This window comes from Ricinus communis, chromosome 8, assembly GCF_019578655.1.
Source record: "Ricinus communis isolate WT05 ecotype wild-type chromosome 8, ASM1957865v1, whole genome shotgun sequence".
NCBI classification, from domain to species: Eukaryota; Viridiplantae; Streptophyta; class Magnoliopsida; order Malpighiales; family Euphorbiaceae; genus Ricinus; species Ricinus communis.
In genome coordinates this window covers 16,881,471-17,025,649 of record NC_063263.1, presented here as the reverse complement: position 1 = coordinate 17,025,649, position 144,179 = coordinate 16,881,471, and the positions used below count along the sequence as shown (strand labels likewise).

The 144,179-nt window shown below is 30.7% G+C and overlaps 13 protein-coding genes and 1 long non-coding RNA gene across 28 annotated transcripts; 8 read left to right on the top strand and 6 right to left on the bottom strand.

The window, feature by feature from the left end:
- The first annotated feature begins 13,784 nt into the window (after positions 1–13,784).
- LOC8261021 (L-ascorbate peroxidase, cytosolic) lies at positions 13,785–16,377 on the top strand. Its single transcript, XM_048378471.1, has 10 exons — positions 13,785–13,945; positions 14,078–14,210; positions 14,311–14,485; positions 14,587–14,652; positions 15,245–15,293; positions 15,385–15,467; positions 15,561–15,640; positions 15,753–15,855; positions 15,993–16,051; positions 16,157–16,377. The coding sequence occupies exons 2-10, from the start codon at positions 14,092–14,094 to the stop codon at positions 16,170–16,172; spliced, it is 750 nt and encodes a 249-aa protein (XP_048234428.1). The 5' UTR covers positions 13,785–13,945; positions 14,078–14,091; the 3' UTR covers positions 16,173–16,377.
- Positions 16,378–26,583: 10,206 nt separating this feature from the next.
- LOC8268217 (mitogen-activated protein kinase 3) lies at positions 26,584–30,275 on the top strand. The gene is made up of 6 exons (XM_002532220.4): positions 26,584–27,011; positions 27,121–27,250; positions 28,005–28,142; positions 28,243–28,575; positions 29,082–29,265; positions 29,676–30,275. Exons 1-6 carry the CDS (start codon positions 26,848–26,850, stop codon positions 29,843–29,845), a joined length of 1,119 nt encoding a protein of 372 aa, XP_002532266.3. The 5' UTR covers positions 26,584–26,847; the 3' UTR covers positions 29,846–30,275.
- Positions 30,276–41,459: 11,184 nt separating this feature from the next.
- LOC8268215 (protein NRT1/ PTR FAMILY 2.7) lies at positions 41,460–45,195 on the top strand. Of its 2 annotated transcripts, none has more exons than XM_015727264.2 (4): positions 41,460–41,785; positions 41,889–42,106; positions 42,557–43,095; positions 44,158–45,195. In XM_015727264.2, exons 1-4 carry the CDS (start codon positions 41,692–41,694, stop codon positions 45,008–45,010), a joined length of 1,704 nt encoding a protein of 567 aa, XP_015582750.2. In that variant the 5' UTR covers positions 41,460–41,691; the 3' UTR covers positions 45,011–45,195. The 2 variants fall into 2 exon arrangements, with proteins under 2 accessions (XP_015582750.2, XP_002532264.2); XM_002532218.3 differs by having other exon boundaries at positions 41,463–41,785; positions 44,161–45,195.
- A 9,660-nt stretch (positions 45,196–54,855) lies between these two features.
- LOC8289754 (protein NRT1/ PTR FAMILY 2.6) lies at positions 54,856–58,042 on the top strand. Its single transcript, XM_002532216.4, has 4 exons — positions 54,856–55,158; positions 55,264–55,481; positions 55,577–56,118; positions 57,056–58,042. Exons 1-4 carry the CDS (start codon positions 55,065–55,067, stop codon positions 57,885–57,887), a joined length of 1,686 nt encoding a protein of 561 aa, XP_002532262.2. The 5' UTR covers positions 54,856–55,064; the 3' UTR covers positions 57,888–58,042.
- A 991-nt stretch (positions 58,043–59,033) lies between these two features.
- Positions 59,034–62,223, top strand: LOC8289753 (protein NRT1/ PTR FAMILY 2.7). The gene is given in 8 exon segments (XM_015727266.3): positions 59,034–59,231; positions 59,233–59,260; positions 59,365–59,526; positions 59,529–59,560; positions 59,788–59,932; positions 59,935–60,319; positions 61,286–61,662; positions 61,665–62,223. Coding segments are annotated over 8 exon segments (1,641 nt in total). The 5' UTR covers positions 59,034–59,165; the 3' UTR covers positions 62,111–62,223.
- A 1,053-nt stretch (positions 62,224–63,276) lies between these two features.
- Positions 63,277–64,054, bottom strand: LOC8289751. Its single transcript, XM_002532213.3, has 2 exons — positions 63,576–64,054; positions 63,277–63,484 (listed from the first exon to the last, which is right to left on the bottom strand). The coding sequence occupies exons 1-2, from the start codon at positions 64,052–64,054 to the stop codon at positions 63,277–63,279; spliced, it is 687 nt and encodes a 228-aa protein (XP_002532259.3).
- A 1,268-nt stretch (positions 64,055–65,322) lies between these two features.
- LOC8289750 lies at positions 65,323–72,270 on the bottom strand. Its single transcript, XM_048378599.1, has 10 exons — positions 71,133–72,270; positions 70,818–71,015; positions 70,475–70,719; positions 70,258–70,343; positions 69,970–70,133; positions 69,670–69,800; positions 69,273–69,533; positions 66,363–68,486; positions 66,207–66,287; positions 65,323–65,884 (listed from the first exon to the last, which is right to left on the bottom strand). The coding sequence occupies exons 1-10, from the start codon at positions 71,302–71,304 to the stop codon at positions 65,798–65,800; spliced, it is 3,549 nt and encodes a 1,182-aa protein (XP_048234556.1). The 5' UTR covers positions 71,305–72,270; the 3' UTR covers positions 65,323–65,797.
- A 5,515-nt stretch (positions 72,271–77,785) lies between these two features.
- LOC8289749 (protein ALTERED SEED GERMINATION 2) lies at positions 77,786–81,487 on the bottom strand. 3 transcript variants are annotated; one of them, XM_048378601.1, is made up of 6 exons: positions 80,604–81,487; positions 80,194–80,445; positions 79,677–79,820; positions 78,901–79,590; positions 78,532–78,781; positions 77,786–78,002 (listed from the first exon to the last, which is right to left on the bottom strand). In XM_048378601.1, exons 1-5 carry the CDS (start codon positions 80,709–80,711, stop codon positions 78,536–78,538), a joined length of 1,440 nt encoding a protein of 479 aa, XP_048234558.1. In that variant the 5' UTR covers positions 80,712–81,487; the 3' UTR covers positions 77,786–78,002; positions 78,532–78,535. The 3 variants fall into 3 exon arrangements, with proteins under 3 accessions (XP_048234558.1, XP_002532257.2, XP_048234557.1); XM_002532211.4 differs by having other exon boundaries at positions 77,786–77,957; XM_048378600.1 differs by lacking the exon at positions 77,786–78,002 and having other exon boundaries at positions 78,383–78,781; positions 80,604–81,486.
- A 340-nt stretch (positions 81,488–81,827) lies between these two features.
- Positions 81,828–90,973, bottom strand: LOC8289748 (V-type proton ATPase subunit a1). 2 transcript variants are annotated; one of them, XR_007217134.1, is made up of 19 exons: positions 90,559–90,973; positions 90,327–90,371; positions 89,268–89,390; positions 88,968–89,075; positions 88,070–88,183; positions 87,803–87,976; positions 87,459–87,596; positions 87,213–87,320; positions 87,007–87,114; positions 86,716–86,864; positions 86,001–86,154; positions 85,402–85,562; positions 84,605–84,811; positions 84,335–84,518; positions 84,158–84,241; positions 83,521–83,714; positions 83,376–83,435; positions 82,335–82,640; positions 81,828–82,236 (listed from the first exon to the last, which is right to left on the bottom strand). XR_007217134.1 is itself a non-coding variant. In XM_002532210.4 (18 exons), the coding sequence occupies exons 1-18, from the start codon at positions 90,718–90,720 to the stop codon at positions 82,436–82,438; spliced, it is 2,478 nt and encodes an 825-aa protein (XP_002532256.3). In that variant the 5' UTR covers positions 90,721–90,973; the 3' UTR covers positions 81,828–82,435. The 2 variants fall into 2 exon arrangements, 1 of the variants encoding a protein (XP_002532256.3); XM_002532210.4 differs by having other exon boundaries at positions 81,828–82,640.
- A 4,125-nt stretch (positions 90,974–95,098) lies between these two features.
- LOC8289747 (NEDD8-specific protease 1) lies at positions 95,099–97,898 on the top strand. The gene is made up of 2 exons (XM_002532209.4): positions 95,099–95,960; positions 96,755–97,898. Exon 2 carries the CDS (start codon positions 96,775–96,777, stop codon positions 97,459–97,461), a length of 687 nt encoding a protein of 228 aa, XP_002532255.1. The 5' UTR covers positions 95,099–95,960; positions 96,755–96,774; the 3' UTR covers positions 97,462–97,898.
- Positions 97,899–98,315: 417 nt separating this feature from the next.
- Positions 98,316–102,902, bottom strand: LOC8289746 (arogenate dehydratase 2). Of its 3 annotated transcripts, none has more exons than XM_015727272.3 (12): positions 102,524–102,902; positions 102,359–102,426; positions 102,079–102,171; positions 100,748–100,948; positions 100,591–100,671; positions 100,152–100,247; positions 99,992–100,069; positions 99,794–99,883; positions 99,623–99,690; positions 99,349–99,430; positions 99,204–99,277; positions 98,316–98,732 (listed from the first exon to the last, which is right to left on the bottom strand). In XM_015727272.3, exons 1-11 carry the CDS (start codon positions 102,777–102,779, stop codon positions 99,218–99,220), a joined length of 1,173 nt encoding a protein of 390 aa, XP_015582758.2. In that variant the 5' UTR covers positions 102,780–102,902; the 3' UTR covers positions 98,316–98,732; positions 99,204–99,217. The 3 variants fall into 3 exon arrangements, with proteins under 3 accessions (XP_015582758.2, XP_015582759.2, XP_015582757.2); XM_015727273.3 differs by having other exon boundaries at positions 98,316–98,615; XM_015727271.3 differs by having other exon boundaries at positions 98,316–98,679; positions 102,524–102,901.
- Positions 102,903–117,486: 14,584 nt separating this feature from the next.
- LOC8289745 (dof zinc finger protein DOF2.1) lies at positions 117,487–120,036 on the top strand. The gene is made up of 2 exons (XM_002532206.4): positions 117,487–117,959; positions 118,860–120,036. Exons 1-2 carry the CDS (start codon positions 117,795–117,797, stop codon positions 119,739–119,741), a joined length of 1,047 nt encoding a protein of 348 aa, XP_002532252.3. The 5' UTR covers positions 117,487–117,794; the 3' UTR covers positions 119,742–120,036.
- Positions 120,037–124,011: 3,975 nt separating this feature from the next.
- Positions 124,012–124,605, top strand: LOC112536776. The gene is made up of 2 exons (XR_003080729.2): positions 124,012–124,227; positions 124,390–124,605. It is a non-coding gene; the product is annotated as an uncharacterized LOC112536776 (long non-coding RNA).
- A 149-nt stretch (positions 124,606–124,754) lies between these two features.
- Positions 124,755–130,900, bottom strand: LOC8268218 (interactor of constitutive active ROPs 3). 9 transcript variants are annotated; one of them, XM_048378130.1, is made up of 5 exons: positions 130,678–130,900; positions 129,545–129,977; positions 129,210–129,329; positions 127,532–127,703; positions 124,755–126,871 (listed from the first exon to the last, which is right to left on the bottom strand). In XM_048378130.1, exons 3-5 carry the CDS (start codon positions 129,227–129,229, stop codon positions 125,207–125,209), a joined length of 1,857 nt encoding a protein of 618 aa, XP_048234087.1. In that variant the 5' UTR covers positions 129,230–129,329; positions 129,545–129,977; positions 130,678–130,900; the 3' UTR covers positions 124,755–125,206. The 9 variants fall into 9 exon arrangements, with proteins under 9 accessions (XP_048234087.1, XP_048234088.1, XP_048234091.1 ...); XM_048378131.1 differs by having other exon boundaries at positions 129,717–129,977; XM_048378134.1 differs by having other exon boundaries at positions 127,532–127,700; positions 130,678–130,899.
- Between the last annotated feature and the right edge of the window lie 13,279 nt (positions 130,901–144,179).

Here is a 144,179-nt window from a genome sequence, read left to right as displayed (position 1 = left end):
ATTTATGTAACCAATTAAAATTTAATGTCATAATAAAATTTATAATATTAATAAATAGATCGTGTTGGTATTGACCTTAATCATGTCTTCTGAATAGATTCAGATGATATGACCCACCAACCTGTTTTGGCACCTCTATCTAGTACTATTAATTTGTAGCTTTTCCCCATAAGCTGTATATCAGCTAATTTGTAACTTTACTTTTCTTTTTTTTTTTTCTTACACCCAACTATATCAGGTTCTATGTTTTTACTCATGTCAATTTTTAATTTGAAAGGCTAAACACAACCAACTTTTACGGCCATGTCAATTTTTTGGGCATCATAGATCTTAACTAAGATAATTTTCTTAAGAATTTTGCTACCTTATACATTTAGTGATTATTAAAGAAGGGGCAAAGTGAAAAGATGAAATATAGAGCCACGATCAGAATTAAGTTTTCTTAATACTTAGAAGTTTTTTATACTTTTTATCTTTTTAGGAATATGAGATTTCTAATTTTTTTTTTTAGTATAATTAGAATTTGATTTTGATGCACTTAGTTGTCATTTGAAAGCACTTATAAATTGTTTATATTTTTTATTATTGAGGAATGTGAATCATTAACACTCAATATTTCTTATTCGCTACGAAAATGGAATATTTAATATTTTTCCTCAATTGCAATTTGACTTGGACAACTAAAATTTAATTTTAACACCCAATTAAAATTTGACTTGATGCGCCAAGTTGTCACTTAATAGCATCTGTAAGTTTTAATTCTTTAAGAATATTGGATTTATAATACTCTCCTCAAAGTGAAGTTGAGATTTAACTTCAATACATAGTTGAAATTTAATTTTAAAGTGACAATAGTACTTATAAGTGGTTTATATTTCTTATTTTTTAGAAATATTTCCTAGTATTTATGATTGTGGAACTCTAACACTTGATATTTTTTATTATTTAGGAACGTGGAATATCTAGCACTCGTAAATCTCACTTGATAGCACTAATAAGTTGTTTATATTTCTTATTTTTTAGGAATGCGGGATCTCTAATACTCCTCATTGTCCAACTATGATTTAACTTTAATGTCTAGCCGGAATTTAACTTTAACGCTCAACTGTCACTTGATAGCACTTATAAGTTGTTTATATTTGATGTGCCTAGTTGACACTCGAAAACACTTATAAATTATTTATATTTCTTATTGTCTATAAATGTGAGATAAAAAACACTTCCTCCATCGAGTTGGATTTGACTTTGACATCTAGTTAGGATTTGACTTTGACGCCCAATTTTCACTTGATAACACTTGTAGGTTCTCTATATTTCTTATTCCTAGAAAAAATTGCAATTTCTAACACTCACTCTCGAGTGTAACTGAGATTTGACTTTGAGAAACAATTAAGATTTGACTTTGACGGGCCCAGGAGTGCAACTAAAATTTAACGTTGATGCCTAATTAAAAGTTGACTTTGACGTGCTGCCCGGTTATTATTTGATAATATTTATAAATTATTTATATTTCTTATTCTTATTTGACTTTGATGCACCTAATTGCCATTTGATAACATCTATAAGTTGTTTATATTCTTATTCCTTAGAAAATATTTTTTTACACTTTGGAATGTAGAATTTCTAACACTCGAGACTTCTAATTTAATAGAAATATGGGATCTTTAACACTCATAGATGTCACTTAATAACATTCATAAGTTGTTAAAATTCTTATTCTTTAGTAATGTGGTATCTCCAAAACTCGAAATTTCTTATTTAATAAAAATATGTGATCTTTAACACTCCTAGTTGTCACTTAACACTTATAAATTGTTAAAGTTTAATTTTCATAGGAATGTGGCATCTCTAACACTCTACTCGAGTGTACAACTGAGATTTGACTTTGATACCCTATAATTAGGATTTGACTTTAACATGTTGAGTTGTGCAACTGGGATTTAACTTTCTCCTCAAACTTGAAAAAGATACCAAAGTGGAAAGATGAAAAATTAAAAGGCTATCAGACCTCAATTAATAAAAGTGGGAGTTAAGTGAATGGGTGAAGTGAATTTTCTCTAGACAAAAAAATGAGAAATAAAAAAAATTATGCCAAACCTACTATGATACCATATTAGCATATAATAAAAGGAGTCAAAAAAACCCACCAATAAAATTGCCATTTGATATAACCAATATAAAAAAATTAAGACATTTACATCCAAATGATTATTTTCTTGGCTCACTCTTCTTGAAATGGAATATTATATTTATTTATTTATTTATTTATTTACGTGCATTCATTTTATGTCACTTTTGAAAGCAAGGAGAATTCTTCATCCGATCAGCCTAGTAATCCTCTGCTGGAGAGTTAGGATAAACGCAAGAAATATGATGGATAGAAATATGCCAACTATTTATGGTGTATAGAGCAATGCATCTCGCTTTGGTTGTGATCGTCAAAGACCAAAACTATGGCCTCATTTAAGCCCTCTTACCAATACTACATATAATAAAAGAGAAAACACTATGAATAGTGTTTTCTCAATTGATTTGGACAAATTGATTTACCATTTTAACCTTTCCTTGCCACTTTGGACAAATTGATTTACCATTTTAACCTTTCATTGCCATATAGAAGCTCACGGAAACGACATTGGCCTGTCAAGTCACTTTCGCCAAAACAACATCTATTCCCTAGTATGTGTTCCAACTAAGCTGCAAATAAATTTACTTACCACTACTCTTTCACCTGTGCCCAAAAGCTGAAAACAGTGCACATAGAGGGTTGCAACTGTAATTGCTTGTTCAAAGCAACACTTTTTTCAAACTACGTGTGTCCCCTAAAAACACCGAACATTTACCCTCTGTATCCTTAAATTAAAATACAAGCAAAAGAAAATGAGAAATAGTACATGTACATGAATGATTTTTACACATAAAAAGAGAAATTACTTTTAGAAAAAAATACACTTCCCAACATCAAAACGATGATGCATTCTAAGGGTGTAGTGTTCAATATACATATAATAAAAGAGAAAGCACAATGTTTTCTCAATTGATTTGGACAAATTAATTTACCATTTTAACCTTTTCTTACCACACAAGAGCTCACGAAAATGATGTTGTCATGTCATGTCGCTTTCATCAATACAACATTTATTCTCCTGGCATCCATTTCCCACTAAGTTGCAAGCAAATTTACTTACCACCACCCTTTCACTTGTGCCCAAAAGCTGAAGACGGTGCATATAGAAGGTTGTAACTATAATTGCCTATTCAAAGTAACATTTTTTCAAACTACGTGGGTCCCCTCAATACACAGAACATTTATCCTCTATAATCTTAAATTAACGTATAAGTAAAAGAAAATGAGAAACGGTTTAGTTGCATGAATGAATTTTACATAATGCATGAACGACTATTACACATAAAAAGAGAAATTGCCTTAAAATAAAAACACATGTCCCAACATCTAAACGGCGACGCATTTTAAAGGTGTAGTGTTTATTACACAGTTTGGAAATGTATGAATTTTGAGAATACTATTGTGTTCATCAACTAGCTTTTTCTATTCTTTGATTTATTAATTATGTTTAAAATCTATAATAATAAAATTAAATTTGAATTTAGACCCACGGCATCGCGCGAGTGCTCCTACTAGTAGCACTATAAAAGGCAACGACATCGCATAGTTATCCCATTATTATACCACCAAATGCCAATGTACATAGATACACATTGCCTCTTATTATGCGGGTTTTCCTTCTAGTCGCTTACCTCTACTTCACAATCTTGCATACATATGAAGGAAGATCGTTGAGTCTAACTTACTCCGGGCGAGTCCATATAAATCTTAAATAGTTTCACTGCTTTAAAATCAAATACATGAATCTAACCACAAATTTAGTGTGATTCATAAATATATGAATAGTTTTTATTTCAATTCATTCTTTATTTTTTTAGAGCAAAAATCATTCATTTTCACTTACATGTAAAGTCATGTTTTTTACTAACGAGTCCTTATAAAGCTTTTTTTTAAATAATTAATGTATAGCTATAGACTAATGTTATTATTGGTAATTTATTAATTAAGATTACATAAGAAAAATATTTAAAATATAATATTTATATGCTATATTTTTATTATAATAAATTAACTTTAATAAAATTAGGATGGAAATTATTCAAAGATAGATTTATACTAAATCATAAAAATTTAAATAATTTAAATATATTAGTTTTTAGAATAAGGAGTACAAGTTGTCTAAAAACTAATTTTAATCATGATTAATTTAAGAGAATGAGGAAATGATTGAAAAATAAATAAATATTTTTACATTATCAAATACAATAGTAAAAGAAACTAAGTTTTTATGCTTTAATCTTTCTTACTAAAAATATTTTTTTGATAGGACAATCAATATAATTAATTTATTAATTAATAGGTTCATATTATGTATCTATATTTAAGGCATTTTAGTGATTTATTGGAATGTTTTACATACATAATATGTGAAAATATGTGTTTATTACCTCACTTTAGCTTTATTGTCTAATTTCATATGATAATAGCCCAAAATGGAGAATAAAAGCAAAATATATATAAATGGACTTAAATTGAACCACTGCTGCGAAGGCTCAGAATTATGACGCGTAAACTACTAATTTTGCAGACCTTATCGAAAAATACAAGGTTGATAAGGAAAATTAATTAGTTATTATATAATTAAAGATAATTAGTTTAAGTTGTTTATTTCATTTAGTATAATTAAGAAGATAACTATAGTAGTATTGTGATTAGAGAAAGACTCTGAAAAAATGAATCTCTACAAGTGGTGGAGACCAATTAAGTAAGAGGAGGGCTGCACTAGTCTATCATTCTTCTCTCTCCGAATTCTCTACAGTTCATTCTCTATTAAAAATTAGTTAGTTTTGCATTATTCTTTCAAAGATCAAAGAGCTTTTCAAGATATGGAGAGTAAGGATCAATCATCTTCATACATTTAAGAACTTTTGAATTTTTAGGGAGCTTTAATTTTTTATTTTTTTCTCTTATGTCTTTCAATTTAATTACAATGACCGTTGGATTAAATATGTCAGGATAATTTCTATTCATATTTAGTTTGGCTTTTTATTTATGTATGAACCTTATTTATTATGAGTTTAATGAATGATTTATTTACCTTCATAACTTTATTGTGTTCATTTATTATTGTTAGTTGATTATCATATCAATTTAATAATAATATTTGTTATGAAAATCTTTAGGTTAAAAGTATTAGAAACACCATCTTTACTTTAATCTATATTGGTAAAAAAACATAGGCTGCATCATTAGCTCGAGTGACATAGGGAAAAGACACATCACCATCTCATTAATTAGATTTGGACTTTTGGAAAAATAAGAAAATTACTAAGTATAAGCTAGACTAAATGTTATTTTATCATATAGTTTATACTAATCATTCCATTTGCATATATACTTTATAGTTTATTTAATTTCTTTTATAAACTTTAAACTATTCTCAAAATATTGGTTAAGAGTGTTTAGATTTAATTTTAATATTTTTTGTGTGATAGTTGATCTTTATAGCATATGCTCTACGGTTCCTTTTGAAATCGACCTCGTAGTGAACTTGCGAGTACTATCATTCAGTTCGTACACTTGCGAGTACTAAGTTTGAGACGTCATTAATCAAGACTATGTACATATACTATGACACTTTTTATATAATAAATAAGTCACTTGTGAAGCACATTGATAGAAAATTTTAATTTATATACAATCACTAATCAGAGTTGTTTATATATTTGATGATTCATTTAATTACGCCTAAATATTTTTCAAGCTTTGCTATATTTCTCTTTTAAGTTATGGTTATAATTTTACATAGTATTTGATTGAAATTTATAAAATTTATTTGTAAATCTAAAATTATATATTTTAAATGGAGTGATAGATAATTTAGTACTCTACATAATTAAATTTATATGGAATTGGTTATAACTAAACTAAATTCTAACAAAATAGATAGAATTTTTAAATGAATTTCATATTAGTAAGTCAATATATTTTATTACACCAAAATATCTTAAGAAATTTTCAGAGTTTAAAAAGAAATAAGAATAATTTTTAGAAATATTATTTTTTGAGGTCCGATAGTTTAATTTTTTTTTAATTTTTATCAAAGTTTAAAATAATTCAAATATAAGAATTTATGTAATTCTAAATTTTTAGTCATGCTTGGACAAAAATATAGACTTGTACGATAGAGTTAGATGAACTTAAACCTATACCCAAAAGTGAACAGATCTAATCAAACTCAATCCGCATTTAAACATGTCTAATTTCACTGAAATAGGTCAAAGATCTGATTTCCACATCAGTCTCCTTGAACATCTCAATGTGCCAAAAAGACAACTAATTGTTAAGTAGGAGGACTAAATAAATAAATCACATATATGAATTATATTAATTATTAAATAAACCACATAAATTTCCTTTTATCATAAAATATATTTTAAAGTTTGAGTTATCAATAGAAAAAGTTTTTTTTCCTGTTATTTAACATTTTTAACTATTTCAAAAAAAAAAAAACAAATAGCATACTAATAAATTAGTCAACAAATAAATTTATATTTTTTGTTAATGGACTATGCAAGTTAGAGTGGTCCAAAATGATATATAAGCACCTATTAATTTTATTATGTTTAGGCTCAAATGGTATTTGGGTTTCAACCAATGTATTTGGATTCTAAAAGTAAGCTTGGTCAAGTTGGTGCATAATATCTAATAACCTAATGGGTCACCTTCTCCATCTTCATTTTGGTCTTAACCCATTTATTGTCTCATCATGAACCCTACATAATATTACCCATTAAACAATGGCCTTATTGTTGTGTATAGAATCAATAAGGTCCTATAAGAGAAACATAAATCTTGCCTTATCTGCCTATAATGTTCATAGACTTCTTAAAAGAGAAAAAAAGAAAATTCTGTTTTTCCTTTATATTTTCTTTTCTCTCTAAAAATTTTGTTCATTCAATTATGCATGAGCTATTGAGTAAAATACAATCTTAACAAAAACTTATCAAATATATATAAAATAAACTTTACCAATATTAGTTTTTACTTTTAAACTTTAGTGTATTATATTTTTAAATATTTTTCTTAAGAATAATCACTTGAAATGTGCAAAAGAAGTGCATATTAGCTTATAAAATTAAAAGAACATTCAATTATAATGATGAATATCCTTCTTCAGGTAAAAAAATAGAATGAATGGATTGGAAAAGTACGTTTTATGTATTTGATTATTTCAAAATGATTAGAAAAATATAATTATGTTATACATTTAGTGAGGTTATTAGTTTAATAAATTGGCCCAAATTTGGAATTCAAATATTTTATTATTTAGTCGGGGTTATTAACTTATAAAACATGTTTACTGTATTTATAAAAGAAAAAAATTTGAATATCTTAATATACTTCTTCTCTTTCTCTTCTTCTATTATTAATTATTTCTCAACTATTTCAATCCTGCTCCGCATATGGTATCAGAACCTAGATATTAAACTCGTAATATTGTTTAAGGTAGCGTTAGTCAGTCTGGTTTTCCGTTGGTCAGCCCGTCTTTCCAATTATCAGTCAAGGCAGTCCCGGTAGGTGGTCCCACTATCCTAAATATTATTTACTTGTTTATTGTCTTTGGTAATGACATCATTGTTTCGCAGTTTTAGTAGTCTAGAAATAGTTTCTCCTTCTTCTTCTTCTACTGTTTCTGATTTAAATTCTGAAGAATTTACTGTTCAAGGGTCTAATATCTCAGAAATAGAAAATCAGTTACATAATTGGTCCATCCCTAAACAAAATGTTAATAGTATTTATCGAATTGGAACTTTTGATTTTGCACAAAATTATTCTATTAAACAAACTGAACAAACTATTGCTTTAAATAAATCTCATGAAAATTTACATTTACTTTCATCTTCTGCATTGCATGAACATATTAAAAAGAAATTTAAATTTTTGCATATAGGCATGGTTCAAATTGCTGTTAAACCTTTATTTAGAATTGGATTGGACATACCTATTTTCCTTTGTTGAAGAGATGCAAGACATTTGAATTTTTCAAATTCACTTTTGGCTATGGCTGAATCAAATTTAGCCAATGGTCCTATCTATTTTAATTGTTATCCAAATTTTTCAATTTCGTTATTTGATTCAAATATTTTAGAGACTTTGATTTTAACTGTTAAAACCAAAAATATGGATTTTGCTGAAAACTCTAGATTTATAGCTGTCATTTATAGGATTTGCTATAAAGTAATGACAACAACTATAGATCCTAGAGCAAGACATTCTTTAACAAGAAATGAAACGATTTTATTTGAAGCTAATCCTTTACATTCTAAAATACAAATCCCCAAAAGACCAAAATGGAATGAATTGTCACGAGCTGGAACTTGGGATTAACAATAAATTAATAAGCCTTAATCTATAGAAAATAATTCTGGAGTTTCACAAATTTTAGAGCAATCTAATGGTTCTGTTCAAATAAGTTTTTCACCTACTTTTTTACCTTTATCTAGATTGTTTACTTTTGAAAAATCTAGACCTTCCACACACACAGTACGTTTTCCAAATTCTAATACAAATTTACAAGGAGTTGATTTTAAAAATAGGATTCCTCAACCTTTTTACACTGATTCTGTTAATATAGAACAAGATAAAAATTCTAATGAACCTGTTTTGTCACCTTCTAGATCAACTATGGAAAATTTTTCAACTTTAAATATGATTTTTACACCTTTTAAAATAAATAAACCTTTTTTAAGATCCGATTATTACCATATAAGAAATCGTGAAAAAGTTTTATGGTTTCAAAATCATTTTTCAAAGGGAGAGAGAGAGACTATTCAAGAAAAATTTTATGAATATACTACATTTTAACAAAAACTTATCAAATATATATAAAATAAACTTTACCAATATTAGTTTTTACTTTTAAACTTTAGCGTATTATATTTTTAAATATTTTTCTTAAGAATAATCACTTGAAATGTGCAAAAGAAGTGCATATTAGCTTATAAAATGAAAAGAACATTCAATTATAATGATGAATATCCCTCTTCAAGTAAAAAAATAGAATGAATGGATTGGAAAAGTACGTTTTATGTATTTGATTATTTCAAAATGATTAGAAAAATATAATTATGTTATACATTTAGTGAGGTTATTAGTTTAATAAATTGGCCCAAATTTGGAATTCAAATATTTTATTATTTAGTCGAGGTTATTAACTTATAAAACATGTTTACTGTATTTATAAAAGAAAAAAATTTGAATATCTTAATATATTAAATACATAATCTTTAATTTACAATCTCATTTAATTAAAATAATATAAATTTATATTAATAAGGCTGTATTAAAACAACAAAACTGAAAAAACTAATAAAATATTAAAAAAAGTTGAATAATACAAATTAATAAATTCAATTATAATATCTCTCAAACTTAATAATTAGTTAATAAATTACATTTCTAATAGAACACTAATTCTAATTTTAAGAAATAACATATTAATAACAAATTAGTTTTCTGATTAGATAATGATTATCCTAAAAGGTAGTATATTAATTATATTTTTAAATATTATGTTCACTAATAAATTAATTTTTAATTATTATAATAATTTATAATTTAAAAAATAGTAATATCAATTTTAGTGATAGTATTAATTTATATAATATTAGAATTAATAAATATACATAACAAAAATTAGTATTTCAAAACTCACCACTATATGGCTTTGTATTTTTTAAACATTAAATATTAAAATAATATTTTTTTTCATATTCGTGTATAAATAAAGAGATTAAGAAAATGATTTTATATTTTTTAATTTAAATATTTATGTTAACTAAATATGTAATTTTTCTTTTCTATTTTCTTAAAAGAATTATCTAGAAGATATCTTTAGGTTCCTCCAACAAATTATGTCCCATTTTTTTCTAATGTAGGAAATGAATAGAGGAGAAAGTGACGAAAAAGCTAATCTCCAGTCATCTCATTTTGAAGAAAAAGCAAGGATAAAATTTATTTATTTTCTATTTTTTGCCCTTTTAAATAATATTATAAAAAGTTAAACTCTGATAAGCAAAACCATAAATTCAAATTTTAAAAGTTTACTATTCACCGTCTCAAATAAAAAATAAACTTTCTTCTCAATTTCTCTTTTTGGCCTTTTTCCTCTTCTCAAATCAAACAAAAACTTAATTATATATAGATGTATATTTAAATATTTAAATTTTAATAATTTAATAATTTAATATTTAAACACTTTTAATATGTAATTCTATTTAATATATTTACGTATAATATATATAGTTATTTTAATATTTTTATTTAATATTATTTACGTGTCTATTATATTAAATAAAAATTAAATTTTTTAAAAATAAAAAAATTTATTAAATTAAATTAAATTAAATACTAAAAAAACTAAATAATTAAAACTCAACTGTTCAAAAATCTGTTTTGCCTTATTTATCTCCCTTCACTTTCTCCCCCTGCTTACCTTTTTCCCCTAACAAAGGATTAGCCTCCAAGAAATCACAGTGTCTGGCCGTCACAGCAGCCACCACACACTTTTAGCCAGCACCGCATCGCAGGCGATTAAATTTTTCTAAAAAAGCCTCGAAAAAGGTTGGGATACCAATAAATGAGAGGATATTGCATAATTTAATAAAGTAAAGTTTATGGGACGATAATAATAATGTGAATGGACCCACTCTATTGGGTAGTGCCCAAAAAATGGCCATAACTTCCCGCCTCTTTTTTCTGAAGCATATTGTCTGAGACTCCCCACAAAAATATACAAATACAACATGCTTCATTCGTTATGGCTGTGCCAACATAATTCTAAATAAGTAATTAATTATATCTTACATATCCTTATAGATTATATATTATTGCTCTGTTTTATATTGGATAATAAAAATAATAACTTTTAAGTGGTTGTGGCAGACATGTCTTATTATTGTATAAAATCTATTTTAAGTGCTAGTTATATGTTAACCCTAAGACACTTTTTATTTAATAAATTATTTTTGTTAATATTTTAAAGATTATGTTCTAAATAGGCTAGCTACAATTTTCTTTTTATTTCTCAAGTTCAATAGTTGAATTATTTTTCAACAGTCTTCTTTTTAGATATAAATTCAACCTAAATTGTTTAAGACCACTGAAGTTTCCACTTTTTTTTATGTTTAAGTAATTTCCTAAACTGCATGGTCTAGAATAAAATTTCACTTTTTATTTTTAAATTACAACTAAACTATAAAATATTTTTATTTTATTTTTGTGATCAATTCAGCGTGTAAGTGGCACAAAAAGGCGTTAAGTGCGTCGCAAGCTGTGTCAACTTCCAAGTTTCACATTCCAAAGAAAGTCAGTCAGCGAGTCTGCAGTTCCATGTGGCATTATCTTATTGGCCCGTGGCCATGTCTTACAACCACTGACATGCAATGTTGGAATAAAAATATTTTAGAACGGGTACCGGGGTCGAGGAATGAGCGAATGCCAAAGTGCCTACGTGGACCAATGTATTAGACGGGTGACGGAAAACACTCTGGTTTGCAAGGTGATGTTATCCTTGCTTGGCATGGAATCTTCTGTTGCTAAACGCGTTCACACTTGGAAGGATGTGGATATTTTTCATGTTCAAAAAGTTACCAACAGCATCTTACGATGGATATGACGGAGTTAACCTTGGACGAGCTTCTATTAGGTACAACGCCCTTTTGTATTTCCTTAATCACCAGCACCTCTTATTCATAATTATTTAATAAAGTTTATTCTTTTTTATTTATGTAAATAAACTCACATAAAAGAATAATAAATAAAATGATAGTGATTTTCTTAGTCTAATTAAGATTTTAAAACTGTAGCACCGAGTTTTTTTAATTTTAAATTTATTATATGAACATGACTATATCTAATTAGAATCGGCAATTGGTAGGATATCCATTCATTTAAAAATATCTAAACTTGAATCCGATTAAAATAAATGTACCCGAACCCGTTTCAAACCCGAATAGAATACCCGTAATATATCTGAATCTGATTAAAATATGTTTAAATTCAATAATTATTAAACATATATATGGATATTTAAATGGATAGCGAGTACCCTACTCGTTTATATAAATATTTATATAATCAAATGGGTACCCGTTTACAATAATTAAATTATAAAATATTTATAAAATTAATCTAAATAAAAAATAAAAAATATAAACTAATCAAATTTAAATATTCAATATTAATATATTTCAAACATAAATTTAGTAAAATCTAAAATAATATTCTATATAACAAAAATATAATATAATTAATCGGATTCGGATAATGGATACATACGGGTTCAAATTCTACAAACGCATATTAAGATATCCACAATCTTCCAAATTTAAATTTATCAAAATATACTCAACATATCAAATCATAAAGTAATAATTATAAAAATACTTATATTTAAATTTTTATAAATTATAATTTGATGTATGAATCTAGTAAGTGTTTATAGTTAAGTATATATAACAAGTGTACACATGTTATTGGTTATTCACATCAATTTTTTTTTTAAGGATAATTAAAAAACATGGATTTGTTAAAATTTAATCATAAAAGTGATTTATCTTTTAAATGTTAAAATTTGTGTGTAAAATTAAAATTATTAATATTTGAGTGTGTAGAATCAATCATTATACAAAAAATATCCTTTATAAATAAAAAAATAAATTCTACTATATTTTCATAGGAAAAGATATCACCATTAGAAAGATACATCTTCAATTTAACAATAAAATTATAAATATAGCTAAAAATATATAAATAAATAATATACATGTCATAAATAGAAGTATTAGTAATTAATATTTTAGTCAATATTATTATTTTAATAATAGATCAATTTTGTTTTAAATTTTTTATGGTGATGGATTGAATCAAATAATGTTACCCAAAGTCGGATAGATACTTTTTATTTAAGAACTGATAAAAATACAATGACAATAATATAACAATAATGATAGTAATGGCAGCGTATTATACTATAAGAAGTCGATACCTTTTAAATATTTTCTCATCATTTTACGCTTTTTTGACAATGTATATTTTAAGGTTATGAGTCATTAATTGTTATTAACAATGTCATATATATTATATAAACATTTATTAAATTCACACATTAAATTTTAATTTTTAAATATTTAAAATATCTAATTGTCAAATTTTAATAATTTTACATATCAATTTTATAATTATTTAATTTTTTCAAATATAGATTCTTAGTTCTATATATTTAAATGTTAATAATTTTTTATTTCATACCCTAAAGTATAACTTTTAAAAATTTCAACACTTAATTATTAAATTTTAATAAATTTACATACCGATTTTATAATTATTATCATAAAATGTTATTATTTTAATCAAACCTAAATTCTAAACCCACAAAAGGACATTTTAGACAATACACCACAGCATTTTTCCTTTTATGTGGGACCCTCGACCTTTTTGGTAATATCAAATACCAATCCCTAATTTATTTTCTTTTTGTTTTAACCTTTTTTCCTCACTTTTCTTCTCTCTCCGCAAATTTCCTTTCCATATATTGTTGTCCCCACCCATCACCTACCCACACGCACCGGCCGTACATCTAATAATCCGAAGCCGAATCACAGCCATCGATTCTCAAAACAGTTCAGAACCAAACGATCAGTCAATATCTAACGGCTGGAAAGAGAACTGCTAGAACCTTCTCTCCTTCAAAAAGTCTAAAACCCCTCTCCTTATATCTCCCACTTTTCATTTCCTCATTTCAAAACAAGCTTGTGTTCACCTCGTGCCGCTCTCTCGCTCGCTTGGGTTTTTCGCTTTTTTCACTCTCTTTTGGTCCGTTTTCCACTCTCTTATTTTATAATTTTAGTTTTGTTTTGAGTACAACTGTTGCTTTCTAGATCTGTTCATGAAATGCGCAAATGGATTTGTATGCGTTCCTGTTTTGATGTATGATCTGATCTACAGAATCAAAGAACAAAATGACTAAGAACTATCCAAAAGTAAGCGAAGAGTACCAGAAGGCCGTTGATAAGGCGAAGAAGAAGCTCAGAGGTTTAATCGCTGAAAAGAACTGCGCTCCTATTATGCTTCGTCTCGCGTATGTTTCTTCTCTCTCTGTCTGTCTCTCTTTCTAATACATAAAAGTTGTATTTTGTATATTTTTGAATTGGCTGGTTGGGAAACGGCGTCGTCTGCAGTTGGCATTCAGCTGGAACCTACGATGTGAAGACTAAGACCGGTGGACCATTTGGAACCATGAGGTACCCAGCGGAGTTGGCTCATGGTGCTAATAATGGGCTTGATATTGCTCTTAGACTTATTGACCCCATTAAGGAGCAGTTCCCAATCCTCTCTCATGCTGATTTCTATCAGGTAATATAATATATAATTAATTTATCTGATACTTATGTTTGATCGATTTATATTCTTTTCGTAAATTTTGTTGACTTGATTAATTTTATTTTTGTATGTAGCTTGCTGGTGTTGTTGCCGTGGAGATCACTGGTGGACCTGAGATCCCATTCCACCCAGGAAGAGAGGTCAGTAGTTATTCCTTATTTTTTTTAGTAAAAAAAAAAAGAGAAATTAGTTTAAATGTAATGGAGTAACCAGTAGTCGAAATTTTGGTTACTTATGGATTTATTAGCACAATTTATTTATTCACAACTGTGGGCATAACTGTGCTGATATGCTTTATGGGGCGTATTTGGACACCCTTTAATTTAGCTACCAGCTTTTGGTTTGGCCGTCCATTTTGACTTGGTGGTATTAGAAAAAAGTGGGGCCCAAGTTGCGTCACATTTGTTTGGTGCTCTTCAGTATGGTAGTCAATAAATGATTGCTTTGCCAGGTAGTGGACTATATTTGTTTTTAACAACTTGCTACTTCATTTGTTACAACAATTTTTTTTAACAAAAAAACTGCCATATTGTTTTGCTTAATTAAGAATGATTAATTGCTTGATAAACATTGATGTTTGAATTCATCTAATGTGTTTACATTTATAATTTCTGGCTTAGCGAATGTCTTGTAAAAATGTTATGGATAACTCGAGTTGTCCGATGTCAATGTTTTTTGGTTGTGGATATTGTTTTTCAGCTGGTACTAATAATAACTATCTCATTATCTCAGGACAAGCCTGAGCCACCTCCAGAGGGTCGCCTTCCTGATGCTACCAAGGGTTAGTTTGCTATACCATTATGAATTGATTATCGATTAATTTTTTAGAAGCATATTTTGGGTTTCCTGAACACAGGAATTGTTCTTTGCAGGTTCTGGTCACTTGAGGGATGTTTTTGGCCACATGGGTCTCAGCGACCAGGATATTGTTGCTCTCTCTGGTGGCCACACCCTGGTTGGTGTCAAAATCTTGACTTTTACCTTGTTCTCTATGTGTGCTTATGTGTTTGTTTTACTGATTCCTACTCGTCTGTTGGGATGATTACAGGGTAGGTGCCACAAAGAGCGCTCTGGTTTTGAGGGTCCATGGACTTCTAACCCACTCATCTTTGATAACTCCTACTTCAAGTGAGTATCTGTCTACATTCAAGGCGTGGTTATTCTGTTCATAGTTCTTAGAAACATTTTTTATTATGGTTAAGATAACTTACTGACATTGTACATTCTTAAATTTTGTCAGGGAGCTCTTGAGTGGAGAGAAGGAGGGGCTTTTGAAATTGCCATCTGACTTGGCTCTTCTTTCTGACCCTGTGTTCCGCCCATTTGTTGAAAAATATGCAGCGGTATGACTTCTTTATTATTTTTTTTTTTTCTAATTTGTACAAGTAGAGACATTAGTTGTTTGAATGGTCACAAACGGTTTGAAGACTGCTCATTTCTGGATGCTGATATTTTATTTTTTTCTATTTCTGTATTGCAGGATGAAGATGCATTCTTTGCTGATTATGCTGAGGCCCATTTGAAGCTCTCTGAGCTTGGGTAAGTCCCACTTTTCATGTCTTGTTTGATTTACTTAACTGCACTGCATTGAATTGCATCTAGCTTCTGAAAATCAGCAGCTCTGATTGGGAATTTTTTTTGTAGATTTGCTGAGGCTTAAATCTTGAATATAGAGAGGATGGTGCCAGCTATATCTTTTGCTTACTTTGGGAAATTTGTTTTTAGGCGATGATTTGGCTGTTAATGGAGTCGGTGCTCTTTTGATTGTTCTTTTGTTGCATATGATGATGAAGTGGAAGTTGGATAGGATGTTTGGTACTTCTACTTTATGATGATTAAATAACACAAGTTTCATCAGACTTTAATTCTTTTGCCCATAATTTTTGCTGCCTCCCTCCGTATTCATGTCGCCAGTGTGTATCTCAGTTGGCGAACTTAGTTGAGTTCATACCTCAGGCTATGAACTGCTAAAATGAACCATGCAATTATAAAATTTAAGCTTTCTAAACTTGCATCATTTGGGCATGTTTCTTGAAAATGTGCTACTTGGTGCTTGGTTCTCTCAAGCTTTTGTTTCCGGCTGCCTGCACTTGTCGCATATAATTAAACGTATAAATCAATGGTATTTTCTTTTATTACAAATGATGAAGAGGAGGTGACAATATTTTTTAATGATAAAAGGAATCTTAAAATTTGAGAAATTCTATCGAAATTGTATTGGTTATGACATTCTTTATTTTGTTTTACTAATTATGTTATTTTATTAAATTTTGTTGTATATTTTTTTAATTTCTTACAAGTCAAATTATATATAAATTTTTTAATAATAAAAGTGTAGTTTTCAATTTAAATTATAGATAATAACTACTCTTGTGCAATTATTTCTTTCACTTTAATTACACATATTTTTAATTCATAAAAAATTTAAATTCGCTTTTGGTATTTAAAAAAAAATTATATACATAACATTTAGTTAATATTAATAATAATTGATATATTATATGCTAAAATTACAAACTATAATTAAAAAAGATTTGCTGACATATTTTATACTAGTTTTAGTATCATAATTATTATTTAATTGGAAAAGAATATATATAGAGAGAGAGGGAGGGAGACAGAGAGAGAGAGAGAGAGAGAGAGAGTCAGTAAAGACTACACCTCATATTTATCGCATTTGTCAACTTAAGTGCACGCAAGGCCGACGGGGTAACTTTAACATTGCAAATGGGTGAGCAAAAATCCAAGCCACTGTCCTATCTGGGCTTTAAATTAGGTAAAACCCATATTTTGGTCATTGTACTTTTTGTGTTTGTTTCATTTAATCCCCTATACATCAATTATGTCTTAAATGATTCCTTTACTTTAATTTTCGTACTCAGTTAGTCCCTACATTAACAGATGTGACTGCATATTGGCACGCTTGGTTATTTGTGTGTAGATGGTTTGTAATTTGCCACTACAAAGGCTAATAAGGATAAATAAAGGAGACTAAAGTGAAACAAGTTGATAAAGTAGAGTGACCAAAATATAAATTTTACTTTTAAAAGGATAAGAAAGAAAACTGATGTTCAAAAATGCATTAATATGTTCCGGATAAGTGTAACATTTAATTTCTATAAAAAATTTGCCTTCCTACATTAAGTCATTCTTTAGAAAAGAATAACGATGAATTTTACCATTTATTTTTTGTTTTAAATAATTTTAAGAATATTTTTATTGTGTTATATTTTAAAAAATATGTACTGCTATTTTTAAAAATATTGGTTCTTTCTCTTCTTCGTTGAATTTTTAGTCAAACAACAGCGTCAAATGCTACTGTGAGTCGAGAAACTTCAGAGGTGGGGCGGCGTCATATTTGACAAAGGAGGTGAACAAATGGTTGAACTAATAGTGGTAGAGAGAGAAGAATAAAGCTTAAATCTTTTCATAGACCATTCACTGGATCAATGTCGTTTCTGACGAAACAAAAGCAGAAGGGTGTTGGCAGCATCAGAAAGACCTTATGGCTGGAGTTTGGAAGGCTAGGGTGGCTGGAAGAGGAAGAAACAAAAGAGAGAAATAGCTACATGCGAGAGAGAACTAGAGAGAGAGAGAGAGAGAGAGAGAGAGTTGCATACAAGGATCAGAATTAATTTTCTACATAAAATGAAAATTAGTTTTAAATTACCGTTAATTGAGCTGTTTCTTAAACATTAAATAGTCTAAATGGAATCCTTTTAAATATTAGGTATTAGAGTGAAAGTAAGGGCCTATCAAGTTTGGATCAGCACTTCTGGATCCCAATTCAGGATTCTATATGAACTGGAGTACATAAATATATATGGGGAGAGTCTTGTAAAACACGCATTTTATTAAAGGCAAAAAAAATAAACGTTGGCCATTTGAAATAGAAAGCATGAAAGTGAGAATTCCACATTTCTAGCTAAGAAAATAACTATATCCCACGTGTCCAAGAAAATACTAGCCTCTTCATTTTTTTTTAAAATTGTACCATTTTTAATTTTTTAATTATAATAAAATAAATCTATAAAAGTAATATATTATTAAAAATTATATATTGATAATATTTTATATATTTATAAGAACTAGTCATTTATTTACATGCTATACGACTGTTATAATTATTTTACTATCACTATTTTAATTTTTTTTATTTTGATATGGGTATTTATTTTTAATACACGAAATTTTTATTTTATTAAATTATAATAAAATAAATCTAAAATTAATAAAATATTAAAAAAATATTTTGAATAATATCTTCTTATTTATTTATGAAAGCTTCTTGTTTTCCCGCATGTTTAACGACCGTCGTAATTATTTTGATTATAAATAATAATATAAATTAAATTATATATAAAATTATATATATTTTCTAATATTTATAATTAATTAAAATTTTATTAATTTTTTATATTTTAAGATTTTATCAATATAAAAATATAAAATTATAAATAAATTAATAAAAATACTAAAAAATTATAAATAAACTTAAATTTTACGTGTCAATTATAAGTACATGTGTCAAAAGTAAAAATCATGTGTTAGAATATAGTAACATTTTAAAAAGTTTTTATTAGACTAGATACATATTAATATTCTTTTTGTTCATTTACTTGTACTAAAATATTCATTTTCTATATGTATAAAATCTATTAGATGTAATATTCTATAATAATTAATTTTTTATATTTAAATATTCATTATCTATAAACTTAATATTCATTACGGTTAACGTTCATGTTCATTTTGTTTAATATATTATTCATCAGTGTTAATATCAATGTTCATTATCTAGTACTGAAACGTTTAATGTTTTTATATATAATATTCATTAATATTTTTAAATAAAAATATTTATTATTTATGAAAATCTTTATTATTTTTATGATGCATATTGAAATTTTTTTATGATTGATATAAATATTCATAATTTATTAAGCATAATATTTATTAGTTTGTCAATGAATATTCATCATTGATAAAAGTCATATCCACTAATTCATTCAGATGAATATATATAATATAGATATAACATAAATTGTCCTTACACAGTTGATAAATAATAAAAAATCAAGCTAAAGTTATAATACAAATATTTATATTGTGGTATACATATCTTTTCAACAAAATTAAGTTAACAAATAACAAATAATAAATATTTAACGTTTAAAAAATGGACATTTAATATAAAATTAACGAACATAAATTATTATTTTTAAAAAAATTGCTTCAGCGTCTGATGCGTGTCAGTATTTGACGCACGTGTAAAACTTAAAATACAAATTTTTGTACAAGTAAAACGATGTCGGATGGACACCTCGATCCATAAAGCTACATAGACAAGAATTCATCTTATAATTTGCGTACAATCCCAATTGTTATAACATGGATCCCGCTCCATGATTTTACATGGACTCGAGTCTATAATACATGTTCTAAAATGTGTGGTGCATTCTAATTCTAAAGTATATAACACCAGGACTTTTGTCCTCGCTTCTTCATTATTTTTAAATTTTTTTGAATTATAATGAAATAAATTTATAAAAATTAATATTATATTAAAAATTATACATAAACTTAAAATTTTATGTGTTAATAATAAATATACATGTCAAAATTAAAATCATATATGTTAAAATATAGTAACATATGTCAAAAAGTTTTTATTAGACCATATATATATTAATATTTTTTGTTTATTTACAAGTATTAAAATGTTCATTTTCTATATGTATAATGTACATTTGATGTAATGTTTTGTAATAATTAATTTATTTTATATTAAAATATACATTATCTGTTAACTTAATATTCATTATGTTTAGTGTTTATGTTCATTTTGTTTGATGTATTATTTATCACTGTTAATATCAATGTATATTATCAAGTACTGCAATGTTCATTGTCTGTATATATATAATGTTCATCAATATTTTCAAATAAAAAATTGATTATTTATGAAAGCTTTTATTAATTTTGTGTTGCACATTGAATTTTTTTTTTTTTATGACAGATATAAACATTCATCATTTATAGGCATAATATTTATTAGTTTGTCAAAATATATTCATCATTTATGAAAATCGCATCACTAATCCATTCAAACGCACATATATATAATATAGATATAACATAAATCATCCTTATATAGTTGATAAAAAAAAATATCAAGCAAAAGTTATACTACAAATATTTTATATTGTAGTACGCATATCTTTTCAATAAAATTAAGTTAACAAACAATAAAAAAATTACATTTAAACAATAAAATTTCAATATATGTTTAATGAACATAAGTTAATAAACATTTAATATAAAATCAATAAACATAAATTATTTTTAAAAAAAAATATGTCGACGTCTGATATGCGCTCGTAAATTTCTTTTTATAAATAAAACAGCATTGGATGAATTCCTAGGTACACAAAGCTATATGAACAAGAGTCCATCTTATAATTTGCGGCACTTCGAGTTCCTTCAACAACTAAATCAATAAGTTATACTAATTTTGTTTAAAAATATTATATATTAGGTTTTAGATTGATGGATTACTTATGGGTTAAAAATCTTTACAACTCACTCATTTTAGTTTTATTAATATATAATTTGTAAATCTTAATCATAATAATCTAATTAATATACATTAATTATTTTATCAGTATATTTTGTATTTTAATAAATTAATAGATTAATTAGAAAAATTAAAATAAAAAATTTATATTAAACTTTGGTAGGAAATAATATTTATTGGAATTAACATTTTCTGTTTTAGATATTAGAAAATATTTAAAATATATTATAAATTATTTTGTACTGTAGATATTTATCATATATTTTTACATATTATTTATATACAAACACTTGATGCATATTTTAAAAAAAGTCTAATTACTAATTGAATTTCGAATTTTATACTTTTTAATAATTTTATCCAATTTTTTCAAAATTTGAAAATAAATTATATAATTTCAATTTATTTTCAAAACACTTGTTAGTAATAACTTTTTTGAAATTTTACAGTGAAAAACTATCGTGGTAAGTCAATTATGTTTATTAGCATAAAAATTAGTGAGTTAATAAAATTTTTGAATCAATTCTGTTTGTTCATAATTATTATTGTTTTGGTAAGTACAATCACATTATTTTTTACTAAAACTTGAAAAATTGTTATAGAAAAACATTTTGAAAATAAAATAAAAGAATAGATATTATATACTACACTAAAATCAAGAGACAAAAAATATAAAACCATACCTAGTTAACAATTGTACCAGAAATTAAAATAAGTCTAGTTAGCGACTGTTTTTAGTATAAAATTATAAAATAGAAAAATAAAAAAAATATAATATTTAAAAATTAAAGAATAAGTAGTATAAGCGTAAAAATAATAATTTAGAATTTTCCAATTTATTACATTAATTTTTGTTAAACTACTTTTATCAAATTACCAGCTTCTCTCCACAAAAAGAAAAAGAAAATATTTAACCATTTTTGCTAAATACAATTTCACGGTTTTTTATTCATCCACGGCAACTTTCAGATTTGTTCCCTACGCCATACAACACTTTAAACACATTCAAATTGAATGGGCTTTAGTGTTTGGATATGAGTTTGGGTCAAAACTAAACACGACTTTGGTTTGCGGCATGCGTTTTAGTTGGTTTACAGACTGAAATTATTTTAGGTATAAACCAAAGCTATCAATCTACTCAAACAGCCAAACAAATGTGACCAAAAGTATTTAACTTAAATTCTTCAAACTCTTTTTAATTTATTAAGCAAAGCAATTCATTTGAATTGCAATAAAATAAATAACTAGTCAAATAATAACCAAGCATGTGAAACAATTTAAACAGCCAAACTCTCCCAACAAAATGAAGGACTACATATGTATGGCAGAAACTACAAAGAAGGTTCACTCCACTTCTGATTTGGGCATCACTTCTCCAAAAGTCATGACACTTACAGCTACACTATTCTATATTTATATAACAAGAAAGTACAATATTTGCCATATAATTTAATTTTTTGACACAATAGGTTTGTGATTTTTTGTGACATCCGTGGCTATTATTGATTTGTCTATAAATTCTTTAATGCTACTAACAGTTTTAACAATTTTGATTTTTTTCTCTAAACTTTATAAAAATTAACATAGCTAGTCTTTGGATAATTAGTCTTTGCATAAAAGCTAAATCGGAATGGTAGTGGAATTATAAACAATTGACACGAAATAAATGAACTAAATTAATTTAGATAAAAAAATATTAAAATATCATTAAATAAAATCACAAAATTCTTTTATGTAAAAACGTTGAATTACATAATCATATTGTATAATATATTGTACGAATGAAAGTGGTGGTAGGAAGGTAAGCCAGAAGTGGGGAATGTGATATGATTCTGCAGACCAATGAGGCACATAAAGTCTTTTAGAAGAAAAAGGTTCTTCCTACTAATTAATCTATTTTCCTCAGTTCCTCTATATTGACCTTTGTATTACTTGCTTAGCAGTCTTCTTTAAGGAAAATAATGCAATATTCAAAAAATATCCATATCTTACGCAATGGGTAACATTTGCATAATATTGACAACGTTTGAAGTCTACTTTAGGCTTTTGACTGTTTGGTCTCTACAGAAAGTCCATGGAACCACCCTTCATGAACTTTATTTTCACTTTCTTTTTTTAAATTTTTTAATTTTTTTTTTGTTTTCCATGCTGAAAGTTTATGGGATAATCATAAATACTTTTTATGACTTATTTTATTAGATATATTTTGTTGTTATATGTTTAAAATAATATCTTTTATTTTTCATCTAAATTTTATTGATATATTCGTTAATTAAAAATTTATATAAATATTCAGGTAATTAAAAAGATATTCATTTATGAATCTGTTTATAATAATAAATTTTAAAATGTATTAATAAAAATTTTATATTATTTTTAGAGGTGTATCAAACCATGAACTACATTAATATTTTCATGATTCATAGAGTCATTTTAATCTTCAACGAAATCATTTTTTACTTTTTTTTTTCAAAATTGAGAACATGTTCATTTTTTTTTGTGTCGCCATTATTTTCATCGTTTCATCTTTTTTCATTGTTTATCGCATCTAGATTGCCATGACTTCTATCATGTAATAAAATTTTTGATAAAATTTGGTAACAATCTGTATATTTTTTACGGCGATAACGCATTATCTTATAATAAAGTCCAAAAGCATTAAGAGTGTTTTGGTACTTTAATCTCTGCTGATCCGGATCAAACCGATTCCTTTAGCAGCACCCATATGCAGAAACGGACTAAAATCTTATAAAAAGAAAGCACTAGTGGCAGTTCGACGTCTATTCTGAAGCCTATTAAAGTATGTGAAATTGACCGACAGGTGGGAACGAAATTAAAGGAAAACTTTTACCTTCCAAGACGGATTCGATGGTTGACGTGGTTTGTTATCCACGTTGTCCTAAATTCCTTTTAAGGAAAACACACAAAATAGATTTTGTCATTAAAATAGTTCTTTTTCTTGGGTTAAATTGTGAATTTACCTTCTGAACTTAGAGTTAATGGATAATTATCTATATTAAAATCTCTTAACTAATTTATCAACTAACTTAATAAAAGTGATCAATTTATCGATTCAAAAATACAAAAAAATTTAATTTGATATTTAATCTCATACTAAATATTAAATTTTATAAAAATGAATAATTTTTATTGAGTTAGAATAAAATTACTTAATTGTAATATAATTTATTCTTATTATTTAATAAAATAATAAAATAATATTTTTAATTAAAAAATTAAATTAGATAATATTATCAAATTCCTATAAAATTATACTTTTATTTCATTTAATAATATCAAAACTTATCTGAAATATTTTTTTAATTTTATAAATTATTTTCTTATATTTTTTGTAAATATTTTAAATATCATAATTGATAGTTATTGATTAAAATTATTACCAAAAAATACAAAAAATAAAAATAAATTTATATATTACATAAGATTTATAATTTAAATAAAAAATATAAAATTATACTGCGATATATCTCAATTCTAACCATAATTTAATTAGATGCAACTACTAGTTGAAATAAATTTAAAACTTTCAATTAAAAGTATTATCTGATTATTTTTATTAAATAATATGAATAAATTATGTTAAAATTAAAAAATTTTATTTTAACTTTATAAAAAGCTTGACTTGGCTCAGCTAGATTGCACTTCTACCTTTAATTGAGTTGAATTCAACGTTTTTACCAAATTGTTAGATAAATTTATCAGAAAATTAAAATATAAACTAATTGTCCATTGGTTCTTAGTTTAAGGGACAAATTCGTATTTTAGCATATTTCCCTTAAGATATCTCACTTTTGGTAGGGCTATAAATTAAAAAAGTTGTTCTATAATAAATGAAAAATGAAAATCTATCTAACTTGAAAAATAAAAAAGTGAAACTTCTACTGATTATATTAATTTTTAAAATAAATAAAAATTAAATAGATAGACTGTAGTTTAATAATAAAAATTTCAACCATTACTAGAATAAGATAAGTGGTTGAACTTTATGACTTACATATCTATTGACAATATTTATATATTTATTAGGTGGAATCTATAATATCAGAAAAGATAGTAATTTCATTTATAAAAAGGAAATTTGCATTTGAATTTTTACGTTACTGACATTAGTATTAGTGGGAATTAGGAATCCATCGTCTCTACAGGAATAATAAAAACATAGCCACTTTATAAAGTGCAACCATATTTTCAATTAATTAAAAAAGAAAAAGAACTTACAAGTGGACGGCTAAAGTAGCTATCTATTAATTATTATTATGGAAAATCTTATTTGCATATTGTAACACCTAATACTTTTGACAAGCAAATCCAATTATTGGGTTTCTGTAATCAATTTCCTCATCTAAATTCACAAATGGACCAATCAATATATATATATATATAGTTTACTACTTTCATTTTATATGATTAAAAATGCCTTGTTACTCTTTAATACATTATTTCTTAGAGGGACCAAGTAGAAAAGAAGAATTTAAGTACAAAATGAGGACCTTTGGGACCATAACATTTTTTCTCAAATCCCTCTCTTAATATCTTTTTGATAAAATTTTAATCCATATTGAGGCAAAAATAAAATAAAAAGGATAATACTCCTAATGGGCCCTTCATGGGATTACCAACTATTGCAAGTAAGACATTATGCTAATTATATATTTATATATATAAGAAAAAAGAAATAAAAAATTAATTAACAAATACAAAAGATTATACACCTATTTCCTAGATAATTAAAGATGCACAAAGTATTTACCCCAAAAAAAAAAAAAAAAGAAGATACATAACGTTGAATTGATATTGCGATAGGTACATTTAGCATCTGATTCTACAATAACATTTTCAATGTATACGTATCTGTATTTTTCAATTAGATGACAATATTTAAATCCCTTTTTTTTTTTTCAAATATTCGAGTCAATTCTTATTTAATATTTGATATAAGTCTTAAATATATGATTTATATCCCAACTAGCTATGAATTGTTTATTGGTAGGTTGCATATATAAATGCAATATTTTTAAATATAAGTTATATGAATATAGTATGAAATAAAGTATGTGGTACATATATGTAAAGTTAATGATTTATCTTATCAGTAACTGATATTTAATATTTTAATAGTTAAATATTTTATATTTTAATATTCGTCCACTGACTAATTGGTTTTGATACCAAAACCAATAAAGATCTTGGACTGATTTTTTTATTTTTTAAAAATTTTTTAAGATAAGCTTTATTTATTAGATCTTGAATTGGACATATATGTTTGTTGCCAAAACATCACTCAAATTAAATATTATTATTATTTTTGGAAACGTAAACCATTAGAAAGAAAGAAAAAAATATTCAAGAAAAAGAGGATAAAATAAAGAAAGAGATGGCCATTAAAAAAATTGAATGAACAATAACCGTAGATCAAAGGCGGCTTAAATCTAGACCGTAGGATTGACAGGCAGAACGCGTACCGAGTCTTATTTCTGGCGCGTCTTCCCGTCTCCTCTTCTCCTTCCTCGCGTTTTCTAAGAACTCGATCAAAGTTAACACCACTCTCAAACTCGCACAGTGAAAGATTTTTAGAATATGAAAGTCAAAATCAAAGTCTCCTTCTTCACTTATATATAAAATCTCTTCCTCTTCCAAATCACACAGAAAATCCCCACCAGCAAACGGACTTATACTATACACACGCACACGGATTTTAATTTTTCTATATTTATTTATTTTAATCTAGTGAGAGGAAATGGCTGACGGTAACGGCGGCGGTCAGTACGGGGATTTTCCGGCTATTCCAGTTCACGGTGGACAATTTGTTCAGTACAATATATTTGGAAATATATTTCAAATTACATCGAAGTATCGGCCTTCGATCCTGCCGATTGGTCGCGGTGCTTATGGTATTGTCTGGTACGGATTTATTTTTTATTCTGTATTATTACTTATGAGCTATTAATTCGTCATTCATTTTGTTGCTGTGTCGAATGGATGATTTGATGGTTGTGTACGTGTTTTGAAGCTCGGTGTTGAACTCGGAGACGAATGAGATGGTAGCAATAAAGAAGATAGCGAATGCTTTTGATAATCATATGGATGCTAAACGCACTCTTCGTGAAATTAAGCTTCTTCGCCATTTGGATCATGAAAATGTTCGTATATATCTCTTCTTTTGCTCGTTTCATTTTAATATTATATATATGTAAAACTATTGTTGGTATAGTTGAGCATAGATTTTGATAATTTTTCTTTCCTAAATTTTAATTCTTATTTGGAATATGTGTGTGGATAAGAATTACCTGATTCATTTGTATAGCTCGGGGTATATACCCGACGATGAATAGTGAATGAAATATGAGTGTTTTGGGCGTTGTATTAAAATGAATTTTGCTTATCTTTTGACAATTACAATAACTGCAGATTGACAAAACGTTTGAGTATTTCATGGGTCGGTTAGTCTAGTCTGCCAGTCAATGGTCATTATACTTGCTTGCATTATTACTTGGTCTCACATATATTCAATGCATGTTTGTCAATGATTTCATAATAGCAGGTGCTTACTGATATGATTAAGGCTCTATACTAATGCCAAAATCAAAGAATTAAGGATATGATTAAGGCTCTATACTAATGCCAAAATCAAAGAATTAAGGATGTAAATCTTCTATGTGGTTTACAAGCTTAATTTTAAGTTACAAAATGTTTTAACATTATCTACTCAGTTGACAGCTTATATCACTTCAACAAAGTCCAAAGAATTTTATTTTTGTTTTCATTTTTGGTTCTTGTGACTTACAAGCTGTTCAATTTGCTTACTGCATTGAACTTGTACTAACTTTATAGCTCACTAAGATACTGGCCCAGGTTCTGTATTAAGAAATTAGAATTATGTTGCATGTAAAACAGGTTATAGCTATTAGAGATGTGATTCCTCCACCTATAAGAAGGGAATTTACTGATGTCTACATTGCCATGGAGCTCATGGACACTGATCTTCATCAGATTATACGCTCCAACCAAAGTCTATCAGAGGAGCATTGTCAGGTACCAATACCACTTCTAATGTGAATTCATTGAGTTTTTAGTAAATCATTAGCCTAACTTTTGATATTGACTTTTGGTTTTGCTCTTTTATGCTTCTCAGTACTTTCTGTATCAGATTCTTCGAGGACTGAAGTACATACACTCTGCTAATGTTATTCATAGAGATTTGAAACCCAGCAATTTGTTACTAAATGCAAATTGTGATTTAAAGATTTGCGACTTTGGGTTAGCTCGGCCAACGTCAGAGAATGAGTTTATGACAGAATATGTTGTCACCAGGTGGTATAGAGCACCCGAGCTTTTGCTCAACTCTTCAGAGTACACTGCTGCAATAGATGTGTGGTCTGTGGGTTGCATCTATATGGAGCTTATGAACAGAAAGCCTTTATTCCCGGGCAAAGATCATGTACACCAGATGCGCCTGTTGACGGAGGTGAGGTCAAATTGAAGCAAATATAAACTGCAATTTATCTTTTAGTAATTCAGCTTTGCATGTCGAATATCTCTTAAGTAGTTGATTATTCTGTTTAAACACCATAACCTTATAAAAGGAGGTTAAAATTAAAAACTGATTTTCTTAATTTGGTTTTAGTTCTGTTTTATTGACAAAACACTCAAAGCATAGCTAAAAATATGCAGAAAACTGGGTTGATGGTACCTGTCCTTTTATATAACTATCTTTATTGGGTATTCTACTGCAACCTTTTGGAATTGTAATAAGACAACAGGGAAAATAATGTTTCACTAGTTGGTTTTGGTTTTACCTTCAATAATCTAAGCTTATTTTATACAATTTAATTTTCCTTATTCCTATTCAACAACGTGCTAATAATTCCTTGATTTTGTTTAAGTGATTGGTGAAGTTCTTGTCTTTGTTGCTGGAGTAATGTTATTGGAAGAATGCTCATGCAGTTCTTTCTTTCTATTTGTTTTGTCTAGCTTTTAGGCACACCAACTGAATCAGATCTTGGGTTTATCAAGAATGAGGATGCCAAAAGATACATCCGGCAACTCACTCCATATCCTCGTCAGCCATTGGACAAAGTTTTCCCTCATGTTCATCCTTTGGCTATTGATCTTATTGATAGAATGTTGACATTTGATCCCACAAAAAGAATTACTGGTAAGTACTATATGTCCCTGTTCTAGATATAGTTTGACATAGTAATTCAGTTACATATTGATTATTTTCTGATTAATAGTAAAATTTACTGGTGAACCAAATATAGGCATTTATAACTGTTAAGTGTTTACTAGTATAACCTATTGACAAACTATTGTTGGCATTTTAACCATGTAACCTTCTATATCTATGCTCTGTGACATTTGAGGGTGAAGGATTCGTTTGCGTGTGATACTCACAAACAATTTCTTGGAAAAAATTCATGCTCTGCTGGACTGAGATACATGTAACATGTTGCTGTTATGACTCAAAAGTTCAAAATTTGAATGGCACAACTTTAACTAGAATGTCCATAGACACCATACCATATTTCTTCTTTCTTTCTAAATGTAAAGCATTTTTTGTTGCAGTCGAAGAAGCATTAGCCCATCCCTATGTTGCCAGGTTACATGACATAGCTGATGAACCAGTCTGCCCAGAGCCGTTCTCATTTGATTTTGAGCAACAACCCTTGGGAGAAGAACAGATGAAGGAAATGATTTACAGGGAGGCCATAGCACTCAATCCGGAGTATGCATAATATTTTATTCATTTGGTGTCCCACAAGTCTACCAGTTCAACTATTGTGTTGATGGAATATATTTCTTTTGAAGAAACGTGGCAATCAGAACATAAATATAATGCTGAAAAACAATGAAAATGGGATCACAGATCAAACAAGTTAAATCAAACTGTTTTCTTCGTCTTCTATATCTGCGACTATTTAGGTGGTTCTGCTAATTGTGCAACCATCACTGACAATCAGTTGCACGGTACTTTTAGTCTTGACAAGGTTAGTCATTTTGCTATCTCTGTAAAAGTTACAACCTTGTAACATTGTCTTTTTTCTTTTTTCCCCTTTAAAAGTTTCTCTTGTAAGATGTGTTGATTTGTGAGGTATCAAATTGGAATTTATTCTTAATGTAATGTAATTCAAACTTCTCATGTGCAATAGATTGAATTCAACATAACCAAGATCTTAAATTTAAAGCATTGAGATATTTTCTTGGTCTTCCAATTAAACCTTATGAATAATTCATTTTATGAGATCCTATTACCGCTGAAGATGGGTGTGACACATTTCACAAATGTGTAATGTAGCTTGAAGTAAGCCAACGTTAATTAAGGGAGACAAATTGATGTAGTTGCTGATGAATTGTTAAGCAATCTGTTATAACTGCTGCATTTAAAAGCTTCATGATATTATCTTTGCTTTTACTTTCTCATATGTCATTCTCTTCTTTCTTACAGTTCATGCTTACAACTTCACTATCTCATACATGAATAAGAATCTGTCTAACTGCCTATCAATTGTAAGCATATAAAGAAGAAAACCCGGATGAACAGTGCTATGTACATTACTTTAAAGTCAATTTGGAGGCCAAAATTGTCATTTCCGTCCAATTGGCTTTATTCAACTGCTCCCTTATCAAGATATTCTTGAACAAATTCGATTTGCTTTTCTGCTGCTAGAAATAATTAATCTATGTATCTTGATGGCATGACAACAAGCTTTAAGAAAAAGGTTAGATAGAAAGTTTTACTACTAAGCTGCAGATCAAAAATCAGCAACAACGGAAGCAGGAAATGGACCAACAACTAAGAAATTAACAAAACAATGAGATTTCAAAACTTGGTTATTGATCCTGAATGGCCGACAAACTTATGATTGAGGCAACTCTTCAGAAACCTGGCCACTTGCGGATTTGGAACTGGAACTGGACCGGCCAAACTTGAAATTGGTACCGGTCAAATTCGTAAGTGGAATTGAAACTGGAGGGGGCCGATTCAAGACCGGTTCTATATTTACTGGATCCGGTGGTTCCGATCCTAAACTGTCCATTTTCTCTAAAAAAATTTAATAACAAAAAAATACTTATCATAATATAATATAGTTTATTAACTTCTCTTAAATATTAATAATAATAATAATAATAATAATAATAATAATTATAATAATATTAAAGATATTTGATGAATAAAAAATAATAATAAATACAAAGTTAATAATAATAATAAATAAATAAATAAATAAGATTTGTTAGATCTCATAAGCGAAGGGATCTCAACTTTTAGCGTAAGAAATAATTAAAAAGTAATTTTTTAAAAATTAGGTAAGATACATGAGCTTTGATTTTTTTGAATCGTACGAAGTGCTTACTAAGCACTTAAATATAAAAATTAAGTTCAAGTATTTTTTCTTTTAATTTCTTTTAATTTTTTTTTAGTTGGTTTGATCCGATCGAAGCGAAATCGTAAACTGAAACCGACCGTTTTTTAACCGGCCCTTGAACTGCTAAGGGCGATTCCAATCCGGTTCTAGTTTCCATTGAACCTTGAATCGTGGCCGCCCCTAATTCTGCATGCAAGAAAGGCCAAGGATCTTGATTACTTGCTGGATGCTACTAGAGAGGATGGTGCTAGTAATTGCCTCCTAACCACTGAATCCTTAGTTTTCTCAGTAGTACACAATCTTCTTGAAAATAGAAATGAAGTATAACTAGTTCCTAGAAAGACATTTTCATCTCATCCATCAATCAATCAGTGTTATTCCATCCCATATAATTAACCTTTTGAACAGGTTATATGGATATGAAATTAATACTAGGTTATATTCCTTAATCCATTTTCCTGTGTACACTAATTCTGATTTCCATCCTTTTCTTCATGAACCAAAAATATCAACTATTAATCTTATACTTAGTTATTAGGATTATTCAAATATGATCTATCATATTAACAACCACATAAGAGTAATTCTAACTATCAATTTCGAGTAACAAATTAAACACGAAAAGCTATCGATGTATTTCAAAAGAAATAGTGAAAAGGGGAAGAAGACCACTGAACTTTCATTATTAGATAGGAAAATGATTGTACTTTCAGTGCTCAATCAGATGATAACTTGATTGATGGCATAGGCCTATGGTTTAAAGGCATTAACTAATTATCGTTGTCTAATATTTTTTTTGAGAGAAAAGCGACACTATAATTTTCATTTAGAGAAAAACAAATTAACCGAAAAGAGAGACACTTCCCAGTAAAGTGCATAAGTAGCTGCACAATTACTGTTTCTACTAATACTATGAAAAATGAAGCTATCGAAACTATCCTTAGCTAAAATAAGACAATATAAAACCAAAGTTCCCAGATGAGAGTGAGATGAAAGAGAGTCATTCAACAAAGAAACCATATTAGCACCAGTCTGAATCAATAGAGCAGCGATGAATTCTTAGGCGCTGGGCTATCGTGATTCCTTCCTCTACCGCCATAGCCTCTGCTTCTTCAACAGAATGAACAACTGAAATTGACAACCGCTCACATGAACAAACCTGTTGAGTAAGAAACAACACCCAGTTCTCCTTACTTTGTTGCTTGCTACAATAAATGATGCATCCACAAAAATTAAGCAATGTCCTGGCAACGAAATATCTAGCTCAGTTAGGCCTAGAACGTTCAGTCGTTGCCTTAGGGACAATATTCAAAGTTTGATAGGATTATAAGTAATCCTTGCACCATTGGCCGCCGGTCGAGCATTCCAATTTGCCCAAAGTAGCATTAGAAAAAGCTCCACATTACCTCTAGACGCGGTAGTTCGAATGCGTGTCATCAACTCCCAAAGAACTTCGAAAAGAAACATTTTTTCCCTTAATGGTGAATAAGGGTAAATTACCTTAAGGAAAGAACTTAATAGACTTAATTATTGGGAAAAAAAATAATTAAATAAAATTAAATTATCCTTTCATAGATATTGTCAAAATTTAGTGGACTTATTTCAATATAATGATAAAATAAGAAAAATAATTAATGCTATATTGAATATATAAAAAACGATAAATAATAATTATTTTTTTAATTTGAAAGAGTCAATTAGTATGACAAGAAGAAAATATATATATTATTTTTTTTTAAAAACATGGCTACGCGAAGCTTATAAGCGACTTGACGTAAACAAAAAAATAAAAGAGTAGCAAAATAGTAATTACAAAATTTGTTAGGATGGCTTATCACATATCAATAATTGATAATTCAAGACTAATATTAGAATGTGCTTACAGGTTTTCCTGATTGTTAATGTGTTTACAAGATAAGGTTACCCTGACTGTCCTCTTGACATGATGGAAGCTAGCTCTGTAGGTTGGCTATTTTCCATTGGAGGGAGACACATGCAAGCATATTGATATAAATAATTATATTTGATTTTACTTTAGTCATTAAATTTTAATTATTATTTACTCGTCTTATTAATTAAAGATTAATATATTATATATATTTTTTAATTATTTATTTTTATTAGCTATTTTTACAACGATTTATTCTATTGTTTGAGAATGTGTTAAACTGAATAACAATTAATTTTTTTCAAAAGTGACAACTAAAGTTAAATAACTAGAACAAAATAAATTAAAATCTTACAATCAAAATAAAACTAAATACATAATTTTAGCTACCATTATTCCGGCATAATTACAAATATGCACGAAAAGAAAAACACCCAGCAGAATAAAATCATCAGCATAGGCTTGAAACTTAAAAGGGTCCTTTGTTTTTCTTCAATTTTCAACTTCCATTTTCTCTTGATTCTCTTTCTCAAAATTAGACTGCTTTTAGCTTTTAAGCTAGATGGTTGCTGTCGGGCACACATCCGGCATTCGAGTACGCGTTTTGGCCTTTTTTTTTTTATTGCTAAAGATCATTGTACACAGAGAGTCCCCCCCCCCCCACTATTACCCCACTTGATCTCGTGGGAAAAATGTCAGCTTAGTCAAGACTCCACTCAAGAACAATGATTTTAGGTCTCAAAGAGAAGAAAATTAATTAAAATTTAGCCTAATTTCTGAACAGTGGAATAATGGCGGTCGCGCTCAAAGAGTTGGTTGGGATTTGGTCACTATAATTTCATCATATACATATCTGCCCATATCTTTATTTATGTGATTTTTAGCTCTAATTTTTGGCATGATTAACTATAAATGGCTACCCTGTACACCCTTTAATCCAACCTCCATTTCTTGATTAATCAATAATAAGAGTTGAGTGGTGACCAGATAGTGGGCAGAGGGAGATAGTGGTTGTTAAAAAAGATTGTGATGAGAATTGTTGAATTCAATTTCCGATTATTACTTGTGATATGCCTGGCATTACTTCTGAAATTGCCTTTTCAAATATAAAATAAATATTAATTGATTATGAAATAGCTGGATTAATAACACAAATCCAGGTGTTCTAAGAATGAATAATAAAAAGTTAATAAAATTTCTATTTAATATAACTGACTAATATTTATTAGATAATCAACCGTTTCAGCTGAATTATAAAAAGTTAAAAAGAATTCTAATAATAAAATAATTAAATTTTAAAAAAGTGAAAATAGAGAATTGAGGAACAAAGCAAAGATCACTATTTGTATTCATACATATTTCTTGACAAAATTCTCACGCTATCATTTGATTATCATATATATATAACTAAATTCTAACGAAAACTGAAGAGATAAGACCAGATGAATGCATTGTAGAACAATGGAGAATCTGCACAATGCAACTAAGTAAAAGACTTCAAGAAACTAATCAGAAAGGTTCATCCAGTATGGACATGCACTAACAGTAGTGCAAGCTAGAACCAATATCAGAATGTTGAAAATGAAATTACAGAGAGTTGTTATATCATTCTGATAAATGAACAAGTTGATGCTGCACCAATTTAATTGTACAACTGTAGTATATGTTGTAATGATTCATTAAACAATCATTTGCATAATTTTAATACTCAATGTATTAATCTGTAATCGTTTGATTCTATGATAACTTTTACAGAAAGGATCTGGGGTAGAATTAAAGTTTCTAACTTCCTGATAAATCTCAACTTAAATTATCTAAATTGAAGCATTAATTAATTTTCAAAGTGCTACTTCCTTGTAACTTAAGTCAACCAAAAACACAAGCAGGCAATAACACTAACAAGTGGATAATTATTTTATTCTATATTTCTTTTTCCTCCTTCCTTGTAATTCGGAAGCATGACTTACAAGAAAATGCTACTTCTTTTCTTTAAGAGTTTATGCTTCACGACTTCACTGTCTCGCATTTGCTAGCTCGACACCTGTGCATTACATTGCTGTCGAGATTCTTATTTTTGTATTTTCTTTTGGTTCTTAAACATAATTTGCTGTTGTTTGTCTGCTGGTAAACCTATGCACAAAACAAAACAATTATTAGTTATCGCTCTATAAATATTTTGCAGTAAAAAAGAATCTATATAGTCATGTTGGGTAGGAACTATTACTTTTCTTCATTTTAAATTGATAAAAACACTAAACATTCCACCTTAAGTCCCTGTTTGCCATGCCCTGTATTGAAAAAAAACAAAGTTAATTATGAATGAGGAGAGAATTCAAGATATAAAAAGGCCTAAGCATGTGAGTTACTTGCTGACAGAAGTAAACAGGCACCTGGATGACAGGGTGGTGATTAAAGACTGTACATTAAATGCTATCCAATTAAAAGTCATTTTCAATTAATATTGGATAAGAATATATCTTTTTTACAAACTTTTAATTAATTAATCACTCAGTCCGGTATGGTAAGGCATTTTAATAATGAGTATGAAGATTAAAATCTCACAGTAACTGCTGATTAAACAAGAAAAAAAGACCCAGTAAACCCAAACTTCTTATGGCTTAATTTAAAGGAGAGCTCTTGCAGTTCTTCAATATGGAAATTTCAATTTTATAATTCACGTGGTTTCTGTTAGACCCGTCATTGTTGAATGCTTGCTTCCTTGTTAGGCTAATCTAATTCTTTTGATGGCTAATACAGAATCTAAGTCAATAACTTTTGTTTAATCTTTCGTACCTTTTGTGCAAAGCTCACCGCTTGCCTGCTTTGTGATAATTTTTTATTTTTCTTTTACTTCTCACAATTTTATTATTATGTTTTAATATTCAAAATTAATGTAATTAATTTAAAATATAATTTTTGTGAATTGCGGAACATTATTTCGACAATTTGAACGCAGATAGATATTTAAAACTCAAATTCTATATGTTTGTTAAACTATATAAAAAAGGTCTTATTGTCCTAGGAATCCTTGTTTTCTTCTCTAAAATTATTAGCAAAAATGTCAGCAACCAGCCTGACTGATACAAATTATATCCATTCACATCACATGTATTAGTACAAGAAAGAAAAGAAGAATTTATTAATTAAAAAAACAACTAATAAAATAGATGATATCATTTGACAGTAATATGCATATATGAAGAAAATATGCTATCCCAATTGTCAATGGTGTCTGTGGATGAAGTGAAAAGAGAAAGAAAAAAAGAAAGGCGTTGCCCTATCTTTTTTCCTGTACTATTTATACTAAAAACCATACAGTATCCACTAAACTCGGAGTACAGTCGATTGAAATAAAACGTAGCGACAAGCTATAGAAACATCCATTATTAGACCAATAATGTGAAAATGTGATTCACAATCAATGTGCATGTGACATTGTTAATTTTGCAAGGCATTGACTACATCTAAAAATATATCTTCCTTTTGCCTTTCAAAATGAAAAGGGGTATAAAGGAATTTGTAGGAACTTAGAGAAGATTGTTCAACTGGGGCCTTAATCAATGTGCATGTGACATTGCTAATTACCAAGTCAATGATTGCATCTACTTTTATTCTTTTTACCATAAAAACGGTATAGAAAAGAGAATTCAGCTGCTGCTTTATAGTGATGGTTAAGTGAGAGAGGCTAGATCTCACTAAGGTTAAAGTGTTCATATGCTAAAAAAAAGAATTTGGAAAGAAATGTATAAAGTATGATACCATATGTTAAATACAGAATTGTTAGAATGTGTTATAATGAGGGATCATTCAGTTGATAATTGATAATGCAAGAACTACTATCCAAATATTTTATAGGTTTTTCTGATATGTTTATTATTAAATAATGTAATATTTTGTATATTGTAAGGGTAGTTTAATCTTTTCCATATTCTTATTGTAGGAGTATATATTGCTCTGTTTTGTATTAGGTTATAAGCTTTTCTTTTGATGTTCTTCTTTTCTTCTAATCAATGAAATATTAAATACATTCCTTCAATTCTAACATGGTATCAGAGCCATAAATTTCTGTTGCTGGGCATCAACGAAGAAAGGAGGTGAAGCAGCTGTTGTTTGTCCTCTGGAATTGTAGAGCTGCTGTAAAACGGTGTCGTTCAGACTGAAACTGGGATTTTTCGTTTCGTTTGCTTCCGTTCGACTTGTTTCTGTTTGTTAGTTTTCCGTTCGACTGTTGTTTCCGCTTGCAGTGTTCTCCGTTCGTCTGTTGTTTTTGCTTGTAGTGTTCTCGACTGTTTCGTTGGATTCTCGCTTGGCTAGCTGATGTTTTTGTCTTCGTCTAGGCAAACGGTCGTCTGTTCATTGATCGATTGCTGGCAAGGCTAGTGCCCCTGTGCTGGAAAATACGGTGTCATCTGGCAAGGCCGATTGCTGTCTTAGTCTATGCAAAACGGTGTGGGTATTTATTGATTTGTTGATTTCTGAAAAATACGGTGTCGTCTCTTCAGTTGGAAAATACGGTGTCGTCTCCTTCTGCTGGTTTTCTTGTAGTGCTTTGTTGATTGTCTGTAGCAAGTTGATTGTTAACTGTGGAAAGTATTCTTGCATTTCTCTATAATTCTATACTTTGGGTAATTGATCATTAATCTGTTGGCATGATGGCTGAAGTTAAAGGTCATTGGAAATCTCAGTGAGTTTTCAAATTTTCTAAAGCTCCTATAGAGACTAAAAATTACAAACGAGACACAGAGACATGATCAATGCGAGAATGCCACAAATAAAACACAGACAAGGACGGACTCAAACGAAAGGATGACAAATTCACACCAGGAGCAAGTGCTGCAGTATGAGGAGTTTTGAATTGATCTAATACATAAAGTCATCCTTCTTTATGGCCGATCCCAATCACCTCCTGAGAATGTGGATCTTGAACTGAACAAGTAGAGGAAGAAAAAGAGACTGAGTATCCAGTATCACAAATTTGACCAACAAAAGCAAGATTCAAAGCAAGACTAGGAATGTGATAAACATTAGATAAAGATAGAGAAGGCGTAATAACTGAACCAACACCTTGCAATGGCATAGGTGTATCACTAGCATTCATAATAGGAACTGAAACTTTAGGGGTTAGAGAAGTAAATAACGATAAATTAGGTAACATATCGTTTGAAGCACCAGAATCTAAAATCCAGGAAGAAGGGGATATATCTAAAGAACTAGATGACAAACCTATCTGAGAGGAAGCAGACATGGCATGAGGCTGAGAAGCAAGGAACTGCTGAAACTGCTCAATCAATGATGGATCCAAGGAGGAAGTTGATAGAGCATTGTGAGGACGAGGTAGAAGGGGAGGTCCAACGTGGAGAGACGGTGGTCGATAAGACCACTGATGAGACTGTTACTGTTGCTGCTGTTTTCCAACTAGCAAAGTTTACTGCATTGCCTTTTTCTAAAAGTACTACTATTTTTATTACTCCTTTTGACTTTATTCATTCTGATGTCTGGGGACCCTCCCTATCTCTACAAAAGGGGGTTCTCATTATTATGTATCTTTTATTGATGATTGCACTCGTTATTGTTGGGTTTATCTTATGAAACGTCGTTTAGACTTTTCTAGAATTTATAATGAATTTCGATCTCTTGTGAAAATCCAATATTCAACTGTCATTAAGTGCTTTAGATATGACTTGGGGGGAGAGTATACATCTCATACTTTTAAGGATCTACTTGCTTTAGATGGTACAATTTACTAGACTTCTTACACTGATACTCCTGAACAAAATGGAGTTGCTGAAAGAAAACATAGTCACATTCTTGAGACTGCTCGATCACTCTTATTGTCTGCTAACATTCCTAGTGAATGTTAGGGGGAGGGAATTCTTACTTATGTTCACTTAATTAACAGAATTCCTATTTCTCATAATTCCGGCTTGTCTCCCTATGAAGATTGTATGGTTGTCCTCCAGATTATTCTTCCCTTCGTGTCTTTGGTTCTACATGCTTCGTTCTTCTTCCTCATGTTGAACGTAGTAAGTTAACATCTCGCTCTACTATATGTGTTTTTCTTGGTTATGGTGCAAGTCAAAAAGGATATCGTTGTTTTGATCCAATCAGTCATGAGTTATATGTCTTTCATCATGTTGTTTTTCTTGAACATATTCCTTATTTTACCATTCCTGATCGTCCTCATAATATATCTATGTTTGATCTTGTCCACATTGATCCTTTTACTATTGATATTGATGAGCTACCCTCTGCTGGCATTCCTGACACTTCTACTGGCTCTTCCCCTATATTATCTCCTAAGACTGCGGATACTATCGAACTTTGCTATCCTGTACGAAATCATAAGTCCACTAAACAACCTGATTTTGATTATTCTTATTATTCGAGTTCATTTGCTTCTTTTCTAGCTTCTACTCATCCTCTTTCTGAGCCTTCATCTTTCAAAGAAGCCATTCTTGATCCACTCTGGCATCGTGTTATGGCTGAGGAGCTAACTGCTCTTCATCAAACCCATACTTGGGATTTAGTGTCCCTTCATGTGGGTAAACGTTCTATTGGCTCTCGCTGGATCTATACGATTAAAACTAAGACTGATGGGTCTATTGAAAGGTATAAAGCTCATCTAGTGGCTAAGGGTTATTCTCAGGAATACGGTCTGGATTATGAGGAGACTTTTGCTCCCGTTACTAAAATGACCACAATTCGAACTCTTATTACTGTTGTTTCTGTTCGTCATTGGGATATAACTCAAATGGATGTTAAAAATACCTTTTTGAATGGCGACCTTCACGAAGAAGTTTATATGGTTCCTCCTCCTGGTCTTGATCATCAGTCTGGTGAAGTTTGCAAACTTAGGAAGGCTCTCTATGGTCTCAAACAGGCTCCTCGTGCCTAGTTTGAGAAGTTTTCTATTGTGATTATTTCACTTGGTTTTCATCCTAGCAACCATGACTTTGCTCTATTTGTCAAATGTACTTTGGATGGTCGAATTTTTCTTTCTCTATATGTTGATGATATGATTATTACAGGTGATGATGTTGTCGGGATTAGTCTATTAAAGTCCGAACTGACTCGGTGTTTTGCTATGAAGGACTTGGGTTCTCTTCGTTACTTCTTGGGTATTGAAGTTGCTTCCTCTCCAAAAGGGTATCTTTTTTCTCAATCTAATTATATTTTGATATTTTTGAACGTGCTCGGCTTTCTGATAATAAGACTGTTGATACTCCGATTGAGCTCAACGCTCGTTACTCTGCTTCTGATGGTTCTCTATTGCCGGATCCGAGTCTGTATCAGACTGTTGTTGGAAGTCTAGTTTATCTCACTATCACTCGTCTTGATATCGCATATGCTGTTCATATAGTCAGTCAGTTTGTTACTTCTCCTACTACGTTCATTGGGCTGCTGTTCTTTGTATTTTGAGATACCTCCGCGGCACTCAGTTTCAGACTCTTCTACTTTCATCTACTTCATCCTTAGAGTTATGTGCTTACTTTGATGCTGATTGGGCCGGTGAGCCTACTGACCTCAAATCGACTATTGGATTTTGTATTTTTTTAGGTGATTCCCTTATTTCTTGGAAAAGTAAGAAGCAGGACGTCATTTCTCGATCCTCAACAGAGGCTGAATATCACGCTATGGCTTCCACTACTTGTGAAATAGTTTGGTTGCGATGGTTGCTTGCTGATATGGGTGTCTTTCTGCGACAACCAACTCCTTTACATTGTGATAATAAGAGTGCTATTCAGATTGCTCACAATTCGGTTTTTCACGAACGGACCAAACATATTTAAATCGACTGTCATATTACCCATCATCACCTTCAGAATGGCACCTTGACATTGCCTTTTATTTCTTCTTCCTTACAGCTTGCAGACTTGTTTACAAAATGTTTAACTATTTCACGGTTTCGTTTTCTGTCTGACAAATTCTCGATGCTTGTTGCTATCGCCTCGTGAGTTTGAGGAGGGATGTTAAATAATGTAATACTTTGTATATTGTAAGGGTAGTTTAGTCTTTTCCATATTCTTAATGTAGGAGTATATATTGCTCTCTTTTGTATTAGGGTCATAAGCTTTTCTTTTGATGTTCTTCTTTTCTTCTAATCAATGAAATACTAAATACCTTCCTTCAATTCTAACATTTACAACACCTATTTAATATTTACCCTGGCCTGTACCTATTGGTAGAAATGGAAGCTAGTCAAATGTAGTTGTTGGGCAACTGTAATCATTTAGAAGAGCACACACAGAGAGACCCATCAAGTTTGCATTATTTAAGACCTCCTTTTGCAACAACATTACGCATCCAGCAAGTAAGTTTTGCAATCATGGATGGATCACTCTCTGCTGACCCAGAAGTAAAAATGCCAAGCTCTAGTGCCAAAGAAAGAGGCAACTGGATCACCTTCCCTTTTATCATAGGTAAATAGCTTCAATATTTCTTAAAAATTTGGTCAGCTTTGGTGTAGATATGCTCCATTTTTTCGCACTAAAACATGTGTTCTATTTCTTTCTCTTTGTGCAGGGACTATGGCTGGTGTGACACTTGCTGGAGGAGGATATCTAGCCAACCTGATTGTTTATCTTATTGAAGAATTCAATTTCAAGAGCATTGATGCTGCTCAGGTTTTTAATGTGGTTAATGGTGCCAGTAATTTATTTCCTATCGCCGGAGCTATAGTTGCTGACTCTTTCTTGGGCAATTTCACCGTTGTCACTATCTCTTCTTGTGTCTCTTTTCTGGTAGTATTCTTCTCTTCCTAACTCCTATAGCTCTGCAAGTATGCAGTCATAGAAATAGAAGAACATGTTATTCTATTGTCTGTGGATGAGTAGTTCAGTGGTAGAATGGATGTCTTGTAGTAGGAGGTTAAACGTTTTAATCTCGCACTCTTATCCTCTCAAAAAATCTCCTACGCAAGGAAAAGAAAAGAAAAAAATCAAAATATAGACAAAAACTTTGATATGTTTATTATATTATGATCGAGTTAATAGTTCAGTGGTGGTCGAGTTTCTATCTGTCTCTGGATATAAGAGGTTAAGGACCCAATCGTGCATGATGATTGAGTTAATAGTTCAGTGGTCGAATGTATATGAGGTTAAGGATTCAACTCTGCATGCCTCGTTCTCTTTTACCTGAAAATTTCCCCATATATGAGAAAAAGAATCAACAATCAGTGTTTAAACATGCAGGGAGTGGTGCTTTTGGTCTTAACTTCACTACTTGACTTCTTGAAGCCGAAACCTTGTGAAATAGGATCAAGCTTATGCCAAACTCCATTAAAACCCCAATATGCAGTACTATATGGAGCCTTGGTTCTGACATCTATAGGCTTTGGAGGATCTCGGTATTCTTTAGCAACAATGGGAGCAAACCAATTCAATAAACCTGAAGATCAGAATACTTATTTCAACTGGTTTTTCTTTACCCTTTACTCTGCTTCTGTTATTAGTGTTACAGCCATAGTCTACGTAGAGGAAAATATTAGTTGGGCACTTGGATTTGGCCTGTGTCTTGCTGCTAATTTTATTGCTTTAGTCATTTTTCTGCTGGGAAAACGTTTTTACCGATGTGACAAACCAGAAGGAAGCCCATTTACAGCCTTAGCTCGCGTAGTTGTTGCTACTATAAAAAAGAGGAAGGTCCTGTTATCTTCCAGGAGTGAGGACTATTACTATGAGAATGACGCAAAGGCAAAGGAGGCAGCTGCTACAGTGACAAAGAGCTTCAGGTATGACTTTTAATTCATTTTCATGTTTCACATATTTATTTCCTGTTTGTTTGTCCTTCATGTTATAATTCATTTCTTGCCTGAGTTTGAAATACTAAATTTTAAACAAAACATTTCAAATTAATAACATACGTTTAGGTGTTATTTCAAATTTTTTTAATAGATATTTTTAAACCCACTAGGCATTTGTTTCAAATTCTCATTAATACGAATATGTTAAGATTAATCCATTAAATTAGTAATCTTGTGATATTGCTCGCCTTGTAACACAGAAGATCAGGCTTTTATACCCTCACAATTGACTATTCCCTAAATTTTTTAAAGAAAAAAGAAATCAGACTAATAGGTCGTAGCCTATAAAAAGACATTCGATGAAGTTCGTAGCATCAACTGTACTTTTAATTCTCATTGAAGAAATATACATTAATTAGATACCATTAAGTGATATCTTTTAGGTTTTAAAGATTCTGGACCTAGTTTAGGTATATGTTGCTATTTATAAATTTAAATTAATAGATAATTAATATATTTTTATTAATTATGTATTAATTATTAAACACTAAGTAAAACAATGCACATGGAGACTTGCCCCACTTGATCTTGTGCGGAAGATGTCAAGTCTTGAATGCATATACAAGCAACATGTGACACCCCATATACTTTATATTGCTAGCTTTTGTGGAGTTTTTAGTCAAGAATCTCCTCGAGAACATGACTTGAAGTTTGGCCAAATCCTGCTGGTGAGCCACTCAAGAAGTTATTGGAGTTGGTTTTCCGCCCATATCTTGGAGCTCAATCTTTTTGCCAGCATTAACTACAGATGGCTACCTTTTACACTCTTTTAATCCACCTTCATTTATTAATCAACGGGCAAATGTTTACACCAGCCGAGCTAACCCCAAATTCTGTGTCATCGATTATATATTAATTTTGCATGTCAAATTTCTAGCTATTTTCTCACTGCTGAATGTCATAATATGAACAAGCAATTTGAGATAAGTTTCTATGTTCAAACATAATATCATTTATTGACAATTATCATGTAATCAAACTCTAATAAAGCAGGTTCTTCAACCGAGCAGCAATGAAAACTGAAGGTGGCATCAAACCAGATGGATCCATTGCAAAACCATGGAGAATCTGCTCAGTACAGCAAGTAGAAGATTTCAAGACACTAATCGGAATTTTCCCAATATGGTCATCCAGTATATTCTTAGGCACTCCAATAGCAATCCAATCAAGCTTGACTGTACTCCAAGCTCTAGCCATGGACCGACGCCTCGGACAACATTTCAAAATCCCAGCAGGCTCTGTTATAGTCTTAATACTGATAACAACATCCATTTGTCTCACCTTCATCGATCGGGTTTTCTATCCCTTTTGGCGGATGCTAACACACAAACTTCCGACGCCATTCCAAAGAATAGGAGTAGGCCATGTATTTAATGTGCTAAGCATGGGTGTTTCAGCTTTGGTAGAGTCAAGAAGGCTAAGAATAGGTCATGCTCAACACCATCAAGATGATCAGGATAGTTCTACTGTGCCTATGCTGGCCCTGTGGCTATTTCCGCAACTAATTTTAGTTGGAATTGGAGAAGCATTTCACTTTCCAGGGCAAGTTGCTTTATATTACCAGGAATTTCCAATCTCAATGCGTAACACGGCAACTGCTATGATATCTTTGATTGTTGGGATATCTTTCTATTTAAGCACGGCTTTGATCGATCTGGTTAGAAGGGTTACAGATTGGTTGCCGGATAATATAGATGATGGGAGGATTGATAATGTGTATTGGCTGATGGTGGTGATAGGAGTAATCAACTTTGGTTATTTTCTAGTTTGTGCCAAGTTATATAAGTATCAGAATGTTGAAAAGGCAGACAAGGTTTCCGTTTCTGATATGACAAGTTCATAAGTTGATGGAGGACATATGACAAGTTCATAAATTGATAGAGGACATCATTGCCAGATAATGAATGTAGCCGCCACTTGTATTTTTTGTTTTAGCCACCACTTTCGTGTATCTTTGTTTTTCCGTTTCTGATGAATATATATATATATATTCTAATCACATTAAAAATTCAAATATCTTTCTCATTATGTAATTTTGGTCCATCCTTTAGATTTTTACGTAAATAATTTAATTTGACTAATTAATTACAATTATAGTCAATTAAAATTTCGATTTTACTCTAAATATTAATATCTTTTTACTTTACCAATATTGTTTACCTTTTAAAAAAGTACATAAAATTACGACAAAAGTGAAAAAAGAAATTACTTCGCTCTTTATTCTTCTTCTTATTTATGATTTTCATTTCTCATTCACTTGTCTATTCATCTATAATCTGACTTTGATAACTCGTGTGTAATGTGTAAATATATATGGTAATAATGTATAAATTATTAATAATGACACGTCATTCTATTTTGACCGAAATTTTAATTTGGCTATAATTGCATTCAATTAGCCAAATCAGATCATTTAAGTAAAAATTTAAAGGACGAACCAAATTCGTAATTAGATATAAAAATTTGAATTTTTTTATGTCATTAGACCTATATATATATAAAGAGTGGAAGCAATAAGAAGTGGAATACATTTAAGTTCCTTCCTTTTCTTTTTCTTCCCGTGCAATTAGGTAAGCATGACAATAAGGCAAATTCAATTGCTTGCTTTGAGTTTGAGATGATCTTTGCATTTAGCTTTTTAGATATAATTAGGGTTGTAAACTGAATGAGCGGAGCCAAATTTTGACGAGCTCGAGCTCGGTTCTGTTTAATCTAGCAAAAATTAGAGTCTGATTCGAATTCTAATACTCAAGCTCGAGCTCGTGCTCGACTCATTTCAAAATTATTAAAGTCGCGAGTAGTTCAAGCTCGGTCCATTAATGACTTGTTTATTATGCTAAACAAGTTAAGCTCGAGTTCGATTTGCTAAATAGTTATATAATAAAAAGAACTCGAGCTCGTTAAATATTTTTATTATTAATTATTATTAATATTATTAAATAATTAATTATAATAATAATAATAATATTATTATTATTATATAATTATATATATTATAAAGGTAATTTAAATAATATATATTTAAAAACTATGTATTTTATTATATTATATATATATACATATAAAACTTTAAATTTAAGAATAAAATTAATAGAAATGGAGCTCGAGTCATTATATGAGCATATAGACGAGTTCATAAACGAGCTTGCTTATGAGCCAGATTGCAAGTCTGTTGGAGAGCTTCCTAAATGAATCGAGCTCAAACTTGAACTCTTAAGTAGGCTCGCAGAGCTACTCGTGAGCCAATAAATGAGCAAACTCACTATTAATAGATCAAGCATTGTCAAGTTCGAGCCCGAAAATAAATTTAAATTCAGCTCGATTAATTTAACGAACAATTTTCAACGAGCTTCTCATCGAGCCGAGCTCCGAGTAACTCATGAGACATTTGGTGATTATAATCCTAAATATCGTTTCTTATTTCAGTTAGATGTATATAGTGTAGTAGATGAATAAGAGAATATATGGTTGATTCTTGCCCATATATTTTTTTTAATGAATTTTAGAGTGTCGTAATTTATTGATTTGTTTTTAATATTTTTATATGTTTATTTAATAAAAATTTATAAAATTTAGAGCAAATAAATTTAAGGGGTTCTTTTATTTGAGCAAGTTATAGAAGATTATATATCAAAGTTATTTTATATAAATTTGATTCAAATTTTATTAATTCTTATTAAATAAATATATAAAGACATTAAACTGCTATTTTATCTTTAATATAATGTGCTTTCCTTTTCTAGAGATAATTAAGTAAATTAACCTATGGTTTGTACCACAGATAGAAAATAGACTAGACCCATTAAAATCCTAAGTCCAACAAAAATCAAAGCCCACATGATTTAATTTCTTGAGCCCATGATTCATTTTCATCATTTGAATAAGTAATAAACCGGAAGTTTAAAAGCAGTACCAAGGCAAGAAAAGTGAAAGAAAAAAATGTGGAGAACCACCTGGGAGTTGTTCCAAGGCATTATTATCGCTATCTGAGGCTCTACAAATGAAACATAATGAGAAGTGAATAAGTGAAAAGTACAAAATTGAATCCCTATTTTAAAATTAATAAAAAAATATTATTTTTACTGTATAAATTTTTTATTTCAAAATACAATGTGATATTTTTTTATTGTTTTACTAAAACATAACTAAAAAATAAAAAAATTACATTTTTTCATATTTTCATACAATAAAAAAAATTTACACAGTATTTTTTATAAAAAATAAAAAAAATATTAATATTTTTTTATTATTTTTCTAATTGTTTTATCAACTAAAAACTTGTTTGTTTCAAATAAAAGTACAAGAGATCATTGGACAAAGCCAGCCCAGTTAAGAACCCAGGGCGAATGAAATCAAAGCCCAAGCAGAAAGAAAAAAGGAAAAACAGAGACACCGTCACCACCGTTGGGTAAAACAATCTGCTTTGCTTGTTGCAAATTGGACCGCATGAAGGATGAATATCCGGTCAACATGGCTGCTAACCCTATCTCCAAGGTAGGTACAGGTGGTGGTCTCTCATTGGGGCGGAGTACAGCACAGGGGTCCTGACTCTCTGTCTCTGCATCCTGACCGCTTCTTGCTATGGGAAGCGAATCAATCAGAATGGAATGGAGACAGGGAGGAAAGGCGAAAGAGAGATTTTCGAGCTTGCAAGCAGCAGTGCTGCTGCGATTCTCTTCCTGCTAAAGCTTTAGAAAGATAATGACTCCCAAATTCAAGGAAAAGGAGCTCCTGCTTCAAGAATTGGAATAAATACGAACAGGCCATTGAAGAATACGTTCTCCTCACCGATTCTTGGTTGCTTCAAGAATCGGAATCAACCAAACAAATTCATAAATTTAGTGGCCAATCCACATTCAAAAGAAATATTAGAAAATATTAATATTTATTTAAAATTTATTAAGAAATTTATTTCATTTAAAGAAAATATTAAAAAAAAAAAGATAAAATGAAAACGATAAAACTGAAGGAGGCATTTCGGTGTTATAGAATACTTTAACAAACTAACATAGAATTCATTTGCAAATTGTACCTATATTGGTAGAATTTAGTTTAATTATAACTAATTTTATACAAATTTAAATATGTAAAATTATAAATTAATTCTGATTTCATTTGAAGTATATAAATTTGAATTTACAAATGAAATCTATAAATTTTATGAATTTCAACCAAATATAATATAAAAATTTAATTAAATTTCAATTTAACCTCCTTAAATTGATAATTGATGTTTGTATACTTTCACTATAAAATTAAATAAAAATTAGCCTATAATACTAAAATTATTGGAAAGAATTTTTTATTTTAGGTTTAACTATTCTTTTTCTTCTAGGTTCAATTGAAAGAAATTTATATTTAAATTATGATTACATTTTCTTTGATAAAAAATATATGTACCGCAGAGTTATTATAAGCATATAACTAAGTTATTTAAGTTATATTTTCTGACTTCATCATTGCATAGATTCGTCTTTTAGAACAAAGCTCAGATTAACACCTAAAAAAACAACTTCATCATATGAGACCGTTGTATCTTTTTCGTCGTGATAGCCTAAAAATCATTTACAAAATTCGCTCTCAATCTGAGAACGCAAATTAATAACGAAATCAAAGAGAAAAACATTAAAAAGCAGTTAACAACATAAGTTCTTTTACAAAGATTTACATTTAATTATAAATTTTAATTTATTTAGTTTCAATAATTCTTATGTTAATTCCTGTAATCCATCAGCAATTCACACTATCACATTAATAAAAGGACCAACCGTTGACGGCAGCCGTAAGCTGAGGGAAAAAGGAGTTAGCCTGACTATTTAGTGATCGTTTATTCCAATGTTTGATGAAAGGCAGAATAAAATCCTTGGCAACTCCATTGCGCATATGAAAGTATATATTATCTTATTAATCTTTTTGTACAGTTCTCAAGAAAAGAGAACAAGCATTCCATTTCCTTTTTTCTTGGGGGCAATGCTTGGATTCAATTGAATGGATTAAAGTACACAGCCGCCACTCTAAATAAAAAGTATAACGACGCAAAGATAACGACACCAAGTAACAAACGTCGCTATACTTTTGGAAAAAGAACCGGCTTCGTTCGAGTAAGAGTCGAGAGCTTGAGAACGAAAAGAAAGACCGCCAAAGAAGCTGTCTGATTATTTATTTATTTATTTATTTTGTATCTGCGTCGTCTTGCTGCTCAAACTTGTATTAAAGTGATTCCCGTAACTTTCCAGAACTTCTTAATCTGGAAACTTTGTTCAGAAGACGACGTTGAAATTTTTGTCATCAGATTATAAAAGCTCAAAGTTTATGCCAACAGGAACAGGTATTTATCTGACTCCTATTTACTCTTATTATTTTTGCATCTCCACTCCACAATTTCTATATCTATCTTCTGTTTCATTGTTCATTTGCTTTACGGGCTTCTGCAACAGTTTTGTTTGATTAAACTGTTATGATTATTATTCTCTTAAATTAAAAAATAAATTCTAGCGACTATATATATCTTCTGCATAATGAGAAATCTTAGTTGCATTCATTGGATTATGGTATTCTTAGACTCTTTGAACAGAAGAGAAAGAAGTTTGATTAATACAAAATTATATTTGCGTTTGTCCAAGAAAATAATGTTTTATGTTTTTCGCGTTCTTTCCTTTTCCTTCTTTAGATCAAGAATGGTTTCTCATGCAAGATTACCAGTTGGCTTTTGATTAGCCTATCTTAACAAAGCTGACTGCGTTGGCAGAAATACCAGAGAAAAGGTAACAGTTACGATTATGTACGCAAATCCAATATTTTCCAATATATTCTCAATTAGACAGTCCATCCGTCATTAATCAATCTAAAAATGCTTAAATTGTGATATTGAGATATCCAATACTAAATAGTATCTCTAACAATCTTACCACGTGCTAGCCACATGCTCACTTTGAGCTTCATTTGAATTATTATTAGACTAAAGTTTATTATAATTTGAACCAACAATATTTAAGCTCTAACATTAAAATGACATCACCTTATTATTAGAAAAGTTTATTATATTAGATATTTGATATTTAAAACTATGAGTTCATATTAAAATTACTCAACCCTACTTTTATCCATATTTAATACATGACTCTTTTGGTTTAAAAATAAAAATGAGAATTGTTATTTTATTTATACATTGATTGATTCAGTATGTAATCATTATCAAAATGAGTATTTATATTTGCTGTTATTATATGTAATAAAAATAATATAAATAAAAATAAAAATTTATTATTTTATTTATTTAACTATTTATAATTAGTTTGATTGAAATGAAAAAGTTAGTCCCCTAAGGACGAGGAGGTATAAGTGATTTTTGTTGATAGAAAAATTCTATTTTGAATTTCTTTGAACACTTCAATTACGAAAATCGCTTTATTTTTACCTTATCTTTTCACAAATTACACCCACGAGTGGTGTTCAATAGAGAAAAGAATGACAAGCTAGGAAATAATGTATTACTTTAAGTAAGGAATGCACCTAAAGGAAACGATAAAATTTGATTTTATTCAATACAAATTATACTATTAAAAGGCATTGTGTTACGTTGTAATGAGAATTACCTAATCTTTCAATTGTGTTAATATAAAAGTAAATTTTTATTTGTCATTGTGAAAGTCAATATATACCACGAATACATATGTGTTTTCATGGCATTTCTTTTTTTTTTTTTCTAAACAATATAATTTATAGAGAATAATTACTTGTAACTGCTACTGCACAGTTACTTAATTTTTAGTTTTATTTTAGTTAATTTTTAAATTAAATTATTTCATACAATTAGGGTTGAGTACGGATTGATCAAATACTAAATCTCGGTTCTTTTAAAATTTATAATATCAGTATCATATCAAATATGAATGACACCATACTGAATTTAACTAATTTTTTCGGTTCAATACAATTCAATTTGATGCTATTTTAGTATCTAATATTTAGAAAAAATATGACTTTAAATTTTATTTTTAATCAAATACATCCAACGAAACTATAATGAGAATCAGAATTAGATAGAATTACAATCACATTCTTAAATAACTTGTTTTGTAATTTAGTCCACTTGTAAATATAACAATTTAATATTCAAATATATTTATTAAAATATATGATATTGCTAGCATAATAATATTTTGCAGATGGCTAGGATTAAAATAAATAAAAATTACAAACTTTATATAGTATTAAAATATATGTTTAATTTTAAGTATGAGAGATGTAGCTAGTTTAGAATATATGAATCAAAAGCTTAAGTGTAAGAGAATAAGCATGTGAATTAAGATTTGATACATGTAGGTGATTGCTGTAGTAATCAGTGAAAAAGAATTAGAATTTTAGTATATAATAAATCAGTAATATAGTATATATGCTATACAACAAATATTTTATATATATATATATATATATATATATATATATATATATATATCATATATTTTTTATAGAATATAAAATATATTGTAATATAGTTAATAATTTATAGAAATTATTCATATTATATATATATAATTATTGATAAATATATGTAAAAGAATTCAGTTTTATAATTTGGACTGGGTCAGTACAAAACGGTTCGGTTATTAAAGAGTCAATATCATACTGTAATAGTAAAATATTTTCGAATCAACTCAGTTTGATTATAATTTTTTTTTTGATTTTTTCGGTCACATGACACTTTTCGATACAATTATTCAATTCATGCGGGAATCACCAAGCCTACATGAATGCGATTTGAAATCTATGAATATGAATTATTTATTTTGCTAGCTTAATGCTATGATTTGATTTGGAGAGGAGTAACATGTTTAGCATATATTCCTACTTTATCCGCAAGTTTGATGTTATTCTTTATAAATTCTGCAGCTCTAACACCATTAATTGAAAATCATAGCTCCAGTGTTTATATGAGTATTTTCTTATTGCTAGAGTATTGACCTCTTATTCTTTTGCATTCAAATAAGTTTAAGGCATTATTAGGCCTATGCCATGTATTGTACTTGGATTCTTATTGATAGGTTAATGTATTAATACCACTCTTTTAACTTGACTGGGCATATGTACTGTAAGTCCAAATCCAAGGAAAGATAGTAGAATAAATTACCTTGCAAAAAGATCATAAATATTCTTGAATAATCCCAACCATTAGACAATCCACATAAAATAATTCTAACTTTTAGAACCATTAGAAAATAATATCTGTCCACTTTTGGGTGGTATTCATTCCAATCCTATTTTTTAAATTTAAAGATTTCGTTTTATGATTAAATATAAAGTCAGTAATTAAATAGAAACAAAATAAGTAGTTAAATGATTAAATAGAATAATTTAATTTTTACAAATGAAAGTAGGAGAATTCAAACTCCATTCTAATTCAAATTAAGATATGTATTTACTAGACTAAGCTTAATGGATGCAATTTGAATTGTTTAGTCTTTGATTTAAATACAATATAATTTTTAAATGAATTTAAATTATTATTAAATATGTGTATAAAATTTATAATTTATTTTATTTGGTTGAAAATCTATATAATTTATTTATAAATCTAAAATTTATATGTTTTGAATGAAATGAAAGACAATTTAAAATTATATATAATTAAATTTGTATGAAATTAGTTGTAAATAAATTAAATTCTAACAAAATAGATAAATTTTTTTAATAAATTCTACATTAGTACATCAAGATATTCTATTACATCAATATATTTATTTCAATTTTATTATTTTTTTAAATCAAATAAATATTTTGATTTCTCGTCTTTCAAGATTCTTAAATTTATTTTTCTAATTTAAAAATCTTCTTGCGCACACCCGAGAAAATCCCCCGGTATCCCGCTCTCCCTTTACCAGCATCGGTATTCAATGAAATTGGGTGCAGCAAATCTTGATTGCCTGCTGTCAGATACGATGACCGGTTGACGGCAGAAACAACTTTCCTTTGTTTCGTTTCTTTTATCAAGTGGCCTCCTTTTCTTACTCCTTTGTTTTTCCATTCACATGCGATGTGCGGAAGGACACTTTCCACGTGACTCAGACCCGCACCATCAACCAGTACGCGGCTAAGAAAGTGTTAGAATCTTAGGCTGAAACTTTTAGAAAATCTACTATCATTTTTATTTTATTTTTTTTTAAATTTAATAAATTTTAATCTCATATTTCCTATTAATAAAATATTTTGATATTATAATCATTTTATAAGTAGGACACCAAATTTGTACACACTGAAAATGAAGGCATAATAAAACCATTTTCAAGTAATAAAGTTATAGGGTAACGACAAAAAGCAATGATTGGTTAAATAAATTATTATGAAATGAATAGTTATTATAATATTATTTATATAATTAATTATCAGACTAATTATTTAATGAAGTTATTTATTATCCCATATTTAATGATGCGAGAATGAACATAGGCACCGTTGCCCTAGGTTAATCATAGTGGAAGTGTCCACATGATAGACCAGACATTGCTAAATACCAAGTGATTGACTAGATCTAGCTATTTCAGAATATATATATATATATATATATTTTTGAAACCAACGAATACTGCAATAATATTGCACTAAATTAAGTAATTGTACAAACAATCTTCTAATAACTAATATACTTAATAAAATAAATATATTAAACTTTTTAAGTTATAATAATAAAAAATTTAAACAGTTATTGTATAGATTAAATAGGTTTAAAAATTAACAAGTTATTATAAGCAAATGAATTAATATTCTAATTAACTGTTTAATTTCAATTCAAAAATAAGTATATATTTTGAAAGCATCATTAGTACCTTTTTACATCAATAATAATATAACTATCTTAACTTACTTATATTTCAGTTTCTTTTTGTAAGTATTTTTTCTAATTATAAAGAATTATAATCAAAATTTATTATTTACTGAATAATAAAAAAATATTAATTACCCAATATGAAATGGAACTGATTTCTTCGAAATTTAATAATTAATAAAAATATTATAAATATACTACATAGTATATAATATATTGTATATATTTGGGGGAAGAGGAATTTGTAGCTCTGTCATTGTTTCTGTCTTCCTGCTTCCTGCTTCCTGCTTCCCTATACACCTTCATGTCTCTCTAGTCTTTTCTCTTTCTAGACCCAATTAATTATGGGTCTCTCAGAAGATAAAACGACAGTTCAAGAAAGAAAATAGCAGAATATTACTGTGAAAATTCGGTTTTAGCTGGGGAAGTATATAAGGCCTAATGACAATTTAGTTGGCCACTTATTTAATTTTAAATGTTTAATTTGTTTACTGTTTGAACTGGCCCCAGGCCAACTGTTCAAGTTGAGAGTCAAGTTTGGTCCTATAAGAATTATTACCAGCTTTTACTTTTATGATTATGCGTCAGGTGATGAACTGAAACTATTTGATTATGACTCATTTTTTTTTAATTTTTTTTTAAAAAAATAATGATTTAACTTGGAACTTTAATTTAATTAGAAGAGAATAATTATAAAATATTTTATTTGTAACTTGGAATGGAAAACCAAATCTTCAGAATTCAATGGTATCTATCTATGCCAGACGGTCACTGTATGTAGACCTTCTTTTTTGACTTTCAAATAATGGTATAGAAAATTAAAGTGGCACTACTTGATGAATAAAGACAAAATGGATTGGGCTGAACTAGGCATCCTCCAAAACCCTGCAGCGAAAATGCTTTGCTACTAGTGCATAATCAATCTGCATTTGATACGTCTATTCCTTTTAAAAATGATGTAGCAAGTCCTTGTTGGCAACTAAGCTTTAGAAGAGCGTCCACACCATCAACTTTGCACTATATAAGACCTCCTTCCTCAAAAAAGATTGCCCAAGAGAAGCTAAGTTCTGCAATTATGGAGGGCTCTCTCTCTACTGACCCTGAAGTGCCAAACTCTGGTAGTGCTGCCAAACAACGAGGCAAATGGATCACCTTCCCTTTTGTCACTGGTATATATATATGTCTTCCCTCTTTTTTGACATTTGTTTTTTCCTTTGGTGTGTATATATTTTTTGCACTTAAACATATGGGTTCTTAACTTTCTCTTTGTGCAGGGACTATGGTTGGCTTGACACTTGCTGGAGTAGGATACCTATCCAACATTATTGTTTATCTTATTGAAGAATTTCACTTCGAGAGCATCAATGCTGCTCAGGTTTCAAATGTGGTTACTGGAGGCAACAATGTATTTCCTATTGTTGGAGCTATACTAGCTGATTCTTTCTTGGGAAACTTCTCCGTTGTCGCTATATCTTCTTGTGTCTCTTTTCTGGTATTAGTCTTACCGCTTCTTAATTATTTCTAATCTCTACAAAATAATGGATATGATTGACATAAACATATATTCATTCTTATTTAAACATGCAGGGACTGGTTCTTTTGGTCTTAACTGCACTACTTCACTCACTGAGGCCTGCACCTTGTGAGACAGGGTCAAGTTTATGCCAGGCCCCATCAGGCATCCAATATGCAGTACTATATGGATCCTTGCTTCTGACATCTGTCGGCTTTGGAGGATCTCGATATACTTTAGCAACAATGGGAGCAAACCAATTCAATAAACCTGAGCATCAGAATACTTTCTTCAACTGGTTTTTCTTCACTCTGTATTCTTCTTCTGTTATTGGTGCAACAGCTATCGTCATCATAGAGGAAGATGTTAGTTGGGCGCTAGGATTTGGCATATGTCTTGCTGCAAATTTCATCGGACTAGTCATTTTTCTGCTTGGAAATCCATATTATCGACATGATAAGCCGGAAGGAAGTCCATTTACAGGCTTAGCTCGTGTAGCGGTTGCTACTATTAAAAAGAGGAACGTCCTGTTATCATCCAGGAGCGAGGACTATTACCATGAGAAGGATGCAAAGGGAAAAGAGGCAGCTGCTTCAGTGCTGACAAAGAGCTTCAGGTTTGAACCTGGAATTCATTTTCATATTTCTTTTACTGGTTTTTTCTGTTACAATAATTACTTTACTTTACACACAATTTTCTTTCAACATCACATGTGATATCACCTTGTTATATTAATAGATGAACAAAAAAAGAAAAGAGAAGAATCAGGCTAGCTTAACATACAACTATTTGCACTGTACATAAATGGAAAAGGTATATAAAAATATTTATATGTTAAATTCAGATAAAAAATGCAATAAACATAAGATAAAAAAGGTTGATATCTGTTCCTTCTTTTTTCTTTTTTCTTTTTTACTGCCATGAAAGGAAATGGTAGACATTATGATTCACTAAATTAATAACAATACAATTAAATAATTAATCTTCTGTGGATCACATTATCGCTTTAATTATTTTTATGTGTTTTCTTATCATTAAAAGTAATGACTCGCACTGTTTTACCAAATATTTTTAGAAAAACAAATATAGCACTGTGTCCTTTCTTGTTTGGAAATATTGTGGGCCCAATGATGTTGATGAAAGAGCCAGTAACGAGATATCCCCAGTCCTGAATTGAAGTGGTAGCTCCACTTTATGCAACATGTTCATACTATTACTCCCCATAATTGATTCTGTAGGGAAAAACATCTATGGTGGAGATCAGTCAAGAGTCTCCACTCAAGAACATCAGTTTCAAGTTGTTATAAAAATTTATTAAGATTTGGTCAAATTCTGTACAACGGACTCTTGATGATAAACCCAGTCCCTGCGGACCAAGAGACATGAAAATGAGTCTCGTTTACATGTGTTTTGGTCATCGGGGTCGAACCAAGCTATATTTTTGGGCCTAAATACCGGTTCTGAAGACAAGTTTGTATTCAAACATACTTCTTGACAATATTCCCACAATAATTATCGTTTGATTATCATCTAATTAAATACTAATAAAGCAGGTTCTTCAACCGAGCAGCAATGAAAACTGAAGGTGACATCAAACCAGATGGATCCATTGCAAAACCATGGAGAATCTGCTCAGTACAGCAAGTAGAAGATTTCAAGTCACTAGTCAGAATTTTCCCAATATGGTCATCCAATATACTTGTAGCCATTCCAATAGCAGTCCAGGCAAGCTTGACTGTACTGCAGGCTCTAGCCATGGACCGTCACCTTGGAAAACATTTCAAAATCCCAGCTGGCTCTATTTCAGTCCTAGTACTGATCACTAATTCCATTTCTGTCCCCCTCATTGATCGGATTTTCTCTCCCTTCTGGCGGATGATAACTCGCAAATTTCCAACCCCATTCCAAATAGTAGGAGTAGGCCATGTGCTTAATGTGCTAAGCATGGTGGTTTCAGCTTTGGTAGAGTCAAGGAGGCTGTCTCTTGCTCATTACCACCAGGACAGCCAGATGCTGGTTTTGTGGCTATTTCCGCAACTAGTTTTGGTTGGAATTGGAGAAGCATTTCATTTTCCTGGGCAAGTTGCTTTATATTACAAAGAATTTCCAGTCTCACTGCGTAGCACGGGAACTGCTACAATTACTTTTATTGTTGGGATATCTTTCTATTTAAGCACAGCTTTGATTGCGCTGGTTCGAAGTGTTACAGATTGGTTACCGGATAATATAGACAATGGGAGGATTGATAATGTGTACTGGGTGATGGTAGGGTTAGGGATTCTCAACTTTGCATACTACATAGCTTGTGCCAAGTTGTATAACTATCAGAATGCTGAAAACGCTGCTAAGGAGAGTTCTTCAGTTTCTGATATGATAAGTGAATAAGACGATGGAGGAGAAAGCAAGAAAACGAATCTTGCTATATGTACAGACTTCTTTTTGCTTTTGCAATCTGGGCTAGAAACTTGTAATTTCTTGTAATCCTTAGTTTCATTTACACCGAAAGAAACAAGAAGCTGTTCAGAATTATTTGGCTATAATTTTTGCATCAATGTCGAAGTGCTTGTTACAATATAAAATTTTTTGGAGAGTAGAAAGGTTTCTGCGATAAATGGCTAAAATTTATCTTTTTATAGAAGTTTGAAAGTTGAGTTATAAAGGAGAGAAGAGATCTTAAATAACTGATTGGTAACATAAACTAGAATATTTACAACCAAAAACAGATGCTTTACAACTTTTCCTTGGAACACAGGATAACTTTAAAATTAGAGAATACATATATGCTTCATGGTTCATTATTTGGTGTAATATGACATTACACTAGTGTCATAAAAATTCCATCTTCTTTTTTTTTTCTTATGTACATATTTAAATTTAATTTAGAGCGTGTCGGACAAGATTTGTGTGGGTGGTAAAATATTTCTTTAAAAGTTTTAATATAATTACATAATAAAATTCGAAATTGAGACCATAATTAAGTTAAAAGATAATTTTTTTATCTCTAATAAAATATAGAATAATATTTTCTTAAAAATTTATACAATGGATGAAATAAAATACTAGTGTTATTGAAATTCTCACTTGTATTGTATGTAAATGTTGCGATTAAATTTAACAAATTTAATGACTTAGAATATTCATGACACTAGTGTCATGTGACACTTAATTAATTGTCATGCCCTATATGTATATATCATAGTGAATATGCATATATAACCTAAATATTTTGTACTTCAAATTAGATAATTCACATACTTTAATTATCTAATATTAATAACATATTAATTTGATTTATATAAATAGACATATATAGAATATGTAAATACTTTATATTAGCTCTAAACTTATAAAATGCTAATAGTTAAAAAAGCTTACTTGCTACAATTGGAGAAGTCTCGAGTTTCCGTATGAAATTTTTTCACTTTAAACACTAAGCCACATTATTCATTTATTGATAGTCTGATAATGCAAGACAAATATATAAATATTTTTTTTATGGATTTTCTTGATTTGTTTACGAGATGGCAGATAACCTTTACTGCTTGACTTGTCTTACTGAAGTAGATGGAAGCTAGTCCTTATTGGTAACTAAGCATTTGGACGAGCAAATGAACCATTAAGACCTCCTTCCTCGGAAACATTACACACCAAAGTTTTGAAATTATGGATGGATCATTCTCTACTGACCCAGAAGCAAATGTGTCAAGCTCTAGTGCCGAACAAAGAGGCAAACTGGATCACCTTCCCTTTTGTTACAGGTATATATCTCCACTGTTTCTTAATAATTTGTCTCTCTTGGGTAGTGATGCTCTATCTTCTGCACTAAAACACGGGGTTCTTTTCTTTCCCTTTATATATGCAGGGACCATGGTGGGCTTGACACTTCCTTTTGTAGGATATCTGTCCAACATTATTGTTTATCTTATTGAAGAATTCAATTTCGAGAGAATTAATGCTGCTCAGCTTTCCAATGTGGTCATCGGTGGCAACAATATATTTCCTCTTGTTGGAGCTATAGTTGCCGACTTGTCACTATATCTTCCTGTATCTCTTTTATGGTAATAAAGTTTTAACACTTCTTTTTATTAGTTCTAACCTCTACACAAGTATATACATAGTAACAGAGGAATATATGTTAGGTAAATGCCTATTCTTTATCTGTGAATTAGTAGTTCAGTGGTTCAGTGCATGCCTTTCTGCTAAGATAGGTAGTAAGGCCGGATTTCAATCTTGCAGGCCTAAATATTTTTCTAAGAGTCTAATTATCCTTAACTTGAACGTGCAGGGGCTGCTGCTTTTGGTCTTAACTGCACTATTTCACTCTTTGAGGCCTACACCTTGTGAAATAGGATCAACTCTATGCCAGACCCCGTCAAGATTCCAATATGCAGTACTATATTGATCCTTGCTTATGGCATCTGTCGGCTTTGGAGATCTCGATATACAACAATGGGAACAAACCAATTCAATAAACCTGAGCATCAGAATACTTTCTTCAACTGGTTTTTCTTCACTCTGTATTCTTCTTCTGTTATTGGTGCTACAGCCATCGTCTTCATAGAAGATGTTAGTTGGGCACTCGGATTTGGCCTATGCCTTGCTGCAAATTTCATTTGTCTAGTCATTTCTCTGCATGGGAATCGATTATATCGGCATGATAAGCCAGAAGGAAGCCCATTCACAGGCTTAGCTCGTGTAGTTGTTGCTACTATTAACAAGAGGAAGGTCCTATTATCAACTAGGAGGGAGGAATATTACTATGAGAAAGATGCAAAGGGAAAGGGGGTAGCTGCTTCAGTACTGACGAAGAGCTTCAAGTATGAACCTGGAATTCATTTTCAAGTTTTACAGTTCTTTTACGTTTTTTTTTTTTTTTTTTTGACAGATACAGTTCTTTTATGTCAAACACAACAGTGATATAAGAAGTTAAATCTGACATGTACCACTTCATTATAATATCAATAGATGGATAAACTAGTAAAGACTCTTTAGTCCTTCGGACTATTACACCCACTTGATTTTGTGGGGAAAAAACATTAGTCTTCAATGCCATCGGAAGCAACATTTGACACTGATAACCCAATAATAAAGGAGTACTTTAATCAAGACTCTCCAATCAAGAACAGGGTTCCAAGTTTTAAAGTTAATGTATTAGGATTTGGCCAAATCCTGTTAGGTGGAATGATATTCATGGTGGCACTTTTTGTTATTGCCTTATTGGAATTTGTCATCAGAGTTTCGTCATACATATTTGGCCATATCTGTATTACGTGACTTGGCTCAAATCTTTTTGCCATGATTAACTACAAATGCGTATACTGTACACTCTTTTTAATCCACCTTTCCTTATATTAAATAACAATTAATGTCCGAGGTCTTGTGCTGCGGTTGTCAAAACTGATGACCAAATACTGGCGCAAAATCTTGATGATAGTAGAAAAGATCTTGATGAGAATGGGTTGGTGTTTAGGTCATATTCTTATCCCAGTGAAACTGCTTTCTCGAAAGAGCACTTCTCTTACAGTGTATAGATTAGATAGGAAGAAAGTTTGGTATAGCTTATTCACAGCTGTACAAAAACAGTCGAAACAATGAAAAGCTAATTGAGAAAATTAAAAAGCAAGACTTTCTTAATAATTGTGTTTTGTATTCTTGGATTATGTCAATTATCAGCTCTACTAATGCAGATAACCGACTTAAAGACAAGTTGTACCCGGACATGATTCTTAACAGTAACTCACATTATCACTCGATTATCATCTAATACAATTCTAATAAAGCAGGTTCTTCAACCGAGCAGCAATGCAAACTGAAGGTGACATCAAGCCAGATGGGTCCATTGCAAAACCCTGGAGAATCTGCTCAGTACAGCAAGTAGAAGATTTCAAGACACTAATCAGAACTTTCCCAATATGGTCATCAAATATATTTGTTGCCACTCCAATAGCAGTCCAAGCAAGCTTGACTGTACTCCAAGCTCTAGCCATGGACCTTCACCTTGGACAACATTTCCAAATCCCAGCTGGCTCTATTTCAGTACTAGTACTAATCAATAATTCTATTAGCGTCCCTTTGACTGATCGGATTTTCTGTCCCTTCTGGCAGATGCTACGACAAAAATCTCCAACCCCATTTCAAATAATAGGAGTAGGCCATATGCTTATGTGCTAAGCATGGTTGTTTCAGCTGTGATAGAGTCGAGGAGGCTAAGAATAGCTCATGCTCATCAGCATCAGGATAACCGGGACGGTTCTACTAGGACTATGTTAGCGTTGTGGCTACTTCCGCAACTAGTTTTGGTTGGAATGGGAGAAGCATTTTATTACAAAGAATTTCCAGTCTCACTCCGTAGGACAAGAACTGCTATAATTGCTTTTATTGTTGGGGTATCTTTCTATTTAAGCACAGCTTTGATTCCTCTTGTTCGAAGTGTTACAGATTGGTTACCGGATAATATAGATGATGGAAGGATTGATAATGCGTATTGGGTGATGGTGGGGTTAGGGGTTCTCAACTTTATTTATTATCTGGTTTGTGCCAAGTTGTACCTTCATCAGAATGTTGAAAAGGCTGCTAAGGAAAGTTCATCAGTTTCTAATAGTGAATAAATTGATGCAGGAGAAATCAAGAAAATGGATGTAGTTATACCAGTGATATAAATATTATACTTTTCGTTTTTCTGCACTAATCAAATATGAATTTTCTGGTTAGTTTTTTATTACACAAATATAAAACACTCAAGGTACTTGTCAGTGTAATGAAATAGGAGTGGCGAAGACCTTTCTAAAGAATTAAATACTATAATCAGATGGATGCCCAAGAAATGTTACCATCACTAAACCATGAAAAGAAGCTTTAACCTCCTTATGTTGAGATGAGGCAAGATTATTTTCCAATAAGCAATCCAGAGATTAGCCTCACAAATTCCGAACAGAAAGCACTACAAACAGCATATGCATTCTTAACCTTAGTAATCCTGACACGTTGGAGACTGAAACCAAACATATTCTCTGGCTCTAAGGTTGTAGAAATCTCAAATTTTATCTTATACCATTTGGCTCTAAGATGAACATATTTCTTTTGAATGAGAATTTCACGTAATCAAGAGCATACGCTCATTGCAGCCACCATTGCTGACTCCTTTTTAAGCTGTTTTTCTGTTATCTCTTTACTTTAATGGTAACAGCCTTAATACTGCTGCAGGTGAAGCTGCAAGGAAGCCTTTTTACAAGCTTAGCTCGGATTATCAGTGCAGACATTCGGGAAAGGAAAATTTTTCTTCCATTGACAATGGAAGGTTAACACTATGCACTATAAATTCATTGTATCTGAACATACGGAACTTGGAATCAAGATTTGCTAGTGATTAATGAGACAGGGACTCTGGGGATCTCAAGAGATTTGCCATTATTCGTCTTCGACCAGAAGACTAATTTTTTTTTTCATCAATAGCTACTGTATATCACCTTTATAATAATACATTGAATCAATACAGAATATAACTTAGTTGTGGAGCTTTCACAAATTTACATTTTCATTCAACTTTTGTTATACTTGTGCATCTTTTTGTTTCACTTTTTTTCTTTTCTTTTCTCCTGTCAAATGTTTAGGAACAGTGAACATTCTGTTTATATCCACGTAAAAAATAGATTGTTCTCTAAGTCACTATTTCATCAATGAAGCAAAAACTAAATCTCGACTTTTCACTTTGTGATCTTTTCAAAACAAAAAGTATTCTGTGTAGAACCATATCCAACTCCAACTCCAACTCCAACTACATTAATGCATTGCTGCTACTAACCTGGTTTGTATTTGGGATAAAACGTCTAACCCTAACGTCTTTCCCATTAGTGCTGAGTTTCACTATGTCCTTGTCCCCTAGGATTTCTGCCATTACTGAGACAGAGTTAACAACAACACGAGCAAATAGGGGCTCTGGATCAACTCTCATATGGACAGCTTCTACACAAGTCCCAAATGTCCTGTATCAATAACAAAAATCAAACAGCAGGAGAGCAATTAAACATTCTTCCCACATGTTCAACAAAGAAAAGTCTCAGGATTGAGGTATACCTCTCTATTAGGTCTCTAAGTTCTTCTTTTGAGATAGGATGGCCCTTGGAGAAGGTAATAAACAAGGTTCTGTCAGTAATATTAGAAACATCAGATAAATCAAGAGTAGCATTATTTTCTTCTCCGGCAACCATCTTTGAATGGTACTCATTCTCATGATCCCTGTGGGGAAAGTAATCTACTTGAGCCTCTTTTGCATGCCACACTATAGGTTGAACTTGATCAACCCCATTAGCCTCCATAGATTGAACTTGAAAACCATTGGCCATTACAGGTTGAATTTGAAACCCAGGTGGAATTTGAAACCAATCAGCCAATGCAGGTGTAATATGAAAACCATTAACCAGATTTCTTGGTTCTATATCAAAAAATATTCTATCACAGACATCCTTCACGAATCTTTCCATTGTTATTATACCATTTGTTCTATCTGCGTACAGTTCTCCAAGAGAGAAATCTTGGGTAACAAGTATACACATCACTGGTAATGTAATATATGCGTCAATATGGAAAGAACTTGTAGTAATATAGCAACCTAGGTATAAACAATCTAAGCAAGTTACTGCCTCCATGGCTAAACAATTAAGCTCTGCTCTAGACAAAAGTAACACCTTGTTGATAAAGTCTTTATAACCTTTTTTTTCAAGCCAATACCAAAAGGCGACAATTTTCTTCGACAAGTTAGGATCCAACCCTAGATCAATCACCAATATAGCATAAACTTGACGATCAATATTGTGAAAAGAAGTAAGTAGCTCTAAGCTAACAGAAGAAACCATTGAAGAGTTTGAGGGTTTTAGAAGGGTTCAGGGTTTGAGAATTAGGTTTCTTGGAGATTAGGATACAAAATTGCATGCAAGATTTTTGTAGCTTTGATTGAAAAGGCGCGAAAGAGAACAAGATTTAAGAATGGAGATTGAAGAATGTGAAATTAAAGGGAATATATGTGAACCGAGTGATCCAAAGGGCTGACTAAATAATTGCAGTTTTCCCCCTTGTTTTGGAGAATTAATTAGGTTGAGTCTAACATATGTTACGGAATTCTTTTAAACCCTAATGAAACTAGATAGGGAAAATTATAGCATTCCAAATTAAATTAGACTCCAGAATCTCTTAAATTGTTTGAGTTTAGGTAGAATAGGAAAACTTTTGAAATCCCTAAATGATTAAAATATATATTACTTTCTGCATACAGTTCCCCAAAAGAGAATATCACTTAAATAATAATACATAACATTTATATTTTTCAATCGCCTTCCAATTGATTTGAGATTTACTCGCATCGTTTACATTTAAGTGTGTTCATAATTAACATTTCTAAATTTTAAGTTGTCTTCTGAAAATTTCATATATTTTAATTATGCTACTTAAAAGTCGCTAATGCCTAATTTGATTGGGTTTGGTGTACAGTAGGCATATTATTTCCCATTAAGAGTACTGCGCTAAAATAGCCAGAATAATTATAAGACGCCCTTTTTTTAAATCATTATGAGTGGTGGAAACAAACCCATGCAAATGATAATCCTAATGATCAACATCCAGTGGAATCTACAATTCTTACATCCACAAGCTTCTTCTAACCTGCAAGGTTCAGGAATCAGGACTTGGGCCATCCAGACTTTCTGAGATGAAGCCTGAAATTTGATTTTGCTGCAACAAGAATCCTAACATCAATATCGCTGGTCCAGCACCATCACTGTTTCACTTACTATACCACACACATATTTTCAGCAGTAGGCCAGTAGCATAGCGCACTATAACATTCATACCACCATCCAATATGTCCATGATAACCATTTGATACTGTTTGCATCAACTACATTTACAACTAGAGCCAAACTACAACTACTATTTGCAAAATGGTAATAGTTTCTCTAGAATCTCGACAAGCACTTCTCAAGTATACATCATCATCTGGAGGTCAAAAAAAAATTGCATCCGTTGTAGATGTACACTTAGTTTACCATACTGGATAACCGGAATAAGTAAGAAAGAACAGAAGAAATTTGGTGGTGTTTGTCTAAGATATAACAGTGACAAGAAAAGAGCATTTTGATTGAATCTTATTATCTGTCTGGTCAATGGGTCCGTAGCATTAGTAGTGAAAAGAATGATTAGCTGAAATATTTTCTCGATTGCGAGAGATCAGGGCTATTCGTGTCAGTATACATTGTACATTCCAATGGTAAGATCCCTTGACTGTTTGCTGAAAACCTGTCTCCTCAACTGGAAGTGGAAGATGGGTTGGTGGTGTTAGTAAATTTTGTGCAGTCATATGGTCCTATTCCCTGGTTGTTTTTCCGCCTTACCTGAAAACCACATAAATCTTGGTCAGGTGAAACATGGGCCAAGGAATCTGTCATTCTTCATAACATTTGTAGGGAAGAAGTTTTCCTTATTTGCTAAGCATAGGAAAGAACTGGTGGACAAGCCCTTTGCCATTCTATTCCTTACCAAAGATAACCCTATATTATGCTAAGTGCAGACTTACATGAGTAGGACAATCTACTTTCGAACTGAGAAACTGAGGAGTAAAAATGCATATACTTCTATATTGGAAACAAAACTGCATAAGCCAAAATAGCATGCACTAGCTTATAAAAAGTGACTGTCTCGGATATAGGACCTTACCGGGGACCAAGGACTAGGTTCAGGTAGAGACTTGTCTGGAGGTGAATTTTGTACAGCACCACCTTTTCTGGCTAAAATTTCCTGCAGAAAACTTTGCATTAGACCACTGTATCTTTTTCTTCTAAAATTAGTCTACTAGCATAAAAGTTGAAATACCTCTCCAGCAGCTTCAAAAGCAGCTAACCATTCATCTGAAAAAGGAACAGCATTTGATGGAGGCTTCATAGCAAGGGCATCTTGCTTCTTATCAGCCAATGAACTCTCATCTAAGGATTGCTCTAGTGCATCTTCCATAAGTGTTTCTTTTGAGTTAGCAAATCCAGCAAGTTCATTTTCCGTGCTTTCACACATCTCTGGACTCTGAGGAATTTCAGATCTACTTCCACCAATTGCACTGACATCTTGGAAGGATATGCTTTTGTCACTTACGAGGTCATCAAACACCTGATGCTGATTCACCTGTTCAGCTTCATGAGAACAAACATTTCTCAGCTTATCGTGCTCTGCAGTCTCTTCTTTCACATCATGTATGCCAGTGGAGCAATTACTATGCAGTATGTCAGTTCCCCTGTAACTATAACAAGCATCATTCTCTGGCTGTGAATCAGAGAAGGGAATTAAATTCTTCTCAAATTGTTTATCTATTGCACCTTCGCTCTCACTCTCATTGGCCATGGTAGAAGCAACCTTAACTTGCATGATGGGGCTAATTTGGTTCGTGAAATGGGGATTTTCAAGTTTGCTCCCACACAAATCTCCTCTGTTTGGATAAATATTATTCACCTCAACATTGTCAGTGATGGCCGCTCCAATCATATCACTTTTGTTCATCCTTTCCAATGCTAAAGTGTTAGCTTCACCACAGAGCTTAACATCATGGCTGAATTTCTCAGCCGCTTGCTCACGGTCTGCAAAAGCTACTAGAGCATTTTCCTCATGTAGGTACTCTACCTTTCCAGTTTCATCAAAACCACACTCTTGAGTAACAGCAGGAATAGAAGAAAGAACATCAGGGCTTCCTAATTCATCTCCACAATCATTGGTTCTTAATTCAACAGGCTTCAGATTCTGAAGGACATTTTGCTCCTGGGAATCTTCAGAACATTTTCCACGCACTAAACAGCCATTAGAAAGTGGTCCACGATTATCCTGAAAAACTTGTTCTGTTACAAAACAGGGATTTGGAAGTTCAGCTTGTTCTGCTGATTTTTCACTTGGATCGCCAATAAGCATCAGGTCTGAATTTTCCAATGTTGAAGTGTTCATTGCACTCTTGCCACTTCCAACCAACAGATTACCCTCTACAGACAACACTTGTGCATCTCCTGCATGTAATTCCTTATTCAAGTAATCAATTACAGTAGTGCCATCTTTTGTGGGCTCCACATTTGGACAGTGAGATGAGCAATAAGAAGTAGCTCCACCTTCTTTGACTTCCAGAAGAACATCTGCAGTGCTTGAACTACTGTATTTGTTAAGCTCTTCAGAGGGTCTGCTCTCCTCTAACAAAGTACCATTGAGCCTCTGGCTCTCCACAATAGAAATTGGATCAAATATACAGGTGTCAGGCTCCATCGGCTCAGCTTGTTGCACTTTCTGACTCTCGGGTTCATGCATACCACCTAAATGACCTGAATAGGCGTTGAGATTATTCATAGAGGGTTTGTATTGCCTGTCTTCAACATGTTGGTCGAAATCTATATTATTTATCTCAGACAGACCTTCAACTTCCACTGGGAGGTTAACAGGGGATGTAAAATGAGAAAGGTCTAAACCAGCACCAGTAAAGTTTCTACTTTTGGGGCAAACGTTAACAGCACTTCTGTCACCACCTGCTTCCAGTTGTTCAGATGGACCACTTCGTAAGGAAAACTTAATATCATAACTCTGCAGTCCTACTTTCTCAATGCATGACATCTCAATTTTACATGGTTCAGTGTGATCTACAGATTGTTGATGAACATCATCACAAATGTTGTGCAGCTGCTGCTTATGATTTACTGTATCATAACTTTTGGGGTTATATTGCAGCTGCAATGCCACCTTCTGCCTATTATTCAATCCCAAGTTGGATTTGATCTTTCCACTAGAGGCAGCAGCAGTAGATGCCACAGAGTGTACTGTACTCGAGTATACAGGTATATTCCCCGATGGTCGTGGGGGCCTTTGCTGAACAGGATTTAAGGCACCAGCTTTGCTAAAATTAGGAATATTAGAGTTGGCAAGATTGCAGGCTTGAGTGCTTCTCTCTAACAAGCTATGTGAATCAGAAAGTTTTGACTGCGCAGCAATTTCCACAAATGAGAAAGTAAGAGGTGAAAAAGGACATCTAATATAAAAGTAATGAAGCACCATAGTTGTTAAAGGCGAAAGGCGCACCAAGGCGATAAGGGCTTTTGGTGCCTGAGGCGCAAGGCACAAGGCGAGGCGCGCGCCTGACAGAAGTGATGTGCAAAAGATAAAATAAAATAAAACTAGGACTGATAACACAACCCATATATAAAATAAAAAACAGTTCAAGAGGCATTTAACAACTAACAAAAAGGCATGTTCAAAAGAGATGATAAAAGTAAAACATAGTCTTATAAATAACTAGAAGTCCTAGAACAGTAGAAATCCTAAAGCATCATCCATTACTAATTTATTATAAGTCTATAATTATGGTCTTGGTCCTACTCCTACACTTCTAGGCAATTCTTCTCTTCTTTTTCTTGATCAATGTCTTTTTGCCCTAATCTTCTTTCTTCCATGTTTTTAAAATTTTTTTGGAGACAATTAGGTGTGGGTAAGCGTACATATTCAATATTAGGTCTATGATAAAGGGCTGAGATCATTGTATGTCTTAAAAGAAAAAAAAAACAAATAAAAGTCAACATATTACAAAGGCGCACCTCACCTGTGCCTCAACTTAGGTCTGAGGCGCACAAAGGTGCGCGCCTTAGTGAAGTCGCCTGCCTTTCTTGGCTTGAGGCGCTAAGGCTTGCGCCTCTCACCTCAGGCGCGCCTTTGACAACTATATGAAGCACTAAGAGTATTTCTTTTGAATGCCTCATTCAGTTAGCATACCTGACCAAAGAATCTCAGTGACGGTGATGGCATTCGCAAGCCTGAAGGTTTTGCTGTTTGAGGTTGTGTAGGCTGCATATTTGCACCATTATAACAAGCATTTTGAGAGAAAGAAACTGCAATTTTTCTGGTGTTGCTATCAGGGCCATATGCTGGACGAGTCACTGGAACTACTGAATCTGGCACCGCTTCTAAGCTAACTTTTGTTTGGCTTTGTACATTGGAAGATGAATGTATTTCTGGAACTGAGCTGACCTTTGCCTATTAATGAAACACAATGCATTAGGTCATAAGTAGTTCAATTACTATAACATTTTATCAGCCTGGTAGAGTTCTTAAAATTTCTGATAGGTTAATAAACAGTGGCTGTAGAATTTCCCAGCAAAACTAGACTCACCACATTTCTTTTTGCTTGCAGAGTAGTGGATCTTGTAATCAATTTCCCAACAGAACTAGATTTTGCATCATTTCTGGTCGTTTTTGTATTGTTTGAATTTCCCTTTAATCCAACATTTCTCTGAGCATTACCTGTAACACATTTAATGTATGATCATCTCATGAAACAGCAAATACCTAATCTAGCATCATATGTTAGATAAGCTAAATCTATCTATGGTGCAAATGAAGAATTATATCCTGAAGTTATATTAAGAATATAAAACTCCAAATAATTTGCAATGAAATACGCAAAGGTCACCTGGCTGAGAAATAACATTGTGGTTTTGGCGGCCCCCACTGGTTATGGAACCTCGAGAAGATGTAGAAACAACTGGAGGATCAGACTTCGGAGCCGATAGTTTAGAAACTCTCGAGTCTTTGCTAACCACTTTTGTGGTGTTTATACTAGAAGGCCGTTTCAGAGTTCAAAGAAATTAAGGTCAACTTTTCCACTGAACATATATAATAAGAAACCTAAACTAGCCACAAGAAACTTATGATAAGCATCACACATCTACTTTACAATGAAAGGTATCTAAAAGGATATGACGACGGAGCAGGTGGAAGTGGACAGCCACTACGCTTAGAAGCACTTCTATTAATATCATGGGTTGCAAGAACCTTTCTCTTGGCCTGAAGAGCATATATTCAAAAACATCAACTTACATTCCATTCGCTTTAATTATTTTTTCTTGAAAGTGAAAAAGGAACATATAGCTAAAGCAATAAGTAAAGTGTGTACACAGTAATTGAGAAAGACTAACCACAGAAGCTGAGGCCATTTTATGTCTAGCTGGTGAAGCAAGCTTTGGCAACAAGGCGGCAACTTTTCTACCTTGATTTGGAGTTTTTGAGGGCGACTCCTTGAATAAATTATTGTTAGGTGTATGCATATTAGGTGAATCACCAGATAGTGACTCTCTGCCTTCATGTATAACTGACAACATCTCCCCACTAGATTTACCAAGATTCCCACTAAGCATTGATAATTCTAATGGATCCAAAACACCTGGCCAAAAAATTAAATAAAGATTTACTCTTCTCTTTACAATATCATAATAAAATCTCAAAAACTAATTGAATCGACAAAAAAAAAAGAGTAAAAACCTTCTTCAGTAAAGAAAGCTCTATCCCAAGCTAAGCTTTTACGGAGATTGTAACCTCCACCCTTTTTCTTTCTCTTCATTTGTTGTGGCTCAATGCTGAGTTTAGTGCCTTCTTCTTTGTTGAGATTAACATTCTCTTTATTCATATTACTATTGCTATCTTCACAATTTGAACAGCTGGGTTTGCTTGTATCCTCCTCTGCGAGATTAGCACCAATTACAAAACTGCCTATAATATTATTAACATTTATTTTTCATGAACAATTCTAAAAAAATCAAATGAGAAAAGAATTTAAATAAAAATGGAAGAGCTAACCAGCGATTGGAGAAGGAATTGAGGTAGTAGTAGATCTAGGGATTCGGAGAAGAGGAGAACAAGAGAAGTAAGAGTGGGGACTGTTGGAGATAGAAACGTTGGCGTTTGGGGATTGCTGGATAAGCGAATCGTCTTCGCCAGAGATCTCAATTAGCGACAGATCTGTCTCCATTTTCGTTTCTGTGTTTAATTTGTGATTTGTGGTAGTAATGAGAGTGAGCCAGAGGCGAGAGAGGTTTTTCTTTTTCTTTTTCTTTTTAAATTTGTATTCACAAGCGGGAAGTCTCTAACGTTCACGTGCGAATGGATTTCCTTTTATCTCTTTTTTTTCACGAATTAGAAAAATAAAAGCCCATTTCCTCCTTGTCGGGAAACGGCATTAAAGGCCCATAGTCCAACTCGACCCCAACTTCTTGTATTATTTGCCTCACTGGGAATTTCATTTTTATAATTCTTTTGTAAAAAAAGTCAGTAATATCTGTGTTTTTTTTGTTTTTTATTAAATTTTACAGTTTTTTTTTTGTTTTTTTACTGTTTTAAAATATAAAAAATTCTGCAAAAATATTAGTTTGAAATTTTTATAATAGTAATATTAAATTTTTAATTTACATAATTTAATTTTTTTTCTCGATTCGTTTAGCTTTAGAAAAAAGTTTATATTTGCTTTTAATGTTTGGGTCAAGGAGCTATGTCCCTTAAGGCCAAATAAATTGTAAATTAAGGTTTTAGTTAACTAAGATCATAAATGGTAAAAGTGTATGTTTATATGTGCTGAGGTGTCAATAAATTAGTCCCGCTCTTTCTTTTTGGCCATATAAAATGTAAATTAAGCTTTTAGTTAACTGATATCATAAACTGTAGAAATGTCTGTTTATATGTGCTGAGGTGTCAATAAATTAATCTCAATTTTTCTTTCTTTTTGTCTTTGTTATTTGGTTACTTTTATAGATGCCACTATTCTTTTCTGTGCTATTTTCTTCATTATAAAAAACTATATTATCATACCCAGTTTTTCATTAACAAATAACATTTTACCACCTAATTCACTAATGTGAGTGATAGGCCAATAAAATGACAATTTCATCTCTTAGATCAAATTAACTTGTAATGTGGCAAAATTATCACATGAAATGAAGATCTTTGTCAAAGATGTAATTCTTTATTTATTTCCTAAATTTTTCTTATATTTTTTTACTTAGTTTTTTTTTAATCATGTTTAGCGGCTAAGAAAAGTTGATGAAAGTGAAAATGATTAATGAATCAATCACTTTTGTGTTATAAAAGAAAATAGCTGCTAAAGTATTTGATGAAGGAAGAATGACCCTTCCCTTATTCATGTGTTGTATGAAAATATATATAGCCAGTTTACAAACAAAAATTAACGACTCAACCAAATAACTCTGCTGATTTCCAGCAACTACCCAACAAACACAAGAGAACAGAACTCCAGTAAAACTAGGAGACTTATTCAAAGCTAACAACTTCCAGTATTCTAGTAACAGCTGGAGACTTATTCAAACATATCTAATATTCCCACCCTTAAACTGAATCATCACACATATTCAGTTTACAATTGCGACAACTCCTAACTTCTTTCTCATTCGGACAAAGTCTTCCAGCTTGAGTGGCTTTGTCATGACATCAGCTACTTATTCTTGTGAACTACAATGTTGCAGCTCAACTGTTTCATTCTTTGTAAGTTCCCTTAGAAAATGAAAATGCACATCAATATGTTTACTCCTTCCATGCATTACTGGATTTTTTGACAACTTTATGGTAGAACTATTGTCACTGTAGATAACTGTGGGGCTCATTTGATTTCTTCCCACTGCCTCAAGTACTCTTCTAAGCCACACAGCTTGACAAGAACTTGCAGCTGATGCTATAAATTCTGCTTTCGTTGTTGATAGACTCACCACTGGTTGCTTCTTCGAACTCCATGAGACAGCAGCTTCACTCATCATGAAAACATAGCCTGATGTGCTTTTCCTGTCTTCAACGTCATTAGCATAGTCACAATCTGTATAACTAATCAGATCTTTAATTTCTCCATTCTTTGATAGAACAATCCAAATTCGTAAGTTCTTTTGAGATAGCATATGATTCGCTTTACTGCTTGAAAATGAAGCTCCTTTGGATTTTCCATAAACCGACTAACTTGACTCACACTATACACGATGTCTGGTCTTGTGGCAGTTGCATACATTAAACTGCCGACCATCTGCTTGTAGAGTGTTTTATCAACTCCTTTTCCATCTTCATCCTTGCCTAATTTACCTCCTGGAACTATCGGATTTTGAGCAGAATTTGAATTTCTAATTCCAAATCTCTCTAGAAGATCTATCACGTACTTCTTTTGACACACAAAAATACCATCAGCTTTCTGTGTTGCTTCAAGACCGAGAAAGAATTTCATTTTTCCCATGTCAGTCATAGCAAATTCCGACTGCATCGATTTCTTGAACTCCATCATCAACTCATCATTATTCCCTGTATAAATCAAATCATCCACATACAAACTTACCACCATAATATTGTTCTTCTCCACCTTAGTAAATAAAGTGGGTTCATACTCACATTTTGCAAATCCACGACTCAGAAAATAGCTTTCAATACGACTATACCAAGCCCGAGGGGCCTGTTTTAAACCATATAGAGCACGATTCAGCTTGTAGACTTCTCTTTCTTCCCCCTGTTTCTCGAATCATTGTGGTTGTTTAACAAAAACATCTTCAGTTAATTCCCCATGCAAAAAGGCAGATTTGACATCCAACTGGTAGATGGACCAACCATGATTAGCAGCTACAGCAATAACCAATCGGATAGTTTCCATGCGTGCTACAAGGGCGAACACTTCCTTGTAATCTACTCCATATTCTTGAGTATATCCTCGAACCACCAATCGTGCTTTATGCTTACTGACATCTCCTTTCTTATCACACTTAGTTTTGAAGATCCATTTAACCCCAATCTTCTTTGCACCTCTTGGAAGCTCAGTTAATACCACGTTCCATTTCTTTCTATAGCTTAAATTTCTTCTTTCATGGCTTTTCTCCAAATTGGATTCTTTTCTGCTTCTTCATAGTGGACAAGATCATTTCCACTACTGACAGTATGATGTGACTCAAAACCATCATCAGACAACCCTTCACCTGTTACATAATCTTGCATCCAAGAAGGTTGAGTGTGTTGCCTTCTTTGAAGTTGTTGTTGGGCCACTTCATCTTGTTGTGGAGATTCTACTTCATCGCCTTGTTCTTCTACTTCTTCCATCAGATCATTATCCATTTTAGCATTACTATCATTGTCATTCTAATCCAATGCGGATTGAATTGACCTTGTGAAATCTTCTCCCCAATTCCAGCATCCATCCTCTTCAAATACAACATCCCGACTAATAATTATCTTTTTATCAATGGGATTATAAAGTCGATACGCCTTTGATTCTTCACTAACTCCCAATAAGATGCATGTTACACTACGTTTATCCAATTTAGTTCGAGAATTATTTCCTACATGCACATGAGGCACACATCCAAAGACTTTAAAATACCCAACATAAGGTTTTTTCCCACTCCAAGCTTCCTCTGGTGTTTGGTTCTGCACTGCCAATGTCGGACTTCTATTGAGAACATGGACTGCCCAATTAATAGCTTCTGGCCAAAAACTCTTTGGGATACCTTTTGCGATCATCATGCTTTGAACTATATTCATAATGGTACGATTCTTTCGCTCAACGACGCCATTTTGCTGAGGCAAATACGGAGCAGTAAGCTGCCTTGTTATTCCATTTTCAGCACAAAAATTTGAGAATTCTGATGAAGTGAATTCGCCTCCACGATCTGTTCGAAGACCCTTAATTTGCAGACCCGCCTCACGTTCAGCCTTGGCTTTAAATTCTTTGAAGAACTTAAATGTTTCTGTTTTCTCATGTAGAAAATAAATCCATGTCTTTCGAGTACAATCATCAATGAAAGAAATGAAGTACCTCTTATTGCTGTTGGAAATTGGTTGAATAGGACCACATAAATCAGAATGAATCAATTGTAATGGCAACTCAGCTCTCCAAGCACTCTTCTTAGGGAATGGATCTCGTTGTTGCTTCACATTCAGACATTCCTTGCACACTCTTGATGGTTTTATCAGCTACGGCAGACCCACTACCATCTGTTTCTGCTGCAGGATGTTGAGTCCATTGAAACTCAAATGACCATAGCGGCAATGCCATAATTGACCAACATCTTCAGTTATTGTATTGAAGCAAGTGGTACTAGATGCTAGAGACTTTGCTACAATTTTGAACATGCGATTAGAGGACATTGCAGATTTCATGATAACACCCCTTTCAGGATGATAAACCTTGCAACTGTTATGTTGAATAAGCACAGCTAAGCCCTTCTCTTGGAGCTGCCCAACACTTAGCAAATTATTTTTCAAATCAGGCATATAAAAAACTTCAGTTATTACCTGTATTTGATTGTTAATTTGTAGTCGCACATTTCCTTTTCCCTTCACCACCAAGGTTGCGTTATTGCCTAGCTTCACATTGTCTGCAAATTGCTCATTGATGTCTGCAAAATATTCTTTCCTATTGCACATATGATTGCTGCAACCAGAGTCTAGAAACCAATCATCACTTTGGAGTTGTTCATCTCCAACTCGAGCCATGAGCAGCATTTCTTCAGAAATCTCTGTATGGTTGCTTTTTTTGCTTTGACATTCCCACTTGAAGTGCCCCAGTTTGTGGCAATTGAAGCACTCAATAGTGGATTTGTCGAAGTTTTCCCTTCCTCGTCCTCGACCTCGTCCCCGATAGCTGCTACGACCTCTTCCTCGATTAGAAGATGCTTCATAAGTCACCTTCAAAGCTTGTTCCTCTTCTGGGCTAATCATCCTTTGCTCATGCACTAGCAAACTGCTTTGCAGTTCATCTATAGACAAGTTGCTAGTATATTGTGCCTCCTCAATTGAACAAACCACGTAGTTGAATTTCAGAGTCATAGATCGCAATATCTTTTCCACTACTTCTGTATCACTTTTGTTTTCACCATTAGCCTTCATCTTGTTCACAATCGTAAGTGTATGTGCGAAATAGTCATTTACAGTCTCTCCAGTCTTCATATGGAGTGTCTCAAATTCCTTCCTCAATGCCTGCAATTGAGCTCGTTTAACCCGCATTGAGCCTTGGTACTTCCTTTTTACAGAGTCCCATATGTCATTGGCAGTGTCCTTCTTGAGAATCGTCTCAAGAATGGAACGATCCAAGGCTTGAAAAAGATAATTCTTCGCTTTCAAGTCCTTAAGCTTTTGTTCCTCAATTTGACGCTGCTGCGCCTCAGTTGGTGTTGTTCCAGCAGATGCAGCTGAAATTTCCAGTTTCCACCAAACCCCAATATTCTTTTGAACGTAGAAAATTCTCCATTAACATTGCCCAATGATCATAGTGACCATCGAACTTAGGAATTGAAGGCTACACAAAAGTATTTTCTGTTGCCATCACACTCTGTCTTTCTTATTGTTTAGCTAGCTGTAGCTATGCTTTATCAGGCCTGTGAGAGGCTCTGATACCAGAATGTTATAAAAGAAAATAGTTGCTAAAGTATTTGATGAAGGAAGAATGACCCTTCCCTTATCCATGTGCTGTATGAAAATATATATAGCCAGTTTACAAACAGAAAATTAACGACTCAACCAAATAACTTTGCTGACTTCCAGCAACTATCCAACAAACACAAGAGAACAGAACTCCAGTAAAACTAGGAGACTTATTCAAAGCTAACAACTTCCAGTATTCTAGTAACAGCTAGAGACTTATTCAAACACATCTAATATTTTGTTGCTCAGTTAACATGCTTGAGTAAGCTCAATTGCTCAGTTTATTCTAGGTATTTTGATTTCTAGGTATTTTGATTTCTGTTATAAAATTAAAGAATATAAAAATCAAGCTTTTTACTTTTCATGTAAGTAGACTTCCATTATAAAGTGACTTTCTTTCCAAAATTTTAGTCTGTAAACAGAAAAATGTGTTGAAGTCGAGCCAAGCAACAAAGACACTTATTGACACTTCATAATATATAAATAGACAATTTTAGCGTTTATGGTATCTGTTAAATGAGGGGCTCATATAACACTAAAAACTTAATTTACAGTTTATTTGGTCTAAAAATTAATTGAGAGGCATATATACTCCTCGACCCAAAGGTAAATATAAACCTTTTCCCTTTATGAATCCCATATATATCAAGATAACTTGAGGCGATTGGAAAAGAAAATAGGAGGTATTTTATTACTTATATAATTTTTTTTTTAATTTACGATTTTGATTAATTTTTAATTATTTTACTAAAAATAATTAAAAAATAACCACATCATAAATTTAAAAAATAATTTAAATAAAACCATATTTAAAAAAAAATCTTTATACAATAAAATTATTGATTTTAGTATATTTTTTTTTAGAGTTGCCATTCTTTTCTAACTAATGAAAACTATTATTGGAAAAAAATAATATTCTTTTTTTAGAAAAAAAATAAATACTTTCAAAATCACAGATATGTTTCTAAAAATGATTCATATTAACAACCCTAATGATTTTGAAATTATGTTTAGTTAAGTAGTATAATTTTCAAATTGCAGGTATCACATCATAATGATTACGATTTGCATTAGAATAAACCACATGATCAATGGTAAAAAGGATGCAATACACTCAAGTAGAAGACAAGAAACTCTTCAAGTGATTTTGACTATTACTTTCCATAATATGAATGTTTTCTTCGACTCCTCATACACAGTTGCTTCACCTTTTAAACCAGCCTAAGCCACCTGCACATGTATCTTCTTATTTATTTCCATGCTCATGCTCTACCACTAAAATAATAACAATAGAAAGAGTAAATGAACCCACTCTGGAACATGGAATAATAATAATAATCTCAAGCACCTTGAAAGTTGTAACCACCAATGTTGTGTGGACTAAGGATGCAGGTGAGGGTTCTAAAAACAGGTTTAAGATGGCAGTTTATAAGAAATTTTAATATATATTAAATAAAGAAATTTCAAAATTGTTTTTTCAATACCCAACAGCAATCCCAAACACACTCATAAACTTCAATGGCTAAATAGACAAATCTTGACTGCACCCTGCAGTTCAACAACTAGGCAATAGTTTGGCATCAAAACAATTACCCTATTGTCCAGATAAGGCAAGAGTAACAAGTTTCATTAGCATGCAAACACCACTATGGAAATAGTAGCAAGGCATCCAAGTGAGATATTATTATAGATATGACTGTACATTATTTTAGCGCATATGGGAAATGAGTAATATCCCAAAGATAAAGATGAACATATATATAATGGAAATTCTGAAACCAAAATTTGTATACATGAAACTTACAACTTTAGCTAATATTGCACTCCCTGGAATTTCCTTCTGAACCCTCTTCAGAAGAGGCATCACCGGCTGAAAATCCTAAGACATATGCATCCCCTTCATCTTCATCACTCTCAACATCGCCTCTACTGTATCTCCTTTCTATGTATGCCAATGTCTGTCGCCTTTGCAGGCGCAGAACATGCATGATGACATCTGGGGTTAGAGACACCTGTGAATGGTCCTCTCTGCCCTGCCTATTTGACTCCATAATCTGTTCATAACAAACAAATAAAAGGAAAGATAAAGATAATGAGATTCAAGGATAATCCCACTAAACAAAAGGTGACTAAATGAGATGCTTCTTTTCTTAAATGTGGTTGAAAATAGTACCTTTTCTACATTGTCAGGAATTGAAGAGTCCTCACTTGCCATGGGAATCCAAAGCTTCACACTCTTTTCTATTCCACATGTAGCAAACATAGGCATATGTGGATGGGGATCAAATTGATTTACTACTTGTCGATCACTAAACATTAGCCGCACAAGCTTACCACCTTGCTTCTTCCAAATAAACATATTGCCACAATCGGATCCACTCAATACATATTCATCATTAGGGCCAAAGAAACTCACTCCTTTAACTGTCTTTGAATTTCTGTGACCCAAGTAAACCTGTGGCTCCTCAAGCTTCTGCAGATCTTCAGATGATATGGACAATGGGTAAGGGCCCATTCCCATGCTCTTCTGAAATAGATAAATAAGTTCATCATTGTACGAGGCAAGCAATTCACTAGTGCTAGAGTAAGCCAATCCTGTGATATGCACATTTTTAGTCCCAATCAAGTGACGAGGGCAGAATGTGTTCACAGCTATATCCGAATTACTAGATGCATCCCATCTGCATTTTCTTATGTCATAGACACGTGCATATTCATCTGAACCTCCTACAGCAAAGTAATGTGGATTCCTTGGGTCAATTACAATAGCATTCAACCTTATCCAATTAGAAGGCCGTCTGCTATTTTCTGAGAACGAAGAGCAACAGAAAAGCTTTGTAGCAGACCAACTGCGCAGATCAAACTGCAAAGTAAAATGAACAATCAACTGCCAGACTAAACTACCAAAGAAAGAACTTCCAAGGAGCAGGATAGCACAAATTAACCAACATGTTGCACAAAGCCATCTTCACCACAGCTATAAAGTATGTGGGGACTTCCTGGCTCCACAGCAAGCTTGTATACACGCCCTTGGTGCTTCCCCAGTTTTTTGGTATCAACTTGGCCATTCTCCAAGACTTGGCCAACTCTCACCTGCAGGGATAAAAACAGATAAAATACACAAGCTCAATGCAGTTTTTGGATAAAATATGATGAGACAAAAGAAAATGACTGCAAATAGCTCAAAATTTATAGGATACACTGGATTGTGCAAAAATGCAAGGAGAAGTCTAAACATGATAAATGAATTAAGAAAGCCTCATGCACTGGTTCCCTTTTTAAACAACCTGAGATATCCTCTTAAAGAGCACACGAGTATTGTTTGGAAGAAATCATGTCTAAAGATTCTAGCAACTATGATCTTTAGAAACATGATAATTGACTAAATCGAATACTTGCAACTTTTAAACTTCCCAGACACTTAAGTAAAAAGAGGGATCAAGAAATTGATTATAAGGAAATTCACCTGACCGTCAGCAGAAGAAGTAACTATTTTACGATCATCAGTGAAAGGCATGATTTTGGTCTGAAATATGTTGCCAAAGTGACCAGAAGGATAGGAGATAGTTCTAGTTCCAGTTACCCAATCCCAAAACATAACCTGCTTATCATCAGAACCTGACACAAGAAGGTCTCCAGTATAGTTAAATTCTACTGAGTTTACACAACCCTCATGACCCAGTAGCTTCTTATAAAGACTTATCTGCTTCACAATTCCCTGCATCAGAATTAATTAAATGGGCATCATCAGAAAAAAAAAATTGATATCAATTGCATTAGAACTCAAAAACAGAGGCAATTGTGGAATTGTAATCATTTAAACAGTGAAGAAATGGGTAATCCAGCAAAGAGAAAACAGAAAGATTAGTAATTTGCCTCGGAAGCAGAGTATCTTTGAGAGAAGTTTCTGGGTTGAAACAATCCAAGTTCTCTCTTGTAAATTTGTGGAAGACCATCTTTAATTCCCCTATAATGAAGTTCCATTTAGCAAAAGATTTCAACTTTTTTGGTGTTCTCAGTTTCTGTGCGAACGTACAGAGAGATTATTTTCTTTTTCGTTTTACTTTTTCTCACTTCTCGAGAGATAGAGATAAAGATGTGGCCTTTTGGAAGAAAAGGAATAAGGGACTCCACTCCATACACTTGCAGGGTTACTTCTAGTGAACTTCCTGTTGACAATTGATTGCGACAATGACTAACTTGAATTACTTTTTAATCTGTCTAAAATCTAAATACATGAAATGTCATAAAAGAATTGACAAATACAAGGAAATTACATTTGAGACCGGATCAAGGTTACATTTGTTTCTCCGAGTAGTTTCTGTCCACTAGACTTGACCGCAAGCTCCAATACTAACTAACACGATCGGGTAAACCTTAATGAAGCTCGGCTGTGTTTGAAGAGCTTGAAAATGGCAATTTTTCAAATAAAATATATGTACTTGATTTAAGATTACATATCTATAAATATATATTTCTTAATTCTTGGACCGGATTTAGAAAAAAAATAAAAATAAATTCCAGGTTCCAACTTGGGCGGTCTCGGACTGGAGAGAGGACGTTGGTGGGAGCATCCGTAAACTAAAACCACAAGAGTTTCTTCACCAAAGTTAACGCAATTGGGTTCTATTGTGACTTGTGAGTAGAGACCCAAATAATTTGCCACCAGACCAGCCGACCATGTTCTACATGTGGACTGGGTCCTGGCTAGAGATGCATGTCAATTAGAAACTGAAAGTGGAAGATAGGAAAGAGATGAGAGGATCCATGTGTCCCCTCTCCCTTGAGATCTTTATTAAGCAAACTTGATGACTAATGTGGATTCCAGACTCTCCACTCAATACGCATTACACATGGAATTGATGGCATAAATGAATTGCCAGTATATATTGTGTTTGGACTGTGGAAGAAGTCGATCATACCTAACAGTATTGAAGATTCATACATTGATAGAAATTCTGTCTGGTTTCAATTCTCTATTATGTCTCTTTTCCCATTTGTTATCGCTTCAATATATTCTTTTTTTTGCTGATGTCATTTAAGTGATAATTAAGATATTTAAAACCACAATTGCGTCCATTAAACAGAAAACAGAGTAAATTGAAAGAGTGAAACCCATTCGTTATCTTTATAATTCTATAGAATGATGGTTTACAAAATCGGATTAAAAGAACTATGTGTGATTCCTCAGAACATCAAGGTACGAAGTTAAACAGAAGGCTCCAATCCCTGCAAAATCCACAACTTGTGCGTACAGTTTTATAATCTACCTCCCCATAATTCTATCCAGGAAAAAAGAAAAAAAAAGCTACAATGTGTATTTAGATTCTCCTCCCTCTTTACAATTGATTTCCACTACCTCTCCCGTATCCACCAACTCCTTCAAAGAGAAAAAGATGTAACAATTTAACCAAAAAAGAAAACAAGAAGAAGAAGAAGAAGGCCCTCTTTATCCCTTTCTCCAGGAAGAATACAACATCTATTGGCTTGCCATGGCTGTAAGCAAACCCTTATATATACCAGAGTACCCAAAGAATTATAAGTCAGTATGTCACATTTCAAAGTTAAACCCGGTGTAGCTTAATGTCAGAGCAAAAAGGCGCTAACCTCTGCCGGTCCAATCAGTCCCATTGTAAATGGTTTTCTACTGTTGAAAGAATCCCTGCCTCTTCATGCACAAACCAAAAACAAAAATATATGCAAGTCAACTAATCCTCATCGTCGGTTATCATGGAAAATGAGAAAGGCTTGAATTTGTAACCATCGCCATAGTAGAACTTATTTTGGAATTCTACCCAATGAAGACGCAAGGCATGTAGGAATGCACTGAGCGTCTCCATCATCAGTAGAATGAAGGCAGTGGCGAAAGCAAAGACTGCAAGCCCCACTAACCGGACAGCAAGAATGTCATACCTGAAATAGTAATAACATTTGGTATCATTACACCAGATTAGCATGCAAAACTAAGTGAATGTATTTTGGAGTTTTAAACATCAAGCCCATGAATAAATAACAGAATTCAGATAGAGAACGCCTTATAGATCACTGAATTTGCATTGAATAACAAGATAAATATTTCTCCCACTTAAATGACAGGTGACAATCTATCAATAGGATTTACTATATTGTTAAACCTGAAGTTGACCCACAGTCAGACTCTCTGGATATTGGCTAATATCCAAAGGTACATTATCAAAATCGCACTCCATTTTCTGGAGGAGTGCAACCACATTCAAGAGTAGCCTCTATAAAATATTTCAGAACATATTAAAATCAAAATAATAATATTATTAAAAATGGATAAATAAGCACATCCACCACAATAGAGTAGATGCTCCATGCCAAAATAGAAGCATTAAAATATTTTGTAGCTACTTTTTGCCTTCATTATATTATGGAAGATCTGCCTGAACTGATTCGACAAAGAGTAGCAGATAATCAATTACAAGATTAATATTCACCTCATGAAAAGGAATTCGGAGTACACCTTTCTAGTTTCAAATTCTTGTGTTTGATGAAGAACAAATAGAACAGTATATAAATACGTATTGCACTGACAGCTATAATGAGGGGAAGTAAAGTAAAAACAGAATAGCATGAAGGGGCAGAAATTAACATGCAATACCTACTGAAGATAAAGGTACTTACCCCCAAGCAAGGAGGAGGACTTTCTCATAGAAAACAGTTGACAACTCCGAATGAGCCAAGCTGTAATATGAGGATATGTTCACACTAAACAATAATGAAAGAAAGAAATTTAAACCAAAGAAGCAGAGAAAATTCATGGCTGCACCTCAAAGCCCAGAGCCGAAGGTAAGATGCTGTATTTGAGACTGCACCAAGCACAAATTCTATGGAGTGTATCATTTGGTGTACAAACACCTCACTGAAATTAAAATCATCATGATGTGATCGCGCAGAACCAGGCTCCATATCAAGATCAACCTCAGAGGTGCCAAGAAGCCCATAGGTGCGACCTTGAAATCTCTGTGTTGTATCACCAAGAAAATTTTTAAAAAACAAAGATTAAGAGTTTTAAAGTCTTCATGTGAACTTATTACTTTTATGGTGACAGAAACTATCATGATGAACAAGCGTATATTTGCAGTCCACCCAGTTGTCGGATTAAGAATGACAAATAACTGGACATTTCAATCAAAAGTAAGTTCCACGCATAAAGCAGAACAAGTTGTAACTCTTAAGGATTATTAAATGGCAATAGCTCATGGATCTCATTGGATATAGTAACTAACACCAGACATTATACATATATATACAGCACCAGCCTAAGTCACTAGACAACTCAATCACAAATGATGACAAGTTGAAGATGAATCACTTCATTAACTTTATTAAATCCATGTAAGATTCAAATATAACCAAAAGAATTAGAAGGAAAAGGCCAAAAAAAACCAACTGTGTCTGCATACCTCCGTATTAAGCTTCTTCAAAATAAATGGTTTAGGAAACAGCATCCATGGAACTGCAACTACAGCCAAAAGCAACAATATGATCTGCAAAATTCAAGAATCAGTTCACCATAATGAACATTAATAACAAGTACATTATGCACAAGGCATAAACAGACAGGATGGTCAATCTCATACCTGTAATGGTCTCTGGCCCCAAAACAACTGGTTCTCACCAAGGTCATCAGTAGGACTTAAAAACATGTAAATCATCACATGGTAAAGGTCCGCCTGTGAACCAGAGCACCATTTGATGATGATGAGGAGCGAAAGATACCCAAAAAGGCAGTTCAGGAAGATTATCTGTGGCACAAACTGATACCTAAAACCACATGCATGACAAGTTTCACTGTATATTTCCTCTTCAAATGTAACATAGCAATTGAAACAGGAACACAATAAACAAACCTTATATCTAGTGAGCTGCCAAAAAAGCGTGCATTGAAATAACTTAATAGGATTCCCACATTCATCTGCGCCACACCCAACAATATTGACATCTTCATTTTGAGAGAGTTTAAAAAGGGCAGTTCTGAACGACTTCCACGCCAACTGGGATCCACACCAAATGGGTATGGATCTTGGTATTTGATTAAACCAACCGTGTGTGCATCGCTGATCAAAAGATACAACACAAACATAACCGCATCTAAGTAACATATACCATAATCATCATATCCAGATGGCACAAAGAACTAAAGCCCATAAAATATGGAAGAATAGTAACAGATGGTAAAAATGTGGTTCCAATTCAGATCAACTGAATTGAGATCTAAAAGAAAAATCATATCAAATACAAAATAACATTGACAAAAGTTTCCATCCATAATAGTAGCTAAATAATTAGGCTTCTGACGGGCCAATTTGACTTTGAGAATAATACATTTGATTAATACACATTCATTTTGTTTTATTTTCCCCTTTTCTGGAATTAATGATTAGATGCGCAAAACTTCCACGATCTATTAATATTTGCTGGATAAATTACATGTCTATACTAATATGTTGGATAACCACAATTTTATTCCAGGAATAAAAATGTGACGCCTCTTAGTTCCAAGAATAAATATAAATTTACATCCAGATCTCAGTACCCATGAAGCCCTAGACAATAAATCAACAAATAAAGGATCATATATATGTTCTGGCGTTCAGTAATATTTCTAGCCAACACCACACGGACAGGTAAAAAGAAATACATGTACCTGCAAGTGGTGTCTCGGCATCTGTAAGCAGATCCCCCAAATATGTGAAAAGGAACAGAAAAGAACTCATTGTAAATCAGTCCACAGTAGATTGAAAAAAAAGCCATCAAAAGGAGTACATAGCGTCCACCAAAAAGCATCTCCATGAAGCTTCCAAGTTTCTGGAGGAATTGTGTAAGCAAGTTAATAAAAAAAAATGCCAATGTCCAAAGTAAAAATCCAAGAATTATATTATTAACACCTCGGAAAAATAACATCATCATAAAGTGATTGTTCTTGCACTGATGTTGTTATCCATCAAACTATACATTCTTCATTTTGCACCTGTTGTATTAGAAAATCTATTTCTTTCAACCATAATTTCATAAGCCTTTCTCAGTAAATAACCTTTGAACTCGTGAGAATTGTTATACCTTAAGAGCCAAATTTTAGAACAATATTTGGGTCAAATAATATTACACGACATATAACAAGAAAAGCATTTTAAAGAATTCTGAGGTCACTAGAGAAGTACATTAACTTATATCACTAGAATTTGTTTCCACAAAATGGACATTTCTTTTCAAACTGTTAATGCAAGAATTTGAAAGCAATCATACCTGAGAACCGAGCTTACTTTCCCGAGCTATAAGGACTAACGCACCAATCAGCAAGCATATTCCATGGCCCCAATCCCCAAACATTACCGCAAAAAGAAATGGAAAGGTAATAACTGTATAAACAGCAGGATTTGCTTCTTGATATCTAGCAACACTGCAAATTAATTGTTGCATTAGTTCCTTAAGCAGCTCAATGGACGATGGATATAAAATAAAATACAATCTCATCAGCTAAATAGCAGCTCCTGAAACTGGAAATGAATTTATTTAAAACCAACAATATGTGGCATCAACTAGAAGATAAAGAATGAAGTACACATTAGAAATACTGAAGTGATGCAGCCTTTCCAATTTATGACCATACAACTGTTCATTAAATTCACACTTGTGAGCAAGATGTATCATGTGCACAACTCCCACTTTTACTCCCATACTCTGAGCTGTTAATGTTACCCAGGAGGCCATGTAACAAAATAAGCAAGCAGAGATCTATATTTTTCATAGCTGAAACCCACATACTTACTAAATATTTCACTAGCGAATATATGCATCAGAATGAGATTTTCAACGTACTGCTTGAGATCTTTTACAGCCCAATTACCATGACTACTTATACAAAATGTATGGAGCTATAAGTAAAAAAAGAATCTCAAAAATAATTACAAGCAACAACATGTACCTAATGACAATTATAGCATGACATTAGAGAACTAACCCATATGCATCAACAATTTCCTGAAATGCATTTGTAAAACGATTTGTTCTGAAATATGTAGGAGGTGATTCCAGAGCTTCCGTCACATGAAAAATTATGCCCACTTGTGAATTGCTATCAAATGTCGCTCGTTGTAGCGCCTCCTGGATCTGTTCAATCATAGCACATGTCTTCCCTTAAGACAATCTAAACTTTCAAAAGTCTTAGCAAAAAAAAAATGAAATATTGAAAAAATAAACAAACATCATAACTCCACATATGACCAATATGATCATATAGCAAAAGAGGTACCTGAGCTTTCGCAAACATAGGGCACCAGCCCTCTCCAACAAGACATTTTTTGGTAACATCAAAATTAAGCATATTCAATGTATCATATACAGCTTTCTCCCTCCTAACCTGCAGAGTACAGTCCATGGCATATGTAATATTCAATCACAAAACACTCATCAAGTAAAGAAAGATAAAAAAGAAGTATTTAGTACAGAAAGTAGTACCACTTTCATCCATTTTGTTAGATGGAAACCAATGGAAGCAAGGGCTTTATTTCTGTGGCGATTTCCGGCATCCAAAGTGGCTTCCAATTCGGAAAGACGTGACAAAACCTAACATCAAGAACTGAAATATTTTAGCCAAAAATGTGTTCCAAATGATTCGAGAGCACATCAGTGGCAATGGTCTGACCAACAGAGAAAAGGTATCTTTCTCACACCCAAGCAATTCATCATCGAAGCGGCACTTACTTCTCTAGTTATTTGCCTCTGTTTCGTTATATCTTCAGTGACAGGATAGCAATTTGCCCCAAACGCTTCACAAATTTTTAGAATTTTTGTTCTTGCCTGCTCCCCCGAAAAGAAAACTACAAATACAGTCTTTTCAACCTGCAAAAATAAACTGCAAGAAATCAGAATGGTTCTGCATGATTCAATTACTTGTCCCTACAAGCAACAAAGCATGTGGACGAGAACATGGACAAGAGAGCACAATATGAAGAATCAAACGACATCAACAGCCCCCATAGGATAGAATCAATAAAGAATGAAAGATATAAGAGAATAGTTAATAATAATATGAAAAGAAAGAAAACCATTTCAGCTGACACAGGATCCATAATCTCTTCATCAGCTGGTGCCTGGTTGAAAAGCATATTGCCCCTTGTAGCGCGAAACAACATCCTCTCAAATCTCAGAACTTTGGATCTAGGTATAATGCCACTGATAAACCTCAAACCAGATTGATTTGATGGTGCAGACCTCAGTTCCTGTTTTGATGCATAACATATCATGAATGTAACAGTAATAGCCAGTAGGTGTTTCCCAAAAACTTAACAGGGTATAAGGCTGAATGGCAAAACCTGTTCAAGTAATGATGCTGTGTCACCATAATCATTGTTTGAATACACATTTTCGTTCAATTCTCTGTCCTCCGCAACTGCATGACTATTACTTGATACAAGAAAGGCAACTGCCTGGAATTGCACCAAAAAGAAAGATAAAAGATATTAGGAAACAATTGTGAATTACGAATTAATAGAAGTTACAGCTAAAAGTTTTCTCCAAAATAAAATAAAAAGAAACAGAATTGCCAATCATGAGAAGCTTGGTAAAATTCAATCTCTAAGCAGCGCCTACAATAAGGATTATATAGGCAACAAAAACATGAAGACATGTCCTGTCTGAATGAGACAAGATAGCCTAAAGACTGGCTCAGCCAACATTTTTGTTTTTTGCTGATGATAAGGTTAACCTACCTGATAATTGGCTTCACTAAAATAATCAACTGGTTCAAAAGTTAAATGCCTACCTCAAAAGGGAGAACTGAATTAAAAAGAAATCAAACTTTCTATGAATTAACTAATAAATTAAAATGTCAAGGAGAAAATGCAGGATCTATGAACAAAGGAAAACTAGTACACTTTTATAAGAAAACACAAATTACATTATCAATGCACTTTAATGGAATATAACAATAACCTGTTATTTGTTTCTTCTGCAGTTGACTTATTATTTAATAACATAGCCACAAGCCCCCTAGCCTAGTGGCATGTTTATTCATCACATAGAATATCAGCAATTATTACCAACGAAAAAACCAAGCTACTAGTAGTGTTAAAAAATACCCAATGAAAACACAGATATGAAAGAAAGGTGGAGAATATAACGAGAAAATCAATAAATAAAATAAACAATATGAGGTATCATATCCTGAGCCAGTACACTATCATAACCAAATGAGAAAGGCCAAGATGTTACCTTTTGCAACACCATTTTGAACTCTAAGAGCTCATTGTATGATCTTTGAAGTTTCTCACTGTTGGAGTTCATCTCCATTAGCTCGTGTTCATGTTCAGCAAGTTGTAACTGACATTGAGAGAAGTACAAAACATAATGAATGTAATTAGACCAAAGAAATGATAACCCTATATAAAGTAAATATTGGCAAGTGCCTCCATTAACTACTAGGAAACATTACTGCTCATAAAAATGGAAAGTTAAAAATACTGAAAAGCAAGACACTTGTCCTAGAACAAGAGTATAGAGATGTATATTTACCTCTAATTCCTCTAGCTCAACATCTGGTTCCACAACAGGAAGTGTAGAAGATAATAAACCAGCTTTATTGATTTGATCTTTGAAAAATCGTAGCTTTCTTGACATCTCTCCGCAGCGCTTTACCTATGAAAATCTCTCAAAACATTAAAACAGCTTAAGTGAATGATAATCACTGATCAGCACCTGCAATATTACTGTCAACAGTAGAAAAATACAACTCACGACCATTAGAAATGGCATTCAGTTATCGAAGTTAAATTCATGCAGTTGCACAAAAAAAAGTTGATAATTCATTAATTGTCGAAAGCAAGTGGGGAAACTTCTCTCTATCTCATCCTTCTGTACGTTGGCTTCCTGTACTAATATAATTGATTGAGATGGCCTGTCCCAATTGATGGAACTCAATTAGGTAGTTGGCGAGTACAAAAAGGATATTCTTGGACAAGCTGTTGTTAGGCTTCCGGTTTACTCACAGTTTCTCTCAGTACTCACATCTATGATTAATGCCTCCATCTTGGACCCACTTTGATCCATAACTTTAGTTCAAGCAATATTAGCATCAAGGGGAAAGGAAACGGTGAACGAGACAAAAGCCTTGTGAGTAAATAATTTGAATTCTTGGAAAATCATGTCACATTTTGGCATGATTACCTTTCTTTCAAAATGCATTTTTTTCTCAAAAAAGACAAATTAAGTTAAAAGAATTGAATTCTAGCAACAGGGATTTCGATCACATGAGATTTAACTAAACGGAATTCAGTTGAATAAAACACCACAAAAAGGTTTAATTGATTTTAGTTCTACAGTAAAACAAGACTGAAATAATCACACTTCAGTGTGAATTTAACTTAACAAACGAAGGGCACACCAGAAGAACACTTCATTCATTTTTCTTATTTTAGTATTATTTAGTAACAATAATGATTGCAGAATTGCATGTATTTTTTAAAAATGAAATAAATTAAAAAGTTAACATCTCTACAGAACTACAATTGCTCATATTTGACATAATAAATTCTAATTGCAGTATTGAGTTCTTGTAAGTGATAAAGAAATTACCTGATTAACAAATGTTCTCTGGAAAGGGCTTTTATCAGCATTTAACTGCCAAGGCCAAACACACATTAATCCATCTCATTAGTATTAGAAAACAAATAATCTCAATAAACAACCAAGAAATATTGAAACAAAAAAAAATCATAATTGAACTCTAATAAACTTGAAAGCGAGAGTGAGAGAGAATAGAATTCAAAATGAATAGAAAGCGAGTCGGATCTGAGTAGAGAGTTACATCGCGGAATTGGAGAAGGCCGAGTTCGCCGAGATAAGAGATGGCACGGTGAGCAGACTCAACAGGGATGATGAGTTGGACAAAAGTCATCTTCTCAGAACGCATCAGATCCATAGCGGGAATATTATCTAACCACCTTTCTATTTTCTCCATTACCACCATACGCTCAACTTTTATCAGTGCTGAAGAAGAGAAAACTGGTGCTATCTTTGCTGGATCTTAATTTATTAATTGACTTTTTATTCAATTTTATGACTCAGATCTCTATTGTTTTCTTTCTCTCTGTAAAGAAAGAATAGCAATACCATAATACGAGAGAAGAGAGTGCGTTTTAGTTTTTTTCTTTTTTCTTTTTTCAATCGCCGACTGCCATCTCAATCGGGAAATTCGCTCTTTCTTCTTTTATTAATTTTTATTTTATATCTTCAAATCAAATATACACATAAATAAATAATTTTAAGTTAATTACTATAAAATTTTCTAGATGAGGTAATTTATATATATATATATATATATATATATATATATATATATATATTAATTTTTAAAATTTAAATTTTTTATATGTATACTTAATTTTTAATATATAAAATTATTTTTTTGACATTTGTACTTACTTTTTACACATAAAATTTAATTTTTATATATAATTTTATAATATCTTTTATTAATTTTTAATTAATAAATTATATTTCTATTAAATACTTATTTTAATCTTAAAAAATATATTAATAATATGATTAATTTCTTAAATAATAATTAATTTCTAATTAGATAATAATTATTCTAAAAATAACATGTTAATTATATTTTAATATTATATTAACTATAAATTAATTTTCTAATTAAATAATGATTCTAATTATAAAAAATTAAATATTATATTTATTAATAAATTAATTTTTAATTATAATATTTTTTAATTTTAAAAATAGTAATATCAATTATATGATAGTATTAATTGATACAATATTAGATTTAATAAATAAATTTAGAAATAATTTTATATTATTGTGTTAATAAAATCTCAAGAAAAGATTAAAGACATTTAAAATTAATTAGTTTAATATTATTTTTTAAAATATTATAAATTTATATTAAATATTAAATTATATTTATAAATTTGATTTTATAATCGAAATAATAATAAAGATTGTACAATGCACGGATAATAACTAGTAACTAATAGTATTAATCCTCAATCCTCATTTTGTGTTTAACTTTTTAACACTGATAAAATTAATTTCATGTCAAATGGTTATATATTAAAATAATTTATATTTATAAATATTTATGATGGGTAAATAAAAATATTTAGAAAAAAGATATAGGTAAATAAAACATAAAAATCGAAAAAATATTTTGAAAAATTATACCAATAGTGTATGTATTTTCTAATTCTAGTCATTTTGGTGGTAGAACATTTTTTTGGTTCAAAACAGTTATTAGACTTTTAAAAAAATGTAAATCAGTTTTTATGGCTGATTTGCATTCACTGAACTGCTTAGTTGGCTTGAGCAGGCCCTACTTTCATCTACATGCTCGCGGACGTTAACTTCTATATGTGCTAATAAATGAGATCGATAAAATCACCCCTCGACTTTCTTACTTAACGTTTAGAAATTTAGAGATTTTTAAAGAAACAAGCAACCCAAGATAAAACAAAGAAAAAGGAGAAATTTGATATGGAGAATGGAGGCAAATCATGAGTGCCCTTGTGGACAACGACGCATGATGAGGACTTCTTGGACGAGCGTATTGCGAGAATAGTTTCTGCAACAAGCCATTTGAATGGGCTGAGCCTCCTTTAAGTGAAAGTGCTGGTAGAATAATTTCTAGGTTGTTGAAGACCAAATCAAGATTGGAAATGGAGATAAAGAGCAGCAAAGCAAGAGAGAAGAGATTGTAGACTATGGTGATTGTGCTAATTCTTGTACTAATCTTAAAATAGCTTAGTTATGATTATGTTTAACTTGGGTTTCTGGTGATTATTATAGATTGTAAGCTTAAGAATATTTCAATCAATGAAGTAATTTTATTTTAATTAATTTTGTCCGTTTGACTTTGTTAAACTCAGCTCGTGTTTGAGTATTTATTGCAAACCTCAACTGTACAATTAATTGCTCATGAATAGAGTATTTGCAGCAATATGTGATTATCTAATGTGAAATTAAAGAAATATAATGAGAAAAATGATAAATTTGAAACTAACAAAAAGATGCAAAAGAATTTAGTTAATTCTTTTGTTGCATGATTATAATACTCTTTGTTGCAAGACATATAATGCATTTTTGTGACAGATGTGTAATGCACTTGCAGCAGTAGGCTTAGCAAAAGCATATGATATGTGTATGTAGTAGTTATATATAGGTAAAATGAATGACATTAGTAATGTAAAAGTTAATTACATTGTGTAAATAGAACTGGAACTACTGTATTGCATTAAACCATAAAGTTCATGTCAAAATATGTTTAAGTATCACAAATTTCAAGCAAAAACAACCAATCTTACATGTCTTGGCTAAATGTAATTACAAAATACTAGGAATTGACTAAATTCCTCAACAAAATGACTGTTCAAACAAAAGATTTCTGAAAGTAACTAATACTCAAATTCTTTATCCATTTGTTGTTGACTTTTTGAGTTGGATTTTCTACTCTCACCGGTTTCTTCATTCTGTTCTCGTGGAAAGTATTTAACGGCATTGTTGTCTTCATCAATTGGCTGACTTTAACTTTTTTCATTTTTTTTTTCTTTCATTTTCTTTATCTCTTTTGGCCTACATAAATACATAAAATGTGATTACTAGTAAATTTGATGTTCAATTAAAGTGCTTTTAGAGGTTGATTGATAGTACATATATGAAGTCATTCTTTTTATCTTTTTTAAACCCTTATCTCTTTTTGTATCATGAAACTTGGTTCGACTTCATTTCTTATCCTAACTTTATAGTACTTGATATTATTGATATAGATCTTTGCCATTTAGTTTTTAACTATTAAAATAACACGAAAATGGAATTAATGTACCAAGTTCTTTACACAAATATGCTAAAACTTTTAAGAAATTAATTTCCATTTAGGATCATGTTGGATGTTATTTCATTTATCTATACACCATATCCACATTGAGGCTATTTGGAGAAGCCAAGTGGCTTCCAAGGCCTTTTAGAAGCATATGGCCTTATAGCTCGGTCATATGTTCGTTTCCTTTTTCTTTTGTAATAAATAGAGTGCAAATCTTCTCTTTCTTGATAACTTATGACCGGATTGCCCTTCTCCTTCCTCTTTTCTTCTGTTTTCAGCAGGCGTCCCTAGCATTCTTCTATCTGGTGGTGGTAGTGGTGGATCTACCTCTATTCTAGGCCAAAACCCTTTGTTGTTTAACCCTTCCATCATTTGTCCATTTGCTAGCTTGTAAGTATCTTTTCTATAACAACTATGTACATAATCTTCAGGGTTTTTTCTCAAAATCATGAATATATATACCTTTATAAAAACAACCTTAAGTAATCTATTTTTTTTAATATATATACATAATAAAAATTTTAAAGAACAATAATGGATTGCAGTGACAAATTGATCGGGTTTTTTTATGAAAAAAGAAAGAGAAATTGATCCAAAAAAATATGTTGTAGAAATATGAAGAAAAATAAAATTTAATGCTTTTCGTGTTATATAACAGTTACTTTGAATGATTTTGTTAATGTTTGGTTGATGTTTAGTTGATATTTGATTGATGCCTAGTTCATATTTGGTTGATTTTTAGATTTATGAATAATTGTTTTCAATTTTTTTTCTTGAACTGTTATTATTTTTCTTGTGATCTAAATCTCTTTTTTTTTTTTTTATCTCTCTCATTGCAGTTCTCTTTATTGCATAAAAAAAAAATATTATCATTTTAATTTTTTAAAAATCTGTTGGATTTTGTTTTTCGTAAAAAGTTCGACTCTTTAAAATGTTTTGTAAGAAATTATTTTGATATATATATATATGGATTTTTCTAATTTTTAGACTATATTTACAATTCCGTTATGAATTTTTATGCCAAATTTTACGCTTTTTTGTTTGTTTTAAGTCTTTATGTAATAAAATAATTTTGTTGATGTTTGGTTGATATTTGGCAGTTGTTTGGTTGAATTTTAGATATAAGAAGGAGTGTCTTTAATTTTTTTCTTAAACTATTATTTACCGGTTGAAAATAATCTAAAAGAAATTAGTTTCTTTTGTTGAGTTTATGTTCTTTGAATTGTTATTTATATGTTGAAGAAGATTCAAAATATTAAAAATTAGTTTTTTTTCTTGAAAATTATCTTTTAATATTTAGATTCATCTTGTTTTATGTTTGATTATGGTTGTTTTATATTTGTTTTGTTGATGCAAAAAATAATTAAAAATGAAAAAAATCAAAATCATGACTACAACTAAAAAATGATTTATATAGAGAAAAAAAGTAAAACACTGACGGTAGATAAATTATAAAATAATATAATTAATTCTATAGTTATTGAAAAAAGGTTGTTAAAAAGAAAAGTAATAAGAAATATACTGCTATATTAATTTTTTATTTTAAGATATTTATTACTTGAAAGTATTTTAGTTTACAAAAATATAAAAATCTCAAAATAATTTGTGATAGATGTAATTCTTATTTAATCTAAACTATGAAAGTGAGTGTAAAATAATTCATAAATTAAAATGTAATAAATAATAAAATTTATAAATAAAAAGAAAATGATTAGTTACTTCACACACTATCATATTTTTTGAAAGTCAAAAAATATATGTCACAATTGCTTCAAATATAATGTTTTAATTTGAAATGATATTTTTTAAAAATTCTGATTGAATAAATAAACTATAAAAAACACCCCAAGACAAATAGTGATTAAAAGATGTCACCATGACAATTTTAGAGTTTTAAGATATTAAGATATTTTTTAGTTAATTAAAAATTCAGCCAATTAAGAAAATATAATTATATTAATAATATAGATTTAGAAAAAAGTATGAAAAAAATGAGTAACTTTTAAAATTTAAAAATAAATAAATAAATAAAAAGTATGAAAAAAATGCTTTTGAAATGAAAATGTTAGTATTGAAAAAAAAATACATGAATTAAATTGGAGTTAGAAAACTAAGAGCATAATTTTGCAAAATAAAAAAATCAATTTAAAAGGGAGTTTTTATAAATATTTTATTTTCTGAGGTAAAAACATTATTGACTCGTTAAAACAGGAGATTTGTGTAAACAACCCTAAATTATATAGGGGTTTTGAAGGGCCCAAACAGAACTAGCCCATCCCTTTTATGTGTACCATCATCCCTCATTCCATCTCCATATTCATAACTACAAGCAGCTAAAGCATACAAGCAGGCAGCAGAACACAGAACAAAGCTCTGTAAGTGGCTTCAAATAGATGTCAATCTCTTCCTTTTACTTTATTCCTCTTTAAATTATAGCCTTAATAAGTTGGATATTGATGATTTGTTTTAGGAAATTCTAGTTTCATATTTTTAAATTTACTTTGGGATTAATAGGAGAAGTGGCAAATTGCAATAATATATTATTTGTTGAGCCTTCTGTAATATTCCTTGGTAACAAAATAGGGCTTTTGATCTGGGTTATCCTTAAAATTCTAATTGATGTTGATTCCAAAAGTTGGTAGTAACTCATGATCAGTGAATTGAAGCCTGCTTAACACTTGAAGGAAGTCATGGTTTGTCATGTCTTAAGGATGATCAGAAAACTTAGTTGTATGTGTTTGATAAACCACCTTAAAGCTAAACAACATTGTTCAATTGTTGTCAAACTTGTGTACATGTAAACATCGAATATAATAATGCAGTAAGAGTGTAAGGAAGTACTCTATACTTGCATTACAGATGTAGGAAGACTTGAACAACTGAGCAGTAGAGAACTCTGCTATGAGATCTCTAGTACTGTTAGAAAAGAAGAAACAAAGAGGGAAACTGATGATCGCTTGGGTTTCATAAACCAAAGGATGGACAATTGCTTAATCTTGATATTTTTCCTTCTAGAAATTGCTATTCCGAGGGCTAATTGTGTCCTGTAAGAAAAATGTAGGCACTATTTATCACTGGTAATCTGAAATGGGAAGTGATTATACTAGCCTAAGTTATTAATTGGTTTCATAATGACTGAATTTAACTTGGTTGAGGTGTGTTTGATCAGACAAAACATACATTCACAAGATGGGAAAATCTGGAGCTGATGAGAAGATTCTCAGCTACAATGATGTTGTTCTCAGGAGATCAGACTTGGACATCCTTAATGGCCCATATTTTCTTAATGATCGAATAATTGAATTCTACTTCAGTTATCTTTCTTCAAGCCATCCTTCAGAAGACATCATACTGCTTTCACCTTCAGTTGCTTTTTGGATATCAAACTGCCTAGATACTGAGAGTTTAAAGGATTTCCTTGAACCCCTTAAATTACCAGATAAGAAACTGGTGATGTTTCCTGTCAATAACAACGAGGATGTGAATCTTGCTGAGGGTGGATCACATTGGAGCTTACTTGTGTATGAGAGAAGTTGTAATGTCTTTGTTCATCATGATAGCTATTCAGGGACGAATAAAAGGCATGCTTTGCAACTTTATAAAGCTGTCGCGAGATATATAGGCACCTCTGATGCAACAGCTCATGCCAAGTACATGGACCTTAATGATTCACCTCAGCAAGTGAATGGTTATGATTGTGGCTTGTATGTAACTGCCATTGCGGGAGCGATATGCTACTGGAATGAAAGCTGCGACCGCAAAGAAAGAGATTGCCTGTGGTTTTCTGTTGTGAAGGAGCAGGTTACTCCAGCTGCTGTCGCTGCAATGCGAACTGAGATTCTATCTCTAATCAGAAGCCTTATGGTCAGCAAATGAGGCACGTCCATCAGGACCACTAACTGTGATGCACTCACAAAGAAGAAGCAATCGCCATGGAAGCTGTTGTAAACTCCAGTGGGAATGCAGGCGGTTCTATGCTTTAAAATTTAATTTGTGCCGTTTTGCTCAGCAGCCATGCCAGAACTCTTGGAAAAGTTCTGTGCTGACCATCCCATATCAGTGCTTCATATTTGTTTATCAGTTTATTACTTATGGATTGAAGCATAGCATTATGGATTACCAAGAATGCACATCCATATCTACATTTGCCATTCAACTTTCTTGTGAGGCTACGCGGTTTTCAATATCACTTGCTATTTCTCCCATAGATTAGGTAGTAGACTGCTTGCTTTTGAATTGTGATCTTATATTCTGTAACCTAAGTATTTGCATTAGGCCTAATTACCTATATAATATTCCAAGTTTTGCACTTATTGATCACTTTATCTAATTCTTTCAAATTTCCTGCAAAAATTCTCATACTTCGGATTGTATTTCAAAAATACAGTTCGGTTTGAAAACCATTGACATGGCAATCAGTAAAAGATTCAGCCATCAAAATCACATCAACAAAATTACCAGAAATGTTATCCTCTGAATGAAATTTCATTTTTCTATCATCGTCAATATCATCATTCTTCAAGATTTCATCCACATTAAAATCATCAGCATGAACATCAGCCTCTTATGATTTTCCTTTTTGGGCGTTTCTGTTCCTTGTTCAATAACAGTAAACTTAAAAGATATAACAATATTGTTAACAACTAATGCATGGAATTGGAGGATGGAATCCTATCCTAATATCAGATGATAAAATTATGTTGATTCTGCAATGCCAAGAGCGGCCCGGGAAAACAGAAAGGGACAAAATTTGAATTCTGAACCAGTTCAAGACAATTTTTGCACATCATGTTCAACATTGCGGTCAATTGAACCATAGAAAATTTTGCCCGAGTATGCAGGGCAACAAACTTCATAAAAAGCCTAAGGAGTTTTGTAATAATTACATGAGCTATATTGAGAAGATGTGACAAAATTGCAACTAAATGGGAATTTGATCAAGCCTCACTGCTCCATTCAAATAAAGTCCAAGAAGATGGGATATGATCGGTGCTTCCACTCATTTGACGGTAATGTTTTTGCTCAGAACCCTGCACCAGCCCTCCATCAAAATCAGAAGTCATAGAATTTGAAACAAAACCATCAGGAACAAATCTGCCATTGAAGTATTTCGAGAAATTCAGATGTCTTGAAAACACTGTCCAACACTGAAAAGACAAGAAAAACAATATACGCAAATTGCAGTGTACTTCATAAATATATGAAACTCGAGGCAATGCTTTTTACATATTAGCCTAGCAATTAGAGAAATGGAGAGAGAGAGAGAGGGAGAAGATTGGAGCAAACAAATTTGAAGGAACTGGTGTTACTATCAACTAATGTCGTGCAAATTGGACCAAAGAAAACTAAAGAGTGAGAATTGAACCCTTAACCATGGTCAAAACATAAGTCCAATTTAGTTCTTAAGATAGCACGGGAAGGATGCTTGCTGAATGGTTGTTTCAGGATTTGATTATTTAGGGCTGAACAAGAGTTCAGAGGATTAAATAACTCCACAATACAACATATAAGTGAGTTTTTCTTTCATCACTGGATCTCCTTGTAGAATTGAAACATGAGTTATATGACAATTATCTGCTAGTCAACAATGAACAATTGTTCAGATATCAGATAGTTACCATGTTGAGGTCATTCATATCATGCTAGTATCCACCGGATAACTCCCTAAAACTCGCAAAAAGGTAGCAAACTCCTGCCAAAGAAGGACCACTTCATGTCAATAATAATTTATTCCACTAAAATAGGGTCAAGAAGAACACACACCTTCAGGTGCTTGAGGGCATTCTGTGCTCTCTGTTCAGCCATCGATGCCTCAAAATCCACATAGAAAAGATAGTCAAAATATCTGTCACACAATGTACAAGTAAATCAGGCCAGGCACTTCCGTGCTGACTGGCAGAGACAAACAAATTAAAGTACAAGCAAAACTCTGATTTCTAAAGCTAGCATATGAAGGTTTTCTGTGAATTAATGAAACTCCAATTTCTAAAGCTATTACATGTAGTTTTCAGGGAACAAGGATATTCAGGAAAATTACTTTGGAAACCCATTGTTATTATCATCAGATGCTCTCAGTGGCTGCTTCCGCAATGGACGACTCTCAATCTGGTCAAAAGAATAAAGAATTAAAGTACAACCACAGGCTAAACAAGAAACTACAAGCATCTTTTTGAAGATCAAATATAACATGGAATAATTAAAACTGCACCTTTGTGAGGTTTATTTGCCGCAAAGCAAAAACAGCAAGTGCTTTGAAGAGTACTCCAGGGCCTTCCTCTAGGGAAAAAACAATACTTGTCTGAGATTACATGAACTCTGTTCGTTAGATATAATTTGCACTAGGGAAAAAAAATACTTTATAAAAACAGTCCAGCGAGTAATTTTTGAATTACAAAAAAAGGCAAACCTTGAATGGTCTGTCCGTGCCTGGAATTATGGGTTCCCTTGCCAGCATCAGAAAGCGAGTGACATTATCAGAGTCATCCTGTCAGAACAAGACCATGAGTGATGCAGCAGATATAACATCGAGCCAAGCATATTACCATACAAGACATTCATTTGCAAACCTGAATATCTTCGGCTAATATGTCCAAGCCATAGATCTTTGCAGCAGCAGAACTAGCAACAGCTCCTGTGTCTTTTAGTTTGTGAAGTGCAACATGCTACATGATTAGAGTAATTCAAGTCAAATTCAAAAAATCAAAAGGCCATGAACATTTGCAGTTATCTTATGTAATCATCAGAAAGAAGTTACATTTATCTATTTATACTAAGCAAGAGTTCCATGTATAATTATAACAATAGGGTTAGCACAAAAGACTTCCTTTAGTTTGCTTCAAAAAGTAATTCCCCAAAATTGTACAAGTACATAAGATACTTCTGAGATGCAAGAAGGAAGTATATTCCCATCATTTCAGACCAACTTCAGTATAAAATAAATAGAACTCACAAAAGGGAGAAGGAGAATATAAAAACAGCAATCCAACCACAAAATTATAGGCCTACCTTAGCTGCACCAGCAGTATCGTCCACGGCTTCTCTGACCAATCCCAAACTTGTTAATGTAAGCTCACATTGAGCGAGAGCCTAAAACATGACCCCATATCATATGAACACCATGAAATTATGCAAGATAGAACAAAGGAGGACCATTATAATATACCTGTGGATGACTTAGGACCCTTTTCAAGTCTTCAATTTTTACACTATTATTGGCTAGTAAGCAATGGCGAACAACATACTTCACTTCCCCTACTATATGCAAGGTGTGCCGGAGCAAAAGGTCATAGTTTCTGTGGATGCTCCCGCCTAAAGAATTCTCAATCGGAAGAACTGCTCTATCCACAAGCCACCGTTCAACAGCCTATAAAGGGAGTAAAGACAATATAAACAAACATTTAACAGCACATTGTGAAACACAGACTCCCTTTGACCTTTGAAGAACCATATCTTATACTACGATGCAGGTCATTTTCCCATGACACAAGAATGTTAGTGCAATATTAGTAAAATTAAGTGGCAAACTCAACTGTATAGTACAATAAATACCGAGAACCCGTACAACCATCTGCAAAGCACAAGGCAATTAGAAAAAAAGGAACATAATACTACTGGATGATCTAGCATTACTATTATCCGTTCACCTAATAAATTTATGCCATAAGGCACTGAAAGTGATACTCATAATTATTAAAGGTGCAAGAGGCATTAAGAAGCAAAGGGATCGTGGAGTCTAGGCACAAGGTGCATGTGCAAGCCTGATATGAAGCCCCAAAAGGAGAAGATTTGGCATGCGTAAAGTCACTTAAAATATTCAGATCAATGGTAAATTATAGATGAAGAAACAGTTAAAGAACAGAGGAAAAGGAACAGTTGTAAACTAAAATGTTACAGAGCCGCATGCCTCGTGTTGCTTAAGGTGCACACTTCATTAATCTGCCCACCATTTAGTGCCTGAGGCCCTAAGGCTTGCGCCTCAGGGCGTCTTTAACAACTATGGTTATACTTAACTCACAATAAGTCTAATCAGAATCCGAAAATATATCATTTAACTAAATCAAAATAATCAAACAAACTTCAGTAAACATGAATTTGGTTTTGTTTTGAAATTGCAACCATATTACACCGTTGCTAGTATAGTGGGAGTCTTAGGTACATATAACAACAAACCAGTGCTTTGCAATTATTGCTTTCTTCAATGAGAACCCAAGTTCCATGTATTTCATTGATTTGACATTTCATCTATAATATAGAATTTAAGTCCAATATAAATTCCTTTCCTATTGGTGCAATTATGACATTAGCTTTAATTGATATTGACTTGAGAGAAGTTAGCTGAAGAAAATCACAGGTAAGCTAACCCTCCACATTAAAAATGTCGTATCTACAAATTAAATTACATGGGTACAGTGTAACCAAAGAGAATCTAATGCTACTAAATATATAAAACAAACATCTAAGTTCTTAAAAAAGAAATGGGTTAAAAGAATTCACTTCAAAAGCAGTATCGAATTGCTCGCATGGCACGGCTTCACAGTTTGGGTACGCTTTTTCTGCTGCTGATTCACTGTACGCTCCACGAACTCCCTTTGCATAATAATATTCCAAACAAAAACAATCAATCAGTTATTGAATTTGAAAACTTTCAAAATCATAGTTTCATTTGCTTCAAAAGGTCTTCTTTTTTTCTTCTTACTGTTTTAAGACTTTCAAAAACACACTTGTGCATATACTGATATACAATTACAGATGAAGGAAAATAGTATGCAATTACCTGATAAGCAACGCGAAGACGAGAACCATCAGAAACTGAATTAGAGAAATGAGAAGACGATAAAGGCCCTAACAACGAAAAAACAAAAAAACAAACATCCAATTCAAACAAAATACCAAATTTTTTTAAAAAATAAAAATAAAAATAAATGCAAAGATTACGCACTAGGAAGCGCGTCTTTGGAAACGACGTCGTAAGGAGTATTATTAAGCAAAGGACTTTGCTGCTGCAGTTCAAGAATGTTCTTGTTGTTTTTCGCGTCGGTCTCGTTCTCTCCGTGACGTGAGGCTAGTACGATCTGTTTACGGCGTCGTTGCGGCAATTTGACATCTAGAACAGGAACTTGAATGGAAGAAGAAGAAGGTGGTTTCTTAACGGTGATTTGGCCAGGTAATCGAGGAACAGTTAAAGAAGTAGCCATTTTGATGGATTAGCTTTCTGTTAAGGTTAGAAGCATGAGCGAGAGAGATAGAGAGAAAGAGAGTCGACAAATCCCAGAAACCAAACAGAGTTTTTCCTTTTTTAAATGAATGCATATACAGGAGAAGTTAGCTTTTTGTAGACATTTATTACATTTGTTGCTTTCACATAATTTTGGGTTAAGTTATAAATTACAACCACATCCCTAATGTTTACTGCCAGAAACACTTTCATCCCTATATTTCGTAAATATATAAATTTAAAAATCTCTTTCTCGCAAGCTTGATGTCACGACTACCACATTATATAAATATGTATGTAAATTCATCTATACATATATATTTATATATTGGGACCATATATTTGTATATATCAAATTTTGAATTGTAAATTTTTTATATGTTTATATTTTCTTATTTTAATACATATATTCATTTTTATATATAAATTTAAATTTATATATAATTTTTATATTAATTTATCAATTAATAAATTATATTTATAATTAAAAATAATTTTAATCCTTAAAATAACATATTTATTATATTTTAATATTATATTAATTAATAAATTAATTTTTTAATTAGATAATAATTATAATTTTAAAAATTATATTTTTAATATCATATTCACTATAAGTTAATTCATGACTTGTATAATTTTTAATTTTAAAAATATTATATTTATAATATTAATTTATATAATATTAAAACTAATTTATATTATTGCATTAAGAAATTTAAAATATCAAAAATTAAAAATTATCTTAAAATATTTAGTATGTTGTTATTTTTTAAAATATTATAAATAACTACTAAAAATATTTTAAAATTTTATTAAATTTTATCTATAAATTTAATTTTATAATCAAAATAATAATATAATAATTATACAAAATACAAAATTCAATGAATTATCTCTAGATAAATGGATAGATTATACATATAAAAGCATTGATTATAGTATTGTTAAAAATTATAAGGGTGAAATAGTTCGGCAAGCTAAATTTAAGGGTTTGTCTATGATTTTTAATAAATTATAGTAGTAGGTGTGTGTTTTGTTGACCGGTCCTGCTCGGTGGTGCTGTAAATTTTTTTGCAAAATTGAAAAGGAAATTTCAAGAATTAATAATATGTGCAGTTTAATTACATATTTCAATACTCAATGTTATTAATATATACAATTACATAAAACCCTTTTTACGATTTCTTTTTAAAGAAATAAGGGGAAAATATGGAGTTAATAATTGATATATATATTTAAAATTATAATGATTCTTAGCAAAATTAAGAAATATTATATGTTTATTTTATTAGTAAATTTAAAAATTTTCTAAGGAATCACTCTACTTCATAATCAAATAATGCAATTCGATTCATTTTATATACTCTCATTTTCCAAAATATTATTATTTTATAAGTATGTTAAAATTATTTTTTGTCTAGACATTTTACTTTTATCTTTACATTTATTTTTTCGTGTTTATCTGACTGCTTTTTTTAGACTAGGATATTATAAGAATAATAATATTTATAATAAGTATACATTCACATTAAGCAGGGAAAAGGGGAGTTTCCTTAGCTCAATTGGTCACGGTCACTTTGAGAATATTTTCTCGCCGGTAAGAAAATGTTGTGTTCCTTTATCATATTTGTGATGTACTAGTTAGGTGATATTTTAATGTAGCCTCATTTCCTAGGCATAATTAATTATATATTTTCTTAAAATATGTTATTTGGCTAATCACTTTTTGTCATCCTTTCACTACCTCAATTGAATTTATAACACATATAGTATTGGAATACATAACAAAATTACTACTTAATGCTTTTTAATTAAAGGAAAAAATTTCTAATTATCAAATCTTATTAAAATTGTACATTGAACTCCGATAAATAAAAAACATTTGAGACCTAACTCAAGTAGCAAGAGCATTTGCTTTTGGGAGTTAGAAATCTCGAACTCAAATCATCTCTTATGCACTATGACTATCTCATATTATATAGTCCACAATCAGTTTATCCTTAGCTCTCTCATAAATAAAAGAAATCTCCTACAAATAAGACTCGATAACTATAAAAAGACATTAAAAACCTATTAGGAAATAATTTATATTTTTTGGATATATTTTATTTTACTGAAACTAAGTAGAATTGGGGCAATGTTTAGATGATAGATATCTTCTTAAGTTATTGTTATGTTTAGATTATTTTAATTATTAAATTTATAATCAACAGTTGAGTTATCTGAAAAATATTTATTTATTTTTAAAAATTTAAATTCAAATTTTTTAATAAATTCTCAACAATTAAACTTAAAATAAAACATAAAAATTACAAATATAAATCGTGTTTAAATTAAACATAAAAAAAATCTAAAAATCTACCAAAATAATCATCCAACACAAGTATTACAAAGAGTATATCTTCTTCCTCTCTTCTATCATCATTGTCTTTTGTTAAATTTAAACATAGATCAAGTTTGGTAGGCTAGATTACTAATTCAGTAAATAGAACAAGTTTGGGAGTTGAGCAATATACTTAATTAGTTATCCATTTTCAGATCACTTCAAAAATAAAAATAATCAGAAAAATGAAATTGGTTATTTGATTTTGTGTCATATAATTTTAATTAATGCATGGAATATTAGCGAGGTTCTCAAATTCAAAGCATCCCATATTCTATTACTAAATACTAATCATATATTATAGATTTTAAATAATTATTCTGTTATATCCTATTTTAAAATTGTATTTATATCTTATATCTTCAATGAGCTCAAAACAATTATTTATTTATTTATTTATTTATTATTATTTCACAGGAAGAAAAGGAAATAAATAATGGGCTTGGAGCTGGAAACCTGAAAAGGATTGGGCTAGTAAAGTACTTATAAGGATGCTGGGCTGGAGTTTCTCCCTGAAGAATTGATGTAGTGGGTCCATTGATGTTTCTAAATGGTAAACGATCATTATTAGCAAAATCATGAGATTCTGCATAATGACCCACTGCCATACGAAGCAAAGGCTTCCTTATCATGCTACTGGGCTATTGGCATAAGTTTATCACGAATGCTCATGCCATATATTTACTCAATTTTTGGCTAATAAGTTAGTCAGTTAGCTAGATTTTGGGTCGATGTCTTGAGTGATGCATTGAGTCACTCTATTGGTTAATTGTGGTATGGTTACGAGATGCCTAACTCAAATGGTTTCTCCCTTTGATTGTTATACTTTTTGAGTGGTTGATGGGGCTTCGTTTATGATAATTGAGCAAATATATACCAACTGATCAGAAACTTGGCATAGTTGGGTCGTATTAGGATTACATATTCTGTCAAGGAACAATACTACTTAATTGTCGCAAACATTCTAAAACATGATATATCACATAAAGGACAATCTAATTAAAATCAAAATTTGTTTAAAAAGTCAACATGATCTAAATAGGATAAAAATTACTAAAAAACTTATTTAAAAATACAAGCACAAGGCTCATTGATATATCACATTAGAGTGAGTAGTCGGATAATATTACCTAATATTCTATAAGAACTTTAAAGTTCAGATCAAGCAGGAGATCAATATTGATAGCTGAATATCCTTTTACCGGTTATTAATTTCCATATAAGTTCATAATCAAGAAAATAGAAACGCAAAATATATCGAATAGTCCTAGACCTAATTATAAAATATTAGTTCATTTGTTTTTCTAAATCGACAACCTAAAAGCATAGGGTAGAACTAGAAGACATTACAAGAGTAGCTTCAAACAGTCGCTTAACCAAGACGAGAAATGCTTAAGACAGAACACAAAAAGTAAATGGACTGGCTGACTGACCCAAAGCTAAAACTGCCTAATGCATGGACTAAGCAATTGATAATGGAGGGGGTACGTAGAGCCGTCCATTGGCTGAAAAAATACAAAGCATTCCTAGCTGATGAAGTAGCCGACCAAGCTTGACCCAAAAAGGTGGATAGTTGAAGTGGTCCAGCCCGCTCAAATTTAGACCAGCTGACTAGTACTACTAGGCACAATCTACCAACGTACACTAATAATGACACCAAATCATGAATTAATAATAGAAATCCTTTCAACATTTTGTTATAATTAGCTTAATTATACAACTCTAGTTAAACCATAAACAATACTTGAACTTGGACCATGACTAAATTTAAACTCAAGTGGAAATTGGTATATATTTGTAATTTAATTATATGTTACTCGACCTCTATTAGGCCCAACTCTATAATAAAATAAATTTTGCTATTGGATTATATTTTTATTATTTTTTATATTAATTAATTTATTTTCAATAGAATTATGAAAATAGATTTAGAGTGTTCAACCACTTATCTAGCGGTAAGTAATTTTAATTCTCAAAAGTTACTTGATAATAAAGATAATTGATAGTGATATATAATTCTTAGTCTAGAGTTCCATCTTCTTGGTCCCGTAAGGCAACCACAGATGACTGAAATGGCCGGCAAGGTGACCGGCAACCCGCCCTTCTATTCTAGGGTTACATAAAAAAGGAAAGTAGGAGGGAAGATGCTTCACTTTTCACGATCAGGCATAGAACCAACAGCTCTAGCAAAGGAATTAATGGGCTTGCTGCTCTAACTTAGTTGATGAGAAAGAATGTAAAAAGAGATTAGGGTTATGAGAATGGTTACTAAATGCTTTACCTCCAGGCTTCCTGTTGTTTATACTAGGATATCAGATTTACCATATTTGATTTACTCAAATTCACCAAAGTTATCTTCCTCGTTCAGACTTGAGTTTTCTTTTTTGATTTATTTTGCCTTCCATATATAACGTTTTAAAAAAAAAGAATTAAACTAGGGGATAGAGATATAATCAAGTTAAGCCAATTCGAAAGCTTTGATATTGATTTGATCTTAATTGAGTTGAGCTCGAGTTTTAGTTCGATTCCCTCAAGTAGCTTAATGAGTCGAACTAAAGCTTTATAAATACTCGACTTGACCGATTTCAGTATCCAATCAAAACTTTTAATATTTTTCTATTTTATCATTTTTATACTAATTGAATAGATTCAAATCTAGCATAAGAACTTAAAAAAATTGTTTGATTAATTTTATTCAAATTCTTATTATTTTACTTTTTCTTTAAATCCTTTTATGCATTAGTCAATCCATGCCACATCGAGCTTAAACATGTCGAATATATTATGAAATTTATCTCAAACATTAAAAAAGAAAAAAAAAAGATTTAATATGGTTTAAATTGAGTGTCAAGTTTGAATTATCATATCATAATGTTCTTAATTCGACTCGACTCAAAAATACCTCTACTAACTAGAGTTCAAAGCCCCCCAATTTTGCCCCGTCTCCCATTGTCCCAGCTGTCGTATACCCTTTATGTGGTATTGGCTTTAGTCCGTCCCGATTTGAACCAATAATCTCATAACAGTTTTGGTACCACATACTCTTTCTTCGACACAACTTTAGCTAAAGCTTGTTTGTAAAACTACCCGTAATTGAAATTTGTCATAATTGGTGTTTTCGTAGAATTAAGGTTTTTCTGTTTCTTTTTTCCCTTCAAGAATATTATAAATGCATGTAACCGATCACGTTTGGGCAACTCAGTCACATACGTTATCCAAGTTAAAAGAAATAATAATAATAATAATAATAATAACAAACAAGATTAAGGAATAGATGGTAACGGATGTTGTTGGAGATGGGCGCCATCCCTTGTCCTGCTCTCCGTAATCTAAAATCTGGGTCCTTATCCATGAAACGGACAAATCTAAATCCGTTACCAAAACCATGGTGACCAGGACACCTATGTCGTGTCATGTGCCTTGCGTGATCCCATCATTTCCCCTCCACGTGCCAAATAACAAACTCTTTTGATCTCCATCATACTTGACGTGTAATTGTTCAAGTGCCGTAAATGTTTGTTCTTTCACGACGAGTATAAGTCTCTTATATTATAGTATACAATACATTTAATTTATCATTTTGTAAGTCTTATTATATAGTCCATGACATTTACTCTCTTTTTTTCCTCTCATTATTAATGTGCTTATCTAGTTACCATTTTTACTCATCGAGAAATATTATAAGATTTCCAATATTATTTAACGAAACTGAACTGCTATATTAAATTATTCTTTTAATTATTTTATTTAATCTTTTCATTTAATAGTATCAAATTGAGTATAATTTATTAATTGTTCGACTTATTTTCAATTGATATCGTATCAGTTTCGCTGCATTTCATAGGAGATGATATTTATTTTAAATGACAATAAAAATTATTATAATTGAAAGTAAGTATTATCATATTGTTAAAGTGTGTTAACTACGGAGCTAAATGCTAAAATCCAACAATTCAAAATGGCTATTTTGATATTAATTGAGCTCATGCCCAATTTTTATTTACAAGCGCTCAATTTTAAGAATTTTTTAGATAAATTCAGTCTACTACGTCACTGGTAAATAAATAAAATTAACTATTAATATGTAATATAATTTATATTTATATTGATTGATTTATTTATTATTATTAACCACTCATAATTAAAAATCACCAAATATAAATGTAATAACTAATAGATAATACAATATATTACTATATAATTAATTTTATCTATGAATAACCTAAATTTTATCATCATTAATTTTTCACATTCACTGAATTTAATGCAATTAGAATAATATTTTCTCTAGATAAAATGAGAATATTCTTAATATGAGATAGACAAATTGATTTATGATCTATAAATTATATGAGATAGATGTTTATTATTATTATTATTTCTTTTTGCCCTTTTCTGGTAAAATAAAATTGAAGCCTAAGAGAGGATAGGTACCTCTTTTCATTTATCCACTAATATTAGAGAGCGTAAAAGGACCCATTAATTAAATTAATTAGCTAATCCAAATCCAAATTTCATCTATGGTATGGTAAATAAAGAAAAATGAAAGAACAGAAAAAAAATAAAAATGAGGATCATACTTTGCTTCACAAGGGAGGAGAAGTATAAACAGTGGGAGAAGGTGGGTGGGGACAAAATGGGGTCCATGCAAACACAAAACCCACTGAAGCAAGATATTGACAGTGAGGAGGAGGAGGAGGAGGAGGAGGAGGAGGAGAAGAAGAAGAAGGGTGGCATGGCAGGGGTAGCTGTCTATTCCCTGAAACAAGTAATATAAAATAAAATAAATAAAAAAAATCCATCATCATCATCATCATCATCATCGTCTGTTATATAAGTATCTGCTACTCTTACCTCGTAAACCCAAATATTCGTCTCGTAGCCGCATTTTCTATGCCACGTGTTCGGTCAGACATTTCAAGTGGGTCCTTCTTACCACCGACCATTCACTCACTCAAGCCCTGTCTGTCTGTCTGTCCATCTGTCCCCATCTTTGTTTCTGTTTGCGGTAGTGCTATCTGCTTAAGCTTCCCTTAGTTTCTTCCCCCTCGTCCCGCTTTCAGTGTTTCCAGAAATAAAATTGTTAGAAATATAAAATTAATTTTGAGGTCTTATTTAATAATTTTATATTTTTGTAGATAGAATAATTTTTTTTAATTTAGTATCAGAGTTTTTATAATAAAAAAATTTAGAATTCAATGCCTAAACATCTCCATTATTATTGATTAAATATTTAAGCATAAAGTAGAATAGATTTGTGCCTGTTCAGACTTCAAGCTCAATAGACACTTGCATTTGAATATGTCAGAAATATAAAACTACTTTTGAATCATAACCTCATAACTTAAACTTCTAAGTCCAAAGGTTTTTTCTACACAAATATATATATATATATATTAATAAGCTTAGCAATCCATATAATCACTTGATCATTGAACGAAAAGAAATTACTAAGTATTTAATTTTTTTATTATTCTTTATATATGCTTTGTGAAAGAACTATTATAGGGATTGGTAAAGCACTTGTTTGCTCATGACTTCAATTTATATAAGAAACACAATATATTGAATTAGCTTCAAACTTTTAGTGTTTATTGTGAAAATGCTTAACTGGAAAATAATTTTGCTACCTGTTTATTCAATATACAATGTTGTATAAAAGCTTTATAAGCACTTTAAATATTCTATTTTTGTCAAGAAAGTCCAATAATTTTTCACTTAATTGACAAGTACAATTCTAGGAACATCAGAATATCGAAGCCTAGATAAATATTAATATCTATATATAATGAGTGTTGAACCATGTACTTGAAATACCTAATAGTTTCTAATTCTTAGAATATACTATATGTAGATTGATTTTGGATAACAGATTAAATATTACTCCGAACTTGTAGCTTGAGATTAAATGAGTCTAATTCTAATTATTTTAATAAACATATTCGTAACTTTTATTTGAGGATCAAATAGATCTGTATTTTGACTAAAAGTAGTAAAGTTGACGGTAATAATGCTAATAGTGATTTGACGAAGTCACATCGGTAATAGAGTAAAAATATAAATTGTTCATTTTAATTTTTAAATAAAATAAAAGATATATTAAAAGATTTAATTATATAATAAAAATTAATATCATTTAAATTTTATTTCATTAATTAATTTAAATAAAGAGTGTGATAGATACACTCATAATTCTCTCAAAATTTAAATATATTTATAGATAATATTTATTGAATAATTGAAATTAGATTTATTTAGCTTTGAGGTCCAAGTTCCGAATATTTGATCTTTTGTCCAATTAATTTCTATTTAGAATATGGAGATGATATACCTGATTTTTCTTTTACCCTAATCAAACTCCGTCAACAGCATTTATGATCCATTACAGATTTGATCATTTCATGGTTCCATTAAGCAACACCATTGTGAGAGGTGCATAATTCTCGCCCATATATTTATAAAATTCTATGGGCAGAGAGATGTCATGTTCCTATAATAGCTAGAGGCCTGCCCTAGAAGCACTAAGAAGAAACTTATCAATGCACAATCCTGACCAAACTCAATAATGCTACCAGAAATATGACAATGGTACTACTACTTCTACTAGTAACACTTATGTGCCCTTTTCAGGGAAATGGAAAACTCATTGATAAAACCTACACAAAATGTAAATGTGTAACATGTATGTCCACCTCAATCCATGCAGATTCACTAGTGGGAACTGAAGATTCTTTTCTTAACAAAAGATGTTACCATATGGCCAGGCACAGTTTTCAAATCCTCACTTTTCCTTTTGTTTTTCTTGTTTTCTATTATCCATTGTCTTTTTTTTTTTTTTTGACTGTTTATCTTTTTTGACCAGTCAACTTACTTGACTGATCCTCATGAGTTATTATGATATGTTTTCCTACACATGGCCCCCACATTCACCCCCTGGTCCACCACAATGTTTTCAACAACAAACCTTTTTTTTTTTTAATTTTCTTAAATATTTCTTGATTGATTAGTTTATTGTGTATAAATAGGGCCAAAAACACCCTATAAGCTAATGGGCAAATTTCCATAGGATCCAAAGAATATCTAAACAAGAATGTGGAATTAATCATTGTTTGTTTATGATTTTCCACTTCAGACAGATATGATAGCTTAGAATTTTGGTTTGGTAACATGGGACATCTCGCCAGTCCAAGAATCTAGATCCATTTATGGAAATTGTTTACTTGAAAACCCAATTTATTTATTTATTTTCTTATATAAAAAGAAAAAACACAAAAGAATTAAGACAAGACAAATAGAAAAGCAAAGCTTCAGGCCGACAAGCCAACCAATTTTGTAATAAGATTTGTTTCATGTACAAGTGACCAGAATTCAAATCTTTCAACCAATCGTAGTTGGGCTAAATTGACAACTTTAAAGAGATTTAGAGTCATGAGATACAAATATTTTTCTTTTTGTATTGATTTTGTGGTTTTAGTACTAAGATGAATCATTTATAGAATTGAAGAAAGGAATTTGATAATGAAATTGTATATGACAAATTTGAAGAGCTCAATTAGTTAAATTTTTGATTATATCTTTGAAATTCTATAATGTTTTAAGGTCCTTAATTATATCCCTAAATTTCTAATCAAATTCCTCATTTTATATCCAATAAGGGAGTAATTAGGTTGATTTAATCACATATGACCATTTATTAATATTATTTAGTCTTTAATTATTACTTTTACAATAAATGTAAATAATAATTACTTTCTATTTTATAGCTTACAACGATCTAATTAATGCAAGAAAATCATTTATCTTATAACAAAAGTGAAGAAGGATTAAGGGTTAGAAAAACGGAAGGGAACAAAAAAGGATGATTGGTTAGTGTTAATTATGTGAATTTTATTTGATTGGGTGATGATCATTTATCATGTGAGTGGATTGCATGTGGATTGCAAGTTTCTTATTTTTCTTTTCTTTTAGGTGTATGGATAAACTAATATAAAGAATTGCTCCTAATGATGATTCATTTTGCTTTATATATTTATTTATTTAATATATATTAGTTTTTCTAGTCCTCCAATTTTCATTGATGAATGATCCTTGTTAGACTTTAAATGATTATACAAGAAAGTGCAACTAATACACCACTATTATTATGTGTCTAATTGATGAATTGGGACCTTAAACAAAGATGGAATCTTGAGGAAATTGCAATCACTTTGTTAGGTATTTCTTGGAACATTAAAAAACATTCTAAAGGGAACTCTTAACCTTTTACACTCCCTATTGCTAAATTTAAGCAATCCATTGTTACATTATTTTGTTTTACATGCTTTCTCTATAGATATTAACTATAATTTCCACATATAAAAATGATAAATTTCATTCTAATATTAATAAATAATGAACGTAAAAGTTAAAATCCGTTCAGAATTGAAAGTAATAATCAGAACATTCCTTACGTACTAACTAAGTGTTGCAAATGCCACACCAATGACTTGGAAGATGCATACAATCTTGTCCACAAGTTGTTTTTTCTACTACAAGTATAATGCTGACCAAGGATCTATTTATTATTACATACAAATATACCCATTAATCAAGTCAATTACAGAAATATTTGTCGATAATATCTCAATTAGGTTAATGGTTTAGCTAATATAACTAGAAAAGGTTAGGATTAATGATGAACCTTTTCTTTTGATTGGTGGTGATTAAGGACATATATATATATTATAGAATAATCCCTTAATCTTAGTTTTGTTGGTGAGTCATTGTCAATTGGATAAGTGCAGTGTAAATTTGGGTTCCAATGAGTATCGCATGGATCCAAACTTGTAAAACACTGAACAAAGCACAAAAACCTACAATGTTGGAAGACACAAATATGCACCACTAATTGACAACTTATATATATATATATATATATATATATATATATATATATATATATATATATATATATTATTGATGTGACCAACTAGATACCTATGCCACCAACTCTTCTTTCTTTCTTTTTTTTCTTCTTTTTTTATCCTTCTTTTCACTTATGTGGTATCCAATGCTTTTAACAGTATTCATCTTTGGGTAATTAAATTGAAAATCTATTATTAAGTCTTTGAATTTTTCTGTTTTATCTTATTGAGTTCTTAAAATTTTAATTTATTTTATTAAATTTTTATATTTTTTACTTTTTTATTTTATTAAGAATTTTTTATGTATATTTTATGAAACTTTTATTTGTTTAATTGAATTCTTATACTTTTATTTTTTGCTTTGATTAAGGACTGTCAAGTTCTCAATACAAGCAAAATAAAAGTATAAAGTTTCAATGAAATAGAATAAAAACTAAAAAACTCAATAAATAAAAATGAAAAGCTTAAGGGTTTAAAAATATATTTCACCTAATTAAATGTCCATTAGGGTCCCAAAAAGACCACTTCATGAAGGTCGTTCCTAGTGAATTCATGTGCTACCTTCAGAAACCATACAAGTGTATTTGGCATATTGAGTTTGGAAAAGTGATATTTCGATCTTAATTTTTATTTTATATTACTTTCTAAATTCAAAACTTATTTTTGCAAAAAACAAATAAATTGATTTTTTTTTTCCAGAAACATGTTTGAAAGAAACAGTAAATAAGAAATTAAAATATTATTAGCCTATAGTTTTAAATCAAATGGTTTGATTATACGGTTATGAAAACCAAAGAATGTTAAGATTTGTAATAGATAACTTGACTTAGTTCCTCTCAAAAAGAAAAAAGAAAAAAGCTTAATTTAATGGTAAGGAAGATTATTTCGGAAGTGAGTGCCAAATTCAAATCTCATTGGTCCTCTAATAAAAAAATAGCAAATGATAGAATTTTGCCTCTGAATTGTTGAAGTTCTTATGCATTTGTACAATGGATAATGATTTCGTTGGTCTAAAATTATATAATATACATTTAATATTATATGCTATGCTTGGTTGATATTATAAAAGAATTTATTTCATTTGAAGAAAAGACATGAGAGAAAAAATAAGATAAAAATGATACAGTTGAGAGAGATATTTTAGTATTATAAAATGTACTCATAAATTAATGTGAAATTCATTTAAAATTTTTATTAATTTTATTAGAATTTAGTTTAATTATAACAAATTCTATATAAATTTGATTACGTCACTTTCACTCCATTTAAACCATTTAAATTTTAAATTTATAAATAAATTTCATAAACTTTATGTATTTCAACCAAACACTACGTAAGAGAATTGAATCTTATAATTTAAATATGTATTTAATATTAAGAGAATTGAATCTTATAATTCATTAAAATCAAATGGGTCAATAATGACATTTTAAATAGATAGAGTTAGATATATAGAGTCAGTATTTTCAATTTAATGATTAAATAAATCGTGATTTAGTTAGTTTTAAGTTTATACCATCAGTCTACCCAAAAAAAGTTTATAATTTCAAAGTGTAAAGTGATTAAGGGATGTATTCTTAAACTTAAATTAAATAAGCCAAGTATGTATCTGAACTTTAGTCATTTAATCGGTTTAACTCTAGCTTTCGAATAAATTTAACAGACATTTAAATTTATTTTTATGTAATATTTTAATCTTTTTTGATATTTGTCTTCATTCAATACATCTACATGTATTTCACAAAAGTATTTAAATATTATCAAAAATAAAATCTATATATATGTTAGGTTAGATTAAAAGTTAAAGGTGTTTAGATATTTAAAAAAATAAAAATTCAAATATCTATTAAATTAAATTAAAAGTTAAAATATTGCATAAATATGTATTTGGCCTATTAAATACTAAATGAATTGAATCTTCTAAATCCCTTGACTCGAAATCAAACAAGAATAGATGAGTCAATAACTAAATGTTCAATTTTCAATTAGATGGATTAGGTAAATACCTAAGCTGAAAATTACCCTTGTTGATATTATTTCACCCATTCCCCTTAATTGAATGACCCAATATACATACAATTGAAACTAATCCAATCCTAGTTTCATAAAACTTACATTCATTACATCACAATAGTTCAACCAACTTGAGACATACATGTCTTGGCAAACATAATTATAAAGAGAAAAATAATAATAATAATAGAGAAATGGGTAGTGATGACCTTGACTAGTCATAGAAAATGTTTCATGGCTTGGACCACTGCCAAAGCAAATTCCATGGTGGGCTATTGCCATTATTTGCAATCAATAGCCAAGCAAGCAGACCAAAGATATCATATAGAAGAAGAAAAAAAAAAAAAAAAAAACAATCCAAGGAATGCTTCTCCATCTCTTCTTCTCTTGCCTTCTTCTGGGTCATTGTCAATTGTGTCCCCAAACCATCATTATAAAGTCCACATCACCAAAACCTTCAATTCACACACACAACACAGAAAACAACCCACCAACAACTATTCAAATCAGAATCTATATCAATCAATCAGTCAATCAATCAATCCATATCACAACCCTTGTTCCTTGTTTGGGCCCCATCTCTTCCCTCCACAACAGTCCAAAATAAAAGAACTACATACACATGTAGTTCTTTCTTAGCTAGACCAAATTCTGCATTGCTTACACCTGGTCCGCACAGTAACCAATCCAAATTAATAAGTAAATTTACATTCTAACATTGAAATTCATAAAATTAATTTATGAATATAAATTTTATGTATTAATTTATAATTTATATAATTAAATTATAATAAAACTAAATCTCAACTAAATAAATAAAATTTTATATTAATAAATTAATATATTTTATAACACTAAAAAATTATTTTTTTTAGTTTTATTATTTATATTTTATTTTTTATCTAATTTATCAAGATAAATAAATTATAATCAAATAGAGAGCTGGAAGTGGTAATTCAGTAGGTGAACACTGAATTACTAAGTAGCCTGATATATTAATAAATAATTGAAGGATGATATGAAATAATTGGGCTATTAGTTCAGCACATCTTAATTATTACTTGAAACACGAGGTTTATGTGTCTGTGTGTAGACAATGTGAAATCATTTGGCTGTAATAAGAAGACATAAGAATAACAAAACAAAGGAAAGTAATCGCAGAGGTTTTGGCGATGAATAATGTAAAGAATACAAGGAGGGGGGTGGACCAAATGTACAGTACAGTACATATGGTGGGAGTGGTGGAGGGTAGGGACCAGCAGAGAAGGTGTGGGGTCCAACGTATAGTTGCATCCACGCGAGAGTGGTACCCACAAAGGGGACGCTAGAGAGAGAGAGAGAGAGAGAGGGTGGGTGGCTGGCTGGCTGGACGATGATGATGATGGCGATGGTGATAAAAAAGAATCCGTTGCAGATTTTATAGAAACCCAAAGAAAGGAAAGTACTCGAATTTTCTCTTAATAACTGCAAATATTTTATTTTTATATTTATATGATAATTTATTATTTTTCATTTTAATTCGCTTTCTCTGCGTGCAAGCTTTATATATAACTAACATCTGATCATCTCTCCTTACTCCAATTTCATCATTGCCACTCTCTCTCTCTCTCTTTTTCCATATTTCTTTCTTTCAAGACTATTATACTTTGCTGCTTTATATATTTAAAGAGCTGCCCTTCTTCTCTCACTTTGCATGCTCTCTTTCTTTCTACTTTCTTTGAATCTCTCTTTTCTTAACTACACCAATAGATTGAGTTTCAAGAAAGACACTGTTTATCGCCCAAAAACAACAAGGAAAGAAAGAAAGGGTTTGATTTGGTTTCTTGCATGGATGGATCCTTCTAGCGGACAACACCAGGTAGGGTTATTCACAGCATGGATACATACATATATATATATATATATATATATATATATATATGTTTCCACTATAATCCTTTCTTCTTTGTTTCTGCTATCTAATTAACATACCTCTGGATTTTCTTTTCTTTTCTTTCTTTCTTTCAAGTGATTTTGATGAGTTCTTTTGGCCTCCTCTCTTTTTCCCTTTTTTATTTTGGAAGGCTCTCCTTCTTTTAGATCATTTGGTCTCTCATTTACAACGATTTTTTTCTTTTTTCTTAACCTTTCTTTTTTTTGTGTGTTCATTAATTCCATGGGGATAGCTTGGATTGATGAATGAATCACATGAATTTGATTTTCACTTGGAAAAGAAAGTACAGTTGCTTAATGATATAGGTTTTCAATCATTTCTGAGTCTAATACCCATCATTTCTCTCCTTGATCTACACTAAACAATTCTCTTTATGATTTTCTTTTTCTTGAAGTCATGTATGGAGAGGTGAAATTTATAACAAAGAAAAAAGATAAAAATTCCTTCTGCTATATTTCTATTTTGCTTGTCAAGAAAAATGAGAGAAAGCTAAAAACAAACATGTAATTAATCCTCTTTTTAGTCCCTAGCTTTTGTTCTTGTTCTAGGATAGTAAATAGGTATCATAAGGTATATATAATACTTTTCCCTTTTATCAATTTTTCTGATAACTATTTAAACAATTCAAGATTAAGAGGAACACAATTAGGGTCTTAAAAGGATGTGATTGATTTCTTGCAATTACTTCTATTTCTATCAAATGAATATGTTTGAAGTACATATACACTTTGTTAGGTAAGAGATAAAAGTCATTTGATGCAATGTGGTCTAATCGTTACATCTCTTTCTGTTTGTTGTTTCTTTCTTTATTTTTAACCAATTCAGGAAATTCCTACACATTCATTGGAGAATATGTTGGTTTGCTCAAAACCACATCAAGAAAGAAAACCAAGACCACAACCAGAACAAGCTCTAAAATGTCCAAGATGTGATTCTACCAACACTAAATTCTGCTACTACAACAATTACAGCCTTTCTCAGCCAAGGTATTTTTGCAAGTCATGCAGAAGGTACTGGACTAAAGGAGGAACCCTGAGAAATGTTCCAGTAGGTGGAGGTTGTAGAAAGAACAAAAGATCAACAAAGAAGGCACAAGATCATCATCAATTGAATCCTCATACCAACCCACTTACTGGTCTCCCCCCTTTAAGTTATGATTCCAATGACCTTACTCTTGCCTTTGCTAGACTTCAGAAGCAGTCTAGTGGGCAGTTAGGGTTTGATGACAATGATTTCTCTATTTTGGGAAACCCCAGCAATGCCCACTGTGATATAATGCTTGGGAACCCTAACAGCATTAACACTTCAGCTTCAACTCCATCATTTCTTGATGCTTTAAGGAGTGGGTTTCTTGATACCCAAAATAACAACTTTCAGAATTTGTATTATGGGTATGGAAATGGGAGCATTGATGATGTGGAAAATAGTGGAGGGGTTTGTGTTAGTGGAGAAATGATGTTGCCTTATGATCATCAAGATGTAAGTACTAGTGCAGCCACACAAGCTGTGACAGTGACAACACTGAAGCAAGAGTTTTGCAATGGTAGAGAAGATCATAACAGCAATAATAATAAGGTCTTGTTTGGCTTTCCCTGGCAGATAAATGGTAATGGGATCAGTGATCTTGATTCAGGAAGAGAAAGCTGGAACAATCATGGACTTGGTAATTCAACTTGGCATGGACTTATCAACAGTCCTCTAATGTAGTAGAACTGCAGCAGCTTAATTAGCTAAGAAAGAAAAAAGAAAAAAGAAAGAAGAAAAAGAAAGAAGAACCTGCAAAACCCCAAGAACAAGAATAGAGTTTTCTTTTCTTATTATTAGACTCAAAATCTCAGTTTTTAGGCTCTTGAGTTTTGTGTTTTAGAAGATTTGATTCCACTGAATCGTCTCTATCTTAAATTTTTCTTTTTTTTTTTTTTCTTTTTTTCCCTCTCTTGTTTCCTTTTATTGTTTTTTTCTTTTATATAAATATACTAATGAAAATTTGTTTGCTAACCAATTAAGGAATTTGCAGAGGTTGATTTGATATTGATTTCCATTTCTGAAGAAAAGATTGAAAGACTTTGAATTGAATGTGATGTTTCATGGGTTTGTTTTGTTGCAGTCTGAACTCTCTTTCTCCGAACCACTGAAAGATGGTAGTTTTGCCAGCAGGAGTTCACATCTTTGAATGAATTTGTGTTTTTTCAAGATATTCTTCTATAATTTGCTTCTTATTTTCAGGTAGATTCGACCAATATAATAATCTAAACTATATTATATGATAACAGTACTATACCATGAATTTGAATAATTTAATCTTGATTTTATATACATAATATATATATATGTTGTTGGAAGGTTTCTCTTGTCCCTAAGCTGTTAACAAATTCAGTGAAGCATAAGCACCAATTTCGGTATGGATTTTCTCTGTCAAAGACCAAATCTAAGTAGGATTTTGGCGTGAGAGAACCTGTTTATACGGTTCTTTAAAATATTATTGTTGGTGGCAAAAGGACATTACAATTTGAAGCTGCCAAAATAATATTATTGCATAGACAATGACATTTAGAATTTCAAGTTCAATAAATAAAATAAAGTTTTCCACTGCTTTCCAGGTTCAATAAATATATATATTAATCATATAGTCATTGACACCCTTAAAATATAAAAAAGAAAAAAGGAATTGGGTTCCTTGTGCCTATTAGAAATGTTGCCATTTCAAGTATATATGAGAGGGTACTCAAACTTAAAATCTCTCTAATTCTCAGAAATAAAAATCTCAAAGTTTAATGTCCTCCATTATTGATTTCGCATTTTTTGCTGGAAGATCTCTTCTCTATTTTGTAATCAATGGTTATCTAAATGTGGTTGGCCAATGGCCAACCTTATTAGGATAAGGTTGCTATATAATATATAAAAAGATTCTTTTTTTATTATTATTATTTTTCTTATTTTTTATTTTTAGTAAATTTTATCTTTTGGTCCACTACCGTTCATTTTTAAATTGGTGGATGTCTTTTTTTTTTTTATATATTAATTAGTTTTAGTAAATAAATATTAGTGTTTTTCAAATAATTGTACGCTTTATTATAGAAGTGTTGAGTTCTCTTTCTATAGGAGTTTGATGGTCCTCTATTACGAGATTATTGAGTTTTTATCTACGGAAATGGTAAAGAAAAAAAAAAGATTCAGTCCGATATTCAAACAATCGAGCTCATCAAAAAACACTTATAAAATCAATATATGGATTAGTGTCAATCAGTGGAGTGTTTTTCCTACATAATTATAATCTACTGTTCTGATAATACGATTGATGATTATTAAAGGTAAATTTTTTATATATATATTATTTGATGATTGATATTTATTTTTATTTTTTATATCAAACTGTAATGTTGTTTAATATATAAAAAAGCCTAATAATTTAAAGTTCACATTATTGAAATTGTGTTTCTTTTATATTAAAATGATAATACATGTAGTGCAAAAGAAGATTTCTTTTTACAAAAGTAAAATGCTTCTACTGTTTAAGTTAGGTTTAAATGTGTTATGTTATATGTTCTGGTTGACAATTTTATATAATTTATGGTACACGCAATATTTACGGACAATAACTAGGTGTTTGCCAAGCAAGAGATAATAATATAAATAATTACTGTATTTTATATTTAGTTTGATTTTAATCACAAAATTTTAATTTAATTTATTTTAATTATTTAATTTTGATTATGTTATAATTTAGTTATTTTATAAATAAAAAATTGACTTGTAATAAAATATAATCAATAAAAATAATAATTAAAACAGCAATACAATATTTTAAATTCTTTATTTGCAAGTAACTACATTATAATCAAAATTAAAATTAAATAATTAAAATAAATATGTTAATTTTTTTACCAAAATATAATTAATACAAAGTTCAGTGACTATCTTGTCAAATTTTTATAAAAAACAAAAATCTATTAATTAAAAATATCATATTTATACACTTTTGGCAATTCTAAACAATCCTTTTAATTTTGGCATTTTAGTTCTGACTAATTTCTAATTTTTATCAAATCAAATAAATTAGAATAATAATTACGATTTATTTATATCATATGCCACATTATATAACAAATCACCTAATCTCGAATAAAATTACTAATATAATTTTATAACCTGAACTGTTTATATTAAAATTGAAAAAAATAATTAAAATTGGTAAAATAAATATAAGTTTGACTATTAGACTGGAAAGAAAACAAAATACAGTTTGCCAAAGTGTTGAAATTCCCTTTCATGCTCTAATTTACGGTGAGAATTTAGCATTGACTTTCTTTTTTATTATTATTGTTTCTTGTTATGCAATAATCCATTAGCTTTGAGACAAATTAGGGACACATCATTCTTCTGCAAAACAAGAAAAAAGCCTTTCATTTTTCATATGATTATATATTACTTATTGTCAGTGAGATATTTGATCTCTTGTCAAAAATAATTTCACAAATCTTTCTCTTTGTTTTTGTTAGTATAACAAGTGCATATAGACAACTCCTATCTTTTATGTATTTGATTCTTCTTTTGAATAAGTTTAAAGAATTTTACATAACATCATGTTGTCTACTACTAACTTTTATTTGATAATTTACTTTCATACTCAGAAAGAAAAAAGTCAAGACACTGCCACTTAATAATGCCTGGACTTGTTTCTCTCAATTCATCCTTGCATGCCTACTGCTCTGTTTTTAGGCATTTAACCTCATTTATCATTAAAAAGAAGAAGGAAAAAAAAAAAAAAAGCAACCATGTATAAGACAAATGTATTACTTTTATCTATATGGTGGGTCTTTATTTTTATATTAAATATAAAAAAAATTATTACTCCGTATTATATAGTCCATATCCCGTCAGTCCTTCCATTAATTAGAAAAATATTGGTCTTTCTTTTTTCATGAAGACTAAATACACACTCTTTAGAGAATTAACAAGGTGACACCACACCAGTTTAAAAAGAAAAAAAGAAAAAAAAAAAAAAAAAAGGAGTCAGGGTCAAATGTAAACAAGAAGCAGAACAATAAAAGGAGGAAGAAGAAGAAACAAAATGTAGAATGCTGCAAGTATATAATGTGTCATAAGATGGTGGAGGGAGCACTAGCTCTATTATCCACATTTAAAACCCATGTTGGTTGAGTATGTCACAGCTCAATGAATCAAACCTAAATTGAGATTTCCCCTAAAAACAACACTGAGGGTTGAGATAATATTGTTAATTTCTCAATGGTAAAATTCCAATATAATTTGATGACTTGAATCACATTATACTTGTCAATATGTATTAGCATGCGCTTACCTAAACCTTTTTGTAATTGGGTTGGATATGCTTATACACTATTCTACACATCAGCATTTTAACACTTCGGGTAAAAAAATTAGGAGTAAGGATTAATGGTTAATGGTTATTAGGTTTAATTTTATTATTCACAATAAAATCAGTAAAAGAAAATATAATAAACAATTAGATTATTTTATTTTATTCTGAGAGTTAGTTTAATAAATTAATTTATTACATGTGTATATTTTTTTAGAAAAATTATATATGAATTTGGATCAGTACGATACAGTTTGATCTCAGTACAGTTATTGTTCGGTTATTACTGAAGAACCAGTATCATAGTAAAATATTTTCAGTCCGCTGTATTTGGTGCAAAATTGTTTGATAGTTCAAGTTTTTGTATTTTTCATAACAGTTTTTTTTTTTTTTAATTCGGATCAGAAACGGATAAAATTCGAAAAAGCATAGGGCTAGCTAGAGCCCACTAGAATATGCAAAAAGTGAATAAAGTGCACACACTATTGTGGGGTTACATGCACTAGGACAGTGCTCATTTTCTAGTATAAAAATCAAAGACAAATTGACAAACATAGTTCACCAATCACAAACTACTTGAGAATTTAAGGTGTTGTGTGAGCACTATATATATGTGTATGTGCAGAATGCACATGAGACAATACCTGTAATGGATGTGCAGCATGCAGCTTTCAGACCCTTGTCAATGAGTGCAAAGGAGAATGCTCCATTGTAGAAAGTTGTCAAATCTACTGACGTGTATGGCTAACACACAACAATTCATGTTTTTGGATAAGAAACACAGTTGCTGACTTCAGTTTGGCTCATCAACAGTTTGCTTAACTGACTCAGGAGTGGCTTCATTTATCCCATAAGGTAACTATATTACATGAGGAGAGTTTTTTCAATCAAAGCTGTCAATTTCTGCAGCCTATTTTTTATGTTATCAATTTTAAGCAAAACCCATCCAGTGCCACTAACCTGCTTAGTCTAAAAATGAAAGTGCAGAAGCTGATCTTAACCTCACCCCATTGATAGGTACCATAATGATTTCAGAAGACTAATCACCCAAATCCAAGACTTTCTGATAAAAATGAAAAGGCGCATTGCATGGTTCCTAAGGAACTGTGCACATTCTCTACAGCTTCCATTTCAACCTTCTGGTAGCAACGGTATTTTATTCTCTCCTTTTTACGGGAAACTAAAAAGCTAGATTAATATAATCTACACAGCAAGCTTGTGTTTCCATTAGAATTTTTGATAACCAGTTCATGCTTTTCCATTGCTATGCCTCTTACAAACAGCTTCCATATTTTTCTTTTTCACCATTCATCCAGCAATATATACAAATTGCAGGCGAGCAGAATATCACTCTAAACATTGCCAAGTGTGAATAGGAGATCTAAAACAACAGAAAGTAAAAAACTTGAATTCATTTAAGCATTTTCTGACCAAGCAATATTATCAGCAAAAGGCAATTTTTTCAACACCACAACTCCGTAGAAAGTTTACATGCAGATAAATATATATGATTTGGTTTTCCATTTCCTTGAGTTGATGCACATCTCCTCTACATTTCCAATTGGAACTTTTGAAGCCAGTTTTGAAATATGAACAGGAAAATCACTACCACAATATGGTGATCATGGGTATAAGGAAATCAACCAGCATAGACTAAGCTACTCCGGCTACTGGAGACGAACTAAAAATACATGCTAATTTCTGCTTCGGTAAATTGAATTTTGCTGTTGCTTAATATCTAACACAAGCAAAAGAAGATCAACATAGCAAAATTGGCATCAACTAAACAACACAATAACCCAATTGAGCAAACATTCTACCTACCTCATGTATTCTATTTCTGAGGCTTCTTCCACAAGACCCCAATCTTCTTCAGCATATTTCCATTTTTCTTCTTTAACAGATCATCATCCATGTCTTCATTGTAAGGTGAACCAATCCTTCCTGTAGCAGGATTATAGCTGCTGTCCAGTGAACCAGTTCTCTCCATGAATCTCCCATTATTTCCTGCAGAAAGCATAGCGGCAGCTGCCTCTGCAGCCTTTCTCCACTGGTCAGACTGCACCTTTAGCCTTCTCAACTCTGCCTCCATTTCAGAATTAGCTGCCTGTGAGGCCTCAAGTTGCTCAGTCACCCTCGCAACCTTTTTATTGCTTCTATCTGCCTCCTCCATCATAAAGCCAAGCTTCATGAGAGCCTCTCTCTCAGCAGCCCTTGCCACTTCCAATTCTACATCCATCTCATTTGTCCCATTCATTTCCCTTTTACTAATTTCCACCTTCAGTATCTCATTTTGCTCCAGTATATTCTGCAGTTCTGTCTCCTTATCCATTAGACTTGCCTTTAAGTCAGCAACATTTTCCTTCAGTTTTCTAATTTCATTCTCTAGTTCAGATTCTCCTCGGCAAGATAAGATGTTCTTAAGTTTCATATTCAGCACTTCGTTCTCCTCTGAAATTCCTTGCAGTTCAGTTTCCTTATCCATAAGGTCCGCCTTCAATTCTTCAATATCAGCTTTTGTTTGCTTTAGTTCTGCCTCCAGCTCAGACTCTTTGAGAAGAGATTCAGTTTTTATCTGTTCCACCAGCTCATAAGCACTTTTTATCTGCGCTGTGCTGTTATTTTGTTCTTCTTGGGATTTGGTCTCAGCAGCCTGCAGCGAGGATCTCAACTGTCCTACCTCAGATTTCAAGGAACTAACCTCTGCTTCAAGCTGGTTTGCTTCTTGTGACCTTTGATTTTCAACAATGGCCTCCTCATGGACATTTGCAGAATCTAGAAATATGCTACCATTGGCATTATGTAAGTCTGCCTCAAGTTTGAGAACAAGTCCTTCCAGTAGCTTCACACGTGCCCTCGACTGATCTAACTCTGAAGCAATGGAGTTATAAGCTTCAATAGCTTTTGAACCATCTGATCTGAGTGCCTCAACAGATTTCTTTGCAGTCTCCAGTTGCAGTAGGGTTTCACTAGCCAATGCTTGGGCCTGGGCCTCCGAGTCTTTGGTATCCTGTAGCTGGTTCTTCATGTTCTCCACAAGAGAAAGAGTATCCATTAGATTTGCTCTCAAAGTCTGGAGCTCCACATCTGCTGATTCTGTATGCTTGTTCTGGGCAGCGCCAGATTCAGCTACCATCTCAAGCTGAAGCTTCAGCTGTTGGATTTCACTCAAGGCAGAGGCCAATGCAGCTGAGTCAACTGGGTGCTGCTGTTTGGTAGCCTCAAGCTCAGACTGCCATGCTTGATCTTGTTCTTGCGTAACTTTTTGAAGGTCAATAACACGAGCTTCTTCAGAAGCAGAGAATTCAAGGAGTTGCTTCTGCGACTCTTCTAGCTTTGAAGATATGGCTAATAGTTTTTTCTTGGACTCCTCGGCATCTTCCACAGCTTCCTTCTTCCATGATTCTGATAAACTTAGCTGGTCCTTAGCCCTTTTAAGTTCCTCCTGAAGGTGAGAAACCTGAGATTCCAATTCAGATATTCTGCTTGGCCGCTTCTTCTGGAGCAAGAAGATAGACGAACATTAGGAACTTATCTGATAATCAATAGCTCTAGCATTGATAGAGGACATTTCTCGGTCCTATTATTTATTTTCGCAATAATAAATACCAGGACAGAGTGAAGAATGGCAACACCAAATCCCAAAATTAATGTAACCAGAATTGTAAAAAGCTGGCAGGGAAAATTCTGCATACTTTAGCAATGCACCTACATCTATTTCTGAAAGAAACTATCATTATGGTCATATAAAACTTTCTGTTCCCAAAAGCTGAAAGTAATGCTTCACCTAACATGATGAGCCTTTTAGGTCAATGAATCATTCATGCAAGAGAACATATCTTTATTCGTTGCCCTAATTGTTCCAAGTATCCAGAAACAACGAAAAAATGCAACACCTGCTAATACAAATAAGTTGTCAAATAGAGAAAACCCAAAAAAAAAAAAAAAGATTGCTAAAGATATAGCTTCATTCTTCAATGCATCAAGAAAATTAAGGGACAAGCTGACAAAGTCAACTCCAGATACTTGATTATATGCATTTTGAACTATAAACACAGCTTAACTCCACCCTCAATTATTTATTTTTTATGAGCTCGCCTAACAATTGTTTATATTTTGATATTAACAGAAAGATTTATGGTAGCAGTAAATGGAGTACCTCAGTCACTGGGCTTCTGGGTGACCGGCGATCAACGACTTTAGGGCTTCTATCTTTTGGAGTTCTAGTCTGATTTGATGAAGATGCAGAGTCAAACTCTAGTCCTGTTGTTTTCAGTTGGCGTACAGCTTGAGGACGGACTTTTTGCAGAGCTTCTGAGGAGCCACTTCTGCTATCAAAATCAGCAAATTACAACAGGATATGTAATGCATCAACTTTACCAACAAGCATAAAATTATAGGAAAATCCTCACATCTAATGTCTCAGGAACAGTATATTGAGTTAATATATGACTGACAGAAGTTGACAGGTCCTACAGATCATGTTAATTTAGACCACATTTAGGTTCCAACCGATGGCTGGGGTAGAAATTGATATTTACAGTTACACAATTTAGGAAAGTCAGAGCAAGCAGAAAGAAATACTCGGTAGACTGATAAGCTATGAAAGCAAAGCTATAATGAATAAGAATCAGAAGCAAGTTTTGTCATCCTAGAGATATTAGGAACTAAATAGTCTTAGGACCATAACAAAATAAAGAATCCACAAAATACAAAATAATGGCCTTGTCTAATGAAATAGAGCCCACGAATTTGATATGTCAGTACCATGCATGTTCAATTGCTTAATTGCCAGTATTTACAGAAATTAATTACCCTAGTCCCTCAAAAATCAAGTGCTTGGTTTAGCCAATAATCCTATACTTCAAACTAAACAGAGAATAAGATAAACTTCTGAGTGGCTTTTAATACAAAAACAACTTTTCTTCTTTCAAAATATTTTCCTTTATGACTAGCTAGCTTTGACCAAAAAGATGTCCGACCAGATCAACGGCCATTGTTTTCTTTATTCTAATTTGATTATCATGGTAAGCACTAGGGAGTTTTGGCTTGAAAGCATTAAACAACTCCAGGTTTTGTACTGTTAAAAACCTATTCTTGAAATCAATATACTTCCTAAAACAAATAACGTCATACCTAGACAAATGAAGGGGCATTAGCAATGCCTCACTAGGCAAGAACAATGAAAATGTCATTTAAAAGAAAAGAAAAGAAAATACTGAACTTCTAGATTCAAATGAATTCCTTCACAAGTTCAATAAATTGAACAATGTGAATCAAATCTATTTAATGACAAACCATCAAGCTGACCAACAATTATTTAAAGAGATGGCCCTCAGCAATACAAAATTTCACAATTTAAGGCCCACAAAGATGCACCACCACCGCCTCAACTTAATGCAAGAGACAAAGAAAAGTAAAATCTTTGTTTTGATGCTGAGGGGAGGAATGAATCACATTGCACAGGTATTAGAAACATCTCACCAGCAAAAATAGACATCAATTGCATCTTTGATAGTGAAAGTTTTTGTAGAGAAATAGGACAAACCACAAATATAAATGTGAAAGGTCTCACAGTCCCAAAAACATCAGAGAGATAGAAAGAGACTTCACTGGCGAGGATAAGAAAGAAAGCATTTAACAATATCACGTTACAACCATGACCCATCAATTAACAGCAAAGATCTTTATTGCACCTCATTAGCATTTAACTAAACCAAAAAAAGTACTGTATAAGGAAACAAGAGATAAGAATTTAGCTTAAAAATTCAATTACGCACACCTTAGACAACAAAGCAAGAACAAGGAGGAGAAGACTCAAAAGGGAAGAGAAGTACCTTCCTTTTGGAGTCTGCATAATTTTTTAACTATACCCTTATGGGCACAAAGTGGAAAATGGCGGTATGCCTATTTTGAGCTTTCACTTCTCTACTTCAATGCTCCCTGACCCACAAAACCTGTAACATACCAGAAAAGTTTACAAGTTGGGGCAAAAGAATCCAATGTGAATGGTCCACGAAGCAATAAATGATATCATGTAGAGCAACATCTTCTCATCATCATATATGCAGCAATAAAAGCAAAAGATATTGTTGGCCATGGCCAACCATTCATATCAAAACAACAGTAAGAAAAGCCTAAAGAGCACATATGAAACTATCAATTTGTTTACCAATCAGGGCTTGCCCATTTCATATCTTTTCTTTATCCATAATGCTACACCATCAATCTCATAACAACCTCATGAAAACATAATTTTAGTCATAAAGGGTCCTACAAACATAATGCCAGGTAGTGCTAAAGTTACACAAATACTCCTAATGGACTACTACAGTTGCAGAGACCATAAGGGCAATTGAGTAACTTTGTACTCCCCCTCCACTTTGGCCGTGAATTTAGGAGCCTTCGCTGATGTTTATCTGTGGGGCTTGTTAGATTCAAAGGGTTGAAAACCTTTGAAGAAAATGAATAAATGTTTTCAGGACCCTCTCAAACCCGCACTCATTTTGTCTAAAGAGAAGCCAGGAAAACCACTAGTAACTACTAACTAGTAACTAGTAGTTACTTTCTTTCCACAGGTAAAATGTTTCCAAGAGAATATTTTCCTAGGAAACAAACATAAAATGAATACAGTCAGCAACAGACAAGTGAAATAGAGATCTTAAACAAAAGAAAAAATAAATAAATAAATATACAGCAGAAATGAGAAATTTTTTTTTGAAAAAAAGGTAAATGATCAGCCTTTACTAGATTCGATTTTGCTTTGCTTTTCTCTTTTGCTCCCTTCTTTGGGTCCTTTGAATTGACAAAACTAAACTGTAAAAAAAATAGAAATAGACTACTACAAGCTTCAAGCTTTTTAAGACTCGAAAATCGAAGACTACTACTACATTATCAGATTATAAAACGACTTTTCAAGGTAAAAAAAAAAAAAGAAAAAGCTGAATTCTCATCAAAAGGACTTCAAAAGGAGCATCATTGCAGTTGTTGGACAGGAAAATTAAACAAACAGAGCAAATTTCAAAAAGAAAATCATGGTATCAGTTAAGGAAATACAATAAACGAAAAAGAACTTTTCTTGTTTGGTAACCGAGAAAGAATGCGGGAAAAAAATTGGAAAAAGTAAGATAAACACTTAAAATTACTGTTTTAAGTTCTGGGTATGCTTTAGAAAAATGAGTTTTGCAATAAAGACATTATCTTTACCTTCAACCTCTCTTGAATATTCTAAGAAATCAAACATTTGAAGAAGGAAAAAAGAGAAAGGCAAGAAAAAGAAGAAAGAGAGAGTACAATGTTACTGACCTTATAAAAACCAAATAAATGCAGCAATTAAGCTTGACAAATGAGGTTTTGTTTAGATATTTTATCGTAAGAAGGAGAAAGAGAATGCAAAAGGGTATTGTTCTGTAGAAAGAAGTTATTTTGGTAGTAGTGGAAAACTATAATCAGGTTCTGAATTTTGGCTTCTTTCTCTCTGTAATGAGCAGTTGGCGATATTCTATCTTCTTTTATTTGTTGTTTATTTATTTGCAGAAGAGAGAGTGTTAGAAATATGACAATACAAAACGGAGAAACACACTATTATGGCGTTTGTCGTTTCATGAGTTGTGTAAGATTTAATTGTTTTTCAACCCTCTTTTACGTCCGGGTAAGCTCGACTCTTCTCATTCCGGACTTTCGAAGTAGAGTCCAATTTCTTTCTTCTTCTTTTTCTTCTTCACTAACAAGAAAAAATAAATAAAATCAATTTTAGAGAGTGTCACTTACTGCTATCTTTTTACCAATTATGCAATTTCATCCATTTTTATTCATATCACGTTTAAATTAAGTAATATGACCATTTTAATTTCATATTTGAATTGGAAATAACGTTAAAGCCAATGGAATTTGATAAAACTAACTTAATCTTCAAATGATAAATTTCTTTTATGAAAAAAATTAAATTAGAGGCAATGTCTAATAAAAAATTATCTTTATATACGGTACAATAATTATATTTATCGAATTATTTTTAAGAAGAATTAGTTATTATTATTATTTTAATTATAAATAATAATAATAAAAATACCGATTGAAAATATTAGTAAAATAAAAAGAAATTGATATTTTTTATATATTTCGAATAAAGATTAGTCATGTTTTCTTCTTGGAAGGAAAATGAAATATATTAGATGGAAAAATCATTACAATTTACAAAGAAGAGTCCACAGCTCAGCTTGGGGGGTTGGGAGGAAGAAGAAACCCCAGCAATAAGAAGACTCCTTGCTTTAAGCTTATCAGCTAAGCACCTAGCTACACTATTCTCTGAAATTTTTAGGGATTCAAAACAGGGAAACATATATTATAATGATGTCTTTGTTCTCAAAAGAAAACAAAGCAAAATCATATATGCACTTATGTAGTTTCAGAAGAAGAGGTAAAGCTTCCTTCAGCTGTTTCTCTGATCATTCTGGTTGTTTATTTATGAGTTTGAGATTTCATTACGGAGTTAATTGCTTCCATCTACAATTTCCTGCTCACTTTTGCAATGTTGGTTATGTCTGGTATTACTGATAGGATATATCCTGGTTCTCCCTGATGATAAATGGGTTCGTTTGGTAGCAAAAGAGGTCTCAGACAAGGAAATCTCATGTCTCTCCTCTTTTATATTGGTTATGCAAATAATGCTTGGATTACCTTACATGGGATTTCAATGTGCTGTATAGTGAGAATTTTCAAATATCATGTCAGTTGCCAGGTTTTGAAGCTCAACCTTTGGTGTTTTGCAGATGAACTTTTTCATTTTCAGCCATAAAAGATATGATGATTATTCAAAAGATTAAACTTGCTCTTAGTTAGTAATGAGAGAGTCCAGTTTATTTCTCTGGTATTCAGGATAATATTGAAAATAAATATTTTGCAGCATTTGAGTTTTGGAGAGAAAGCCTTCTAACTAATTATCTCGCTGTTCCCTTTCACTTTTACAAGACTAAATAAAGACCACTGCAGTGCTTTGATCACCAGGATTACTCGAATAATCAATATAATCTTGGACCGTCAAAAGCCTCTCTTCTTATGCTGGCAGGCCCCAACTAGTTAGTAAATTTGCGAAAGCTGAAAAAAGATTGTGCAGAGGTTTCTTACGGAGAGGTTCTAATAGTAGTAAGCTCGGAGGCCAGTAGCTTAAGCCAGAATATCAGAGAGATTTGGTTCGAAAAAGATTATATAATGGAATTAAGCAGCAGTTACTGCATTTATTTGGGATCTAATTGCTAAAAAAAAAAGAATTATGGGATAAATCGGTCTCTGTAACTAAGGTTGATTAATGGAGGCTCTAGAGGATGAGCAAACCCCACGAACGAAGCTTTTGGGCTCGGAGGCATCTGTTGGAAGTAATTAAGACTTGTTGTGAAAAGGTTCTTCTTATATAAGTTGGGGATAAACAGCTCTTCTCCTTCTAGTTTGAACCTTAGTAAAATGTGTCTGCTATAGTTGATTTATTCAAACATGTCTTGACTTCTGATTTTAATATATATGTGATAATATCTGTCTGAATAGAAACTTAAAAAGTATGAAAAGACTGAAACTTAAAAATAATTTAATTCTTTAATCTTTTTAATAAAAGTACGTTTTCAAATCTAAATTTCCGTCTTAACTCCGTAGAACGTGGCTAAAGAACTCAACGAATTCTAGAAAAACCAAATAATGGAAAAAGATCTCAGCATTTTTGAAGCTTGATGATCCAAAGAAATGATACCATCCGCAGCAACTGGCAGTTCTTGAGGAGGGGAAGAAGTTTACCTTAAACAGCATCTGCCACCAATTTGGATCCCCTTAAAAATGACCTGAGTAACCCATTTCTCCTGCCTAATTAGATTGCCATTTGTAGGTATATAGTTTTCAGAATCATAGCTCTGGTAGTATTGTGAATTTTCCACATTTAAGACAAGTTCCATTAGCCTGGAAAACTCCCTTCTTGAAGGCTTCCCCCCATCCCCTACTGTCAACCTGTTGATGAAGGATTTTCATATGAAAACTCCAGTCTTACTAAGCACGAATTAACTTCCAAATTGAGCTCCACATTGGATGAGTCATTACACCATTCCCATACCAAAGTACCTATTAAAAAGTTACTCGAATATAATTACCACTCATCACGAATGGATAGAAACCAAAACCGAAATCAAAAATTGAAAATCTTCTACAGTTTTGAAATGATGTTTCAGTTTCTTCAGGTTTTTTTCTTTTTTTCCAAGTCTCATAAAACAGGAGAGGCTTTAGGTTGCAAGGACATGGTTAAAATGCAGTCAAACAAGCAAACCATTTTAGAAATAGTAAGGTGGGTTGGCTTATTAATCTGACTCATTTACTGGTCGGTCAGCAGCACAGCAAAGGGGTTCCACCATTCCAAGTTGGGACATTCTGATATTCCGGAGGAACTAGAGAGGCTCCTCCTTCAGGTCAGGGACGTACCTAATCATCCTTAGTATTAATAATTCATCATCATCATTTCCGTTGGAAAAAAGAAAAAGAAAAAGATACAAGTTATCATGTTTTGGAGTAAGTTCTGTTGCAAACAAACTTTTCAGAAGAATAATAATTACAGGTGCAAAGTGCAAAAACTAATAAACACTGAAAGAGAATTATTATTTTCTTTTTCCAATTTCTGACAGAGCAAATAAAACTTTCATATTCAGAATAATAGGCCTAATATTATTATTATTTTGAAGTTCAGCCATGTCTAATCAGAGGAGCGTTGCTTATTTGTCATCACAAACTAATTAATTTCTCCATGCCCTACTAAACGACAAGGTTAGATGGCACAGCAAAGAGAAGAGCAAACCTGCAGAGATCTCAGCTCTTATTACTTACCAGTGGACCACATTGACATTTGGCTTGTTTCTGTAAGCTACTGCCCCTTGTCTCCTACCCAACCCACTTTTCTAGCTTTTAGAATTCCTCCATAAATTAGAATTTTAAAAAGCATAGTTAAAAAGTATTAATAAAATAATTTCATTTTCATATTCTTCGGTTGCTTTAATGTTTAACATTAATCTTTTTAGTCTTTCAATGAGTCTAATTACAAAAATAATAGAAAATTTTCTTCAATTACTTTGATATTACCATGAATACTATAAACAGTATTAAAAATTTCATGAATTATGAAATTTTTGAAAAAAAAAACTAAAAAAAAAAAAAGAAGAATCTATATTTATTAAACGCCCAAAAGTATTTTTCACAAACAAATAGAGCCTTAGTTATAAATAAAAAATATTAATTTTTTATTTCTAAATATTTTTAATAAGAAATAAATTTGTTTAAGAACACGTCAGACACTAATTCTATATTTTCTCGTAAACTAGCCAATGGAAAACAAGTTTTTTTTCTTAATATATGTTTTCTAAAAGAGATTTTTAGAAATAAACTATTCTCAACGAAACAAACGGAGCCTTGTCCCTTCAATAAAAAAGATAACATGTATTTCACATTTAGGACATTAAATCCAGAGAGGTAGAAGAAGATATTGTAGGATGTGTTTGTGATTGTGTTGAAAAAGGATATTGAAGCTTTTTATTTAACATTTTTTTTTATAATTTTTGTAAGTTTCATTTGAAAAATATTAATTTATTTACTTTTTGTAAAAGTAATTTTTAAATTTTAAAAATAATATAAATATAAATATAATAATATATGATGTATATTTCATAAATTTATTTATAATAAATGATATATATATATATATATATATATATATATATATATATATATATATATATATTAGTTTCGAGATTTAAAATTGTCTTGACATATATGCTTAATTTCGGCACATAAAATTTTTATTTTGACATATATATTCACTTTTAACATATGGAATTCGAGGTTGTGTGTGATTTTATTATTTTTTTATAAATTTATTGATTCATAAATTAAATTTCTAATTAAACTCGATCTAAATAAATAAAATATTAATTATATTTTAATATTATATTGACTAATAAAATAATTTCTTAATGAGATAATGATGTTAATTACATTTTAAGAAATAATATAGTAATTTAATATTATATTAACTAATAAATTAATTGTATAGTTAAATAATAATTTTAATTTTAAAAAATAATCTTCTAAATTATATTTTTAATATCATATTTAATAATAAATTAATTTTTTAATTGAGTAGTATTATTTAATTCTAATAAATAGTAATATTAATTATATCGATAAATTAATTTATATAAATATTAAATTAATTAATAAATAATTTTAAAACAATTTAATCTTTATTACATTAATAAAATTTTAAAATTTTTAAAAAGTCAATAACATTAAAAAATTGTTATTTTATTATTATTTTTTAAATATGAAATTTTTTATTAAATTGTAATTATCAATTTAATTTTATAAAATAAAATTAATAATATTGATTAATATAATTAAATATTTGATTAGATAATCATTGATTAATAAAATATATTATTTTTATTTCTATCAAAACTCGATGTTAATTCCAAGCATAGACCATTGGTCATTACAATCTTAAATCGACGAGTATTATACATATTGCAATCCGGCACTTTTGAGCCAGTTTTAGGTTTAGCTTTGATTTTTGAACTTTTTTGCCTGACATTCAATTTTTGGAAACCTTATCTAAATAAAAATAAAAGGACAACAATAAATATTTATAAATTGAAATATCTCACAAAATAATGCCAAGCCGGTCTTTTGTAAGCACAAGAGCCATTACAAACTAGAAGAGGACATTATCTGATGGCAAAGAAAAGCGCCTCACCGAAAGAGAAAATCAAAGCCAGGACTTTTAAAGATATAATCCTCTTTTCCCTTTATTCTTATAACATGTATTCTGCCATGTAAGCATGCCTGGTTCGGTCCAGGTACATACGTGCATTAGACGCTGATAAATTTTTTAAATAATTTTAAAAAATTAATTAAAGATATAAGAATTAAAATATTAAGATAGATTGATGGGAAATGTTCATATTAAACACCCAACAAATTAAGAAAAGAAAAGGAAAAAAAAAAATAGCATAAAAGCAGTGAGAGAATCTTTTTGGGATCTTCTCACCATGGAAAGTAAGAAATCCATAATATCAATTATTCTATTGACTTGCAGATACAGTGTTCTTGTAAATTACATCTAATCTCTTAGAAAAACATAAGCTAAATGAGAAGATATATCCATTTTTTTTTACATTCATATAAAAGAATTAAATTAATGGATCTATTATTGTGAAGAGAAAATTTGATACAAAAAAATAAAAATAAAATGTTGTTACCATTTATTAAGAGATTTTGTCAATTTTGTGGACTTATACATTAGTTAATTAATTGAGTCCATGCTTTCGCCATCCCATTTCCCATTATTCTTCCATACCACATTATCCAAGCAGTTTATTAGTTTTATTTCTTTAGTTCCTTTAATGTTTGATATTGATGAGGTTGCATTTGTATATCTCTTCCATTTCAGAAATAACAATTTCAGAAAAAATGACTTCAGACAATTATTTATAGTTCTGAAAATTAACCAAATATCAACTAGATATCAATCATATATCTTTTAACATCAATTAAATATCAACAAAATATCAGAATAACTATACCAATGATCATTTACTTTATACTAAATTTCATTTTGGTCATATAATTTTTTCTATTTTATTAATGTCGTTTAATTTTAAATTAGGTAACAAATTGGTCACTTATTTGAAATTTGGTGATTTATTCATTGCAAAAAAAAAAAATGAAATCTCTAATTCTAAAACTTTGAGCGAAGCATTGCATCTCAATTTTTAAAAGTTAATTTAAATGGCCTAGCGTCGTAGACAACTAGGAAAAGATGCTCTTATATACTGGAAGTTCTACAATATTCATTATTTTACAATTAACATTCAGATTTAATTAATTTGGTGGTTAGGCACTCGTTTAATATTGAAGCTTTTGCACTAAATAAGAACTAATCATACATCCTCAAATAGACATGTGATATGTAAGAAACATAAAGGAAATGATAGCTTAAATAAAAATAAATGTAAAAATATTATTAATTATAATGATTTAACACTCTTCCATTTTTTATTTTTCACTATTTTTTATTTATTGATATTATTATTATTTTTTTGTACTGTAAAAATAATATCTTGATAAAAGAAAAAATTAATTAATATTGATTAATTAAGCTGAAAAAATAAAATATTATTGTAATAATAAATAAAAATGAAAAAAAAACAAGGAAAAAAACTATAGCCAAGATCTATTATTAGAGGATTTATGAAGTCTAAAGTTGTATTTGATTTTGGATTAAGTTAATAGTTTGGTGAAATGGTTTAATGACTAGAATAGTGAATGCTTTTAGACATGTAATTATTCTAGCGAATTAAATCACTAGATTTCAGATAAGTGACTAATATGTTATCCAACTTAAAATTAAATGACTATAATGAAATAAAAAAATATATGACCAAATTAAAATTTAGTATAAAGTTAAGTGCCCAATAATATAATTGTCTCACAAAATATCATTCAACTAATATAATATCCAAAAGTTTTGATTTAATTAATGATAATCCTTTATGGACAATTTAATAATTTATTTTATTAAGAATATATTCAGATATTAATAAATGTTTTAATTGCCAACATTTTTTAATTTGTTAATTATTTTTAGTATATATATATATAAAAGGGACAAAATACAAAAGAAGTTGGTGGTGGCGAGTGCAGGAACAGTGCCAGTGGATTTAATCCTATAACATTTTTAATTAAGAAAAATAAAAAATGGGTAGTTGATAGATGGTTGGAATGATGTGATGCAGATATGAAGTTTTTGGGTGGTGATGAAGGTTTTGGTTGAGATTTGCAGGTGTTTAGTGGTGGTGTGTAAAGAAGAGCATAAAAAAATGCAAGTGAAAGGAGTAGAAATGTAAGGAATTAAAATCAAAGATATTTTTGTAATTATTTTCAAGAAAAGCATGTAAATGTAATTTCCTCTTGAAATAAAGGGAATAAAACCCATTCAAACAAAGAACATGGACTATATCCAAATTTCTTTGGGGCACGAGGGCCTACCAATAGTTTGAAATTACAATTCAACCCATCAGCTATCTTTGTCTTTATCTTTTGAAAAGTGTTAGTAACTGTTCACGAGCTTGGTTAACCAGTCTGCTAAAGTCTGTTCAAAAAATTTTGGACTTGGACTCTTATTTTTTACATTAAGTCCAACTAAATATGAACTTGCAAAAAGTCTACTTATCTTTTAAACAGATTTAATAATTTGATCTGACTTAAAAATTATAAAAGAAAATATTGTATATTTTTATAACATACCGGACCAGACTTGAGCCTTGACTTAAAAAATTTAATATCGACCAATGCTTGTACGAAATTTAAACAAGTCTTCTTTCACCATAGAGATAGACAAATAGTGTCTGGTAACCATCACGTAAATAAAGGTTGAAAAATTAGGATAAATAAAACAATCATGCGCTTTTTAGTTTATATTTTTACTAAAAAATTATTGTCTATCTTGATATATGTTCTATTTATATTTCAAATCAATAAATAATTATTTTATATTAATTAATTATAAATAAATAAAATATATGGTGATCATGCAATATTAAAATATAAAACACATATATATATTTATTTCTTTCTTATTTATTACGATAAATACACCAAATTTAGATAATAATTTCGCTAATCCAATGAATTTTATATTTTATATAAAAGCTCAATTATTGACCATTAGCAGTTATTCTCTCCATCAAATTGAATGTCATTTTAGAAAAGAAGTTTGATTCCAAATTAAGTGTAGTTTTAAGAAACATTACTGATTTTTTTTCCAACTCTATTATTATTCATTTATAAATAATAGTATTAATAGAGCAAGATGGCAGTAATTTTGAGTATATTAATGAAATGATATTATAATTATTTATATTAAATGATTTTTTTAATTAAAACTATTTAATAGACTTATTAGTCCTTGTAAAAAAATCTTAAAAGGACCCTTAGTTTAAAATGAAAAGAAATATTATACCTGATAGTCTTAAATCTGCTATTAAAGGTAATGAAAAAACAGAAAAGAATGAAAAATAAAGCTGGCGATTGTTTTTGTTGCTGCATTTACGAATGCCAGCAGCACCCTTCTAATTAACCCCTTTATCAATGACTATCAACAGGCAGTTTCCTGTAGAATTTCTATTGATTAAGGACCCAAAACCTTGACCAATTAAGATCAACGGTTAAAAATCAAAATACAGACAAAATCACATATATTCACACTAGCAAAACAAACCAACGAGAATACCCAACTAACCTCACTACTATATATCTTCATACTTCTTCTTCTTTTTTGCTGAACTTAAATGATAATAATTCAGAAATTTAAATTCAATTAGTACCTGTTACTTTCTTTCAAATCAGCCGCAAATGGTGGCACCATATGAGTTTTGTTTTGTACTTGAGCTCCGCGATGTGACATACGATCACTCTCTTTCATTCAATTTCTTTTTTCTAATTATTAAAATAGATTTGATATAAATCAAGATCAAATTAAAAGGAATGACAGTGACGACAAATAATGGCAATGTCTAATTCTTTTAATTTAAGAGATAACAAAACTATATTAAAGATTGTGGTGATAATAAAAGGCAGTAGCGATGACGGTGATGAACACTAGAAGCATCACTATTGATGATCGGTGCAATAGCAATACTGATAAATTCACTCCGTTAATTTTATTTTATTCCAATATTTCTTCTCTTTTTACTTTTTTATTTTATTTTTAAATCTTAAATTATATTGTTTAGTATTTACTCCATTATATTTTTTAATTGTTTTACAATCAATTTTTTTAATTAGTAATTAGAAAGATTGTTAAAATACAAAAAAAAGAATAAATTTTGCAATGTTTTTATGTATTTATTGATTCATATAATTTTGTTATATGTATTTATTATAAAATTCAATTTCGATCAATTTTAATAATTGGCTATTATTACTTATACATACCTAGCTAAACTATAATTTTTTAAATTAGTACTGACTAGCTCGCTTATTATCTCACCAAATAGCCTATATCGATCAAAGGACATGTACCCCGACAACAAAAAAATGTAGAACATTGTACCACTCTTTTATGTATGATTGTACACATAAGACAATAATATAGATATTTTATGATATATCCAGCGTTGGTAATATAATTATAATCCTTCGTATATTTTATCAAAGTCTTCACTTATATACTAATTTAAGTATCATATTAGTTTTTTAGATACTACATCTAAGACTTTTAATTTTATTTTATTGCAGATATCCAGAAGATCTAAATGTAAATAGTATACTGTTACCGATCTTTTTCTGACTTTATTAATTACTAAAGCAATTTAAAATTTCTTATTGAATTTATAAAATTAAAATAATTTTCCAGATTATAAAATATACATACAAATTTAAATCTCTTAATTCATTAAGACAAACAATAATGGATTTGTTTAGGGCCAGCTTTGAGAAGAGTTTGACCAGGAAGTGAGGGAAGGATAACGTGTACAACCGACAGCCTTTCCGAGATGAGATGAAGTATAAAGGAATAAAGTTGTAAGCTTATTGCATAGCTATAATTTATTATTTTATTAAATTTATAGGTATTTTAATTTATATTTTTATATGTTCAATTTAATTTAATTTTATATTTTATAAAAATAAAAAAGAGTTACATTTTTTAAAAGAGACTGATATAAAAACAAAAAATTTAATTTTTATAATAAATTAAATTATTTAAATTAAAGTATATATATTAATATTTTTAAATATGTAATCCATAAAATGACAATAAAAAAGATAGTAAGAGTGACAATGGTACCGAGGATATAAAACGATATCGATTAGAATAATATATTAAAATTATAAAATAATTTCAAATTTTATTGTAATTTCTTAATTATCTTTTGTTTTTAGAAAATGATTCTCACTTTTTCTAAATAGTATTAATTCAAAATAAATATACAAAACTATTAAACTAAAGAATTTATAAATCTAAAAACAACTAAATTAAATATGCTTTACAAAATTAAAAAAACCAAATAAAGTTTTAATCTAAATACAAATATGTAACCCACAAAATCTGGGGTCTACAAGATTTATTCTTTTAACGGCTAAACAAACATCATTTTGCATCGACTGTTCTTTTTGTGCCCTGAAAAGCACACAATATCTTTTAAGAAGTAACCCGGGAATTATTGTAGCTTTTTCTTCTTTTCTTTTTTTTTTTCTTTAATTATCTTTATCAGAAAAAGTTTTCAAATACCTTGGAGCCTCAATATTTTAAATATTTGACCGTCGCACTAAAATTCAACATTTTACTATTATTATATAATATTTTATTAATTATAAAATTTATTTTTAAATTTTAAATTCTAATCAGTAATTATTTTAAATAAATTATCAGTAAATATATATATAATATTTTAATTATTTATAAAAGTGATAATTATATAAAGAATTTTTATTAGATATTATTAATTAAATTTTAATGATATATAATATATTTAATTATATAATTAACTGATTTAATATTTAATTGTATTAATAAATATCAATATTTATAAATTGTTATGTTATTATATACCTATAATATATTAGAATCACTCAAAATTATTACAATTGATTGCTTTTATTATTTTGCACGTAGTTTTGAGTATGTAACTAAAAGAAAATTATAAGTACTATCTCATGGTTTCACACATTTTAAGGTAGAGAAGGTTCTTTGTCTCCGGACAAGAGATACGACGTAGTTTATGTTCTTAATAGCTAAAGAAAAAATGAATTGAGCTAATGTGACATATATTTCTTGCGAAAGTTTAATAAATTTCTCATTTTATATTTATCACGTGAAATTTTAATTGGCATAAATTAATTTTATTTTTTAATAACATAAATATTTATGAGTGCTAAAAGAGTAACACATCTTTATGTAAAAATGTATAATACATAACATGGTAGTAATTAGTTCTCAAAATAAAAGATAAATTGCCAAAAAATTTAAATAAATTACCTCTAAAGTACACATAAATATAAAGAGATCCACTTGATTATAATTCTTTAGTAAATTCATTCAAAATTTTGGTAATATTTAGAATTTTATTAATGTCATCAGTAGTGACTCTAATTCTAGCATCTCATATATAATGGGAAAATATTATTTTTTTTATATGAAAATCATTGCTGATTATATGTACTTTATAATTTGAGTAGGGTTTACTTTTGTTTTCAATAAAGAGGAAAAAAACACAAAAGAGGGAAAGAAGAGATGGGAAACTTCCCATTAATTGCTTTGGCACTAGAAAGAAGAGAAAAACAAGTAAATTGAAGTGCAATTTGTAATATTAATAGCTAAGAAAAAAACATAATATAAATTAAAACAATAAAAAGAATCCTGATATTTTGGCTTTAATAATACAATAGTTGTTTCAATCAAGCTCATACAACAGCACATGCCAAGAGGTTAGCTAATCACAATAAGTTAAAGAATAGAGTGAAAGCCTCTCAAAAAAAAAAAAAAAAAAAAAAAAAGAAGGAGATAAAAGAAAGAAAATATCCACATGGGCATGGCCATTCTTGATTAGCACTTCTTAATATGCAATTATCTTAATAATATCTCCTTATCAATAGCTTCACTCAACCAACATCATCCATCCACAAGACAAGTACAAGTAAACCCAAAACTTAGGAGACTCCCATTAGCTTTTGGACCAACCCAATCCATCACATGCTATTTTTTAAGAATTTAATTGATTTTGATTAACTAAATTAATTGATAAAAAAATATTAACTAAATTGTAATTTTATATTTGTCATTTTATAATTTACATGTTTTATTAAATATTAGTCAATGAATTTCTTTTGTAGCTAGATACAATGATTTTTATTATTGAATAATTAATATTGATTCGATAATTATGTAATTGTTATTGATTTTGCTAATAAATTCATCAATGACTTTAATGGATAAAAAATAAAACTAAAAATTATTATTCAAATTAAATTATTTTGATATAATATTTAGAGTCAATTTGATTAATTTAGAATGTGTTGAGTAAAATTCTTAAAATGAATAAAGCGCTGTTTAAAAGTTTTAAAGGCAACCACTAACTAAATAAATATTATTTTAAAGAAGATATATATGCACATGGTATATTATTGATTTCTTTTATGTACTTAAAATTTATCTATTCTCATTTTCAATTTAGATATGGCAAAAATGTAAGTTTGCTCTTCAAATTTAAAATCAATGAGTAATTAGCTTAAGTTTTAAATTTTTTAACCAATTTATCTCTTAATTTGACAAAATTAGTTAATTTAATTCAATTAAAAGGCTAACTTAATATGAAATGTTCAATTTGCTCCTTAAACTTTATACTAAATCTCAAATTATATAAGATTAGATTTTTATTGAATTAAAATAAATTACTTAAATTTAACATAATTTATTTATATTATTCAATAAAAATAAATAGATAATATTTTTAACTAAAGATTTTTAAATTGAATAATATTATTGAACTCATATAAAGTTATACTTTTATAAAAATAGAAAAAAAATCTTCCATTAACAATATTTAATCTTAGCGTTTAAACAAAAACTATTTAAAAGTATAATTTTAAATGAGTTTCGTAATATTATTTAATTTAATTTTTTTAATCAAAAAAATTATTTAATTATTCTTATTAAATAATTATAGTAAATTATATTAAAATCAAATCGAACCTTTTACATTAATTAAGTAATTGAATTGAGAAGAATT

Coding starts and splice junctions, on each gene's coding strand:
- LOC8261021 (XM_048378471.1), top strand. CDS start 14,092: ATGACTAAGAACTATCCAAAAGTAAGCGAAGAGTACCAGAAGGCCGTT. Junction 14,486..14,586: donor CTCATGCTGATTTCTATCAG/GTAATATAATAT, acceptor TTTTGTATGTAG/CTTGCTGGTGTTGTTGCCGT. Junction 15,468..15,560: donor TCTCTGGTGGCCACACCCTG/GTTGGTGTCAAA, acceptor GGATGATTACAG/GGTAGGTGCCACAAAGAGCG.
- LOC8289746 (XM_015727272.3), bottom strand. CDS start 102,779: ATGGCTACTTCTTTAACTGTTCCTCGATTACCTGGCCAAATCACCGTT. Junction 100,070..100,151: donor TATTAGCCGAAGATATTCAG/GTTTGCAAATGA, acceptor TTGTTCTGACAG/GATGACTCTGATAATGTCAC. Junction 99,884..99,991: donor GCACGGACAGACCATTCAAG/GTTTGCCTTTTT, acceptor ATGTAATCTCAG/ACAAGTATTGTTTTTTCCCT.
- LOC8289754 (XM_002532216.4), top strand. CDS start 55,065: ATGGAGGGCTCTCTCTCTACTGACCCTGAAGTGCCAAACTCTGGTAGT. Junction 55,482..55,576: donor CTTCTTGTGTCTCTTTTCTG/GTATTAGTCTTA, acceptor TTAAACATGCAG/GGACTGGTTCTTTTGGTCTT. Junction 56,119..57,055: donor GTGCTGACAAAGAGCTTCAG/GTTTGAACCTGG, acceptor CTAATAAAGCAG/GTTCTTCAACCGAGCAGCAA.
- LOC8268218 (XM_048378128.1), bottom strand. CDS start 128,567: ATGACATTTTCATTGTTCTTGCCTAGTGAGGCATTGCTAATGCCCCTT. Junction 127,701..128,508: donor ATGCCCCTTCATTTGTCTAG/GTATGACGTTAT, acceptor TTTTGATAGCAG/AAGTGGCTCCTCAGAAGCTC. Junction 126,872..127,531: donor CCAGAAGCCCAGTGACTGAG/GTACTCCATTTA, acceptor TTCTTGCTCCAG/AAGAAGCGGCCAAGCAGAAT.
- LOC8289747 (XM_002532209.4), top strand. CDS start 96,775: ATGGGAAAATCTGGAGCTGATGAGAAGATTCTCAGCTACAATGATGTT.
- LOC8289751 (XM_002532213.3), bottom strand. CDS start 64,054: ATGTGTATACTTGTTACCCAAGATTTCTCTCTTGGAGAACTGTACGCA. Junction 63,485..63,575: donor CTTAGAGACCTAATAGAGAG/GTATACCTCAAT, acceptor TTATTGATACAG/GACATTTGGGACTTGTGTAG.
- LOC8289748 (XM_002532210.4), bottom strand. CDS start 90,720: ATGGTGGTAATGGAGAAAATAGAAAGGTGGTTAGATAATATTCCCGCT. Junction 87,977..88,069: donor CAGCATCATTACTTGAACAG/GTTTTGCCATTC, acceptor GCATCAAAACAG/GAACTGAGGTCTGCACCATC. Junction 82,641..83,375: donor GTCCTCCTCCTTGCTTGGGG/GTAAGTACCTTT, acceptor TTACTATTTCAG/GTATGACATTCTTGCTGTCC.
- LOC8268215 (XM_015727264.2), top strand. CDS start 41,692: ATGGATGGATCACTCTCTGCTGACCCAGAAGTAAAAATGCCAAGCTCT. Junction 41,786..41,888: donor CACCTTCCCTTTTATCATAG/GTAAATAGCTTC, acceptor CTCTTTGTGCAG/GGACTATGGCTGGTGTGACA. Junction 43,096..44,157: donor ACAGTGACAAAGAGCTTCAG/GTATGACTTTTA, acceptor ACTCTAATAAAG/CAGGTTCTTCAACCGAGCAG.
- LOC8289750 (XM_048378599.1), bottom strand. CDS start 71,304: ATGGAGACAGATCTGTCGCTAATTGAGATCTCTGGCGAAGACGATTCG. Junction 70,344..70,474: donor AAATGGCCTCAGCTTCTGTG/GTTAGTCTTTCT, acceptor TATGCTCTTCAG/GCCAAGAGAAAGGTTCTTGC. Junction 69,801..69,969: donor CAATGTTATTTCTCAGCCAG/GTGACCTTTGCG, acceptor AATGTGTTACAG/GTAATGCTCAGAGAAATGTT.
- LOC8289745 (XM_002532206.4), top strand. CDS start 117,795: ATGCTCTCTTTCTTTCTACTTTCTTTGAATCTCTCTTTTCTTAACTAC. Junction 117,960..118,859: donor CTTCTAGCGGACAACACCAG/GTAGGGTTATTC, acceptor TAACCAATTCAG/GAAATTCCTACACATTCATT.
- LOC8268217 (XM_002532220.4), top strand. CDS start 26,848: ATGGCTGACGGTAACGGCGGCGGTCAGTACGGGGATTTTCCGGCTATT. Junction 27,012..27,120: donor GGTGCTTATGGTATTGTCTG/GTACGGATTTAT, acceptor CGTGTTTTGAAG/CTCGGTGTTGAACTCGGAGA. Junction 28,143..28,242: donor TATCAGAGGAGCATTGTCAG/GTACCAATACCA, acceptor TATGCTTCTCAG/TACTTTCTGTATCAGATTCT.
- LOC8289749 (XM_048378601.1), bottom strand. CDS start 80,711: ATGGAACTTCATTATAGGGGAATTAAAGATGGTCTTCCACAAATTTAC. Junction 79,821..80,193: donor CTTCTTCTGCTGACGGTCAG/GTGAATTTCCTT, acceptor TTATCCCTGCAG/GTGAGAGTTGGCCAAGTCTT. Junction 78,782..78,900: donor TTCCTGACAATGTAGAAAAG/GTACTATTTTCA, acceptor TGTTATGAACAG/ATTATGGAGTCAAATAGGCA.